Source organism: Platalea leucorodia (genome assembly GCF_965183815.1).
Source record: "Platalea leucorodia genome assembly, chromosome: 1".
NCBI lineage: Eukaryota > Metazoa > Chordata > Aves > Pelecaniformes > Threskiornithidae > Platalea > Platalea leucorodia.
Genome location: NC_138823.1, coordinates 119727537 through 119869495, shown reverse-complemented (window position 1 = coordinate 119869495; position 141959 = coordinate 119727537). Strand labels below are relative to the sequence as shown.

The window sequence follows — 141959 nt, the reverse complement described above, 5'->3', positions numbered from 1 at the left end:
CTGAAGACTGACGTGGTCATGATATTTCTTCTCCCTTCCCACAGAAACCTAGCATTTGGGGGATGCACCCTAGATGTGGGAGGGCAAAGTTGGACTGCCTCATCTCTGAGGTGAATGCTGTAGCTCCAAAATGCATTTCTTTAAAAACGCACTCAAATACTTGAAATTACACTGAGCCAGCAACTCCGTAACCTGGTGGTGACAGGCTCAGTGGGTGAAGGGCAGGTGGGTTCCAGTTTCTAATTCACTGAGCAGTAAGATGTGGATTTTCCCACACCACTGCCCAATCTACTGAAGGAACTGACACCACCAAATGTTTTCCTTTGCTTTCTTTAGCCTTACAATGCTACAGCAGAATGAAACACCAAAACCTCAAAGTCAAATGATCTGACATTTTCTAAATATTTGTTTCTGCCCGAACTATTCAATGAATCCAACATGAAACTTGAATAACCTTAGTGGCTCCTAAAATGTCTCTCACTGACAAAAAAATTATTTGCTACAAAAATTAATTTAGGTACCCACTAGCATTGAATGAGGCATGAAAAGTCTGTTACATTATCATTCTGGAACAGGAATTTCTCCAAAAAAAAAGAAATTAAAAAGAATAATTTAGCATTACATGTTCATTTTTAAAAATAAAATTCTACCTGCAGGGCTGAAAGGAAATCCAGGAGCTTTGAAATGAGGGAAACCTCAACCACAATGCCACTTCCAGCTTTTTCAGCTGAGCCCTGGATATTCCCCCAACCCCAGGGCAAGCAGTTCCCCGGGTTATCACACTGTTTTGGGCAGTCCAAGGCTCCTTCCCTGGCTGTGTCTGCCTGATGGAGCTGTGCAGAGCTGCATGCAGCAGGGATCCGGGGGTCCTGGCTCGGAGACAGGCTCCTTTACAGGCTGCAACACTGCTTGCCCAGAAGCTGGTTGTTGAGCTGATTGATAGAAAACCAGGATGAAATAATATGCACAAAACTTTTGATTTCAATTATCAAAACATTTTTCATCTGACTTTTTTCCAGTGACCTTTTAAAATGAGTTCAGCCTTCTTGGCACATTTATTATCAGTGAGAAAACATCTTTACCTTTAAGCCTACCTATGATCTTTTCCTTCCCTTTTTTGCTTTCTCTGGTTCACTCTCTCTTTCAAACCTTAGCAACAACCCTCCTATCTTTTTTCTTCTCTTGCAGTAAATCCCAAATCTGAAGAAAATGCACCTCATTCCATTGGTACGACTATGGACCCTACCATTTACATGGGCATGAACTACGGTGTCATTCAACACTGACACTCATTTCAGATGAAAAAGTGATGCAAAGGAGGAGGGGGTGGGCAGACCTTTCTGAGTTGCTATTTCAAATGATGTACATTATGTTGGATGCATTTTCTTTCTCTTTAAAAATTCAGTGTCCTTGCTTAGTCCTAAAAATTAGTCCAAACCTCCTTTCTACTTTGAGGAAATTAAAAGCTGTGACTAAGGCTCATCTCCATCAACATCTCAAATCATTCTTTAATGAAGAGAACAAGGATCTTGTCTCTTTGTTTTCACACAGGCTTCAGTTCAAAGCAGCTTGCTTGAGGATAGCATTTAATTGACCTCAGTGATGGAGCACTTCCAGGATGCCTCTTGCCTAGCAACAACCACCAGGTAGGGAAGCTTTAATAACTGCTGGGATTTAGAAACTGGAGAATGCTGTTGTGCAGCAATGGTGGCTTCTGAGCAGACCAAAAGTGAGCCATCAGTGCAGGCTGCCTCCCCTAATACAACCTTAGACCAGGGCGGCTGGCTCGTAGGTCATGAGCCCTTGCGTTTCGCTGGCTACCCAAGCACAGCTCCACTCCCAGGCCCTAGCAGCAGGACGGTCCCCGTGCAGGGGGGCATTGCTGGCTGTGTGCAAGACGGTTGCTGCAAACATCAAGAGGTTGCTCCCGGATCTAATGGCATGCCCAGCCCTGCTCTGTCCTGCAAGCTCCAAGGATGCATGCAAGGATAAGGTAGTTATCCTTCGCCAGTGAGCCACTGCCAGGGCTCCTTGGCTCTCTGAGGGATGTGGTACAGGTGTGGTGGCTTTAGGCTTTGTACAGACAGCTTGTAGGTCAGGCTGGCTGCTTTACCCAAATGGCTTGCAGAGCAGTACATGAAGCTTGAAACTTCAGGTCGTAACCAAAACTGTGCCTCTTTGGTAAATAAGCAACCATTACCTGGCCAGGGTTCATTTTATCCTATAATGTATGTTAAGTGACAGACCAACCAAAGCAAAACACAAATGGAAAAAAGGGACTGGCACTCAGATTAAATGTATCCAAACTGTTTTGACAGAGAGTTTTCTTTGCATTTTTCAGTTCCCAACAAAAGAGAGAATTTCCAAAGCCAGCTACCAGACAGGGTCTTCATCCTGCTAAGCCAATGTTGGGGTCAAGTCCTTTTTCTTTTAAATATAGACCACTTTGGGAAATTAAACTGACAAAGAGAATATAAGAGAACAGTCAATATTTCCATTTATCCCCATTCCAGGTACAGGGTTTTTTTTTTGGATTTGCAAAGAACTGTGCTACAAGAGTCTGTGTGTGCTAATAACTAAGCATTCCCTACATTTGCTTCCCTGCTTTCAGAAATGTCCTCCTGCTTATTTTCAGTGGTCCTTTATTACTCATTTTTGAGTGCTTTGGATTTTTGTGTTATATATATGTGTGTGTCTTTGTGTCTGTATGTGTATATAGCTCATACAGCATTCTGGTGGACTTTGCAGTCTAATCCCCCTTCTGCACTTTCTTTCCCCAAACCCATTGCTTTTCTTGTAAATCCTCTAACCAGCCATGATGCCTGACACTGTAACCAGAGACAAGAAGCAAATCTGATAGTTCCTGTTGTACTCCTAGTCCTCCTCTTCCCCTGAGCATCAGCATCCACAGCCGCACAAGGGGATGCCATGTGAGAGGTGAATAGAGCCAAGCCTTGCTCGCTGCTGCTGCTGCTCGAGGGGAGGTGATGCAGATCCTCATCCACAAGGACTGAATTGATCTCGTAGTTTGTCACAAAATCTGTTTAGGCCAGGAATCTGCCTGTTTCTTCCCTGCCGCAATTGAAGTCTTAGACTATAAATGTCTCAGGGCCAAGACTTGTTTCATGTTGTTAGTCAAGCACCATTTGTCCCTGCAGTATTGTACCAGCAAAATAACCGCACTGGGTATCTGCTTTAGTGTTGAAGCCACTATCTCCAAGAACAGGGAGGCCCGCTGCAAACTGGCCTTGTCTGTCAAGGACTCCCATCCCATGGCCCGCTGAACCTGACTGGTCTTGGTCAGCGGGGCCTCGTTAAGCCCCAGCACAGTTCGTTTTGTGGTGTCTCAGATCAGGATAATCCTACGGGGAAAAATGAAACCCTGAGTCTCTACTGTCTTGCTCTGTGGCTATATCCTGACCTGTGTGAAGCTAGCAGAAGGTAGCAGTCTTCTGGTATGCACTCATTTGGTCAATGCTCTCTCGGTGGAGCAGTGCTTTGGTGTTGGTAACAACCTGAAAGGGAGAAGGCAGAGACTGCTGTACATGTCTTAATCTCTGGTGTGCAGGAAAAGTTTCCCAGCTTTTTCTGCTTTTCTTTCCTGTGCTTTTGTCCAGGGATGTATCTCCGCGGACTTCTGCAGCCTCACGCGACTGAGCTCAGCCCACACTTTGAGAGTCAGCTCTCAGGTGGAAGATGGAGAGCTGCAATCTGCATGGAGCTGAGTCCAATGCAGAAGCACCGTCCTACAAGGGGCTGTAGCTAGTGCAGGTCCAACACTGCCCTAACCTAGCTGTATTATTTCTGCCTGGCTCAGAGCACTACCAAGGCAAGCTAACATTTCCCTGCAAAAAAATCATGTAATCTTATCACTGGTTTGTTAGTCCAAGCCTCTTATAGAAACATGTCTTTTCTTTCAGACATGTTTAGCTCAAAGCTGGAGTAGCTGGCCCTGAGATTTCAGGGGGAATTACATGTTCCTTGGAAGCATGTTCCTCTTGACTTTACTTTGAGGCAAAAACAGAGGAGCGGATTTTGATCTCTGCTGCCTGAGGGGGAGTTTGCAGCAACATTACGGACAGGAGTTGGGTTATTCTCCATTTATACCAGCTGAGAGTTGAATCTGGCCTGCAGTCAAGCCAGTAGGTCTTATGGGATCTTATCTACACTGTTTTTAAAACCTATTTATTAAAGGAAAACAAAGGCAGTTCCCTTAATCTGAAGTTCGTAATGGTTGCAGTAATTCAGCTACCCAAAACCAGCTCCCCCCTCAAATAAAACTCCATTAGAAAGGCAGCAAACAAGAGTCTTTTCCTGGTGCCTTGCTGCTCTATGAGAAGGACCAGCCCTGTTTTCTTCAGGAGAAGGCACGGAGGCTCTAGTGCACGTATACCTCGCCAAGAAGGGGTGGCTGAAAGGAAGGCTGGACCTGGGCTCGGGGGGGTTCAATCCCCACTCTCGTACAGGCTGCCTGCTCGAACTCGAGCATCGCTTTGCTTCTGGTCCCAATCTGCCAGATGGGATTATCGCTTCGCTCAGGCACTACAGGGATGGAGGCCAGGCAAGAGCCTGTAGCAAGCGGAAGGCTCTCTGATCTTGCAGCTCCTGACATCTGTGCCTATGCTGGTAACAAAAAGGCCACTGGGGTAGGTGGCTTTTTGATGTGGAAGCTGCGACGGGACCTGAAATGAACTGAGACCACCTGCTTCTTTGTCTTAACGAAAGCAACCGAACAAAGAGTAGAGCCAGCCTGTTTGTGTCTAACAAGTTTGATCTGTGAACATGAATCCTGGTTCTCTGGGGGGTTAGGATTATCAGTTCCCATTAATGTTCCTGCTGCTCCCCAATAATACCTTCCATTGTCTTTTGTTTGTCTCCTTTCCTCCCATTCCCCCTCAATTCCCTACTTCTCTTCCACTGCTCCTGCTTTAGTTTTCTTCCATCCCTCAGTTCACTGAGTTTTTTCACAGCAAGGCTAACCAGTAAAATCACAGCCTTTTTTCACAAACTGTGACTCCTGCTCTGTGCTCACCTCTTAACCCAAATTTATTTTCCCATCCCACCTCTAGGTGGTTGAAATAAGCAGGATGCATAAACACACTGAGGAGCACGTTTCTAATGGGGAAGGAAAGGAGATTAAGGAAAATCAATAGCCCTGAGACTCCCAGGGGTACTGGGAGCGGGCACCGCTCCTTTCCCCCAGCGCTGCAGGTACCAACCTGCTTGTTCCCTAATCCGACGACTGGGTTTACACTGATGTGACGGTGGCTATATTCCCACTGTAATCAACATCCACCTCCTGGCTATGTTTTAAATTGGATTAGGGTGTGAATTTCCTTCTCACTTTACAATTGGTATGAGCAAATGCTTTGCTTATCAAAGCAATCTGAGCGATGCATAATGGAAAGCACTGGATCTATCCGGAACAATTATAACAGTGGAATAGGTGTGTTACAATAACGGGAAATCTATTCTGCTAAAAGCTTCCTTCAGGATCATTATCTAGAGACCTGCTAACCCTGTAATTGTTCCCTCAGCACAAGCACCCTCTTCAGAAAAAAATAAAGACCATAGCGGTCTGGTTCAGAGTACGGACAGTTGCGCTTGCCGGTGCTCTGATGCATGCAGCTCCCCATGTGAATGCGACGCTTCCCTCCCCCAGATGCGAAAATGCAAACTAAGTGCTTTGCACGGGGATTCCTTACTAGTACAAATCCTTCTCGTTTAAAAACATCAGGAGGAAGATTACCTCTGTGCCCGATAGCCTCTTTGATTTCTTTTTAACTAAACAGAAGAGTTTTATCCAAATCAATCCCAAATGTACATTTCCAAAGAATGACAGACTGATGTCTATGTATAAATCAATGGTATTGATTTGTACGAAGTAGAATATTTACTGTGATATTTTCATAAAATTGTTTAAAAAAAAGTTGCTTTCTTTCTTCTCAAGGATGTTTGCTCATTTTATACAGGGATAAGAAGTATCTCTGGTATTTCGAGTGATTTTTTCCTTTTTAAATGTTTTTTTATTCATCTGACTAATCTTGATACTTAGAGAATAATTTATACCAACACACTTTATCCTCAGACTTCTTCACAAACTTGTTGCTATGGCTGTTGTCACGTGCATGGTAAAAGAGACGCGTCCAGCCTAGGAGCGGGCACGGCTCCGTAAGAGTAGGGGAGGGACTGAGCCCCGGCTTTGTCTCCAGCTGGTTGGAGACTCTGCCTTGGGCTCAGCCTACCTAGGTTACCACAGAGGTCACTCCTAGTCTGTTTCGGCTGCCAAGTGGACCGTTAAAACCATCGATACCTGAATGTTATCACAGGAACCTTCTTTATTTATCCACTTAAACAAGCATTAAGCCTTTCTCGACGGAGCTTTGGCACTCATAACAACAAATGCCAAAATAATAATGAGCCAAAATGCAAAAAAATGGACAAATAACAGCAGGACAGTCAGACTTGCAAAGCAGATGATGAAGAGCCTTGCAAGGCTGTCCTGCTTATCTCCCATGATTAATCCCAGGAGGCAGCTCAGTTAAATTGGATACCCTTGGAAAGACAGCACATAGTGAGTAACAGTTGGAGGAGGTGGAATCAGAGGGGAAATGCTTTATCAAATGGATATTTGAGTGTGTTAGAAATAGAAGGGAAAACAAAGGCTGGGCAGGTGAGTAATATCTGTGGCAAAGCAAAAATCTGCAGGGAATGAAAGAAAGGGACAAAGCCAGGAGAGAGCTCTGCACTGGTGGGGAAGGAGATGCTGAAGGCAAAGCAAGAGCTCAGCACCCCGTGGCCCGTGCTTAAAATCCTGGCTCGAACACAAAGTGCCTGCATGCCACGGAGCTGGTTGTTTTGGGCAGTAGATTGCACTAATCATGGCAATGCACGAATCGCGGCTAAAATCATCACTCTCTACACGCCTGCATGCCCGTGTAGCACCTCCTGGTGTATTGCTCCTCTGCTAGAACCTGTTCCAGCTGTCCTCAAGCCTACACCTGTAAATCAATGAAATTAAAATAATTTTGTGTCTGTCCTAGCTCTTTCAGAGTAGCGAAGCCTCCCACCACATCAGTAATACCCAGCATTCACAACAGGGTGAGATGCGGCGCTGCTCTGGGCGTGCTTTTGAGGGGATACTCCTTGAGCAAAGAGTTTTTCGGTGTGCGGAGGGAGGGCTTTCCCCATTCACAGTACCTGTAGATTTCACACCAAAATAGTTTTTTGGTGGTATAGTTTTGGGGTTATATTCTATTATATTGGTCGTATTGTTATTGTACTATTCTATTATGTTGGGGTTTATACACTTTTTGTTAGTAACATTAAGCATCTAACTGATTTAAAAGTACACTTGAAATTCTCACAAAGAACAAGGGTTAATGGTAGTAATTATACTTCAGCTTTTAGGAAACCCTAACCTTTAGGTTTCGAGGCACTGTTGCTGCTATGACATTCCCAGGAGCTTTGTGCCACGACGAGAAGGGATTTTATTGAGGACTGATACAACACTAAAGAGCTACTGTCTCTTGAAGATGGCAGAGACCTTGGGAAGGGGGGTACCCTTCTCCCTCTGATAAAGGCTGCACGCTGCTGCTAAAGAAATGCTGATTTTCCGAGCAAAGCAGTAACCATCTGCTAACAGGAGCCAGGACCAGATCAATCTGCCACTGAAGTCAAAAGAAAAGCTTGCATTAAAGCAGGTCATTGTGGTCTGGCCACACAGTACAAGGAAAGTAATTTTTATTTCTCATTACTGCTGTGGACTGGCTAAAGAAGCTCTTAAATGCCTATCAGCAGTACAAAAGGATGCTGTTTATCTGCTGGGAGCGCGTTAGAGAAAGGAAGATGCTAGAATTTGGAGGGAATAATGTCTTTTATATAGCAGTCTGATGCAGAGGCCTCCATGCATCAGCTGCACTCGAAGGACTGGAAAAAGATGTACAAATAAACAAACCACAAGCCAATATCCATTTGAATTTTAAATACATTCACTCTAGATGTGCTGTCATGCCTTTTGTGTTCATTTGCTTGCAGATATAGGGGAAGCCACGGTTTCCAAGTTGAAATAAACTCAGAAGAGAATTTTCAAAGTTCGTATGCCTGACTATTCAAAAAAATAAGCATTGCATTCATGTTTATGAATGTTTGTACTGGAAGTGACTGCAGATTTATTCAGCCAAGGAATAAAAATGACATCACTTGATTTATTTGACCAGCCACTAGAAAACAACGTGCATATTAACGAATGTGAATAATTACTTAAAATTAACATTCAATCTACAGAGCAGTAGGATCATTAAAAGGTATCAAATAAACTTAACTAAGGAATAAATTCAAAAGAAATTTGTGATCCTCTGGCAGTTATTATATAAATGGGAGAAAAGACTGCATTAATTGTATAAATTATTCATTTTAATTATTTGCTCGGCTGCGGTAAGTATTGATAATATTCTGTCTCAGGGAGGGAAGAATGATGACAAACAAATTCTGCTTATTCTCCTTACAATGGCAAAGTAAACAAAACCGGGGAACACACTGAAAAGTGTGGGAGCATTTTTAAGTGCATTGAGGAGATCATGTTATTCATTGCTTTTTCTTCTCTGTCTTCTTTCTACCCTTCTACATAGCACTAGTGAGCCTTCCTAACAGACATGTTTTTTGAAAACATGGCTGATTAAAATGTTGGTTGGAAGAAGAATTGCACAAAATAAAGCAAGCTTTGATCCATGGAAAGGTTAGATGATAAATGGCAAATATACTCTCTGCAGAAGGTGGATGTGTGCGTGGCTGCAAATAAAACTTGTGGCAGCCTGGTGAGCCGTTTTGATCCTCAGCGATGTGCAAGTAGAAACATTGTGTGCTTTGGGGATCCAAGAGTGTGCAGTAAAAATAAATGAAGATTCTTCTGTCTCTCAACGTGTGACCTGCAGCTGTCGATAGCTGCCGATACGCAGCGGTGGTCCCCGAGACGCTCAGACCTCTTTCTTGGAGCTGGTGTTGAACCTGCAGTAGGGCAGTAGGGATGGTGTTCATGTGAGTGCCAGCAGATCATCCTTCTGCGTTCTCCCCACCGGGACGGGTAAAGCTGCCTGCCTTCCTCGCCAGGTGCTGTTCTGAAGATAGAGCTGTAGATCTCCTCCTGGGACTTTCCCTGGTATTTGCTTTGGGATCTGGCTGGATGAAATTTTCAGGTAAGACAAACTTTTGTCAAAAGTGTTTGTTCTGCTGCTTTAGCCTGAGAGACTGTTAGAAACATCGTACCTTGGCTTACGACAGCGCTGCCCTGTCTCCTCCCTTGTTCCCTTTCTCACATCACCTCTGGAGCTTGTTGCCATAAGCTTGTTGGCTCAGCAAACCGTGACACCTGAAAACTGATTTTTTCTTCTGTTTTTGAAGGGTCTATTTTCAGTTGGGTTACTGAGCTGACTGTGAAACTAGATCCGCAGGCTTGATGTCCTGCTGCTGAGGACGAAGCAGCGATTTGAAGGAACCACGTCAGCCTGCCCGCAACCATAGAGCCGTGGAAAATGTGAGTGCCCAGTCTCCATGCAGTCACTGTCCTGGCAACATGAAGCAGCTGTACAAAGTAACTGGCAGCCTTCTAATGGCCTTCTGTTATCAGCAGCAAAACCAGTAAGGGCATTAATTTCTCTATGTGGCATCAGCAACAGAAGCCAAGGAGCTTTCAGACTGTTGGAAACCCTGGACAACCCTGGACAGACATACCGCCCCCACACTACTTCTAGCTCTTGCTCCAAAGCATGTGAACAGCAGAGCTTTTCAGAAAAAAAAAAGCTTACCATATTTTTTTACAGGTAGTAAAATGATGAGTTTATTGAATCAGTTAAACCAATTTGGCTAGAACGTACTCAAAGAATTCAGGTTGAAGTAGATAGTTGGCATGAAAAATTTCAGCATGAAGAGTATGATAAGCTTACAAACAATCAAAAACAATTTTAGAGAGGGAAGCATCAGACAATCTGAACCAGAGGTGCCATTCCCAATCTACAATGGGTGAATATCATATCCCATTAAATGCCACATATGATATTGTGGGTACCTCCTATGGTACAGAGCTGTTGCCTTGGATGATGATGATGATGATGATGGTGATGATGATGATTTCCTTGCTGTGCAGTTATATCTTCGGATATTCAGCAGGGACTTTTATTAAAGAAGCACTGTTCCTGTGTGCAAGAAGTATGCCCTTGGCAGATCCAGCATTAGTTTATACTACCTGTATAAGACTTTTGACTTCTGCAAAGGAGCATATGTCCCAGTGAACTGTTGGGCACTACTGATTTTTTCTACTTGCAGCTGTTGTCTAGTGAGAAATGAGAAAGTGGCTTTCCGTTTAGCATAGTCTCCCTCCAAAATGAACTAGCCATCACTTTAGCTAAGTTATCGCTCTGCTGAAATAACCCGAGGGGCACTCAGGCTCCACGCAGTGAATGTAGCATTTGGCGGAGCAATCAGTCTGAATCACCCCGACAGTCTCCGTTCCCTTTCAGGAAACCTGCTGGCCTCACTGATTTCCTGGGGACAGTGTGTATAAGGAATCACTGCATGATCAGGAGGTACTGCTGACATAAAAGGATGCTGTAAGCTGTGACATCTTGGGTAGCTCACAAAAAAAGCGCCATCTGACAGCACAAAGATATTCAAGAATATTTCAGGAGGCAATTAGCATCTGTGTACCGAATGCTCCCAAGTGGCTAAGCTTTAGGAACACTCACTAGGATTTTTAGCTGAGTTTGCATCCCAGCTCTAAACCCAGGGAGTTTTTTTTACATTCGCTGCATACTGCCAGGAAGGCAGGGACAGCAAAGGTGTCTCGCCTCCTTGTTTGTCCCCACAAACATGCACTGAAGGCCTCTTCTGAACCCCATTGCTCTCTCTGGGGACTCAAGGATGCAACACCTCCCTGTGCTGCTCTTACTACAGAATCTGGTGCATGTTAGCCCTGTGAGCTCTGCGGGACATCAGCCGTAACCTCTATTTTGGATGTGTTGCAGAATAAAATGTGCAGAAGTTGAAGTTGAGAAAGTTCAGGCACCTAAGCAGGGGACAGGTATAAATATCATGCCAGGATCTGTCCCTACTCTCTTCCATGAATGTGGAATTCCCTGATGTAAAAAGCTGACAGAGGGGATAGGTTTGTGCATGATCTCTTGGCAGCGGTGACATTTGCGTTCGGCTGACTCCACCTGTGCGGAACAGCAGGAGTATTTGACAGCACAAAGGAAAAGTCAAATGAAATCAAGCAGGGAAAAGAATATAATTTAAAGCATACACCAAGGGCTTACACTATGTCCTGTTACAGAATTAAATGGAGACATTCTGCACCTACTTTTCTCAAAGTATTTCTCTGAGATGGAAGAGGTGAATTAATGTTTTGCTAAATGTGGAGTGAGAGCCAACTGATTTTTACAATTAATTCATGGTACAGATGCAGTGTCCTAGAAAATACATTCTCTCCCTCCTGTTTTATGTACAGCTTTGTTAGGAAGAAGGTAGCAGGCTCAGTCTGTAAGGGCTCATTTGAGAGGGCTCGGTGCCCTCTGCTGAGCTTGAATGCACAGGCAGTGGTCAGGAAAGAAAAAGATGTTGAGCCTTTTCAGGCAGAAGGATCTTACATTGCCTGCTGTCACCAGCGCCTTCTCCTTGTCCAATAAATTGGATATTTGTAAAGCAATTTTTCACGTAGACTGTGTTTCTCCTAGGGATTTGATAAGCCTTTTTAGTACAAAGTAGATGTTTTCTGAAGTCCAGCTCTAAAATCCTAGGAGAGAAGTTCTCTTTACTGGAAACATTATTTGCTCTTGGAAAAGCTGGCATCTGTGCCAGGTAAATGCATTCTGTGCAGATCCCACGGTATTTGTATAATCACCATAGGCAATGTGTGGCAATTATCTTCTGAGAAACGCTGATTTTCTAGTAATGACTGCTACCTTTCACTTGAGTTTTGGTCTTTAATGTACAAGCCTGGGGATTTGTGAATGTGTCGTCTCTGTGGGAGAAGTACAGCAGCATGTATTACAACGTTAGTACCCAAAAGAGCAGTGGATGATCTGTGGACATGAAAACAGAGCTAGACCTTGCCCCAGCACTGTGCGTGCTTGGTATTAACAGGTTCTACAGAAAGTTGCTGCTGATCCATGCCCTTTCAGCATCCAGGCTATCTGTATTCTGGGCGGGGTTTCAGTTCTTCCTGAACCCAACTCCTCTCTCCAGAGGGCAAAACAGCCTCTTCTCCAGCTGCTTTTGAAAACAAGAGACCTACTGAAGTCCGTAACTTCAACTGAAAGTAAAATTTCTCGCACTTATACAATCTCCATTACCACAGCATCAGAGAATACCTCATCACCCCTACTTTTGAATGCGTTTAATCTTTCTACCACCGATGAAACAGGTGATGCTATTTTTCCTTGTTAAGCGTTAGGCAACTGAGGCACAGAAAGGCTAAAACTACATCTGTACGACACAACTTAGCTCTCAACCAGCAGGATCTAAAGAGGGTAACACAAAACCCAGTATAGCCCAGTAAGTCCTCCGCCTAGTTAACTCACCCTGCTGGGAAGCTTAGCGAAGCAGGGCTAGTGAGGTGCACAGCGAGGGAGGGTGGCTGGGAAATGATGGGCAGATGTCTCATTTCTGCCAAGCGTAAGGACTGACTGCTGTGCTCCCATTCCCGAGCAGGCTTTTTAATATCACACTTTGTTCCTACAAACCTGAGTTAGGATGCTGGACCTACACGCCACAGATTCCTGGAAAGCTGAACTCAAATCTAGATGACAGCTTCTTAGCTTAGCGCCCCGTAGCCTGCAGAAATCGTTACAGCAGCATCGGGAGCCGCTTTAACAACCAAAGTGTAAATGCAACGTCATCGGAGCATCACGTCCAACTCTCCCAGGCTTTGGTGACAACTGGATCTAACCACAAACTTTTCAGTTAAAACAAAAAAACTTTAACACTTCCCATTATCCTGTTGGGCAGCATCTCACTTTTTTGATACGTGCCGTATAACTTAAAATAGCTTCAGCATATGCTCGCTTCTTCCTCATCAGACATTTCCAGGAAAGTCTTAGCAGTTTTACATGTGGAATAAGAACTTTAGCTTCAGTTTGCTGGACAACCTGCTGCAATTGCACCTAGAACATCACCACAAAATCTCATTTAAGTCCACAATTGTCTTTAATCACTGACCTAGTCCTTTTTTTTTTTCCTTGTCCACCTGAGATGGCAAATGTTTTGCCAGAATGAGACCGGGTATGAGTGACAACAGAAAATCCTGCGATGCACCCCCTCTGCTTGGGAGCTTTGTAAATCTGTGATGGAAAGACCGTCCAGGCACAATTGGTGTCTGTGTGACTTGGATCATTTCAGTGCCTAACACAAACTCTTTAAAGGGAGAATATTATGCAGTGGGCACCCGATTCCCTTTCCTAATGAAGCCGTAGACCTTTAGGAAGGCATGGGAATGTTAGACCACATGCGCAACTCAGGGAGGAAACCTCAATGTCTCAAGCTCTTCCCAAATTTAGTGTTTTTACCAGAATAGCTAATAGTGCAGGCACATCACCAATAGCTCCCATATATAAAGGACCCATTACGTGTCAGCGTGAGAGCCATGGGGAAGCGCTGCTCTCCCCATGGAGTCCCTTATGTGACCCATGCTGTCTCTGCAAAGTATACCTATAGGCATGTGGTATTTTGTCATGGCATCCTATTCTACAAGTTGTTTACCACACATACTATTTATATCTTTTGTTATCAGAGCTTGAGCATCTGTACCAGAGATGTCTGTATAAACTGACAAAGAGATACATACAGTATGCAATAAATAACCAATCCTTAAGCGTCGAGGAATGTTCCTGCTGTTAAGCTGGTTTGTTATGATTTCAGTTAGAGACAGATAAAGATGATGGAATATTTCTCCCTGACAAAAAACTGGGTTTCTTCCCAGAGGCTCAGAAATGCCCGAGCCTCGAGACTTTCTCTGCTGTCTCCTTTGCCTGTCTGTGTGATATATGACAAGCGCTCCCTTCCTACGCAAGCAGGTTACTCCTGTCAGGCCACAACGTCTCATACGGTAAGGCAATACATTTTATGCTGAACCACGCCAACCACTATTTGGGAGCAGATGGATACAATCCAGCCGCATAGCCACTCCGGCTTGCTGGTATGTTTTCTTCACCTTCATTTTGCATAGCACAAAGCAGAAGAGGGGCAGGCAGCCCCTCATGAAGTCCTGCTTCTATTTCTTTTCCTGGGTAAACTCCCTTTAAAATATGAGAAAGAAGAAAAGAATAACTTTATACCAAAGAGAAATGAAACATACTGCAGGCAGCAGTTTCTCTCCCGTACTACTGTAACAGCACCACATTCTTCACACCCAGATTCACAGGAAAATTGCAAGCTATCTGTTTATCAAAGAACGCTCAGGGATAAATCCCGCTCGTCTGCTTTACGTGAATGAGTAACCCTTATTTGAACGAGCAGTTCGGCCAGGGGCAGAGTTTCTGACCCACCTCCTCCTTTGCTCAGGGCTCAGCTTTTTGCATCCCCTCTCCGCTTTGCCGCTCCCTCCAGCCCCGCTTGTGAAGCCTCAGGCAAAGGGCAAAAGATCGCAGGAAAAGACCTTGCACATATAACTTCCAATCTTTAAGGTAAGCCTGTTTGTCTAATAACCAGGGTAGAATTCAGAATTGCCTCACTGCTATGATGAGAAAAAAGCCCCACGCTAACACATTGACTGAAGGGTAACTCCAGTCAGCTCGGGGGCTGTTTCTTTTGTGGCATAAAATCATTGAGCAAGCTGTAACAAATGTTGCTGCTACTCGCTGCGCAATGTACCTGCCAAGTCAAATCAGAGATATCAACAAGAACAATTTAAATGTTCTGGCAAGAGAAAACTTTCTTTAAGCTATCCGGGTGCTTTGTGGGTGTATTTTCAGGTAACAAGCCTTGGCTCAAAGCCCTGCATTCAAGCATTGCTGAATCTCACTCATATTCAAAAACTAATTTGCATTCAAGTGCTGTAAGCAGTCCCTATGCTTCCCACAATTCATCTAACCACCATGAATAACTTGGAAATAATTAAGCTTTTGACCAAAATTATATGCTGCGTGACTTCAGTCTATGGAAGACTGATTTGTTGACTCCAAAATATTCCATGGATCATTACTATAGCTGGGCCTAAGTCTTTCCTCCATTTTTTATGATCCATAATGTATCTATTACGACATGCAGACCTGTATTTCTTATTTAGCGTCATGCATATCCTTATTAAACACTATAAGAGAGTAACTCCCAAATACAGTGAGCAGTTGTTTTACAGCTGTAGCACAGATACACTTCAGCCTTATTTCGGGAACAGCCTTAAGCAAGTGCCTAACTTGAAAGCAATGGAATTTAAGTACATGCAAATAACTGTCTTTTATTGTGGGAAATTCTATTCTATCCTGCAGAGATGGACTTAATCCTGTGTCCAGAGGGCTGAGTGGACAACAGCCAATGTCAGTAAGACATTGATCATGCTGATTACAAAACTATCTAAGTACATACCTACATTTATCAGAAGGGCCCTAACTTTAATGCACCTTGGCACTTATGTTCTCTCCCTTCCCTTGCTCCTCCTGAGTCACTTGCTTCCCCCGAAAAAGTGACTCACCAGACCTGGTCAGGGGCGCTGGGGCAGACTTACCCTGTGGAATCACTTTAGTAGAAGAACTGCTTTAGCAGAAGAATTGCTTTAGTAGAAGAATTACTTTAAGAAGTTATCAAAGGAATGGAAGTGTGCTCATATGGCTTGTACTTTCACAAATACGCAGAAGACCGCGTGAGGCTGTATGCCTGGCAGGCAATAAAAACGCCACATCCTTACATATTTGTGGAGGCAGTCATGAGACTCCAACTTCTTCTCCCGGCAGCTGCCACAAACAGCAGAGAGGCGTCGCATCCCGCGTACCATGATGGATGTGCCGTATTACTATAGCTGGATATTCCTGCTAGGATTGAAGGAGAGGTAACAGTGACTTTGGTTCTCTTGAACAGAGACAAGGGAACATAGAAAGTTCTTTGGTCTTTCCTTAGTATTAACCTGCTCTTAGTCTGCTAGGATGATGCAACTACTGTACAAGGGAAATAGATCACTTTCATAAAACACGGTAAGGAAAACCAGCTTAAAAAATAAATGTGCGTTTAGCTATTTCCGTGCCTACCTCAGTCAGGAGGTAGCACATTCAATATATTCCAGTAATAAGCTTCAGCTAGTGAAAAAAATAGCCCTGGAATTTGCTAGGGTTTAAAAATGTGGTATTTCCTGTGTTCTTGCAAGAGACACTGTACTTCGTACCATTCTCCTACCATACCGAGCCGAGCTTCCAGCACAAGGAAGCAGATGCTGTGCATCATTGCTGTTCTCAACTGCAGCAGAACTGGAGAGCCAGTGCATAGCGATTACCCCGGTACAACAGATCCCAGTAAAGCGGAGCTGCACTCACCCCTGTCCGGTGCATACAGACACCAACAGCCCCAGTTTCTGCTCCCTCTAACACATCCTCTTCTCCGTTACAGGCTTCTGCCACCTTTTGCTTATGTATTTGCGAGCTCTGTGGAGCAAGGCTCGCTCTCAGTGTTGGCATGGTGCCTAGGGTGAAGCTGTCCGTGTTAGGTATGGTCTTTGGGCATTGCCACAGTATATAGTCATAAAGCAGCTGCTCGATCTGATCTTTTTTTAATAACAGAGGAGATGATTAAATACTTGGAAATTCAGCTAGAATACCCGGTGAGTGCCCTCTCACCAGCGTGGGGTACTCGTCCGGTGCTCTTCGGGCAGCTGGATGAGCGTCACACAGCTGGCTGAAAGCTGCTTTGGTATTACACAGCGAAAGCAAATGCTATCTCATACAGCAGCTGTGTTTCAAGTATGATGAACTGCATCTTGATTACTCTCTTTGAGGCTGCATCGGCTCTTCTACCAGCTGCCTCTTGGGTATCTGCACTAAATACATACCCCGTCGTTTCAGGATTCACTGAGCTTGTTTTGCTGTTGAGAGTCAGAGCACAGCAGAAACGACCAGCCTAAAAATTACTCGAATGAACTTTCTCTCATTAGGACAAGAGCACATTTACGTGTTTCTCTCCTGGTGTGAGGCTATCTTCTTGAGGTTATTTTCTCAACAGATTTTTCCCCAAGCTGGCCGTGGGAGTCTGTGTCCATGTGCCTGTATGGTTATTAGTTTAATGATTTCATTTTAGGTGAAAAATAGTAGGGAGCGGAATCTTACATTGACAGCTATTGGTAGGAACAACACTGGCCCAGTCTTTGATGTGTTCATTTAGCAATGTTACGCACACTGTGGGGACCAGGAAGCTGACGTGGGAGATTTGCTCCTCAGAAATAGTATGGCTTGGAATTCGTGTGCTTCCATTTATAGCTTGTCTGTGTTTTCTTGTAATTTGCTCTGTGTAATAAATAGGACATTTCCAAGCAAAGGATATGGTTCCCATAAACAAAGGAGAGGAATAGTTTTGACTAACCAGCTCATATATGTTTTTTGGGTTTTTATCCCATTTTTATCTTTTCCCTGGCTTCCCTTGCTAAATTCACATTTCCAAGATGCTTAATCCTAGCTCTTCCTCAGAAGTGTATTGACTTTACTGTGGTCAGGCGGTCAGTAAAGCTCACCACTGAACAATGATACACGGCCTGTGTGAAACAGCTGCTCCAAAGCACTTCAAGACTTGCGGAAGAAGAATGCTATAAGGATGACAAATAATGCTAACAAGGATTAAACCCTTTGATTTTCTACACTGTTTCCAGCTGCACCAGGGCACTGTGCATTAAGCTAATGAGAGGTGAAAGCCAAATTAGCCGGTTTTGATGGAGCTTTCATTGCGTGTGGGCACACTGACTGCAGATGCAATTATTTCTCAATCCCTGGGAGCTTCAATCCATGGACTTGCATACCACATTATGCTGATCCAGGAAGGCTGGCCCCCACATCTGACCCGGCTGACTTGTTCTTTTCTGAGGAAATGACTGTAGAGCAGGAAGGAGGAATGTAAAACGACGCACGCTGCTCTTGCTCACCTCCAGCCTGAGACAGAGGCAAGAGCTGCCTGCAGGATGGTAGGTCTGCTTACAGATGTTTTCACATTTAACACACATTAGGACCAAATCAGGATCTTTTCCATCACTGTCAATATATAAGCATAACCAAAAAGAGAGGAAACCCAGAAATGTCTTAAGCCCCCCTCAAAAAGAAGATGGGATAATTAAAAAAAAAGTATTTGTTTCTAATAAAGAGACCGACTGAGGGAATTGTTCACGTCGTGGTTTAATCCCAGTCGGCAACTAAGCACCACACAGCTGCTTGCTCACCCTCACCCCTGGTGGGATGAGGGAGAGAATCGGAAGAGCAAAAGTAAGAAAACTTGTGGGTTGAGAGAAGAACAGTTTAAGAATTGAAATGAAATAAAATAAAATAATGATTTGTAATGAAAAGGAAGAAGAGAAAGAGAGAGAGAGAGAGAGAGGAACAAAACCCAGGAAAAACAAGTGATGCAACCATTCACCACCCACCGACTGACGCCCAGCCCGTCCCTGAGCAGCGATCGCCATCCCCCAGCCAACTCCCCCAGTTTATATACTGAGCACGATGTCATACGGTATGGCATAGCCCTTTGGCCAGTCTAGGTCAGCTGTCCCGGCTGTGCTCCCTCCCAGCTTCTTGTACACCTCCTTGCTGGCAGAGTATAGGAAGCTGAACAGTCCTTGACTTAGTATAAACACTGCTTAGCAACAACTAAAACACCAGGGTGTTATCACATTATTCTCATGCTAAATCCAAAACACAGCACTGTACCAGCCACTAGGAAGAAAATTAACTCTATCCCAGCCACAACCAGGACAGTTCATCAGCTGCATCAGCCAAAATAGACACATAGACAAATTTACAGTATCACAAGAGTATTCACCTTCTCAAGAAAATACAATGAAGTGAAAGTCAATAGCTATTTCAAAGGAAATTTTGGTAAAAAGATGTGTGAAAGCAGAAAGTCTCTTACTCTTCCTCCTGTTTTCCTTCTTTCTTCATTTTAAAAACAAAGTTGAAGCAATTAAAGTCATAGCAAAGTGGATTAAGCTACCTTTATGCTTAGCATATTGACTCTTGCCACTAGACTGACAATTCTTTACCTCTGGTCCTCACTCTTTGCAGACAGAGGAGAAAAGTCTGATTTTAGCAGGGTACCTATTTAACAGCAGTCACCTTCAGAGCATGCTTTTTTACCTCCTGGATGCTGGAGCGTCATCACAGAGAGAGGTACACCTCCATTTGCACTGTATGCTGAGGGTCAGGGTGTTTTGGGGTAGGCACGTGGAACGACTCTTTAACTTTAACCCTGCCAACCCCACAGGACTCCGCTATAGCATTCTGGCATGTCTAGACAAAAGGTGTTGATGGAGGTTGACTCCTTCACTGTAGCTGATACTGCAGCAACCAGGATTGCTGCCGCTGTAAGGAAGTGCATTAGCTGGGCAAGCCTTGATGAAGTCAATGGAAAATGCCTTCATTTTGTGTTGGTGGGTTTTTCCTGTAGAGTTATGTGTACAGACAGTCAATGTTTTTTTACTTGAAGTGGTCGTTTCTGCATGCTTTCCCATGCCAAGTATTTTAAGCATCTTAATCCAGCTATCTACACTCTTTACGCAACAGTAGATGTCCAAATCCACTAGGAAGTGACTCTCGTAACTAGCCAGTCCATCACTACACAGCCCTCTCAGCCCTACAGAGAAGCACTCACTCTCCTGTCACGCTGGGGAAGTCATAAGGACTGTCTGTCCCTCGGTCCCTCATCTCCAAATCAGAGGGAACTGAACTTATCTGTCTCACAGAGGTGGTGTTAGACTGGCTAGCTAATGCTTATAGAGCTTGTTTGGAAATGCTGGCGACCAGAGGGGCAACTGAGGAGAACATAAGAGCAGCCAGACCAGGGGTGATTTCTGGTTCTGTGTTCCTACATTAGACTTACAAACGACAGAATAGTGTTAAGAACTATAATGAACATAAACCCACATCTATTTTAGGAAGTCTACCACACTTTTTCCATGTTTTGATCTGGAAAAAAGAAAAAAGGAACTGTAAGGTAATATAAAGCTGACATAAGAATTACCTTCAGTGGCAAAGTACTGAATTTATGAAGATGTGAAACTTGATAAGACACAACTAACATAAATTAAAACCTGTGAGCTGGCCAAAAGCCTTCCTATTTCTCCAGTAGAAGAAGAAAAAACCCTAGACCTTCCTTATTTCCTTATGTTAATAAAGCGGCATCAGAACTGATTTGAGCCCCTAAGAAATCATTCTGTTCCTCCTCATATGGCTGTAAAGCTCCTATCTGTTCATTTCTCTGCAGTCATATAACCAGGTAATTACTTTCTTATTAACTGTCCATTTCTAAAGACTGATTTTTTTTGCCATACACATTTTCTTTTAATTGCATTTCTCCATTAAGAGGAGTAAAGAGCCATACTATGCAGAATAGATTTATTTATTAAAGAGGTGTAAAGATCTCCCAGGAGAGCTGAGTATCCTCGTTGCCAGCTGAAATCAGCAAGGGCAAAGGGTTTTCAGTCTTCTCTAAAGCTTGGTCTTAAATCTGTATAAGGTCTTGAACTTCTGACATCATTTTGCCTTTTCTCCTTCTTTGAACATGAATATTCCTGTGCACATTTCTGTAATAGCCAGGTGCTGTTGTAGGCTAGTATAAATGGTTTTTGCAATGATATTGCCAAAGAAACAAATGCTCCAAAGCAATGGCATGGAATTGCTAGAAGATGAGCTGTCTGATGTTAGTAAGGTATTTAGTCACTGGGCAAACATCTACTCCTGACTACGTCACAATGGTCTCTGCTCGGAGTTTTTCACTGCAAAGTCCCCAAACATTTAACAAGCAGGATGCAAACTGCTGTTCACTGGGAGGAACCTACTTTTGGGTGAAATGTGGCACTTCCAAACATAGAATCATAGAATGGTTTGGGTTGGAAGGGACCTTTAAAGGTCATCTAGTCCGACCCCCCTGCAATGGGCAGGGACATCTTCAACTAGATCAGGTTGCTCAGAGCCCCGTCCAGCCTGGCCTTAAATCTTTCCAGGGATGGGGCATCTACCACCTCTCTGGGCAACCTGTTCCAGGGTTTTACCACCCTCATCGTAAAAAATTTCTTCCTTATACCTAGTCTGAATCTACCCTCTTTTAGTTTAAAACTATTATTCTTCGCCCTATCGCTACAGGCCCTACTAAAAGTCTGTCCCCGCCTTTCTTATAATAAGCCCCGTTTAAGTATTGAAAGGCCGCAGTAAGCTCTCCCCACCACCGATGCACCGCTAGATGAGACAGCTCCTCTCTTCGGCGGTGCTTCGGCAGGCAAGGCGCGCTTTCCCTGGCATCGGTAACAGACCGGGCACCCGGCAAGAGCGCGAGGGGAGCCTGCGGACCGAAATCTCCAAACTCTTTTGGTAGGAGTTAATAATGTCGCGATTGGGCCGGGGAAGCGTCAGGGTGAGGCGTAACAGCAGAAATAACACTCTGCAGCAGCATCTCTCCCATTGACCACGACCCGCACCGCCCGCGCCCCCGCCAAGCCGGCTCCACCCCGCCGCGCCGGGGCGGCGGCAGCGCCCGGGGCCGCCCCGATCCCTTCGCATCCCATCCCATCCCATCCCATCCCATCCCATCCCATCCCATCCCATCCCATCCCATCCCATCCCATCGCATCCCATCCCATCGCATCCCATCCCATCCCATCCCATCGCATCCCAGCCCGTCCCCGCCGCCCGGGAGGAAGAGGAGGGGCCCCACCTGCCCGGCCCCGCCCCGCCAGGTGCGAGGTGGAGCCGGAAGCGGCGGCGGCGCCGGAGGGGACCCGCGCCCGCCTCGGCGCCGGGCCCATGCGGGGAGATGGCGGCGGGCCGGGCGCTGGCCGCGCTCCTGGCCGCCCTCCTCCTCCTCCTCCTCCTCCTCGTCGCCTCGGCGCAGCACCTCCAGCGGGAAGGTAGGGACGGGGACGGGGACGGGGCGGCTCCGCCTCACCCCCGGCGGGGCTGCCCGGGGCCGGGGGGGACCGGCCCGGTGCGCGGCCGAGGCGGGGAGCAGGGTGGAACCGCGCCGGTAGCGTTCGCGCGGCGCCGCAGGGCGGTGCCGGCCCCCGGGGGGAGCGTCTGCGGGTCGCTTTGCCCCTGTGCCGGCTTGGCGGGGTGAGCCCCGGGGTTTGCCTCGGCCGGCGATCGCTCTCCTTCCCGGAGTGAAAGTTCAGGGCGGCCCTGCCCGGCTCCTCGCCCCGGGGCGGCGGGGGGCGGCCGGCGAAGGCGGGCCGCTGCGCCGGGGGGCTGGGGCATCCCTCGGGAGTGGGGCTGAAACGGGGACACCCAGCTTCAGCCCCTCTCGCCTGCGCCTTCCCTACTCTTCCTCCATGAAGTAAAGGGTAACAAGGAAAACGATACGGTCCCTGCGTCCTCGCTTGCTGGAGCATTGACCATGCAAGCAGCTTCCCAAAGTCCCCTTCCCCGGACGCCGGAGAGGCAGCTGGGTTATCTGTAGGGAGCGGGAGCTGGCAGGATCGTGCTCTGTGTCGGACCGTCCAGTCGCCTGAGCTGCTAAGCAAAGGGAACGGTATTACTGGTATAGAGCAATGGAGGAACTGTACGTGCAGGGAGGGAGAATGGCTTGTGCGCCCCGCCGGGTCGGATGGCTTAATGGGAGGCTACGAACTCTGCGTCTTTTGAAACTCCTGGTTGCTTGATGCAATCCCGTGTATATAACCCATGAATAATTTTCTTACGTCCTGTCTGCGACCCCAAAAGAATTGCGGTTATGAACGCAGGGACAGTGTGTGGGGTTTTCCTCAATTTCCAAAGCTGCTTGATTGCAAAAAATGCCCATACTCAAGCCTAAACAGTCTGTTTTATAGCTATTAGTCTTGTTAAAGACTCCTGAAGCGCGAGTCCTTCTATACAAAAGAACCGCTGAGTTATTTGCAGTGACTCTGAATAACGTAAAGAGCCTGATGTGAAATTTGTGCCTTTTTAACGTTCCTATTACCTTTAACTGCGCTGGTTATGCCGAAGTGTGGCTCAGAGCCATTGTTATTATAAACAATACAGTCTAAACCTTGGCTGTGAAATTGGACAGCACTGAGGTTTAAGTTTCAAGCTATGTAGTCTTTTAAATAAAATATTTGCATTTAATGCATTGCCTCCGAGTCAAGTGAGTGACAGCTAAGCCTCTTCAAAGGAAAAAGAACGAATGTTGTACTGTGGTTAACTGTGTGTTGTTTTGAAAGAAAACAAACTTTTAAAACCTTAGATGGGTCAGTGCTGGAAGGAGAGAAGCCAGACTTCCTGAAGATCTTGTATTGTTGAAGTAGCAGATGAAAGAATCCTCAATTGCATCTTTTTTTCATACATAGGTCTAGACTTTCACTGGGAGATGCAGCAGCCTATTAATCGTACATTCACTCATTATTCCTCATCCTCTGGTCAAACTGTGTTATCAAAATCCTTTGTTCCTTTTATTTTCCTTCCCATAAATCTTCTTGATGCCTCACGTTAAACTTCATAGGCTCGCTTTTGAGGCACAGGACGGCTCTTTTTGAGCCAATGTCTTTGACTTCTGGTTATTGTCATCGGCTGTTTAAAACATCCAAACAAATTATGCATTTGCATTAGCATTAAAAAAAACCAAACAAACCTGCTTTATGCAAGGTTGAGCCCATACCATTAGTTTGGTTGGGTGTAGCGGTGAGGAGGATACCGGCTGTGTGGTGGCGGTGGGTGCAGGCTGTGTGGCTGGAGAGCCACGCAAGTCTGCTTTGCATGTGATTGCAATAGCTCTTGTCAGGAAGGTGGCAGACCCAAATCAGATGGGCAGGTGCAGGAAATGGAAGGAAGATGGCGAGTCCAATGGAGAATGTCTAGTCTATTGTGCAAACCTTCTCTACAAACAAGATGTCTGCGTGGTCTGGGGCTTTCTTAGCTTCATCTAGAGGAAGCAGGGAGAGAGCTCTCACCAGCCAGTGACCTTGCCCTCAGGGAAACCATGAAGTTGCTGTGTAAAGCAAAGTTAGTAACAGTGAAGTGGCACAAAACACCACTGGTAGACCCAATGGTTTGCTGCCACTGTTGGTGGTCTCTCTTCCTACCTCCTTCAGTCCCTTCCTTTCCACCTGTATCCTTCTGCCCGCTTGTCCCTCTCCTGCACAAGCACCACCGCTCATGTGTGCCAGGTCTAACTCGGTGCCTTCCTCCTCTTTGTGGACCCGCAGTCCCCCCAAAAAAGAGGTGGCTCGGTCTCGGCTGCATTAGTGGGATGGGTTGGCAGGCTGAAGGTTGCGATGGTGTGAGCAGGACCGGAGAGGGGAACGGTGCCTTCCTAGGTTTGTTGGCAGATGTCGTGTGCCTGGTGCGTCCTTCATCCCAGTGAGAATTGCTTTTGTTACTGCACAACCAAAACTGTAGTTGGAACATTTCCCTGAGCAAAGGTTTGTCCTGAAAACCCAAGATAGCTCAGGTTAAGATTTCCCCCCATGCCCCTATGTATTTTTAATAAAATAAAAACCCCAAGCTGTTAGCAGGGTCTTTCTGGTGTTCCAACAGAATATAAATAACCGGCCTGTTTGTGCTCCTCTGAAAGTCAGTGGAAGCTGGATTATTTCCATTCTGAATCACTCACTCAACTGAGACGCTCTCCTTTTAAGACCACAACTAAAGTGCATGAGTATTAGGTTGTACCTTTTGGTTTTGCCTTTTTTTTTTTTTTTTTTTTTTGGCTTGCCTCATGCCATTATCAGTCTGGAGTGCTTGGTTTTTGCTCTCTAGAAAATAATGTGTGTAGAGTGACTTACTTATTTATTGTGTGTCTCAGTTCCGGTGCTACTAACTTAAATTTTCCACCAGGAAACACACTTAAAATTTTTTCTTACTTCCAGATTTCTGGGGGATAGAAATGTTTGTTTTTGATAGGTGAGTCTTGTTTGTGTATTTTTTTTTAATTATTATTATTTATTTGTCTTTTTAAAATCTGAAAGGATGCAGAGGTAATGTGAAGGCTGAAGTGAGGTGGTGGGGGCTTGAAAATATTAATTCAGTATTAATACACTGAATTCAGCTTCTTGGCCACGGTAGCACAACCAACCACCGGTTTGAGTGCCCCCACCAGAGATCCTCAGTTAGGTCGTGGTCTCTGGAGTCATGTGTGAATGGAGTTTCTCCAACAGCCATACTCTTGGTCCTGGAGTTACTCGTATGCAAAACTGAAAACACCAACAAATAGCAGTCGTTTGGCGAAGAAGTGGCCTAGGAGAGAAGAAACATGATGTGATGGGCCAGCTCCTGAGGCTGGTTCCTTAGGTGGCTGGCGAGTTTTTTGTGCCTGGGGTTGTCATTTGATGAGCTGTGGTGGGTCATCAGCCAAAAAATAATTAAGGGGGAGCAGGCTGAAAAGGATTATTTTTTGGCATTGGCTCAAGACAGGGGCTCAAATGACTGTCTGGGGGAGAAACAGGGGGTGGAAGGGTTGGAGGCTGCTGAAGCTCACGTCCAGAGTACCACCATGGACCTGTGGCATGGAGGAAATTATTCTTTAGCTAGAAGATTGCCCTCCTCTCATTTTTATTCTGACTTGTGTGCATTGTCTTGCTACACCGTAACAGGAGTTTCTAGACAGAAATCAGGGCTTGGTTTATGAAATAAGGGAAGAACCTTTCCCCTACCTGATATCAGGTATCCTTTGAGTCAGATGTGTTCAGGCTTGTTAATTACTTAAATGAATTAATCTTTATCTATAAATAATATTGGATAAAAAAGAAAGTAGGAGGAAAGCTACTGAAAAAAATTAAGTTTTGACTTCTTGAAATATGTAGCAGCAGTATTTTCACAAATAAATATTGCTGGTGCTCAGTTTATTGGTGTTGTAGCCCTTATCACCCAGCTTGATTGATATTTATACATGTATATACATTAAATAAAAAGCTTTGGAATCCACATCCGCCAAAACCTCAGTCTTAGGTAGAGGCTGAACAACTTTGCACTTAGTTCATTCCAGGAATATTTCATATTAGAAATAGCATGAGGAGCCATCCTTTGCTGAGAACAAAGTCAAGATGCTTTTGGCCTTACTGGTGTTGGGTGCTACAGCTATGGCTGACAGGGATACGATGTGTTTGCAAATGAGTGTAGCTCATAGGCGACTATTTTTCTTCTTCACCAGTTTCTCTGTATTGATTAGATTTTCATTTGCTTTTTGTAATTGCTGATGGCTAAACATGACCTTCTTTGGGTCCTGGCCAGTGACAGACGAATGGAACCTGCGAGCAGTGAACGTACGTGCAGTCGCACCCCTTCGTGTTGTGGCCAGTGCGGGGCCGCTGGTGGTGCTGGGTTATTGCTGGGGCTGTGTGGTGGGAAGCTGGGTATTGCCCACCACTGTTACGAGCAGGCTGTTCAACTGAACTGACCAGTGATTTTCTTACTACACCTGCGGCAGGGTCCTCCCACTGTCTCCTAGGTGCTCCTTTAAGCTCTCCCTTTGGATGCTTTCTGGCTGTGTCTCCATGCAAGAGCTCCTAGAAAGGCTCAGCTGCAGCAAAGCCTGTGTTAGACTGGGGGATGTGGGAAAAACGGGTCTTGGACGCCAGTTTTGATCTAACTGGTCTCTTTTTGGATAATCCTGTATGCTCTCCCCCTGATTTTCTTAAGTTTCTGTTAATTTTTTTTTTTTTACAAATATACATCTTTAATAATTTTTATAATTTATAAACCTTCGATGGGGGGGAAAGACTAAAGACGTTACCTTAACAGAGCACTTCCAGCAGTTTCTGGGACATTAGCTGCCTCACTGAGGCTGTTCGGGTATCCCTGTCAAACCTCAGCTCTGGAGTGGACAACATACCCGCTGCAGCACGCGTTGATTCATTGGAGCCAAACCATTAACCAGTTCCTTTACAGCACCTGGCGACTTTTGGTGGTCTTGTAGTAGGATTCAGTCGATAGAGCCTGGCCACCATCCCTCAACTCGAAAACTTCTCTAATCTGATGGAGGTGTGACCATGCAGATTCCTCTTGTTCAATGTCTGCTTGTGCCACCAGGGCATGAAGGAAAGGATGTGGGTTGTGCTGCACTTGGTAAACTCTTGGCTGCTGGCTTGGTCAGAGCAAAATCTTCTGTTTCTGTATTAGCTGGTGACAGAGGTGAGGGTTCACTGCCTGTAGCTGAACCTGCCCAGTGTAGATAATATTGGTGGGACCTCCTGGAAGACCTTCAGGAAGAGCCAGCTGAAGAATCATGCCATAACATCTGGTCAGTGTGCATTTCACGTATGTTATAAGGTCTCGTCTGCTTCCGAGTGCCCAGGCTGCCAGTACTGTGGGAAAACAGATTATTTGTTTTTTACCTATCTCATATAATGGGGGAAAAGTCTTACCTGTGCCTGTTCCATTGGACACCTTTTAACAGCCATCCTCAAGGGGGCCATGGGTCAGCCTGCTTTGAGCTGTGCCTTTTGATTTCTTGGGGAACAAAGTGAGCATGGTTACTCGCTGTCAGCAAATGCTTATTTTGAGAGGTACAGTCACGCTGGCATTTCGGAGTTGGCCCTGGCTCTTCTGGGTCCATGGGTGGAGCTGAGAGATTAGTGTACGGAGGCAACAAACTGCGAGGGGTGAAGAGGGAAGATCTGAAGTTCCTCAGAAGTGAGAGAGAAAGAGCTCTCAACAGGATATTTGACATGGGAGGGACCACTGATTGTGAAACATGCTTTTCCACCTTCGTTAACCAGAGCCAAGACCAAAGCGCTGCTCAGACATGCTCCAAGATACTGTCCTCTCGCTGGCTTACATCAAGGTAGGGATAAATTGTGCAAGCAAAACACCCCTTTGATCAAGGGAGGCTCCTGCAGCGACTTGTGTGGTGTCTTAGTGTTCCTCGTGCCAGTGCGACGTTTTCTTGTCAAGTCGCACAGACCCGTGTATCGTACGTTTTGTATGCTGTACGCAACTTGGCGGCCAGCTTGCAGACAGCATTCACTGAACTCTGCGTCTCACTTCTACAGAAGCAACAAAACTTCTTATCCGTAAAATAATAATAAGATAAAAAAGGCAGCCCAGAGTTAACATTGTCCCTTCTGTAATTACAGCTAAATTTGCCAAGTCCCAAAGTGTCTGTTTTCCCCACTTCTGGTGAAAAAAGCTGCTTTTAAAAATCTTTTACATGTGAGTTATGTGAGTGTCTTAATTATCCTTCTAAAAAGGTTCCAAAGAAAGTGGTAGAAGTACTGAAATGTATAATTATTTTTTTAAGTTATTGTTAAACTGAAGGTACTTTATTCCTTTGAGGCATTAGAAATTAACTTAATGACTTAACAACTTTTCAGTGAGCAACCTTGTTGGCCTGGGGTACTGACAGACCTTTTCTGCTGAATTGTGCTGGGATGGCTTGTAACATCACCACCACAGAAGTGTCCACCCTTCCTCCCTGATGAGGAGGAGAACGGGACGTGTAACATCTCGCCTGCTTCGTATCCCTATCCTGGCTATCATTTTAAACCGTCAGTGAAGATTAGGGGCCTGTACTGTGGTGGCTGAGGAATGGATATTTTCCCTCATGTGCCCTCTCCTGAGATGTGGGTGGTTACCCTGGCGTAACAGCCATTGGCAGCACCTATCTGTAAGCGTTTACAAGCTTTGCAGCCTGTAAGCTTTAATTTTCTGGGTGATTCCCTGAAAGCAATCCTTTCACAAAATACGGACCTCTTATCCCAAGCAAGCGTGGTATTGGAAGACAGGTCCAATTCTAAGGACATCATTGAGCAATGTAGAGAGTAGTTAGTTTACGTTTTAAATGTAAACAGAAAACCTGTTTGCTTTATAAAGTCCAACAGGATTTCAGTAGCTTGCAGCGAGCAGGGTTGGCTGTAATTTGTTATTGAGCTTGTGATCTCCGTTTGCGGCTCACCGCACTGTTTAGTAGGTGAGAGGAGTATAAACGGTGTATGGGTCCCTGACTAGCTTTGCGAAGGGCTTGAAGAATGTGAAGGCGGTTACCTGGATGGGCATCGCAGATGGAACTGGAGGAGTGGATGATGCTTGGGCAATTGGGTGCTGTAGTTAAACTGGAGAGCTGGACTCAAATTGACAAAGAAAGAGTCAATAAGGCAGGTATAAAATGTTAGAGTCAGCAAAGCAGGGAGACATTTACTCTTTGAAATATTCTTTGACCTGTTGGCAAATTTGAGTCAACTGTGCAATGAATTGTGTTGGAGGTGATGGGGAAATGGATGATCAGGTGAAGTGTTGGCACATCTCTTTTAGGTGAACCATTGGGGTGTTTGCTTGCGATGTGGGAGCTGGAGCCTGCAGTCCCCATCATGCAGGAGACAGCCTTGAGGTCCCCTTGCTAGGTGAAGGGTGTTTTGGATAGATTGTTCTGAACGTGTCCTACTGATGCTGCTGTCTCCTGCACCGAGGCTGTCCATTAGTCAGCAACAGGAGTTCATACAGCTTGAAACTGAAATAATTCAGCTTGTGGCAGGGTCACTGTGTTATTGAGTCATACTCCTTGCTTCCCAGCATCTTGCCATGACCTTTGCAGTAGATTATGTGTAGTGGAACAACTTCAGCGGGTTATGAGCGTGCCTGTGGGCCAGCATCCCTGCAAGGGCTCAGAAGAGGCGGTGAGCTTTCCAGGAGAGCCTACCAAGCCGTAGAGGCAAACAGTGCTGTGGTGCTATGTATGTCCCGAGGCGGTGGCACGAAGCGCTGTGGTGGATGAGCCTATTCTCTGGAGAGGTATGTTGGTTGTGTGGGTTCAGATCCCCCTCGGGCAGAACAGGGGTTTGGATCCAGGTACTTCATATCCGGAGCGAGCGTTGCTGCTACTCGTCTTCTGCAGCAGCCCGTCTCCTCCAGCTGCCACCGCCTTGTGAATGGTGTCTGAGTCAGCCCCATCCAACTGTTTTTTTATTAAAAATGGCTGAAGTGGAACAAGCCCACGATTTAACCAGAATGAGCAAACCAACAGTTTTTGTACGCTATTTTGGGATAAATTAATATCTGGGATTTTTTTGTTGGGGACTCTTGTGGGCTTTGGTTTCTTGGTCTATGTGGGTTTTTTTTTGATTGTTTTAATCCATCTGGTGAAGTCATGAAACAGTCTATGGATCCTTATGGATTAATTGCTGCAATAAAATGCAGCCCTCTAGCCAAAACTAGTTGGACTCTGTTCTCACTCCCGCTTTGTTTAGCAAAGCACTGTGCATAGCCATAAAAATTGCTGCCCTGCCAAGTTCCTTCCTTGTACGTACGTACGCGTGCTCTCTGTCCCTCTGTCTTCTACATTGCCCCCTGCCTCTTCTACAGGAAAAATATCCTTTTGACATTTATATATACATATTAAAAAATGCTAGGGGATTAGTGTCAGGTGCAACCACAGCAGATAAATTTAGGCTAAACGCTGAGGAGTAATCTGACTTGTTTTACACTATGCAGTTTGTTTCTAACTCCAGTTGGAGAGCTCTGAGCAATAGAATTGATGAAAGGTTTGGAAAAATTATACTGTTGAGAAAAAGCTAGCCAAGGTGCATTTTCTCAGAGAGGCACATTACTGAGTGATAAAAGGATGCTTGTGCTGGGACAACTGCCATGAAGGAGCAGTCTTAAACGAGGATGAGCAGTAGCAAAATCCAGTTGTGGCAGGGAAGATGCAGGTTGAGATTGGGGCAGTTGAAGAAATAGCCAAGGGAAACTGCAAAACCGTGATCGCTTAGAGGAAAAGAATTTAGGGTGACATCAGATGTCTACGTCAGCCTGTGAACCAGCTCAGGACTGGAGGCTTCACCTCTGACGTCTTCCAGCCCAACGATTTCATTGTTGTGTAGACAGAGACTAGATCCAGCTTGGCAATGCTTCCTCTTGTTGGTTTGGATATCCTGTGTGTCATCCCTCTGCAGCATTAATGAGGCGTGGAAATTTCTTCTTTACAAGAAATGTGTACGGTTACTGGTAATCCTAATAAACAGGCATGCAGCGGGAATCATAGACAATGACAGATCAGTGTGAGTCACAGAGAGACTCACTCATATTTATAAAAGCTCTGCAATAAAGGTGATTTTAAGTAGTCTCTATTGTGCTGTGTGTGTGTGGCTATAGTTTGGGGGTTTTAGCCATTTATTCATTTTTAGTGACCTTGGGATCACTGGGTATACTTTCTGCATGATTCTTTTTTTCCATTTTTCCTACGAAAATGAGATTTGGTAGCACATCTCTAGCAGCTGGCTGCTGTTGACATTACAGCACCGTGCTCTTATTTCTTTCACCAAAATGATTATCTGTGGAGTTTCGTGAGGCTGGCTTCATGAAAACTAGAGACAACATTGCTTTATTTTGTCCGTACCTGCATGCCTTTTCCTTGCAGCTGAGAGCAAGGTCAGTCTCTCCCCTGTGCTGTGCTGCTGTGTGCATGCACCACCCCGGCAGGAGCCTTGTCTCACCTGCCGTTGCCCAATGTCATCTTTCTTGCAGGGAGATCAAGTGAATGACTGTGTGGTTGTGAAGTCTGGAAAGGGGGTGTGGGGCGAAAAACCCAGGCAGCAGAAGTCAGGTCTTTCAAGGGCTGGGGAAGACGATGCTTTGTTTTGACCCTCGTAGGAAGCATTTACTCACTTGTTTCAAAATGTCTGTTCGGTGGTTTCAGCTCAGGGTGTGTATTTGTTTTGTTTTAAAGCTAGTCATGTGCTTACGGTTATGCTTAAACTTAATCCTCATGACTAAAAATGGTCTTAGAGTCGAGCCCGAGTATTTGGTGGAGAAGTGCTGGCTGTTAGTGGCCCTGGTGTGTGTGTTTCTCCATCCTGCCAGGTTGGCTGTGTGGTTGTGCTGTCCCAGGGCTGGGAAAAAGAACAGTGATAACAGTTTGACAAGCAAGTGAGGAACAGATTTTTCAGTCATTACTTATAAACTGTAGATGAGTGTGACAGAAAGAAGTCTCTTTTGTCCATAGCTATTAATTATTGCTGTTACATTTCATATCTGGATGACATAAACATCAGAAAAATGATGACCATTAGGCTCAAAGGATATTTTGTGCACTGTGATAAATAATAATAATAAAAATAATTAAAAAAAAACAAAACCAAAAAACATAAAACCCAAAAGCGTTCAGTGGTATGGAAAACAAAACTCTGGCTAGGCTGGAAGTAGTTGTTTCACTTTCTCTTCTGAAAACTGCTTCCTCCTGAAGCACAAGGAGGAGCAGGCTCTGGTTGCTGGCTTTGCTTTAATCTTTCCTTTTCCCCACCCCGTGGACATTGCCCCTGCGATTGTCCCCTGTGTGCTTGGAAGGTCATCACACAAGGCAGCGCCTAGCCTGTATGGTCGTCTCTTCCCGCCCTCAGGAAAACCCTGATTGAAAACCTTTGCGAAAGCATTTCTAAGGCAGGAACGCAGATGTCAAGTAGTGCTGGCCATTGGAAGAGGTGAGGGAATTCAGTGTAGACGCTCACAGCAGAGGGCTGTGCTGTCACTTAAAAGCTGTAGGAAAGTTACTAGGTGACCAGGTTCTTACTAATGGTACAGAGGATTGGTAAACTCATTGTTACAAGTACGTGCAGAAATTTGCAAGCCTCATGGTGTTTGAGGTTTTCATTTAAAGCCTTTGATCCTGGCGGCAAATAGGTAAGGCAGTTTCAAGGGCTTGTTAAGTCTTTTGACTTCAAGATTGTGTAGAAAGGCTGGAAAAAGGCTGAAAACCAACAAGAGTAAAATAAAAGCGCAATGGGGTATCTCTTTGAGTACCCTTTTCTGCCCTACTCCTCTAGCAGTGAGATTTTGATGCCTGGAGTTTGCAGACCTGGAGCTGCGATGTTCCCAGTGGCAGGGAAGGACGGCAGCCTGCGTCAACTGATCGATCCCCAGGGCTTTTGCAAAACACTGCAATGAAAGTCAGGCCCTGCAAAACCATGCTGTAAAAATCAGGAGTTTTTAAAAGGGAGGTTTAAAAATAGGACGGGTGGGTTTTGTGGGAAGTTTAGTCACTAATGCTGTACACTCCTCTCTGCAGCTGTGACGGCTGAAGTTTTGAGTTGGGTGGGTATGTTGGTTGAGGGTCTCTGGTGTGCTCATCAGCCACGAGAGGGCTCTGCCGATGAAGGGTTTGCAAGGTGTGCTCGCCACTCCCCACAACCCTCGCCAGGTGAGCCCCTGGGTCTCTGGCTTTGGCCAGCCTCTGTACCACCACCACGGTGATGGCAGCTGGCGTGAGCCAGGCTGGATACTTAGGTGCTGAAGAGATGGTGAGCAGTTGGGTAGAGCCTGGGGTGCCCTGAAGATGTGCATTTCTGAGCCAGCTGTTCTCTCACACCTTCCTGGCACGCTGCCTGGCAATGGGAATGGCTGCAGGGGCTCACCCAGGGTGCTGCGCTGCTGGGTTTGCTAGAGTAAATCTCTCTTTGTTGGGGTTAATGAGCAAGAGGATTCCCAACCTGACCTAAGGGCAGAGCTTTGTCATGCAGCCCTGTGTGATGTCCCACTCAAGGCACAGACCTTTTTGAACAGAACTCGGTGTACCCTCATTTCTAGATCTTTTTTTTTTTTTTAATATACTTAAATTATTTTTTTTCCCATAAACACTAAAAGCACAAGCGCTGTAGACACTGTGATTGTATCTTCTGTAGAGTAAAATAAGGAAGGGAGAGTAGTGAAAACAAGTGGCAGAAAACTTGCCAGCTGATCTGTCCTCGGATTTTCAGCTGGGGCTGGAATACGGTTGACTTCAATGCAAACTTTACTCCCATCAGCCAGGGCTGGGCTCAATCTTTGCTAAGCATGAAACTGATGCTAATAACTTTTCTAGTCTTCTTGAATGTCCAGTTGGTGCTCCTTCATGTCTTATACTGCGTGTATGTTTCTAGAAGACAGTCAAGTTTGGTCCATTTCCTGATAAATTGCTACCAATTCAATATGAGAAGATTATTCAATGACCAGTTTATTCTGTGGCTCCAGTATTTCCTGTGAGAGCTGCTCCTGCATTCGGTGGTGCTTGAGAATGGGTTGAAATCTGTGAAGATTGCTGAGGCTTTTATGTATTCCCCAAAAGCCGTAAGTCTATGATGGTCATGTCAGGGATGGAGAGGAGGTATCCAAGCACCCACGGTCTGTCCCAGGCCACAGATGCCTTCTGTGCTGCTGAGGGGCAGTGATGGATGTCCTATACCTTCAGGGAATGAGTTGTAAAAGGTGGGGAAGGTGGGAGAAGGCCATGACCACATGTATAAGCGTCTGTCGGTATGTGCTTTTGGTATCACTGGAGTACCTAGTCTGGTCTGCAGTAATTGTTGGGGCACATCCAGAGATCCACCTGTTAACCGTCGTGTACAATTTAAGTTGAGGGTTGCTTTATTGTTTGGCTGCTGAATAAACGTAATGAATTGAGTCACAACTTCATGGGTGCCTTCAAAAATGAAGCGTGCTCTATGACGGGCATGACAGACTGAAAACCAAATTCTGGACTACAGAAATTTGAAAGAAATAGCTGAGCTACTTTTTAAATGTGAAATAAATAACACCAGTGAAGGTAAACTGGAGCAGAACTGGTCCTACACAAATTCCATGTATACCTCTCTCTGGGCACATGCAGCAAGCATGTTTCCGTATCGTCTGTGCTGGACTGGAAGAGCTGAGGCATTTTCTGTAGGTCCAACACCAGACACTTTTGAGAACATGGATGCAAATATTCCTTCTGACAGTGTGACATCTGTGGGGATGTGTGGAGAGGCTGATGATACTCATACATGCTAGTAACAAAACATGTCTATTTTTCTTTCTTAGCTTCGTTTACGATCTCTCTTCGTACAGTGGACAAAGTCACAGTTATGGTTAAACCAAGACCTGGTGTTCCACCACGCTGTCAAATTCGTGTTAAAAATGTTGGCAGGCCTGATCTCAAGATAAAGCCTGGGGAGAACGTGACTTTTACATTCACTTGTAGTACTCCAGAGAAGTATTTCATCATGGAAATTCAGAAAAATATTGGTAAGATACAGTTTCTTAATTTTTCCTGTAATGGTAATTTTCTTCCAGTAAAACCACATACTTTTTTTATTGTTACTGTATTAAGGTATCCCCTATAATCTTGGGTAAGAAGAAATCTTTGGACACTGATAAATAACCTTGAATTACTGAAACTACGCAAGTTAAAGAAGTCTGTATTGTGGCTGGCAGAATTAATGTTAACTTGGCTGTTTTGGAAACAGTTAAATGATAGTTTGTTACATGAATTCCTTGCTGCCTTCCCTTCCCCCAGAGTTTATAAATCCATCAAAGAATCTTTTTTTTTTTTTTTTCTTTCCAAAGCCTCCGAGCACTGATAATGATATATTACCCACATTATTCATTGAACAGCTTGGTTGTGTCTATAAGTGCAACAGCAAAGTTGAAGACATGCATGTGTTTACATATATTTGAACATTATTGAAGTCAAGAAACTGAAAATTTGGAAATGTTGGAACAAACCTTCATTTGCTTTGAATGTTATCCCTGGTGTATGTATGTTAATGTACTCTTTAATGGCATGAACATGTGCTACTTCTCAACAGGATCCCAAACTTCATGGTAACAGCTTTACTATTTTTGGAGTGATGCTCAAGGACAGTTTTCTTCACGTTTTGGAGTTTTGTTCATGCAAATAGTAATGTCACAATATTTCATGATATGTTTGTAAGATGCGCTTGTGATATTTCTTCTTTTAATTTGGAGCATAGACATAGATTAAAGTATGCATAGATTAAAGTCCAGCTTGAAATACCAATAATCTGGATTTTTCACAGAAAAAATTTCTAGGTTCTCCCCAGAATCCTGCAGTGGAAGTTGTTGTCACTCATCACTTCTGCAAAATCTGGGCCCCAGGCTGTTCATCGGGGCACCAAGGAAAAGATGATACAATTCATGGCAAGCAGTGGAGAATTTAAAGATTAATGTTTTACCAGGAATTCTGAGTGAGATGCGATAAAATTGGTTCTCTTAGATCTGTGATTTCCAGCTCTCCTGATGTTGAATTTTACCCTTCTGCTCACTCAGCTCTCTACTCTGTTCAGTAAATACCTTCTAAATTCTTCAGCAAACAAGGCAGGAATACTACAATGAATCCCTTCTATTAGTCAGCCTGACTAAAGCAGGTTTATCCTGCCTACTCTATAGGCTAGGAGTCCTGTTTAGAGATAGCATGTGACCATGTTATAAGAATGTCTTTTAATGCATATAGAAGTGCAACCTAAAAATTGTTAAAACAGCAATGAAGCAGAAAGTGTCAAATTCCTCGTTTACTTGAATGCTTTCCCTAGTGTATCATGGCTGTTCTCTCTCTGTATTTAGACTGTGTGTCAGGTCCGTGTCCCTTTGGAGACGTTCATCTTTACCCACCGGGGCTACCTCGCCTTAACAGGACTTTCATCTGGGATGTGAAGGCGAGTACAAAGGCTGGACTTGAACTGAAATTTTCTGCCCCGTGGCTAAGACAGATTGAACCAGGAGAGACGTGCCCAGATTTTGTTAGCTACAACATTAACAGCCGTATCGATACGGCCACAGTCAACATTGGCACCTTCTGCAGGAACGGCTCGGTGTCTCGCGTCAAGCTGCTGGGAGGAGTCGTCATGTCTCTGCACCTCCTGTGGGACTCTCCTGTCACCACCTCGGGCTTCAGCATAGCTAACAGGGCTTCCATAAAACGTAAGTACGGGTGTTTCCTCACCTGTAGTTGCCACGTGTAGATTGCAGCAGAATTCTTTAAACCTTGCTTCTCAGATAACCTTCTAATTTTGGTGCTGCTACCCCGAATTCCCTTCCACTTCATCTTTTCTAAAAGCTGCTGTTGTGTGGTTTTTAGTTTGGTAGCTGTTGGTCTTCTAGCATCAAAATATCTTAGTTTGATTGGTTAACCTAATAATTACGAAAACTGTTGTGAAGCTGCTTTTGGTGCACAGTACTCATTTTCAATTCCTTTACATTTCCTAAAACTTAAACATACGTGCTCTGTTGTGTTTATTTTTTCAGCTAGGTGAGACTAGATGGCTCATCCTAATTATGCTGAGAGTTATTTACTGGTTACCGTGTGTAGTTGGGTTTGTTTATTTTTAAATAAAGCTTCCTTAACCTGCTGGAGTCTCAAGCCAATGCCTCTCTTCAGGAGAGGAAGGGTGGGAAAAGGGTAAGCATTGCCTGGAAGGCACACGAGGCTGCTTAAATACAACCATCTGTTTCAACCTGCACAGTAACATAAAACGTTGTGCAATTAATCTTCTTAAAATACCTGGAATACTGTATAGCAATCAGTGGGTTACTTCGTGATCTCGTGACAAACCCTCTTTGGGAGAGGTTCTTGCTCTTTACTTGAATTCTGCAGTTGTTGCCATTGGTTATAGAAGGGACCTGGTCCAGGTTCGAGCTTCTAGAACATTTTTATAGCTCCTGGCACTCCTCGCAGTTGCACATCGTCGCTGCAGTCCTAGAGCGGGACTGTAATCTCTGTGTACCCAACTTCATGCTGCCAAGAGTCATCCGAGCATGAAGTGTCTTACATGGTCTCTATGGTTCGCATTCATGTTTTGTCATGCATATTTGAGGCTCTCTGCTGCTGTGCTCTTGTTAGATCTGGAGGTTTTTGGATGGAGAGCTCCGTGCTGGTATAAAAGCTCACATCCTTTGTTTCCCGAGACTCAATGAAACAGAAGCAATTGTCAGGTTGCGTGTTTGCTCTTGCAAAGCCAGGACCAGAAGTAGGAACTAGGATATTTCCTTTCCAAAAAATAAAGGCCCCTCTATCCATGTGTGTGAAAGGTAAACCCACTAAACTGAAAATACAGCATTAATATATCCCTTACCTTTTCTGTAACTGAAGGCAAAAGCATCAACTCAAATACATGTTTTAGTCTGAGTGTTTTGTAATAACCTAACCTGTAGCTGAAGTGGATGATCTTGCTGTCAAAATAAAAATACTCTGCTGCTGGGGTGCTACATATGCCAGTGTGTCATCTTTAATTGCAAATTGTTTCGCGTGTGTCTTTTCCCCCATGTTTTAGGGTTATGCATTATTGAATCCATTTTGAACGGGGAGTCTTCAATCACCCTGATGTCCCCAAACTACCCACTGGGCTTTCCAGAAGATGAGCTCATGACATGGCAGTTTGTGATTCCTTCCAACATGAGAGCAAGCGTGTTTTTCCACAACTACAGCCTCTCCAACTGCGAAAGGAAAGAGGAGAGGGTGGAGTACTACCTCCCCGGCTCCTTCAGCAACCCGGAGGTGTTCAAGCTGAGCGACAGCCAGCCTGCCAATATCGCTGGCAGTTTCAACCTGTCCCTGCAGGGCTGCGATCAGGATACCCAGAACCCAGGCATCCTCCGCTTGCTCTTCCAAGTCGTCGTTCAGCACCCGCAGGTTGATGAGAGTAAGTATCTGCCTGCCTCTTACATTGCTTTTGCTTGCAGGTGCCTGGGCTTAGCACCACAAGGAAGAGAAATACTGGGTGTGTTTGTCATTTTTCTTGAGCGGTGGACCTTCCTTGAGTTCAAGGAGGTGGGTTGCCAAGCAACGCTGAGGCCTGTTTTACTGCCCTGGGTACCACCGGCCGTTGTTGCAGCAGGGCGGATGGTGATGCTAAAACTTGCAATTTGTGATGGAGTATAAAGCTCCATCGTAGATTTTACACTGTAGCTTGTAAATGGAGATTCCTATCCTTTTCCAGCACCCGCATCATGTAATTGAAAAATGCCTTTAACACTTGCGGTATCAGGTCTTGCATGTTGTATAAACAAAGCTAGCTTTTCCATCCGACTGCGTTCCCTCTGGGGGCCTGATCCAGAACAGAACTGCCTGTTTTCCAGAACGGAAATCAAGTTCAAGCTTATTCAGACAGTTTTATTTTCAGCTGTAAGATTCAACATTTTAATGATAATTCTCAAAATGTGAGCCCAGGTTTCTGCTCTGTATGTAAGCAGTCGTGCCTAACCAGGTGAAACCTGCTGTCACGGCTGGTCAGGATCTGGTGAAGTGAACTGGTGAAAATGGAGATGTAAAATTGTCTTCATACTACTAAAGGCAGCGATATGCATTTCTTTCCTTCCTTTCTTCATTCCTCTGAGTTTTATTTTGCTTCCTAGGGAAGCCTGAACATCTTCTAGTGTGAAGAAGTCACATTAGACGCGGAAGGTGTCAATAAGATACTCCAGTGATATCCCCTACACATTTGGATGTTCTTCAGCTTTCTTGCTGCTTGTTGCTACATTAAGAAAATTTTTTTTTTTCTGTTTTCTTGCCCCAAATTCAGACAGGCTTAACACAGTGACGTTTAATAACACAGCATCTATCTAAAAACAGAAATAAAAGGCCTGGCTAGGTAATGAGCTATGAAATAAGTGATTTATCCTCTGGCTTCTTAGCTCTGACCTCAGTTCATGGTGGAGGTTAATACTCAAGGTGCCCTCACTGCAGAGGAGCAGGTGGAGGGAAGTCCATGCTCTGGACTACTGCTGCAGCAGGATCTACGTAGAGGCTTTCTAAGTCATTTTAGAGGGAATAAAGGTCGAATAGCCTGTACCTTGAAGTCACATATCCAGAAAGGGTCTGTAGCATCTCACCACTCTAATCCTCAGTTCTTTGTCTGGTCTGGCTCCATTCATGAACAGCAAATCCTCCTGAAATTGTTGTTAACCAAATCATGTTTGCTTACATTTATTGCGTGTTGCACCTTGGAAGCCAGACAGAGTGAAAACATTGTATAGAGTTAATCTGCTTTATCTCCCTTCTACTCTGGAAAGCAAAGAGGAATTTTAATGTTTATGGCCAGTAGACAAGACGATAATAACCTAAAAAATAAAAAACAGGTTGTCATTTATTGAATGAGATGCAAGTAATAAACCACTTGGATTTAAGAGACAACAGTGGTTTCTCTAGGGATTTTATAGGATTTCATGAGTGATTTTGTAGTTATATAAGTTCCATCAAAGATTCAAATTCAGCCTTCAAGACAGTATGGAAACTCTTATTTAAAAAAAAAGAAAACCAAAAAAAATGCCATTTACAGTATACAAGTTAAACATGGTTCTTACTAAAAATGCATTGGTATCTGCATATTCTCAAAGCTTCCCAAACATTTGGGTATGCCACAGCTGTCTGTGGTGCTTGTCATTAAATGAGGAAAGTATAGCTCTTTCCAATCAAAATAATTTCTTGATCTAACCATCTCTGTGTTTAGCTGCTGCAAAAAACCCAAACCTCTGAAGAATGAGTAACCTTGCAGTAGAAATCGTAGATTCTGTGCTTGGTTGTGGGAATGACTTGGAGATTTCTGCCTGAGCTCTTGCTTTTTTGTGTGTCTGATTTCCCACGCAGGAGAAAGCTATTTTATTCACCTTTTGTTTATGCCTTTGAGATCCATAGCTAAAGACAGAAAATTAATAATAATAATAGTGTGTGTATATATATGTATTTTTTTTTTTTTTTAAATCTGTCCTTTATAGAATAATCATAGAATCACAGAATGGTTTGGGTTGGAAGGGACCTTAAATATTATTTGGTTCCAACCCCGCTGCCGTGGGCAGAGATACCTTCTGCTAGATCAGGTTGCTTTCTTTGACGTCAGAGACACGTACCTTGTTAACAGCATATCTGCACATCGGATATCTGTCTTTGCACGTGATGGTTAATCTTTGTGAACTAGGCTACAGTCATAATCTTCATTTTGTTTTTTCCTCTGTCCTTTCCTCTCCCCCTTCCAGATGTTCCGAGTATTTGCAACGGCCATTAGCTTACATGGGAGAAGGTGTTTGTCATCCCTGCTTACCCCTCTTGTTCCAACTTGCTGTAACGAGTCATCTAGGATATCACAGACTTGCAGAATGGCTGAGGTTGGCAGGGACCTCTGGAGATCATCTAGTTCCAAACCTCTGCTCACGCAGGGTGAGAGAACAGGTTGCCTAGGACCATGTCCAGTTGGGTTTTGAGTATCTCCAAAGATTTCACAACTTCTCTGGGTAACCTGTTCTAGTGTTTGACCACCCTTGCGTTTGTTTTTTTTTTTATGTTTAAGCAGAATTTCCTGTATTTCAATTTGTGCCTCTTGCCCTGTCACTGGGCCCCATTGAGAAGAGTCTGGCAGCGTATCATTTACACATGCATGGACACGTCCCCCTCAGCCACCTTCTTCAGCTAAACAGCCCCAGCTCTTTCAGTCTTTTCCTGTGAGAGATGCTCCAGTCCTTTAAGCATCTTTGTGGCTCTTTCTTACTCCAGTACATCCACGTCCCTCTTGTACTGGGGAGCCCAGGGCTTGACCCACCACTGCAAATGTCTTACCAGCGCTTTAGCAGAGGGGGAGACTCACCTTGCTCAACCTGCTGTTGATGCTTTCTAGCATAGCCTAGGAGGCTGTTGGCCACCTTTGCCTCAGTGGCACATTGCTGGCTCATGTTCCACTTGGTGTCCACCAGGACCCCCAGGTCTTTCTGCAAAGCTCCTTTCCAGTCCCACTCTTGCAAACTTGCTGAGGGTGCACTCTGTCCCATTAGTGAAAATGTTAAGTAGCTTTGGCCTCAGTACATGCCTCCTTAAGCAGATCTTTGAGCTGAATCTCGCTGTTTGAGAGAGGCTGCCAGGGATGATGGTCACTGCGTGTGCCTGGGCACCTCAGGTCCAGTGAGCTTAGAGGGTGTTACAAGGCTTCCTGCAGCAGTTGGTGTGCAGCGGGGTATGGGGAAAGGGGTGGACCGCAAGAGAAGCGGTGGCTAGTGTTGAGGAAGAGGAAAGTGCTCTTTACTTTTCAGGGTTAACTCTGCCAGCTCTCAGGTTTGCTTTTTACAGCTAGTCAGAAAATATTTCTGGAAGAATGATTTTGAGCAATTAAATGGAAAGGCAGTGTGGTAGTTCAGTTAGGCTGTTGAAGGAAACCAAGCAGTCTAGCGAGGCTTGGTCCTCAGCCTTCCCACCGGCATGGTAACAGACTTTGATAATTTGTGGCATCTCCGTATGTTTTTAACTGCCAAACAGAAGAGTCTTTTAGGATGCGTCTTTGAAGGCTCCAGTGACCTTCATGATGACTGCCAGCACTTCTGCCGAAGTATAGTACTTGGCAGTTTTTTCCCTTTTGAACCATATTGGTACTTGCATTTAAATTAGCTTAATCTTTAACTGACTCCAGACAACCAGATGTGCTTAATTACTGACTTTGGACAATTTTCTTCAGCTTGGCTCTGAAAAACCTAAACTAACAAAAAGTTAGCTGAGATGGCAATCTTGCAATAAGTACAAAATTTGAGAACGGAGAACCTTTTTCCGATCAACTGTTGTGTGATCGGTAGAACTGACTTAAAAGAAATACAAGAAACCTCTTAGGGAAAACAAATCTAACATAGTTGGCTAAGATCCTTACATTATAGCCTAACTTATCAAAAGAGGCTAGTATACATGTTACCCTGTTACAGCTGGAAAGTGGTGGGTAGATGGGTTTTGTGTGTGGAAAGGCTCAAACTTCTAAATTAAAAGAGTGATATGATCCTGCCTGAGTTTCTATTATGCTGATGGAACAAGTAAATAATGTTTTCTTAGCTAATATAGAAATAGCTGTAACAGCTGCTCATCTGATGGGGTGAGAAGAGACAGAAGAAGTTCTGCTTCACACCACGCTTCTTGCCAGTAATTGCTCTGGGGTGTTTTCTGCTGCAGATGTCACCTATTTGGTCGACCTGAGCAAGGAATGGAATACGACTGTAACGATACACTTCGAAGGGTGGCCCAGCCACATCCCGTCCATGTCTGAACCGATATGCCTGATCTGTAAGGATCCTCGCACCTGCGACCGCGTCTTGACTTTAGAGTCTGGCACCGTCTACAAGATCTCCTTTCTGTGCAAGGACTTGTCCCGTCTGAGGATCACAGCTGAAAAAGGCATAAGTATGATGTGCTTTTTCCCAGCGGTCAGACAAACCTCTCTCTTGCTTGGGCTTTAAATAGAGTGAGGTTGGAAACCAGGCGTTGGCCAGTTGGGAGATGGGTACAATGAATCTGGAGATGATCTTGTTGTTCGCTACATCATTCTACCTTTAAAAATAGAAACTGCGTAGCTCTTCCTAGAAGGGAAGGGACAGAAGGCACCTGAGAATCTTCTTGCTGAAAACTGTAAATTAAGGAAACAGAACAGGAGAGCCGTAAATCTGCCCATGAAAATGCAAGACCAAGGTGGCCAGCAGGAATGCATCTTGTGCTGCTTGCTTGTCCACTTGGTGTAGGATTTTCCCAAATGCTCTCAACTACCAGTAGAGAAGGAGTTTTAAAGTATATATCTGGACCTTGGCTGGTCTGCAACTGTGGCCCAGTCAGCCAGTGATATAGCAAAAGTAATATCTTGAGTGAGGAATTTTGAATATGTTTGTATCTGTTGGTTTCTTTGGTGTCCTGCGCCCTTTTAAGGAAAGCTCTTTAACTACAAATGGTACCTGTTTGGGTAAAGGTTGCTAAGAGAGGATATTTTCTCAGGTAAATGCTTATCTGGGTCTGTAACACAAAACTGACAGTACTCTGGGTATGTGTACTCTGGTAAACAGGAGAACTTCCTTTCCCTAGATATTTCCTCTGCAAGAAAAATACAACCCTTGGGACTTGTTTTTGTGATTGCAGGCTGTGTTGATCTTCGGTGGTGTCAGAGGAAGATCTATTCCCTTTCGGTGCCCATGGCTATTACCAAATTGCCAATTCGACTGCATAAGTTTATTTGGAAAATCTTGGCTCCTGATCTGATCAACATAGAAATTACATCTCCATCCTTGAAACTTCAGCAACATGTCCCAGAGCAGAGATGCAACACAAGCTACAGTTACAGCATTGTTAGTGCCACCCCAGAGACAGAGTTGAATGTTGGTATATTCTGTCCTGGTGGATCCATTGAAAAGATTCAGATGAGGAATAATATCACCATATCCTTAAAAACATTTGGTAAAGGATTCCTCAATGAGTCTAACCATCAGGATCTGAAAATGTCTTTTGTGCCACATATTAAAGGTAAGGTAGTGGTTTGTACTACTTTGTTGTACAGTGTTGGATCTCTCAATACGCTTGTTAGAGCACATATGAATAATGTGAATGAATATGAATAGAAATAAGAGTTCACTTGTTTAAAGTCTAGCCCTGGAGCCATTGCTTGGATCAGTCTTTGTCTGAATCAGCGAGGTGGTTTATTCCTGGAAGAAGGAAGGAACTTTGTACTCCAGGTGGTGGATAGTTGGTTGTGGGAAATTATCATAATTACTAATGTGGAAGGGATGATAGGTGAGTTGTATTGCTGGTACTGAGATGCAGGTGACTGTATAAAAATTTGCATGTCACAGGTATGAGTGACACTTTTTTGCTATGGAGAAGAAAGACCAGATAATTTTACATGCTGAAAGAGAAGGCTTAAAAAAAAGAAAGTATCAAACCTAAGTTTTCATTCCTTTATTCCTTTCCTTTCCTACAGATGAGTGCACTTTCACTGTGAGTCCAGATCCAAAAGCTAAAGTTTACTTGCAGACTCCCAGCTGGCTGTATGGTCTACCTCCTTATGTCTCCATATCCTGGTACGTCGTCGTGCCCAGCAAGCAAGTTGCCCGCCTAGGGTTCTCCAAGGACCGCATGGGCATCGCTTGTGAGACGGGCCGTGCCTATGTCAACATAAAGGAAGAGACATCGGGGGCAGAGGAAACAGTGCGCCGTGAGGACGAGCTTCTGCCTGAACCCCGAAATATGTATCATGACTTCTGGGTAAACATTTCCAACTGTAAACCTGTGGATAAGATGCAGCTGGCCTTGCAGTTCTGGGTGACTTTTGCTGACAGGCAGATAGGTGAGTCCTGTAAGGTTGTGGTGGATTGCTTTCCGCTTGTTTCCTTGCTTTCCCGTGGGGGAACAGTAATGGATGCTGGTCCACCTTGGGTGTGGGTTTTATGAGAACCCTGCCTTCAGAAATACCTGTCCCTCAAAAACCTCTTGAGAGTTACAGCTGGGTGCTTTCAGAGACTGGGGAGGAAGAAGAGGTTTTAGTGTAGTTTTGTTTGTTTTTTATATGAGACAGGGGATTGCAGGGCTCCAGGGGGAGTAAGACTGGATTTTATTTTCTTTATTTAATTTAGCTTTTTAAATTGGAGATCACAGCCAGAAGGTATAAGATCAAGTGACGTTTTTCCCCTCCTAAGGTCACAGATCTGGTGAACAACTTGGGATTTCATTATGCAAATGTATTCATCTGAGTAGTCTTTACTTCATATTAGCAGTTCAATTAGTCTCAGTGTTCACCTGAGCAAGAAATTATCCCTGGGGCGGGTCTGACCATTTAGTGGAGGGTGCACTGACTACTAACAGCAAAATCTGCATTCTTGGTGTCTTTCATCTCCCTGAAACATAAATCATTAAAAAAAAAAAAAGGCATTTTTAGGCTAGGCTTTGCTTGTGTAAATGTGCTTCACATTTGCACTTCCTCTGTGGGAGACTGCTGTCTGTAGAAGTATTGGCTACACAGGCTAGAGCTGAAACAGTATCAAATTAATTTCTCATTTTTTCCTCTTTTTTCTTTTTTAAAATGTATATTTCTTTTAAAACACTCAGCATTGTTCTTTGCTCACATGTGGACTTTCCTGATCAATTTTCTGACTCTTAGAAAACCTCAGGTCAACACAATTTGTGCATTTCAGAGCAAAGGATTGTATTGAGGGGAAGCTGGTGAAATGTCACTGTTTCCTTTGTTGAATCCCTCTCTGTCTCTCTCTGCACTTTCTTCTCTTCCCTGCCTATTCAGCCAGCGGCACATGAGATGTTGCAGGTAAGTTTAGCAGCCCATGAGCTGTATTGAATTCTTGGAGATGGGGTGGTGGGTTGGTTGGGTTTTTGACTGTGCTCCACTGCTAGCATCAGGAGTTTGTTGTTGCTTGGCCTCCAGCCTCTTGGAAATGGCTTGTGTTACCCCGCGATGAGCACAGCTTGGAAACTCCTGCTCTTCAGGCAGCTGGTACACTTAGAAATTCTTGAGGAGGTTCAAACCCAGCTGGCTTTTAGGAGAAAGCTGAATGTTTTCTCTCTCTCATTCAGTGTCCTTGTACCTTGTCTGTTTGCAGACCTAGGAGTGATACTTGGTGTGGTGGCTGGGGCTGGAGTTCTCGTGGCTATTGGACTCACTGTGGGCTGTGTTAAGAAGTAAGTTCATAATTTGGCATGTGTAACTTAGCAGTTCAGGAAGGCATTTCAGGAGAGCTGCTGGGGCCTCTGTTTCACGTGTTGATATAGATCCCTTGAACAAGGGTCTGAAGCATGAGGTAGGCAACGCACTGGAGGTTCAAGTAGTGTGCCTCCAAGAATGCTGCTTTACTCTAAACTGATTGACTTTAAGAGTAGAGCACCATTCCTTGAGTCCCATTACTTCCACCCCCAGTCCATTGCCTACCTTGGCCTTACTTAGCACAGGCTTCTGGCTGTACTGGAAGTAAGGTACTGGTTGGACTTCATCAGAAATTCATGTGAAACAAAATCACAACGAATGTGGCCGCTGTGCCTGTGGCTCTAGACAAGGCTTTGTTCAGACAAGCTGTAAACTCACTCAGGTATACTAAGAGCTATCTTTCATCTGCACAACCTCCAGCAGCTTCTTCTGGAGTTTGCACATCAAGTGGGAGCATTTTTCTATACGAGATGAGCCCTTGGGGAAAGAACTAGGTTGTGCAGAGCAAACATGCATAGCCTTACTCACGCAAGCAGAGTCTGAAGTCATTGATAGCTTGGGGTTTCTGATACATATATGTTCAGAGCTGGCAGGGTGATGGGGTCCTGAAACTGTAGAGCTGGAGTGAATTTGTGCAATATGATGACTAGAGCAGTTACAAGCACACTTCTCTGCTACACAGGAAAGACTTTACAAATATAGGCTTAAAAATCTTCAGTTCAGACTTTGGTCTTCCTACCTTGGGGGCAGTCACTCCAGAAAGCGCAATCAAGAAAAGTTCATTCAGCTTTCATAGAGGACCCACTATCTTACTGGTCTTCAGCAACGCTCAGCCGTGTTTTGTGAGGATCTGGCAGCCTCTAGGTCCTATCAGTGTCTGTGGGTGTTGGGAGACTCGGTACACTGCACAGCTGGGACCCCCGTACTTGGGAGGCCGTTGGAGTTAATCTTGCAAACTGCAGGGTCAGCACAACAGCGGTAGGTAACCAAATAGTGTGAAGTTATTTTCTGCTCTGCCAAAAAAGCATGTCTAGACTCAAGAGTTATTTTTCCTAAGATTGCGAGTAAAGCCTTCAATTCGGGTAGGCTGCCTGACCCTGGGTAGCTGGGGTGGGTAAACAGAAGCTGCCGTTACTGAGTTGAAACACACCAGCCGTGTGTTGTTTCTGACCTGTTAACAATTTCAACTCTGTAACAGGAAGAAGAAAAGCCAGAATCCCATGGTGGGAGTGTACAATGCTAATGTGAATACCCAGGTGCCTAGAAAACAAGGCTTATTCACAAAAGGGAGGAAAACCAATGAGTCTCATGTCTATGCCGTTATTGATGATGCTGTGGTCTATGGGCACTTGCTGAAGGAATCCAACGGCTCAGTCGCTCCAGAAGTTGATGTGTACAGGCCTTTCGATGGACCCATTGGTAGCTTGCCGCCTTCTCCACCTCCACTCTCCTTCAGAAAAGACGTTAAACACTCTAACACATCTGACACCGAGGAACCTTCACCTCTGACGGATGCAGACCATGACACTTACACATTTGCTCATCAGAAGTCAGGGCAATCAGAGGACAATGGAGATACAAATGAAAAGAATAATGGAGGTACGAGCATGTCCTTGCTAGAAAATAAGGAAGAGGACAGTTCAGTGGAGTAACTTTATGCCAGGTATAGCAGTTTCCTGTGGAAGTACAGGTGACCTGTAAGGACAAGGGTCTGGGGGAAAAAAACTGAAGAGGAGTGTTATTTTTAAATGTGTTTTGATGCTGTTTTGTGTGTGTGTTTTTGGTTTGTTTTTTTAAACTTCAGCTGTTGATAGCTTTCAGTTTTAGAGTGAACATCTAGCAAACTCAGAAACAGTCAAGACGCTCTAGGACTGCATGCACTTCTGGTTGTGAAACAGGTGGCACAGGTACGCTTCTGCTCTTTATTATAAAGACACCAGGAAAACAAATTCCTAACTGCGAGCTTAAATAGAGTGAGGAGACTGTGTTGTCCAGAACGTCCTCCTCTTTCACAAGTTGTTTGTTCCTGAGTGTTGGTTGGTGACTCCTTGAAGGCGTAGGCGACATCACCATCTCAAGGCAGCTCCACGTTGCACAGATGTCTAAGCAATCTGCTAATGTCTGAGCAAAGGAGGGGACATTGTCATTTCCACCACTTGCTGCTTGAAATTTTGTTGTATTTACCATACTGGTGGCTATATAAGTGTAGTGAAAGATCATGTATGCCACCTGGAAGAGCTCCATGTGTGTAAATCCGTGTGAACACTTGAGCTTGGGCTCTTCCAGTTTGGAAGTAAAGTTATGGGTCTTCTCTTAATTTCCAACTGATGCTATCATACTTGGATAGCACTGTGTGAGCCTACACCAAAGACTGTATTTTCTTTGCTTTTTTACAAAAACAGTTTCAAAAGTCTAAAACAATTTGCACTTCTGTTCATATGCCTGTAGCGTTCATGCTTTACTAATACCTTGCGCTTTTGGCTCAAGTAAGAGTAAGGATTCAGTGAAGAAATAATGATATGGTCATCAGCTGTTTAATAATGCCTTTCACTTCACATGTTAGAGATGCTTGGTTATTTAATAAGGATCAAAAACAGGAGTAAAGAAAACCTATGTCCAGCAGGTGGTTTCTTTGAAATGCGAAGTATGAGAGTGAATCCATAAGGAAGGCCTAGACATCTTTTTTATCAATCTGAATTTAACAACCACATTGAAATGATGGTGGGGACAGCTCTTGATTTCTAGTGGGACTTATACTTCAATCATCTAGCTGCCTTTGAAAGCCACCTCTTGAAATCAGGTAAATAACAGGTCTCATTTTTAAGTGCTGTAGTTAGCATGCCCTCAGTTTCCATGCCTTTTAAAACTTGCGGGTCAGATCTTCATGTGGAGGACTACGGGTATATTAATAAAGTTGCCTTTTATATACAAACATCTGGCTTATCCAGGTGTGCAGTTACTGAGGATGTTTGCAATTTTGCATGCAGCACTAGACCCAACGACTTGAGAATTTCTCTCCAAATGTCTTATTGTGACTGTTTCTTGCCTAAGAATACGCAGAGGTGCCATAAAACTTTTAGACAGTGTTGCATGCAATAATGTTAAACATATAAATGTCTAAAATGAAAATGTCTTTACTAGAAACCTTGCTGTTTACATCAAAAAAGAATGTGGATTTCTTCCTGTGTTAACTATGCTGGCATTGCAAATTGACTATTTATACAGTCAAGTGTGTGTATTTAATAGTGTATACCATTATACTGCTTGGACCACTATAAGATTCGGTATAATGTCGTATCTGACTCAGTTTTCTATAGCATATGGCAAAACATGTGCCGTCTAAAAGTGCCTTTTAATGGTTTCAGGTATTTTCCTGCTTATGTTTATCATGTTTAATATAGAAATGTGTATTCCTAGATCTCTGGCTAGTTATTGGGATCACATATTTCAAAGTGTACTGGGTCATTTTAATGTCATTTGATAACTTAAAAAGATTTCTGCAATATTGATATATGTTTTTCTCAGGTAACTGAATTGCCACGATACATTTTTATAAGAGTAGTCCAGTTGTGCATTGATCTGGTCAATGTTTCTCACTTCTCTTTTATTGAAAAGGAATGAGAAGTCTGTAAGAGAAATTCAAGACTGTCTCATCCCTCTAGCTTGGTTTCTGCAGTTGCTTAGATGAGATTTTTTTAGTTCATGTTCTTTCTAACCAACTGAAGAAAATATAACGCAGGTTGGGCTTTTGTTCACAACCTCTTGATCTTTGAAGGAAGAATATGATGCTTGTTGACAGTTATTTTTATTTGTTCTATTTTAACTCAGCTTTTGGTATGGCAACATAAACCTTAGTTTACAGTTGTTTCCAGTCTAAGGTTGACTTTCACTGAGCTTACTTTGGTATGTTTAGAGTAAGAGTTCAGGCACAAATTCCAGTTTGCTTCTCATTAAGAGAAAGTTGTGACTTAATTTTTTTAAAAAATAAATAAAATATAACAATACTACCAACTGGAGTAACTAGTGTTTGTCTTTCTCATGTGTGTGTAAACTCAACCTCGAGTGTTTTGATGTCTGACTGTTGGTAGTTATGTCATTGCCCTAAATGATAGAAATTGGTTTTTAGAGAACCTAGTTTGCTGGGGTAATATACTGCTGACTGTGCGTATCCTTTTCTTGCATGGCCAGTGATATGCTATTAATTGCTGGTTTTAAAGGCATGTGTTTTAGATCATTGGGGAGAAGGGTTGTAAAATATTTGAGGCTTTCAATATGAAAATAAATCGTTCAGCGGCTTCTCAGGAGGATTGTGGTGTTTGTAATTTATTCACACCCAACTGACACATACAATTGAATTCCAAATTAATTTCTTTTCAGGGATAATAGCATAAAAGTACATTTTATGACTAGCCCTTCAGCCCAGAAGAGGCCCTTATGAAAATGTGGGAAGCCCTTTTTTGTTCTAAATTAAAGTGTGTGGAATCAGTACCTACTGACTGCTTTCTTGGTTTATTTTTTTATTTATTTTGAGGCAAGTTTAATGCACATAGAAAATGATGTTTGAAATCCTCACTACTGAGGATCCCAGTAATTGCTGGGAATGGATCCTAGGCTGAATTAGTCACATTTACTCTTGGAAGGCATAGGAAACAGCAAGGATCGGCCAGTCCCTAGGCACTCTCCAAAACCGCCACTTAATATGAATGTAAATGAAAGTACTTATTTGGATCTTCATTGAGATTGTGCCATCCTGGAGTAGTTCCTGTGCAGTGGTCTTTATCTAAAAATGAAAATTCCTGAGTCTGGTTAACCATTAATTGCAAGGTGGGGGTCCACAGGAGGGCAGCAGTTCAGAAACTCCTGACCAGAAAGTTATTTGCTTTTGAAGAGCAAAGAGAAGTGGAGGGTTCTGTTGCCCAAAGCAGCAAAGCTGAAAAGATACTACTTCTTGCTGCTTGGACTTGAATCTGGGAGGTTTGGACAATCTCGATCTATCAAAACACTCAGTAATTGCTTTATTTTTCAGCATGTATGTGAATAGTCTAATGCAATTTCCAGATAAATCAAGAGCCAAGTTACTAGTCTTTGGATTAGAGCAAAATTTGTAGAGCACCAGTAAGAAATGAAAACACTTTTGTTGTTGACACCAGACTAATACTGAGACTTCAACTCCTTGACCCCAGGGAGAAAAAAAAATAAATCATGTTACTCTGAAGAAACTATGCTGGGATACCTGTGAGTGTGACAGAGAATAAATTTAAGTATGTGAATGTTGTTGGGGGGCAGGGAGGAAGCAAAATGCTGAATAACCCTCATCCATGTGCACATTTTCACCAGCCAGTGTTTAACTGTGGGCTGCAGTGTATACAAAAATGGGAGCAAATCTGTCTCCCCCAAAACTTTGAAGCTAGAAACTAAAAAAAAAATAAAAATAAAAAAAAAAATTAGAGGATTAATTCCTTTAGTATAAATGGCTTTCTACATCTAACTTAGTGGTTGGTTTATTTTTGATAAAGTATAGCTTCCCAGCAATTATGTAAGCATGGGTTACCTAATTTTCTTTGAAACTGAGGAATTCTGGTGTGGAAAACTGATCGAACCTGGAGGAAGGGAGTTTACAGGGACTTAGAAATGTCTGGTGTGTTGTTTCAGCAACATAAATGAAGCATGGCAAATTGTTTCAACTAGCAACACTCCTAACATATAAAGTGGTTCGGGCTGCATCCATCTCTTGTATTAAAGAATTGCTATGCTGCTGCACGTAAGTCAGGCTTTACGCTTCTGGGCAAGATGTACCTTCAAAAACTGAAGGAACAGCTTTGTTTCTTTCTTCATTTGTGTGTGTGTGTGTGTATTTTATATATAGACATGTGTTTTTATCCTGGTACAACTGCTACAGTCACTCATGGCTGTAGAAAGAGTGCCATGATGCATCCTGTCAAAGATGCACTAACAGAGCAATGCTCCATCAGCACGCAGCACCTTTTTTAGACGTGAGGCTAGAAAAATGGCCTTGCTTTCCAAAAGGTGTTTTCTCAGAAGAAAATGAGGGGAAAAGTTCTGGTGATGTTCTGTCATCTTTGCAGCAAAACTTCCCCCCCCCCCCCCCCCGAAATGATTTGATTTCAGAAAGTAGTATTTAGAAGAAACGAAATGTTCCATGTAAAGTATGTACTCCCCCTCTCTTTTTTCTTTTTTCTTTTTTTTTATTTCATTGTCAGCATAAAGCTGAACTTTGATATTGCTCACCAAGGAGAACGTCTGTCCTACACACGCAGGTGCAAATCCATGCTGAAGGGAAGGGTGGTCTGCTGGAGGGGTGGAGGAGAGTGCCCCATGCCTCTCCTCCCATCAGGGGAGAGAAATGGTGAAAGGGAGCGCGAGAGGGACAGAGTTTGCTCTGTGCGACTGATTTCAAGGGAGCTGAGCCCTAGTGAGCAAAAGGCATTTACAGGCCTCTTGGATAGATTTCACTTCTTCTGGAGGCTTTTTGTTCTGAGGCTTTTGTTTTGTTTTCAAATGTAGGAAATGAGGGCAAGTTCGTGAAAGGTGCAAAAAGAGCTTCAGGGTACATCAGGGTCCCTGCAACAGCTTCAATCTACCTGCTGTTTTTCCCAGCAAGGGTTAAATATTAGCTTTTACCACAGCACTTGCACAAAAAAAAGAAAGCTGTGCTCGGCTGAATTACACCTAGTTGCTTTGTTTATCAAAGACCTTTGGAGCATGGGTGCTCATTTCTGAATATGACCTGAGGCCATCCCTAGTGCCTCCTGAGGTCAGAAGGGCTGCGTCCTCCGGTGGGGTGGTTTGGGTAAATACTGGGAGAGGTGAGGGGATGTTCCCATTTCAGGGGGTACCTCCACAAATGAAACAGGGACAGCTTTGGGTGTTCCTCTTTCTCAGGAGCCCTGGGCGTGGTTTTGCCTGAAGGTGTTATTAGGCTATCCTGAACCTTTGCCACTTGCCACTGTGGTAAAAGTATCCCTGCCTTTGATCTTTATTTTAAGGGCTGAAAAATGACAGACGGAGCCCAATACAGACAGCTTCCTCCCTACATGAGCTTAGTCATGGCAAGGCATTAAGTACATGTGTATAAGTCTAGTTTTCTGCACAGAAGAACCTGGCCTTAAGTGAGATTCACCACTTGGTCTCGGGAGCATGAACTGCAGGTTCCTAAGCCAAATTGTTCTGGCATCTGCTTTAAAGTCAGCATCACAAATGCTTTTTACTTAAAAGGGTTTTTTTAAAAATTAGTAGAGAAGCAAATTAATGGTGTGTTTCTCCTCTCAAAATGCTACTTTTATTTAATTGCTGGATTCTGGAAAAAGTAACTTGAAAACAAATATGCATAAATGTTGTTTTATAACATACAGTGAACTATGAAGCCAAATAATCATCTGTAACGAGGTAAAAATGACTGCTCTACAGTTTAAGCTGCTATGCAGAGTTTTGTTCATATTAAACGTCATCTTTGCAATTTGGGGCATGAGCACATGAGGCTTTCAACTTTGAAGACCTGCACATCCACCAGTGCCTTCTCCTGCTGTAGAAACTTTCAGAGTTATGCTACTTAGAAAAGCAATGCAACTTCTGATCTCTTCAAAAGTGAGGACTTTAAAGATAAATGCTGGGATGTTTTTGTATAAGAATAATCTTCATAGTAAGATGCAAACCTAAAAGCTTGAATCTGTACATTTCCCATTCCCACAGTAAATTAAAACTGTTCTACTTTTCTGCCAAAAAGCCTGTTTAGATACTTGGTAATTACTTCCACAGCTTAAAGCTTTACCCATTCAAAAGCTTGAAAAGGTTCATATACTTTCCCTTCATTTGTTTCCTTAAGTTAATGAGAGTATGTTTGGCTTTTTATTTAACAAGTGGTAAATGTAAAAAGTAAGCAAAGGCATAATGAAATCTTCTAGTGTGACTGCTTTGTGAACGTTTTATAGCTTAGTCTTTCAGAGCAATTAAAAAAAAGGCAGCAAACCCTTACATCTTCCTCTCTAATTTCTTTTCTTTGGGTTAACAGAAAACAAGTCTCTAAACATCTTAAACCAGCCTAGCAAAGCATAGGGGTTCATACATATGTCCAATATCCTAGAAGACAATTTACTCTTTTTCCTTGCTAGTCAAACATCCGAGGGAACCGGGCAGTTTACTGTATGCTTGTGTATTCCGACATTTGATTTTTGGCTGATCAGTTCCTCAGGTCAAACTCCTACGCGTTTTCCTTAGGTTTTTGTGGCCACCCGTCTGGGTCAAAGGATGAGATACAGCTTCAGCTGAAAGGAGATGCTGGATTTCTGTGACAAGGCATCCTGATACTGCTTGTGGGACGTGAGTCTTAAGGAATCTGTGCCGGGTTATAGCTGGAAAGGTAGCACTGCTGGAAGTAAGGCAACTCAACCTGGAGAGGTTGAACCACGTGTCAGTTAAGTTGCTCCAAGCACTGACTGAGAGGTGAATTTTTGTTATCACCCCCTTTTCTTTTCCTACTGCTGTACTTTCATGTCTTTTCTTCCTCTCTTCCCACACTTGCAGTCAGCCACATTCAAGGCGGAAGTCCCTAGAAACCACTTTTTTGGCGAATGTCCTCTGAGATTTACACCAAGCAACCAATGCTGGGGTGAAGTACTTTTAACCTCTGTCTACAACATATTTCTTACTCTAGCCACATCTGAACCTGCTTGGTTTATCTAAATTAAAAATGTCTCTGCTGATTTGCCTTCCCATCCCTCTGGTTGGAGAGGTTACAGCAAAGCTGCTGGGTGAGGTTTGCTACAGCAAGGTCCCCAGGTTTTGCTGTCACAAAGCTGCTTCAGAGTTGAATGAAGCGGCAGTACTTGAAGTAATTGTTTACATCTCAAATAGCTGGAGATGTACTTGGGTAAACATTAACACAGGTAGGAAAAACTCAAATTATTCTGGAAACTATTGCTCCTCTTGATGTGAATGACCTCTCATATGAGTAATACCCAATTAGACACCAAAGCATGCAGAATGATAAGCCTGGTCCACGAATGGTGGAACAACTCATGTCTCTACCAGTAACCAAGATATACTTTACAAAATCTGTAATTGCTTCACTAACATTTACCGTAGTAAAAATATCTCCACCAATTCACACTTTGCTTTAGGCGATGCAATGGTGATGACTCCGTGGCTTTCTGTCACCAAGGAACAACATGGAGGAGCCATCCCCCTTCCTGCTACCTCAAAGTAGAAACAGTTGATGGGAATAATGCACCCCTTTGCTTTAGAAATAGTATGATTTGAGGCTTAGATACCAATTTTAACTTTAATCATTAAGGTGAAACTTATCCCTTATTCTGAGGGTGGATATTTTCCTGTATCCTACTGAGATTTAAGGCTTTTCTTGAGGGTCAGTGTGAGGCTAGGCTTTACGCTTGTCCTTACCCTGGTCCCACCAAAGCCAGGGGAAAGAAGACCACCACCCATAAAGGGAGCCTGTCAGCTTCCTTCCCTAGATACAGAGGCAGTTTTTAGTAGTTCACTTCCTTGATTTATTTATAATAAATAGAAATAAAATCAGGTGTGAATGCCCATCAGGTGGATGCCACCTGACTAATGTGGGAAGAGGGAATGGATTTCAAATTTGAAATTCTCCATGGGATGGGGCAGGGGGAAATAAAAAAAATTGCTTCCCTGAAAGCCAGGCTTATGGAGGGGCTGAATGACTGAACAGTTTGCACTGTGCCATCAACAGTTTCTGATCAGGATGGTCGGATCTCTGGGTTTCAAAGCAGTGCTGCAAAAACAAAGGGCACGTGGAGTCGAGATATTGAATGCGGCCAGCGGTAGCTGCTAGTGAGTTTGGGGGAAGCGTTTGTTCTCCTGACACTTGGTAATAACTGCTTAGGTCCAATGCAGACTTTTGGGATATTTCTTATTGTTGATAATTAAAAACATGTGCCAAACTTTGTGTTGTCTCATGTGAGGGCATGTTGTGAGGACACGGATGCAAAAGGAGGATCCTGTTTTCTGTGGCAGGACCTGTGCATGAAGCTTTCTCTGTTCATGGAAAATCACAACCACCTCTCTCTCCTGCCGACGTCCCAGAGATGCAGCAAGCAGGCAGGCTGTGATGGGCTTTTGGGGAAGATGAGGACCGAGTGTGCCGCCCCTGGGCGTTCCCAAGCCAGCAGTCGCTTTTGATGGTGTTAGTTGGAGTTAGTACCCCTCTGACTAAGTCTCTGCTCCTAGCCATGATATTTAGTTAAATCACTTTCTGCACTAACCTTTGCCGGCAGAATATCTTTAGATAACTTTATGCAACGGTAGGAACATGAGATATTTCCTTTGTCAACATTGATAGTGGACCCTAACTAGGGACCCTAACCCACCCTTTGGGTTTTGGCTAAGAAACTGGTCACATCTAGGTTGCAGCTGGGGAGAGCAAGGGAGGGAGGAGGAGCTCCCCTGCATGGCTGGAGGGCGCGTTTCTGCTTGGGTGCTTAAATTCCATCCTTTTCCACAAAGCTACTGCTGTAACAGCATTTGCTGCGGTTACTGCTGCTGTTATGCTTGCAGTAAGTGTACTAACCCTGCTATGAAATTACTGGTACAGCTAATGCGTGATGATATAATGGAAGAAGGGTCTTGAATCAAGGTTTCCAGGCAACCTTAATTTTCACATTTTCCTGATTTTTTTAAGGACTGGGGCTTTACAGCTTTATTACCTCTTACTCTATGTGTATGTGCGCATTGTCTTTTGTTGTGCAGGATTCAAAGCTGAAGTCCCACCACTGCAATGTCCGTAATACTGAGGTGCCCTCTGCATCAAAATGACAGCCCTAATGCAGGCATCTCTGGGTGCACGTGGCACCTGGGTACCGGCTGCCCAGGAGCCCTGCCCCGTCCCAGCCTGTGCCTCTAAACCAGCTCCCCACAGCGATGCTCACACAGCCTGGGCTCCTTTCCTGATGAATAAAAAAGCGTTAGCATCTCTGGGACGTGACCATGGTAAAGGGCTGGAACGTAGATGCTATGACCTGGTAGTCTTTTAAATTTTCCCTCTCCTTTGACAAAGCTGGATTTTCCCTGCAGCGCTGCTAAGAGCAGCTGAGGAGCGAGTCGATGGGAACTTGTATGTGAGATGGGCAGGAGGTGAGAGGGGCTGGCTGCTGTGGTCCCTGCCTGTTTTATCTGCCTGGGAAAGCCTGAATTTAACTGAGATTTGGGTTCCTGGACCAACTATGGCTTAAGACTGCAGACGTGTAATTCCTTGTTACTCTTGTTAGCTGAAATCCCAGTGCTGCACTTGTGCACCTCAACACTACGCTAAACATCCCAGCTTGCTTTGTGCTGTGGGGATGCAGCTGAGGAAGTAGCGGGATTGCTGCAAAATGCGACGCATGCAGATAAGCTCTGGCATGCTGCAGTTCCCATGGATGGATAACTGGGATGCAGACTGGGAAACTGTCGGATTATGTGTGGGGCTTTTTTTTAATAGCTTTTATGCAACTTCAAGTCCCTGTGCCTGGAACAACCAACTTTAATTCCCAAGGAGTGTAGAATCAGGGCATTGGAAAAGGGGAAGGAGAGCAGGAAAGGAGTGGTGTCCTTGGACCCCAGGACCCTCCACAGGGGGAGGTGAGAGGATGGGTGATCACAGGGCAATATATTGGCACCTTGAGCTCTGCCTCAGACCTTTGTATGAGCTAAAGCAAGATAGCTGCTGCCTCTGTCTCCTTCTACCCCGAGTCTGAGGAAAGAAGATGGGTTGGCTTCTCAGTTTCCTGTGCCTTGGGGCCACCCATCTGCTCCAGGGGTTCCGGCAATGGCCAGCTTGCTCCATCACGCAAGAACTGGTAAAGGAAGAAACCAAGCGGTGGATGTCCCAGGAGGGCCTGGCAGCTTATGAACGCCTCTCTCATTCATCCCAAAATGAGAGGGGAGCAAGAAAACTGTCTTGCCCCTGATACAGCCAGTTCCTGAGACTCAAGACCGTGATTTTCTAGGGACCTTCAGTGTCATCTGGGCCCCCTGATTAGTGTGTGAATCAAGGGCTGAATCTTTGCTTTCGGGTGCTTGCACTGCTCACTGCAGTTTGGCCTCCAGAGCTGTCTGCTCTCTTAATCACTTGATAAAAGCCGTGAGGTGGTTTTATATCTGGCTATGGACACTACCTACATCTGCGGTTCCAGCAGGCTTAAAAATAAGCTACTTGCATAGGCTGGCGTAACAATTCCTGTGAATGTTTAAAGGAAGGAAAAGTTTATTTCTGATTGTTTTCAAGCTTTTCACATTTTATATGTGAGGTGTTTTTTTTTTCCCCAGTACCATGCTTTCAGGTTTGCTTATCTTTCTCCAGCAATATGCTACAATTACGTGTTGTGTTTGCATCCCTTTTTGGTGCATACATCTTAATTCAGGAATAAAAAGCACTGATTGTTGTTCTGCTTCATTTTTCAAAGCAAGTTCAGTTTCTAGGCTGTGTAGAAAACTGTCAGTCACTCGCTGTAGGTACATAGCACCCCACCCACCCAGCACCCTCCAAGTCCTCACTCTTCAATGGAGCCAATTGTTGAACTGTGTTTAGAACCAGTGCTGTTTCTGGAGTGTTTCCTAAAATTTGACTGGTTCAAGGTCTACCTGCTTGAGGGTTGGCTTTCTGCTCTGACATATTATAGAACAAAATGCAAGAGCCAACCTCCATGGACGTGTGCTGCAGCACCTCTGTGCTGGTGCACAGGCAGGTGGGACCTGTGGCATCTCCCATCTCCCGGGGTTTGGATCCACCAAGTCAGCATGGCTTGGCACGCGGGGGCTTTGGGTTTGCATCCAAGCCCTCCCACCAATGGAGCAGTGTCCAGGTTGTATGTGAGTCCAGATGAAATTCAGGCTGCCCGTGGCCCATCCTGCTCTAATAGTAAAGCAAATCTATCACTGTGGCTGAGCTGAGTTACAACTGCATCTACCCACTCATGAATTTTTTGTTGGGATGGATCATTTAATATAAAATATATCTTATTTGCTTTTGGGTTCTTTGGTGGAGTTTTTTGATTCCTTTTGGTTGAATTTCTGTATGAAGTTTCAGCTCTTGTCTTCTGATCACACTTGGCAGAGCAGCAAGACCTAGTATCTGGTGCTTTGGCAACATTACAGTGTAGAAATCACATCCCACTAGAGAATATTTTATCAGCTTTCCTGATAACCTTTCTCTGTAGGAAGGCTTTTACATGACAGCTCATCCATCAGGTGTCTGAGGTCATCAGTCTCCCCCTGAAATGCCTTTTTTTCTCCTGTGACTGTAGAAGAGGACCCAGCTGCATAGGTAGCTTCCCTTGCTCAGTGTCCATGTCCACACAGACTAGCTGAGGTCGGCAGGGACCTCTGGAGATCGCCTGGTCCCACCTCCTGCTCAGAGCAAGGTCTCCTGGAGCAGGTTGTCCAGGGCCATGTCCGGTCGGGTTTTGAGTATCTCCAAGGATGGAGGCTCCACAGCCTCCGTGGGCAACCTGTGCCAGGGTCTGACCGCCCTCACAGAGAAAAAGGTTTCTCTTCTGTTTAAGCAGGATTTCCTGTATTTCAGTTTGTGCCCGTGGCTCTGTCTTCTCCACCCATCCCCATCAGGCATTTAAACATGTGGATAAGATGCCCTGAGCCTTCTCTTCTCCAGGCTGAGCAGTCCCCGCTCTCACACAACAGCTGCCCCAGTCCCTTCATCGTCTTTGTGGCCCTTCACTGCGCTTGCTCCAGTAAGTCTATGAGCCCCACCCTGTACTGGGGAGCCCAAAACTGGACCTGGCACTCCAGATGTGGCCTCACCGGTCCTGAGAAACACAGAAACGGGGTACAATATTGAAGGCTAGAGACCTTGCTTTTGGGATCCCTGTTCACGGGTGTGATTGATAGAAATAAATATGCCTGTTACTGCAGTGGGAAACTAAGCTGGCCCCGGGGTATTTCTGCAAAGCAGTAGGTGGTGTAGGTTTTATTTCCCCTCGTGCATTTCCCAAGCAGTGTTTTCTAAACATAGCATCTTGAGACGTGTTCTTCACTGCTCGCCTGCAAGGTTGGCAAGCGGCTTGTGTGTTTTGTTCTCTTCAACGGGCTCAGGGTTAGCTTTCTAACAGGGCTGAAGCGAAAGCAAATTATTTTCTGCTATTAACAGTTGGCCTTACCTCTTGCCAGTACGCTCATCTCTGGGTTTTTGACTCCTTCCTGGGGTGACTCACCCTCCTAGGGTGAGGCTGGACATTGAGGGTACAGCGCTGGTTAGCCAGCACCCGGGCTACAGGTGCTGGGTGCCTTGTGGTCACCACCGGCACCGACCGCCCATGCATCTAGCACGAGCGTGCGTGCGGGAGGTTGCAGGGAGGTGAGGCAGCCACCGACCTGGTTGCACAGAGCAGGATGGAGCGGTGAGGCTGCTGGGTGCGAGTCATGGATTCCCTCCGGGTACTTCTAAACTGGAGATATTTTGGATGTCATTAGGGAATAAAGCACTATTTTTTCTCTCTGTACACCATAGTCTGATATTCTCTCATCCCCTGCTTTATCTTCTACCACCAAGGAGATTATTTTATGCTCTCCATCAGTGTAGTGACCCCCAACTGTTTTCTATTTATGCTCCCAGCAGTTGTTTGGCTTACCCTTGTTTGCTGATCCTCACAGATCTGTGTTTCTTCTCTGCCTATGGCAGCTTCTGAGCTGGAGAAATATAACTTTAATTTAGTTTTTTATTTTATTTACAAAAGGAGAGACTGAGAGGTCAGGTACTGAAGTGGGGTTCAGTGCTTACGTAGGAGCAGGACCAAACAGTAAAGCCTATAGGAATAACAAGGCTCAGTGGTGCAGGGGTGGAGAAGCTCCTTCCCTTTTGAGGTGCATCCTGCTGATGATCTCAACCCACAGCCAGAGGTGGGAAGTGCCTTCCCCTTGGGGTAGGCAGGAGCAAAAGTGTTTGGGAGCTGTTCCTTGCAAAAGATGATGGGGAGAGACTACATTTGACAGGGTGAGAGACTTGGGTCTGAGTAAATCCCAGGCTGAGCGGACAGGTGCAAGGAGCAGAGGTGCGGGGTTGGGTTGCTTGTTCCGAGTGTGAATTTTCTCCCTCTCTCTGCTTGGGGTCCTTCTCCCATGTCACCAAACTCTTTTGATCTGCATTTACCCTGGACTGCTAAGGATCGAGTCTCACAAAAGTGTTCAAGGCTTAAAACAAGCTTTTGGCTTATGACTCCCAAAGTCTTACCCACCTTTGCCTACCTGCCCCTTTTACTGACCAAAGCTAAAAGCAAGCTGGCTGCTGGCCGGGGCACTGTCATATGTTAATAGTGTGATGTTCTATCAATCAGAGGGATACTTCAGAAAGGCATTAACCATTTTATGGTTAACCATTTTACTGTTAGCCATTTGGTCCTCTGCCTGTACATCAGGACCTTGGTGAACTGGGGTCAGGGCAATCAGTTGGGTAGATTAGCGTAGCTCTACTGAAGTCAGCTGTGGATGGCATAGGGCTGGAGTAACGCTTTCTGTGGGCTCACCCAGTAACATTTCTTCTTTTGTTTATATAAACAAATGCGCATTTCATGTTTCATCTTTCCTCTGCTGTGTTACAGAGCCGCAGGCAGCTGAGCGGCCCGATCAGTGGCACAAGATCTTACACAAGTCCTATTTTAATAACACGAAGTTCATTTGAGATTGAGGCGTCGCAATACATTGGTTCAGACATGATCACTTCCACATTTCTTTTTCTTGGGGAAGAGCTGGGGTTTATTTCCATTAGTCTGCATGCCTTTGGTTGAGACCACACTTTGTGGACAGCAGATGTTCTTCTCTGGCTTGAGTGCCAAAAAGATTTAATGAAAGATCAAAAAAGTGATGCTTGTCCTAGCCCCCAGCAGATGGACCCCATCTGCTCCGGGCAGTTCCCATCGGGCCATGCTGGAGTGGAGGCAGCCAGTGTCCCCCGTTCAACCCCTCCACCCCGGCGTTCACTGTGAGCACAAAACGCGGGGCTGGCCACAAACAAATAAATAAAGAGTGCTGTGGTAAGCAAGGATGAGGACTCTTCCGGAATTTCTTTTTCTCTGGCTTTTAAAAGAGAATTTGTTGTTCATAATGTACAGTAAGAAGAAAAATGTAGAAAAATATTAAACTCATAAATGCAACCCTGAAGCTGCAAGGTCAGTTTTGGCATCCTGGGTGTAACAAATAGGGCAGGAGCAAAGCCACCTCTTCCCCGCACTCCTCCCAGCTTCAGAAGAGCAAAACATCTATGAAGAATGGTGTTGGCAGGAGTATAGCCGTGTGAAAATAGAAAGGAAGAGAGATATGAGCAAGAAATCTGCTGAGAGCAACTCGCTATTCTCTAGATTTTGACAGATTGACTGCTTAATGTCCTCTCTGGGAATACCCTTTGGCGTCGATCTCCATGGCTGTTTTTCAGATTTGTACTCCCTGCAGAAAGATGGTCCAGCTATGACACCTGCATCTTCCCCAAAGCTCAGCGTTGCCAGGGTCTGTGGCTTTCGCAATGCCCCTCTTTAGTTCCTGGGCTCCCATAAAAGCCCTCTGCTTATTTCTCTGACCACACATTTGTGTTTTAAGACCTTGTGGTTTATGACCAGTCAGGATCAAAGCCAGCAACCCTGACGGCTTTGCTGCTTTGCATTCATGTGTATCTCAAAACATGGAGGGATCGTCTGCCAAGGGAAGTAGAGGGTTTATATTGAGACAAGCTGGCTTGTAGGGTGTAACAGTGACCTACAGCAAAGAGCCTTGGAAACATTCAGGATCAGGGCCCAGAGTCTGCTAAGGGCTGTCCTCTTGTGCAAAAGAGACCTAATTTCACATGCAGTTCTGCAGCAGCTGAAACCTCCCAAACTGGTGTGGAGCACCGTCTTCTTCAAGTATGGTCTTCTCTCCTTTGCGGGCTGCTGAGGAGGAGGATGAGGAGGGAGAAGTTGTCACCATCTCAGTGAGGGAAGGAGAGGGATGCTCAGTGCCGCTGCAGCTCTGCTCGTTGCAGAGGAGGTGGGAGGCAGCCTGGGAAGTGCTGGCTCCACACTGGGACCTGAGGTGCCACCTCCCCCGGCACCGCTACCGCTGCCAAACAGGGGTGAAGGAAGGACCTTTCTTCTGGGTTGGCTTGTGTTTTGGAGTGACATTTCCCAGCAGCAAGAGGAAAGGAGGAAGGAAATCTTATTTGCCTATAAAAGGATTCCCTGCCTGTATCCCACGTGTGGCATGTGAATGGGATGATAAGAAGAGGGGGTGGAAATCCTATAAACCATATCCCAGGGCAGGAGGCTCTCACTTTATGCTTTTCCCCTCTGCCTTTGATATCTCCGACCCTCTGACAGGTCCCTGGAGCTGCTCTGAAGAGAAATGCAAGAAGAAGAAAGCACTCCAATCACATTGACGCCAACTCCATTCCTTCAGCAAGCTATATATATTTTTATTTTATAGTCATTTGAACAGCGGAGAGTTTGGCAATAGTGACAGCCTCGGAAGTGTGCACTTTGCATTTGTGTGTGTGTGTTTCAATCCCTCCAGCTTGGCTCTCCCACTTGACGTCTTGAAATACCCACCACCGTGCCATTTTTAAACAAAGCAGCAAATTGAAATACCTCTCCTGTAGGCTCCCCAAGAGCATCATGTCTTCACACCCCCAACCCGGCAGCGCAGGGGACGTGACCCAAACTGGAGGGGTTTTATTGCCAAGCATGGAGCTGCAAAGAACTGCTGATACCTTTCAGCCAACAGCCAGCAAATCAGCATCGGCAAAGCTTCATTAAGCTGTTGGGGTGACCTGCGCTTCTTTCCCATCATTGCTGTTTATTTAAATTTATTTTTTTTCTTTAACACTTTTCTCAGCAAAAAATTACTGAGGCCAGACCTTCAGCTGGGCATGACTTTATTGGCACGAACAGATTTGTGTCTGCTGAGGACTGTGCCTGGACCAGCAAAGACTGGAGTATTATTTCAGCTGGGTTTCCATCACTAAAATAGGTCAGGTGATTCCTAAAGCTGCTAAAGTGAGATGTCCTGGGGTTCATTTTCAATAGACAGTTGGTTTTTATATGGCAGCGTATTACCTAATAGCATTACATTTCTGTTATTTTCCTAATACTTTCGTTTTCTCTTTCCAAGAATATATTTGACTGACTATGCTGTAAGTCATCACTGCTTCCTCTGATGCTGGAGAATAAATAAAGTTTCTGACAGGATTTTTTAAAAGATCTGGCAGTGGGTCTAGCTCTCCCACTGAAATCAGTGAAACATTAGCTTCCGACTGATGGGAGAAGGACCAACAAAATGGGGCATGCTTCTGGAAAGGATGCCCTCCTCAGTAAGTCAACCCATGCCTGTTACTTGCGAATTCACTCACGCACATAGCTGGATGAGTCGGACAACCCGTTGAGCAGCTGGTACTCAGCCAATAAGCCCAACTGTATCTCTCAATGCAAAGCAGAGGTAACTCCCTCTGCTCGTTGAGACAGGACCTCGGTCCCAGCAGCCTGAATTGGGGCGCTGTGAGGGACAAGGAGCTCAATCCCCTGTGCCTCGCTGCCAGGGCTTAAGGGGAAGCAAAACAGGAGAAGAAAGCAGGAGCTAGCTTTGCTGGTGTCCCAACGAAGCTCAGCAAGATGGGAAAGGACACTGCAGAGCGACAGCCCCGGGCAGCCGAGGCAGCTGTTTGCAAGGCTGGACTGCTGCACTGGTTCTTTGCTGAAACAACCGAGCTGTCCTAATAAATTCCCTGTGTAAAAAAATATATCTATAAATCATGGCTTAGTAAGAACAATGCAGCTGCTAACAGGGCTGGATGTGGCCAAATGAAATGCTCTAATGCTCTCTAATCCGATACCGAGCCGTGACGACTTTCTTTGCAAGGAGTGACTCTACTTGAACATGTGCGTGCATACGTACATGTACACGTACACATACCTATAGCTTTATAATCCTGCTGCCAAAGGGGGAAGACCCGGGTTGCGGGTGGGCAGGGGGGAGCCCCCTCCGCTACACGATCATGAACTGGCAGACGTAGGGCAGCTGCTCTCTGCACCTCTTGTCAAACCACTTGCCGACGGCAGCCCCTGACAAGGCCGCGCAGTTTTCCAGCTTGCCGCCGTCGGGCTGGGTGGTGATTTCAGTCTCCCAGTTCTTGTAGCGGATGGGGCCGCCCGTCATGTCGACCCACTTGCCCTCCGCCGCCATGTCGTTGAGGCCCAGCCAGATCTCCGCCTCGGAGCCGATGCTCTTGCGCATGTAGTCGTAGAGGGCATCGTTCTCCTCCCCGCTCTGGGGGGTGCTGAGCGTGCCGCCCTGCGAGATGCAGTTTTCGCTGGCCTCGTGGTACGTCTTGGTCTCCGAAAATGCAAGAAAGCATTTTAGGTGAATTTTGGTGCCTTTCAGGCAAACTGAGAGGTTACCACATGAACAGAACAAAAAGACAGAAAGGGAATTGGTTTTAAAAACAGCGCCCAGGAAGAGGCAGCGGCAGCAAATGCAGCGGCCAAACTACAAACTTCATTTCTTAGGCTGTGTAGCGACTCTCGGCAGTCCCAGGGGCCCTCTCCCTCCTATGCAGGGCATGGCTGTGGGGACGTGCCCTCCCTGTCTGCAAACCATTGGGAAAAATGGACCTCGGGGTGCCCCTGTCACCCTCCTGGGCACTGCTGCTGCCGGAGCAGAGGCACAGCGTCGTCCTCCTACCCCTTCCCCCGGCCTCGCTCTTCCCCACCTGCTGCTACGCTTTCTCTGATGTGTTTGTGGGAGGTAAGGTTTGTGATGGGCGCTGCCGGGTGTGTTTTAGAAAAAAGTTTGCAATTTCAATTCAATCAATCACCTTAATTATGCAAGCCTGAGAAAAATGTCTTTTTTAATAGGCTTTGATCAGAAGTGTTGTGCTTGCATAGCTTGAGGTCTTCAGAGGAAATTTCTACTTGCCTCTGATTTTATTGTTAAGAATAGCAATTTATTTTATTTTTTTTTTTAAGCTCTAAACCCTGAGAGTGCAGGGTACCGTAGCCAAACAATAACTAATCAGAGCCACACATTAATATCCAAACTAATGAATGTGAGCTTGGAACTAAAGCCTTGATTTTGCTTGTGTTCCTTTTCTTTTAAGGAGAAAATTCTCCTTAACTTGCATTTTCATCTCATTTCTGTTTCGTATTCTGCAAATCCTTCTCCTGTTGATGTCAGTGGAGTTTGCACAGAATAAGCGTGGAGCATGGCTGGAAGATGGACATTTTAGGACTGTCCTCTATATGTGTTCAATGAAGCACGGTGGGACGGACCTCCATGAGGTTCCCTGGGCAATACCACGATATGTATGAGACCAGGTCACCATTTCACTGGGGTTCAGACAAAAGAGTAAGCTACATTTGACTGAAGTACAGCATAATCCATTACCAATCCCTCTGATTCATAAAAGGAAAATGAACATCTGGCTGAGTGTCATAGAAATATCCACAGCTTTACAAATGGGAAGATCTAGCACATAAAGAGGGGGGCCATATGCTGCACAACTCATGTCATTAACTGCTTGAGGAGCTTCATCTGCCTGAAGGAATTGCAGCGAGCCCACACTTTGCTTTGATCCCCCAGCCTCTCTCCCTGTGATGGACTCCTTGTCTCAGGGCGCTTGGGCATCTCTTGTTAAAGCGTGTGGAGCAATTGTAGCTGCTTTATAAGCACCTCCTCTCTCAAAGCCAGTTCCTCTCTCAAAGCAAAAGCCATGCCTTCTTTAGCAAGTCCTTTACCTGTCTGGAGTGCTTGCTTTTCCTTCAGTAGAGCGACCTCCTGAGAGATGTTGTCAATCATGTCCTTCAGGTCTTCAATCATTTTGAGGGTCACACCATCTGTTGGAGAAACCGAGGAAGGAGCATAAACATTGGCCACATCCCCCGGGGAGGCAGCTGAAGCTGTTCTTATCATCAAAACTCCCCAGTTCTCTGCCCTCAGAGAAAGACAAACAAAAGGGATCTGCAAAGTCAACGCCTGTTCCCCTTGCACATCCATCACAGTGAGCGTTCGCTCGCTAGCCTGGTTCCACCAGCAACCCAGTTTTCCCAGTTGGGGTTTCAGGGCTTTGCACCCCGTGGGGCAGTGGGGTCTCCCCTTAGGCTGCTGCTGCAGTGCTGGGGTGGGGTTCGCACGCATGAGCATCACGAGGTGCAGGCTCGTCTCTGGAGCCCCTATGTAGGGGCAGCACCTGGGGTGGTGCTGCACTGGGGTCCAGCTCCCAAAATGCAGGAGGGCACCATATGATGCCACCTTTCCTGAGCAGGAGTCCTGCTGCACAAGTGTTTTGTGGGGAACTTAAAGCTGCTGCTGAATAGGATTGTTTTTTTTTTTTTAAATTCCTCAAAAACATGCCCTCTCGCTCTGTATTCACAGCACACCCTCCTGGCTTTCCTTAAACACCCTAATGCATGATTTTCTCTGCTTGCAGTCCCTGCTGTGCCCCCACATTAGTCTGCTCTCGCGGGTGCATTGACAGGAGCGAGCTTTGCTCGCCAGGCTGACGCTCAGCAGGAAGGGGCTGGAAGGGCTGCGGTACCTCCACTAGATCTGCCCCTGCACCATCGGCCACCCAGCCTTCGGCCCACCAACAACGCCACCCCTCAGGCCATCACAGCTGCCTCTGCCCTGCCTCTGCCTTCAGCATCCCCGGTGCAGGTACCCAAAAACTGGCCAGAGCTGCTCTCCTGCCATGAGAAGACGCCTCCTTGGCCAGGGTGTTGGTTGCAGCCACTAAAGCCTACATCTTGCTAGGTGTGTCACCTCTGCAGCAGCTCTAACCATTAATTGGTACTTGGCTTTGTCCTGTCTAGGAGCAAAAGGACCATTGTGCCTTGGAGGTGGTAGGAGATCGGACATCGAGGTGTTTGTATTCATTGAGATATCTCTGCTGCTCCTGTTGCTTTACTTCGCCTGGTGTAAGCATCTGGTAGTCCTCATGGGGTGAAAGGAAAGGGGACAATTTGCCCACGAACGCAATAGGATGGGCTTTCTCCAGGGTCAAGGAGATGGGGAGCCGAGGCACCAAACCAGGTAAGTGGGGAAGCAGCTTGGATGCAGACCAAAACCACCAGCCCAAAGATTACACAGTGTCATGAATATGAAAAGCCAGCCACATCAGGAAGAGGGCATTAAGCTGCTTTACTCATTGCTCAATTAACTTTAATGGGTACACTTAACACCGAGGCACTAGTTATTATTTTGGTGCCTTTGATGAAAACACTTTGTGGGAAACAGCTAATTAATGCCTTTTTTTTTTTTTTCCCATGCAAGCCTCTCAGAGCAGAACAAATGTCCCTTAGGTTTAAGTAACATCCAAGGGCCATGGCAGGACACTGTTAATGAGTCTTGCTGGGGCAGCTCCTTACATTGTTGCAGCCGGGTTTGCTGGTGGGTTCCCATCTAGAGGGTGCCCATCACCCAAGGTGGACACATCTTGATAACTACCCAAAAGCGCCCCGTCCCTTTTCACCACCTAGTTTCCAAGCCTTGGGCCACAAGATGTTCCTGCAGCAGCGCGTTCCCTGGGACATCGCAGGGAGAACGAGGAGTGGTTAATTTGCACTTCAGCTACAAAGCAAGTACCATGGCTATGTCAACAAACATTGAGTTTTCTACTCTGTTGCCAGAGGTTTTTGTCTCTGCGCTGTTATTATTTCCTCAAGGCTCACCTCCTGAAGCCCACGACCAAGGCTATTACAGCTTGGGTTTGCTGTGACTGAAGCCAGCGTGGGGGCTTCCAGTGCTGCCCATGGGAGCTGGAGCAGGTCCTTGTGCGGCTGACTGCGAGCAGCAGGATTAAGCGCGGGCAGAGATGAAAAGGAGACTCACAGAAGGATGTGGGTCGCAGCAGCCTGTTGGTTTGAAAACCTGGCCAATAATGTATTTGATGCTGCAAATGGGAGCTCTTGCCCATTTTTCTTTATTCTAATTATATGCTGAATAACAACCAAATCCCTCTGTACTTCATTTTGATTATTTAACTATCCCTATATGAAATTTGGATCTATATCTAGGCTGCTTAGCTTTGTCTGGGCAGGCATCATTTCGTTTGTTCCTATCCAAACAGGTTTCTGTCCCCCGGCAGAGCGAGCATCACTCTGGTTTGCCATGTCTGTCATCAAACCTCCCTGGCCATCGGTATTTCTTCTGACACCAGGCATTTCCCTGAACGTCCCAGCTGGAAAAGGCGCTCCCATATTGCAGTCTGTCCCTGGATCAGAGGAGGGGACCGAACGCACCCGCACTGGGTTTGTATCAGTGTAAATGTTGACAGGCATCTTCTGGGAAGAGCACCCAGACTCCAAGATTACATGGGAATTTTGGGCAGCCTCCTCAGCGGTGCCCACATCAGCCCCTACCCGCTCATTTAAGCATCTGGACTCCAATGGCCGGCTCCAATTACCTTAAAAATACATGAGAGCAATGCAAAGATGCTCCCTCCCATGGCCCTGTCACCCCGTCGCGACTGTGGCCAAGGGGAGCCCCACCCAGGGCTGGCGGGTCCCCAGCCTGGACCCCTGAGCAGCGGTGCCATCGTCCTCTGGGCAGGGGTGCCATCGTCTGCCGTGGCTCCCGCCTCCCCTGGGCACCCTTTGGGGTGAGACCCCCGCGGCTGCCGGAGGAGGGCAAATCCCATCTGCCCCCCAAGACATCGGGCTTTGGAGAGAGTTTGCTGAACCGCTGCATCTGGAAAAAACACTGGGGAGCAATTTGAGGGGGGAAAAAAACCCAACAGCAGGCAAAGTGAATGTGCTATCTCAGCATTTTCTAAATGTTATGGTTTAGCTTTTTCATGTTGAAACAGCACCATTTTTGTTCTGAAGCAGATCCAAATGTAAGCAATAATTACACAAAAGAAGAAGAAAAACCAAACCAAACAATAAAAAAACAAATAAAAGGGGAGAAAAAGAGAAAAAGCTTGGCTCGAATCATCATTTTCTTTTCTAACATTCGTGGTTTGTCTGTGCAGATTGAAAAAAAAATAAATCCCGCCAAACACCCCAACCCTCCAGCGGCTTCATCCTGCCCGACCCTCCCCGGCAAAGGGCAGGGGGTGAGCCAGGACGGCGGGGTGCGGGGGGCCTGGGATGGGATGGGGATGGGATGGGGCCATCCTGCCCTCACTCAGGGCAGGAGGGGCTGAGCCCCAGCCCCTGCGGCGAGTGGGCAGGCAGGCTTGGACGCAGTGAGGGGCTGCAGGCAAAGAAGAGCCTCATAGGGGATTTTTAGTGCTTTCCTCCCTCTTTCCCCATCCCCTGGTGTTGGTAAAAATCAGAAAAAAGATAACCAAGAAATGCTGGAAGTTTCCAGTAAAGGCAGGGCAGCTGACCCACCGTGGGGCTGGATGCAGCCGGCCAAAAAATGCCAAGTTTGGTTTGTTTGTTTTTTTTTTTTTTTCTTTTCCCCAGAGAAAACTTGACCTCTGCTTTGAAAAGAAACCCCGAAGCTCTCAGGAAAAATTACCACCAGCTGTTTCAGATAGCTTGATTTTCAGAAAAAAAAATATTGCCTCCTCCCCTCTGAAAAATGTGTTTAAATTGGAGCCCAACTTTCCTGTCAAAAAGGTGATTTTTCTCCCACCACCTGACTTTTCTTCCACCACCTGATTTTTCTCTCACCTGCTTGTCACCGATGGGTTACAAACAGCAGTTCCAGCGACACAGAGAGAAAAACAAAATTTCTCTAAGAAAATCATTTCTCCCTCCTGATACATCCAGTAAGTGCAATGCGCGTACGTACCCTATACCAGCCCAAGGAGGTATTTTTGCTCTAGAAAACAGCCACAGACGCGGCACACGCAGCTATGCAGTGATTTCATAGAAAGATCGAATGGGAGAAAAAGGAAAAATTTCTCAAGGATGGGATCAGATGGAAACAGCCACTGGGCGAGCATAGAGAGCAGCCCGGCCAAACGAATTCCTGGGATGCTTCTTCCTCGCTCCCCACTTTGTTCCAAGCAGTCGAGCGCCCGCCAGAAGCGGTTCCAAGCCCAGGCGACTGCAGCCGGACACGGCAGGCAGGCAGGCGGGCTCACACGCCGCTGGGCTGCAACGCCAGCCCCTTCCTTACCTGCCTTCTCCTACAATTAACGTGCATGGAGTCCGAGGGAGAAAGGATGGGGCGGTAGCAAAAAAAGAGACGAAAAGGAAAAAAAATACATTAAGGAAAAGAAAACTTAGGCATCTTTTTGTGTGCATTGCCCTCTGGTAAGCCTGAGTAGTCGGAGCTCGTGTACGGCTTGACAGACACCTAGGGCAAGTGTTTTAAAATAAAGATCCATGTTGATATTTAATGGATTATATATTATCTGCCTACTCTTGTCTCCAAATCTACAACAGCAGTCTGTCATCTGCCACTTACGTGCTTCTGAAAAATGAATGAGGAGGGGTAGGGGTCATAGAAAGGGACATTTTAGTAGAGGGAAAGTTTGGGGTGAACCTTAGAGATAACATGGAAAATATGCTGCCCTCTGAAGTCCAGACCAAGCTGTCCCATCAAATGTATTCATGGTGGGAACCCACCAAAAACTTTTCAGTTTCATTGCTATTTTACAGAAGGGCTATGCAATTATTTCTACAGGGAGGAAAAAAACAGACTTTTATTAGGTTTTTAGATTCTTTTAAAAAAGTTTCATTAAAACACTGTTAAATGCTCAAATCACCGGGGTGACTGCATCCCCCCCAAGCCCCGCCAAGTTTCCTTGCTGGGAAGATGCCGCCGCTCCTTACCTTTCTTGGAAGCCACTGGCTTTTGCCGGATTTTGGTGGTTTGCTGGCCGGAGACCTGGGCGAGGGAGAGGAGGCAGAGGAGCAGGCAGGCTCCCCAGAGCGCCATGCCGTCCGGTGCCGAGCGGAGGTGGAGCGGCTCCGGTTTGTCCTCAGACAGCCGGCTTAACACCGGCTTGGATCAGAAATGGCTGTCCCAGAAAGCCGCCCGCTGAGCCCCGGCCAGAGGCAGCCTCCCGGCCCCGGGGGGGCTCGGGCTGCTCCGGCCAAGGCTGAAAACATCCCAGCGGGTTTGCATTTCTTAGCACGCTGCTTGTTTTTGTTTTAAAAAAAAAAAAAAAAGAGAAGGGAATGAATCTACTGAAAGTCTGCTAAGCTAAACATAAGGAAAGGCTGTGGAATGGTTTCCTATGGATTTTAGCAAAATGCCACGGGTTTGATCTCCTGTGTCAGCGATGGCAACAACGATGTGAGGTGTGAACCGGAGCCTGGGCGGCAGAGGGAATAGAGGGGGGCCAGCCTGCCCGGGCGGCCCCTCTGCGGGGCTGCCTGCGAGGGATGCTGCGAGCACCGGCAGCGGTGGAGGGAGCATGTGGGGGGCCTGAGCACCCCGGCCCCCACCACGGCACGATGCAAGGCCCTGCATGGAGATTTCTAGTTCATCCCCACTGCAAGGGGCTGCTGCAATCCCCCAGCCCAAGTGCAGCCTCAGCGGGGGCAGAGGGCTTTCTTTTCTACATTAGTCCTTGCTCAAAGTGGAGGACAGCTGCTACACCTCAAAAACCCAGCTCCACCGTGGCCTCGGCAGGGTCGTCCTGCCATCATTGCCTCTCCATGACAGATGAGACTAGCACTTCATGCCACCTCTTCCCAGCTCTGTGTGGGGTCCCCTCTGGGGGGTGACCCCCTGTGTGGGGATGGGAGGCAGGTGCCAGGCAGCCCTGCCTGCTGCGGGCAGAGCCATCCCATGAGAGCCAGTCGCTTTCTCCCCTCTGCCCTGGCGGTAATTTCTTGTTTGCCCTTAGGCAGCCACAATTCGTGGGCAGCTTCCAATGCAATAGGTTTGGACTTCTATCTTTGTGATACCCCCCCCCAAAAGGGGGGTGCTGTGTACAGCAGCCCTGTGGTGTGTGCAGCTGTGTCTTTGCTCTCACCCAGCTCCCAAATTTACATTGCAGGATAAGGCTTCAGCCCGTGCCCATGCGGGGTGGCTTGGTGGCACCCCCTTCAGCCGTGGAACCTGCCTGGGGGGCAGCAGGGGACGACCTGATGTTTGCCCCCCTTTTCCTTGCACCGATGGCTGGGGATGGAGCGTGGCTCCCAGCCCTGGCCTCGAATTGCCGGTTCTGGGGCAGTTCCAGCATAAATCACTCTCATCACAGCCAGTCCCACGCTCAGCGGTGAGGACAGCTATGTTGGCCATGCTGTCCCCTACCCCTATGGCAATTTTTCAAGGACAGGGGTGGCCAGTGCCATGGGGCTGCCTGGCAGCAGCATCGCACTGAGATCTCGGAGGTGCCTGGGTGGCACCATCCAGGGGAGCAACGTGTCCCCACCACCAGACCACACAGTGGCTTCATGTGTGTTTTGTTTTCCAAAGCTGCTTTTGGTTCTGTAGGATAGGAAACCAAACAACAGCTCCAGAAGTTTTAACCAAATCGGAGGGCTGCTCATTGTGTTGCTCTTTAACCCTTTCCATTGCCCTGGCTGGGAGCTGGAGGTGTTTCGGCTCTGCCTCACCCCACCGGGCAGCGGGAAGGGGAGATCTCAGCCTCTACACCTTTGTCCAGAAAGTGATCTGAAAAGGGACTGTGTTTCAGCAGGCCTGGGCAAAAGCATGGATGAAGCAAGGTGGGAAGATGTTCGACCTGCTACTGCAGACATCCCACCAAGAGGAAGGCTGCTCCATCACCATACCAAGTGCATTGCACCTGCCTGGCACTGGACTGCTTCCCTTCCTCCTCTGGCAGTACTCACGCCTTTGAGAGTCAAAATCGACAGGTGCTCTTTGCACTTAAGAAACGTTACACGTGCCAGGGTTGATAATCCAAAGTATCTCATGGCCAGGCCTGTCAAAGCACTGAGAGGCTTCACGAGGCACGGAGGCTCTGAAAAGCTGGTTGGTGCTTCTCACCCACCACCCTGGAGTCAGGCTGAGTACTTTGGGGGTCTTCCCTGGGGCCACCCGCATAGTTAGGCAGCCAAAAATGCTTAGAAATTTGGGTCTTCACTCAGTTTTGGGAACATTCAGGCTTCAAAATACCCCAGAGCTGTAACATGATGAGCTGGACTTGGAATGGGGAAAACAGGTCCCACAAAAAGCCATTTTCCCCAAGTCCCCCTCACAGGGTCCCGGCCTGACTTCAGCACAGCCCAGCTGCTCCAAGAGCTGCTCCCGCAGCCTGAACCAAGACCACTGCCTCATTTTTTGGGTGCTGGGGTTGTTTGGCGGCTGCAGCACAAGCAGGTGAGTCTTTCCTGCAGGAGGCGCAGGAACCTTTGAGCAAGTGGAGGAAATTCATGTAGAGAGAGGAGAGGATGGACAGGCATTTTGAAGAACAAAGCACGCTGGGCATCAGCCATTAACCTTAAATCTTTTCTGAAAAATTAAGGCAAGATGCCACCCAGCACAATGTGAACCACTGGAGTCGTAGGAGCATAAAAGGTCTGAGATAAACAGGGGTGTGGCTGGAAAAAGAGCTGCCGCTGATTTACTTTGGCCATAGCTGTGTTACCCTGCCTCGCACTTTGGCTGAGTAAGGAAAACCCTGTCCTTATATGCTACCTGAATAGAGCTCCCTTGCAGTCCAAACTTGTGAAGTCAAGGAAGAACGGGTTTGATTTCCCCCCCCCCGCCTTTACCACACACACAGCCCCACTCTGATTTAAGCCAGAGAACATATATTTTTGGGATTTACCATTCTCCTGCCTGGACTATCCCAAAATGGGATGGAGCCCAAGAGATGTAACACCTACATACACGTGTATGTTCCCTTCTCTTGGCACTTGAGTAGCACTGACCTGTCCAAAGCACTTCTGGTAATTCAGCACCTCCCAGTTTTCCTTGGCTCCTGATTTGGTCGCCTGCCTTTGCTTTGATTCATGTCCTGCCACGCTGGGGAAAAAAACGAAATGCTCCCTTTGCTGCTGCGCGTGAAACAGATGGCTCTGATGTGGAGTCTGATGGTGATCCCTAACCACGGGTTTCTGGGTGGCTGGGACCTGCTGGAGCATTGCATTTCTCCAACTCCCCAGCTGAAACAAGAAGGGCAGGGCAGCTTATGGTTAGCCCCTCTCTGAGCGTGAAGGTCCCCGTGCTGAAGGTCTGCAACCAAGGGGGCCTCTCCCTGCACCGGCCAGCAGGTCCTGTGCTGGATGCCACCATAATTTTTCTTGAAAAAGAGAGAAATGAAAAGTAGACTTAAAAAGCCTGTCTCTGGCTGTAACTCCTATTCGCAAGGGGCTTTGCTGCAATTCTGCCTCACATAGGGTGAAAAAATAAATCCCTGATGCTGTAACAGCTCATGAACCCACCGGACCGGAGCAAGCTGAAGTGAACAGGTCCAGAACAGGGACGCTACGGGGAAGGGCCACCTAAGAGCTGGAGGAACCCCCTGCCTTGGCTCCTGCTGAAGCCGGAGGCTGCGGCTCCAGTTAAATCACAGGACTACGAATGGTCACTTGTAAGTTGGCTCTTTGGGCAGATATGCTTTTGAGATCCTGATGATTCACACTTCTTATGTAAGGGAGGCGTGGGAGGTGAGTAGAGGTAATCCTTTTTATTAGATGAACTAATTGAACTGGAAGACGGTGGCGAGGTTTGGGCCAACGCGAACCCTTCCCCTTCGGGGCTGAAAGGGAAGCAGCAAAGGTCAGAGCTGAGGAGCAACAGCTGGGAGGCTCGTCAGGCACCCACAGCCCATCCAGGAGCAAGCACCGGGGGAAAGAGAGCAACAGCTGATTCATGGAAGGGTTTATGAGAAGAAGAAAGGCTGTAATTATGCCAAGAAACCAGGTTTTTGTCCAAGATTTTTTAAATCTGTACAATTATGGATTTTACTTCCCATTAAATCATTTTACTCCCTGGTTTCAGGCTCGGTCTCCTGGTCAGACAGACAGTAGCTCGTGTTAGCTGTAAGGAAACTGGTGCGAGATGAAAAAAAGAGGGCAGAAAAACGTATGCTTACAGAAACTGTCCCAGGGCCGCAGGGAAGCAGTCAGAAAAGTTTACGTGGCTTTGGGAAACCCAGTAAGTTGGCTGCGATGCTGAATCTGGAAGGCCTTCAGTTAGCAAAACAGTGGCTGGAATAAGCCCATGAAAGGAAGCTGGATGCTCCTGGCAACGATGCAGACCTGTGATTTCGTGCCCAGCTAGGCAAGGAAATGGGCAGCGAGATCAGAGGCTATTTTGACTCGGCTCCTAGGAAATGAGCAGGTACGGCCAAGCCAAGAAATGAGGCAGCGCCACCGCACAATGGCTGGAAAGTGGAAGGGCGGACTAGATAACAGCATTCACACGGTTATTATCAAGATAGGCAATTACCAGTCCTGGCTTTTCAAGGCTAAGTTGCCAGTTCAAAGGCAGGCCACCACAACGCCAAACGATTCTTGCTCTTTGCCTTCAGCCCCCCTCTTCTGGGAAGGCTCTGACCTCCCCCGCCGGCGCTGACAGCAGGAACGCAAAGGGGAGACCCAAAAGCATCTTTACGCGTGGGGCCGTGCAGCTCGGTGGCTTGACCCACGGCTCGGGCAGCAGGCAGGGTTTTGTGCCTCTGCTGCCTTCACCGAATCCACTCTGCAGGGGGAGGATCCGCATCTCAGCGGCACCGCAGTAACCTCAAAGAGGAACAGGAGAGAAACAGCGCTGGACAGTAAAAGACATGCTGCAAGGAAGTGGGGCTAACAGAAGAAAATCTCTGATATTAATTAGCCGCTGCCCGAACTCACGCTGGCATCGTTCCCAATTTCCACCAGCATAAACAACTTCAGAACAGGTTGAAATGGAAAGACTCAAATCTATGGATCATTGTTTTTCAGACCAATTGAGAAGAAACGCGATAATAGTTCAGGAAAGGGCGGTATTCATAAGGACAATGATGGGGAAAACCAAGGAGTCAGCACTTTGCCAAAACGTTATCCCCAGCACCAACTTTAGGAAATTGGCTCTGAGCCTAAGGAGGGAGCCTTCCCATCCCATCCCATGGCAAGCACAGCTCACATCCCTACCCCATGTTCACCAAGGGTCATGGGACAGAAGGATCCATGCTAAAGGAGATCCTCGGGCCTTAAACCAGACCCAAACATGGAGAACTTGCATTCAAGCACTATCAGCTGCTCAAAATCCTCCTGTTTCCAAAAGGAGCTGCACCAAAGGACTCACCCTCCCTTCTCCTTGGCGCATGCAGCTCCCGTGGGCTAGGGGTAAATCTGGCTGCCTTCACTGCTTCGCTTTTCTGCCCATCATCCATGTCCCGAAGTCCAACCAGCCAAAGGAAAACTGTAGTCAAGCGTCTAAATCTAACACCAGAACTCTGGAGAAATTCCTAATTGTGTAGGATTGCTGAGCAGGCTGCACGAAACCAACTGTCTCGGCATCAGCTCAAGTGAAGTCACTGTTGAAATTAAAGTCAGTATTTTAGGACTGGCAGGCAGACGGCAGTTCTGCCAGCTTATGATCTTGTTGCATGTCGTTCTCACCTTTGAGTGATTGCTTTACTTTCATATGGCTGTGGATGCTGAATTAGGGATCGTAAGAGAATTTCAGCATCAGCCTTATGAATTTCTTGGTTTTTTCAATTTAGAGAAAAGGTTGCATGATCAGACAGCAGGAAGAAAGCAATCCACGCCCTTGAAAAGGCTCATCAGATCAAAGTTGGTCTCTCTCTGGGGGGAAAGGAAAGAAGTAGGACTTAAATCATGACTTCTCAACCCATAGGTTTCCAAGCCTGGGAACACCAAAACTTACCGTTTGCTAAAACGCAGCGAGAACGCGTGGCGAGAGAGCTCCTCTGGAAGGGAGGGCCTGCAGGCTGGTGGCTCCGACTGCCTCCAGTGCCCAAGCACAACCGGCTCGGCTGCGGTCCCCGCCGTGCCAGCTGGGTGCAGGAGGGCCTCTCTATGTCAGAAAGCAGCTGAGATTTCATTTCCTTTTTCCCCTACCAAGGTATTAGCTAAGGGGCTGCAGTAACTATGATTTCAGTTTAAATCAGGGAGATCCAATCTGATCTACAAATGCTGTGACATGAAAACTCAGGTAGGGTGCTGATCCCACCCTAATTTCGAGAACAGGATAGCAACAGAGATGTTCATAGAGCTCGTGAGATAACCACAGCCCTATTAAAAAGTGTTCCAGTCGATGAAACTGAGGTTGAAACCATCACCAGGGAGTCATTAACAGCAGCACATTTGAGATCCTAACGTTGTCTTGCAGGAACAGCAAAAAGGTCTTTGTTACTGGATAGCTAGAAATGCAGCTGATCCAAGGAAAAACCGAGGCATCGCAGTCTCTCCGTGGGGAGCAGGCAGGTGACACCCGCCTCTGCCAGGCACAGCTAACAGGAGCACCCACACTTTGCCTTAGAGCAAAATGCCTGCCCTCACATCGGCAGGGAGTGCAAACGGGCAGGAGCGCACTAGGAGACGAGGGGTTGGGGAGCAGGGAGGAAAAACAGCACCGAGAAGAGCTTCAGTCCCAGCTGCAGGTCTGCTCTTGTGCTTTGCACAAGTGCGTTAAAGGAAAGGAGGGAACAAGGCTCTGGGGTAAGGACTGGCGCGCTCTCCTTGCAGGTCTTACCAAAGTGTGCTGACTTCTTCCCCCTGCTCTGGGGCTCCGTGGCTGCTTACTACACGCAAAGTAAACCAGTGCCACAGCAGGGCTGGAGAACATCCCTCTGCTGAAGAGGGCAGTGGCATCTGCTGAAGTTTAAAAGAAAAGTTGGAGGCAGTCCTAGCAGGAGGTGGTAAATCCCAGTTAATTCCTATTTACAGAGAAAATGCAGAAACTCCATGAGATATTATCTATGTCAAATCCAGGCGCCGAGTCCCTCAAAAAGAGACTTGCACACTCCAGTCTCACGGGAGCCATGAGTGAGCTCTGGCTCCCACTAACTTGTCTTTACAACAGGCTGTGCTGAGGCAAGTTTCCATAAAGCCCAACTGCGGGTGGCATAGCCCCTCTCCTCCCCGTTGCCTCAACCCCCGCCCCCAGGGCAGAGCAAGCTCCCCTCTCCTCCCCAAACTACACAATTGCAATGTTGAACCATTACTGTAGTTGCAAAATGTTGGCTGATGGGATTCCTGGGCTTGGTAAATCTGCTGTGCATCACCCTGAGCGTAAACACAGATCTGGAGGAACACGAGAAGCAAACAAGCCAGGTCCACTGACCTACAGCCTTGCCCTCTCCTGCTTCAAGGGGGCTGTCCCTGTCAAACAGACCTTTAGGCTGGGATACATGGGGGAAGAAAACAAAAAAAAAAAGAAAAAAAAGGTAACTTGCAGCTGGGTGCATTTTAGGCAACACAAGTAGAAGCCTAGCAGGAGTTGCTAGACTCCTCATGTCTAGTACACAGCTTTCAGCCTCTCGACACTCCCAGCAGAAGCAATTAATTTCTGGGACAAACAGAGAGCTATCCCGCTCCGCAGATGTTTCCTCTTAGTTCTACTGGACTCGAGTCAATGAAAACGTGGCAATATCTGCACAGCAACACATGGAACTTTCCACCAGCCCAGATGGGAACAGGAGCAGTCTCAGTTGAAGCCTCTATTAAAAATCTAACTGCTATTTTTGTTTGGGATGGAAGGGAGGGGTTAAAGAGAGCTAAGAAAACAGAAATGGGCAGCATAGCCCTTAGCATGCCTGAGAACCACAGTCTCAAAGATTCCTTGGCAGATGTTGTAACAACCAGAAGAGCTGTAGGCCCTTTTACCCCTGTCAGAGCTTTGTTTATCCACTTGGGATATGAACTGGTAGCAGCAAACCTCCAGGGGCAGCTGAGACCAACTAGCAGCTGTGTAATACTTTCGGCCAGGCTCATTATTTATATCTCAGGGGTAGAAGCAGCCCCAGTCTGAACTGGGGCCACACTCCACCCCACTGCTTTTCAATGCCAACAGATGGGAGGGAGCGAGGGTGGAAGGAATAGGACCCCTTGAAGACCCCCAATTCATTCTGTGCCTGCTTAGACAGCTACAGAAGACCTGGGGGGAGGACGTGCGTGGTTAGAGGAGGCACTGCAGAAACTTGCACCACGTTAATTTACACTTACGCTCTCAGGAAGTACTTGGTACCAAGTATTTTGTGTCTGTGGTAGCCATTTTTTTCATACACAGCTGCTCCACAGGTTTCCCTGTGCTAGCAGCAGACACAGATGCTCAGGTAGCAAGAATTTGCTTTTTAGGTATCTTGAGCACATAGCCTGGATCTCAGATGGGCTAAATATTTGCCATCCTTAGTAAGAAGGGGAGAGGGAATGCAAATATATTCATTCATATTAATCAATTTAAAATTAAAAGCATCTGGAGAGGAGACAAGACGTATCTTAAATGATGTAACTTGCAAAACGCTTGGAGATCCTTCAGCTGGAAGGCTATGTAGAAATACACTATTATTACCATGTTACAAAATTCACCCTGGAAGTAACTCTGGGCAGCCTTTTGGTAAGCAACTAGAAATCTGCAATAAAACAGGCAACAGCTATTCAGAGAATGACTGTGGTTTAGGACTTGCAATCCTCATTTAGGTTAACCATTTTCTGAAACATTAAACAATACATGACCAAACAAAAACTGCCTGTGGTAAGCCTAAGGTACTGTAAATGTTTTTTATCCCTTCAGTTTTCTTTCTTTCTACATTGTTACAAGTAGCTTTGCGTGGCAAGGAACGGATCACAGCTACTGTAAAGCTGATGTCGGGTTAGTCTTTGCTTCACATAGAATAACCCTACTGGAGCGATTAAAGATGATATATATAATCATTGTCACTTCTTGCCTGTATTACTACATAGCACTATCAGAACATACCTAACTCATTACTCAAGGTACTGGAAAAAACCCACCTCTTCAAAATAGACATCCTGGGCAAATTTTGTTGGACAATTTATTTATTTATTTATTTTTAACCTGCCTGCTTGTTATAGTAGTGGCAACACATGTCTGAAATACACAGTAGTATTGCAGTCACCTTGAATAATTATGTGAGTGAGCTCTAGGAAAAGGGCTGAAGAAATTTGGGGACCTTAAGTACACCATATATTTCAATTAGATCATGATAAACCTTCCCCTTCTCCCCATCAAACACATTCCAGACAAGGGAATGTTCTTAATCTGGAAATTCAGAAAACACTGCTTGAGTAAGAGCTAAATGATTCCTGGATTATTGTAGTAGCTTTTGCCATAATGTTTGTTCAAAACGACCCTTCTAACACTTGCAGCAGAAATATTACCTTCTTGAAAATCAACTTTTTCCTTCAACTTCTTCCATCTGTTGTCTCTTCCTATCCTGCCAAATAAATAGCTTACTCTTTGCTGGGCCAGCCAATTGATGTAGGGAGGGAATCCACTGCTTTGAAGACCTGGTGATACAACCTGATTGCATACCTTATCTGCCATCTTCTGTCTTTCCCTGTAAAGGATCATTACTGACAGCCACTATGCTTTGCCAGCTGAATTATCAAACTCCTAAAAAATTAACTTATTTTCCCTTAACCTATTTTACCTTAGCCATGCCCCTTCTCCTTAGCCACGAGAGGTTTTGGCTAGGTTACTATTGTACCTGTTGGCAAAACGGATAGGCAGAGCTCTAGTAAGCAAAGAAATCTTGGTTTAAAATATGAATTAGAAACTTCGGACCATGTTGTATTTATAGTAAAATCTAACCACATTTTATTCAAAGAGAAGTAAGATAATTTAAAGGAAGACTTCCACAAAGCGCTGTTCTCATCTGGCTGGGGAATAAAAAAAAAATTTCAAGAGGCCCAAAACCTGGCTTGTGCTGTACCGAGGACATCCTCATATACGTTCTAGAACACAGCAGCTGGTCTGCAGAAGTGGAACACGCAAACAGAATTAAGTGGAATATACACCAGTCACTCTTGAAAGCAGACTCAAGCACTTCCCAGGCAATTGCATCAATCGCTGCTGGTGCGCTTCCTAGGTGCGGACAGTTACCCATATGGAAAGCATCTCAAATTTGCTCATTCGCATTTAACTGTAGCTAGCTTTATGCTTAGTAACATTTTAAAAGCCTCTTAGTCAGAAGGATAAAGGTACTGGAACAAAAAATATCCTTTTTCTATATACAAACTGACAAGATTGCACAATCAATTAAAAACAGTTTTGAACATTTAATAAAAACTCATCCTAGAAATCCAACTTTCTGCCGTGAGGTCCCCAAGCTCTCTTCTTCATCCAAAATCTTCTGAAGGGCTATGTGCAATGACTTGCCTACTCTTTTTCCCGTCTGCAATGCAAAGAAAGCAAAACAAATCTGAGACATATGCTTATTAACAGGAAGACAAACCTCATGGAACACTTCCTTTTGACGAATATATTCCCTTTCATGATTAATATACACCAGCTGGTATAATAAAAACATGCTTTTCATTCAGAAAAAATAACGGTGGTGGAAGTTTCATTTTAATTTAAGTTTTGGAAAAATGTACACATAAAGGCAGTGCTCCCATTCATCAGAAAAACATTCCATGATCATTAACACCATATCTGTGCACTGCTGGATCACCCAGGAATACCAATTAAATTCACATCAGGCACAAGCACACGTTCAAATTAGCCAGCACACGCAATATGAAGCAATATGCTAGCTGCCAGAAGACAAGAGATACCTGACCAGCAAAGCAGCCTGCTAATACAGAGTTCAGTAAACTCTTCTGAATGTGCTCAGAATCAGCAGACTGAATTTAGACCAGCTCAACACTCTCTCATGTGGCCAGAGAAGCCCAAAATGCACGCTGGCTGCATCACCAAATCAGTCTGTGGGCAGATCCTTCGTTATGATGTGCAATTCTTTACTGTCCAAGGACCTTAAAGGAGTTAACAGATGGTTTTCCATAGAGTAACTCCAGCAGTGGAAAACCACCAGGATTAGCTCTGATACCAGCCTCTACTCTTCCCACATGCACAGTTGTACTGTGGAAGCTGCAGGACAGGGAAACATTGGGGAATGCTGAAATAAAGGTCTTGAGGCAGTGGTGCCTGTTAGAGCTTTCCCAGGGTTTCTCTAAATGACCTGAAACACTGACTCCATACAGAAATGAAAAGAGCCCACCTGTCCCTAAAGAGCCAAAGACAGATTATATTAAACCGAGTTTATCAGCTCCTGATCTATGTGACAAAGCCTATGCCTCCCATACAGCTGACCACAAAGCTCTCTTGCACCTGTTGATGACAACTGCTGACACTGTGGGCGCACAAACCTTAAAATAAGTTTTTTTCTAATTTTTTTCTAATTTCTAATCAAAGAGCCAGGTGACAGAATATGGCCCATACTACCAAAGGAAATCTGGAAGGAGCTTTGATGCAGCAGGGTAGCTGTCAATCCTAGACGCTATGAGTCATGCTAAATAAAGGTGGGCACACATGAGAATTGTTACAGCTCTGCACTGAGACAAAGATCACAGCGGCAGCCTGGAGTCCTCAGGGGTGATATACTTTATGCAGTCTTCTGCTCAAACGTAGCACATCACCACTCACACCAGGTCAAAGTGAATGGGAACTGTGCAGAGCTTCAGTATCGACACAACACACAACGCTGTTGCCATCTTATTCCTGCTTGCCTGTCTTATGGATCGGATCATAAATTCAGTAAAAAAAGCCTAACGCTGGCAGCTTCCCAAAACTTTCCCATGAAGCTGCCTTCCTAAGAGATATATCCTAGGAACATCTGTTCTCTACCAGGCAGGGAAAGCTGAACACTCTCCGACGTGCAGCCAAATCATTAGGGAATGGAGGTGTCAAGCAAGGGTTATGCAGCTCCTCCACTGGACATTCCCAGGCTTTTTTATTTTTCTTGGTATCCTAATCAGGCTGCTGAGTTTAAGGCAGGGCCAAACAGATAATCTCTGACCTCCCAGAAAACATCTTGGTTTCTTCTCATCAGCTTTATCCCTCACTCCTTCAAACTGCTCACCACCCAGCAGCGAAGACTTCTTCCAAAGCAAGCAAGACAGCACAACTCACTGGGTGATCAGCTTAAGCTTTTAACTCCTTGCACCAACAAGTAGGGACAAGTTCACTAAAGCTCTTAAGCAGAGTAGGACAGTTTGAAGATTTCCTATGGTTACCTTCCATATGCATCTCTGATTAGTGTTTAGATGAGCACTGTATAATCCCAAGCACAGCCTTTGGGAGCAGGCTATACAATGGAAGTGCAGAAGTTAATTTCCTATTTAGGGCTCAGCGTAGAGCAAAATCTGTGAGCAAACTAGAGGCTCCAATCAAAGCTTTCTGCAGATAATTTGCATGTGGGCCAGCTTCTACCACAAATCTGTATCTAACTTAAGCACCCATCTCTCTGTAACAGCCCTAGACCCAAAATCTCAAGTCTTCTATGACATTTAGTTAGAATTGGACACAAAATCCATCAAGGAAGACACATCAGATGTCCATAGGAAGTGTGGTTTCTTTAGGATGTCAAGTTAGAGATAATCCCCCTCTGCACATCTACGCAGATGATAAGGGGGAAAAGTGACCTCTCCGGATGCAAACAAAAAGCCCACCAGTACCACCAAGATTAGCACTCTGTATCGACATCATGAAACAGTGAAGTGCCATATATACTCAGCATGTCATTTCCACTTGAGACCAACTGTTTTCCAGCTTGGCTCCAAGTTCTGCATTCCTCACTACAGCCATGCTGAAATTAGTTCTGGATCTCTAGGAAACAGAGCCAGTCTGAAGTATTTCATTTTCATTCTGACTCCAAGTTCAAAACCCAGTTTTGTCTCATGCTCAAGGCCAAATGCAGGCATGAGAATTTATACTGGAAGACAGTTTTAAGAAGAGCCTGATAGAAGGTTTAAAATGGAATTCTTATGTGGATGTGAACAACATCCAGATACTAGTATTTTCATGGAGCAGGGGCAGATCAGAAACCCAGGAAAGGAGCAAAGAAAAACAACAGTAAAATGAGAACAGTAAGCTTATCACAAAACAAATGAGTTGTGCTAGAAGAGAACACCATGCGCTAGCAATTCTAAGTACAATCTCTACTTGTATAGGGACTTTACCATGTTAGAAGTTTTGTTCTTCAGTCTTTAAGGGAAACAATGAGAGGGGGAACATGTTCTCTAAAAATACTCTCAAAGTTTATCAACTTAAGCTTTGCAGTCTTACAGCTGTGAGGTACTTGACTGAAACAACTGTCAGTACCATACATTTCAGGCATCTAAAAGTTTTAGATAACTTCCATTCATATTAGATTCTGTTTCAAAGGAACTATCTGTGACCTTCAGCAAGTCCCTTGTGCCCCTAATAAAAGCACCAGGATCTCTGCTCTTAAAGTCCTTACTGCAGCTTTTCATATACTCAAGTTCCAGTCCATCCAGTTTCATTCAGTATCATCAGTAACTGCTCAAAACTCCTTACCTCCATCATTTCAAAAATACTCTCAGGATCAAGGCTACCTTTCCCCACTTTCTTCATAGAAGTGAGGGCGCCTTTACTGGTCACAGAAATAAGCAGGCTGGCCAAAGAACAGGCTTCTTCCTGAAGGGTAGCATCCACCACATGCCTATATCCAATCTGTAAGTTAGTGACAAAACAATGTATTAGTTTGCAGTTGTCTAAGCTCTTTATTAAGAAGTTAAACTGTGAGTAGTAGCTCTGTTGGCTATCTACAGCCTCCCATCCTAATATCATGTGACTGACTTGACAAATTATGTGTATGTATATAACAGAGGTGAGAAAAGCATGTCACTATTTCACGCTGTTTCCCTCTCTGACCATCCTTTCATCTATATGAAACTCCAGATTCCCCTTTCCCTTCAACGCCAAGCATGGACTTTGCTCCCCGCTAGGTGAAAACTACACATCCTGAGACTCAGGTGAGCCCCCACCTCAGTGGTGGCCTTTCTGCTATTTAGGGAACTTGCTCAAAAGATACATCAGACAAACTTCCAGGTAACTAAGCAAATCATTAACTCTTGCATTGGAAAATGCAGCATCCAGCAAATCAACTGTGTTAGTTGTGGGCTATATATGGAAAAGGAAAATAAAAACCTGTTTCAAAGGAAAGGACAGTATTGCACCCATGAAAACAGAGTTCTGTCCCCAGCAACAAATACTCATTGTGTAACTCCAGGCAGATCACACGGCCTCTGTGCTTCACAACAATACCCATTTGTTTTAACATAGTGAAGTATCTGCTGCTCTGGATGTTGAGCAAGGAGCAGACGAAAAATAATAAACAACTCTTCTGCATGCAAGAAGATGCATTTTAACAATGCATCATGTAGAAATCTGCAAGTCAGAGGTGAAAAAAAAAAACCTTATTCAGTAAAAGTTCTTCTTAATTAGGAGGCCAGTGATGAACAAATATATACATAGTGGACACTGACCATTTCTGAACACAAGTTTTATCTCTAGGGAAAAAATAAACGGCAGATGAAGTTAATAGAAACTGAAGTCTCTAGGGTAGAAGGTCAGAAATTTGTCAGGCTTACTTTGCTTAGTGTGACAATGCAGGGCACATCATCCACATTAAGTCGAATACAATCGTAAGGGTCATCAGACAGCTCGATCTCTTTAGAGCCTTCTTCATCCTCCAGAACACGCACTTTGGGTATTCTGTGGAAACACAATGTGCAAAATCATTGCCAGAACAGATAACGAATACAGGTGTCATACAGTCTCAAGTCCAAGAAGTGCCCTTTCCTCTAAATGAGGCTAAATGTTTAGAAAAAAAATCCAGAAAGTTATCAAAGTATTAACAACTCACTCACTGAGACTAGGAAGAAAACATCGTAAGCGGGAAGATATTTAGGATAAGAGCATCGTACCTACATCATTCAAACCGTTAGAATCTGAACTGGTTTTTACACTAGTATATGGGGAGAGATTCTTTTGGAACTTGCACAGATGCAATTCTGGACAATTCTTTGTACATCTGCCTGGACATACAGGAGAGAAATTACCAAGACTGAATCCTTTTGTACTGTGGTTCCCAACCTTGCAGACAACAGTAAAGTTGTCAGAATTACAGCAACTGCATTGCCTGGCAAAGCTGTGACATGGGTAGCAAATACAAGTTGTAAAGCTGTTCAGGAAAGAATGACACTAAGGAGACTTGGGGTAAAGGAAAAAGATTATATTAGAAGAATCCTTTCTCTTTAAAAAGATGGGAAGATTGGCAAGATATTCTCATTCTTTAAGAAGCCAGAAGACTCTACTGTTCTAAGGACAGACACAAAAAAGCAACCACCAGGGATAAAAACCCAGACACAAATCCAAGAAATGCTTGCTTCTCAATTGTGAGTGACAAGCTCTCTCACAAATGAGCTAGGCAGGCTCCTTATCAGCGATATGTATATTGTATTTGTTATAGCCATTTAATGGGAGTTTTACAGGACGATTTAAGGCAGCTTTCTTAGCACAATTAATAAAGTAATTTAAAACAATTTAGCAGAAGATGGTATCTCAAGAAGCCAAGAACCTCAGTGTCTTATATACCCTCATTTATCCAGCTGCCACTGGGATGGAGTATTGACTGAGAGACTTTGCTTTACTGGCCAGTAAAACCCACACACAGCTCAACCATACTGCTCTCACTTTCACACATTTGCACTTGAAACATGAACTATTTCAAGACATCCCTAGAAAGCTGACTCCAGTAACCACGTGGAATGTAACCACAATCTGTTTTTTTATTAGTACTTTTACAGTAATGTTGTGTTTTACAACTAGACTCTGGAGGTTACATTCTTTTACATGTCCTGTACCAAATCTCTTTTAAAAGAAAAGGAGATAGGGACTGATTTAGTGAACTTTTCCCCCACCAACGCAAAGTGATTTTTGTTGTTCCCTGGAAATGTATTTTAGTTATTTGTGGCTAAGAAGAGTCCTAGAGGCAAGTACTTCACAACAGCTAACCCTGTTTCAGTGAGAATAAATTTCCTACAAGAACATTGGCCTGAGCCAAGCTATAACTAAAACTTTCAGTAAGCAGAACAACTACGATGTGTACTTTTCCCTGAAATGAAACTCAAAACGCTTTGCAGAGTTACATAACAACTCATTGGAAATGTATCAAAGCCTGTTTTCAAGTTAAAAATACTCCATTAAAAAGTGACGGAATAAAGTCACAAGGTGACCAACCCCCTAGCTACACAGGACAATGGAGAACATTGGACAACAGCCTAGACAAGAAGTGTATGTGCCAGAGCAGTGCTTAAAAAAGAACGAAGATTTCAAGAAAATCTGAGAGATGAAGCAATTTTTAACTCCATCCTAAAATAGCTATGAAACCAGAGCAATGTTTGGTCTGCAAGAAAAAGTTGCCAGAATTAATACCTGAAAAATCCCTGCGAAGAGCTGTTTTGGCCAAGAACAGATGAGAGAGGAACAAATGAACTATTGCAGAAGCAAACAGATAGTTGATCAGACACAAGCATCCTAGTTGCGTAAAAAGGGGGTATATACACAGAAAAACTAGGCAAAGATAGTGTAGCGCAAAGAGCGTTTCCAGAAAACTTGAGATTTCCTCTCCCAGCTTATGAAGATTTATCTTAAGAACTAGCTGTACATGTTTACTTTGCAACTTTTATTTTTCTGTTTTGATTCCTGCAAATAATCAGGGCAGAAATCTGTACAGCAGGACTTAAGTCACATAACGAACAATGCTGTTTTCTGCGTGCTGCAGACCCCAATTTCACAACTACAAAACCAGTTCTACCCTTGCAAGCAGCCATCAGTTCTGCCTCTACCGTGCTGCCCAGCAAAAAAAACACGACATCTGCAAGGCTATTGTGTTATAAACTCTGTAGCTTTTGTAACTTGCCTAGTTTCTGTTGCCTCGGTCGCAAGTAGGCACATTCCACAGGATCAAGTTTAATGCTAAGTCCTGACACAGTAGCTACTTGCGCATTTTGCAATATCTACTTCGATCATGGATAAACCCAGCCTTAAGCACCGTGGAGACAGTTAAGAAGAAAGTTTGATAGCCGGTATCGTTTGCACATGATCTTGATATAGTTTTTAGAACACAATGAACAATACAAAACTCCCAAGGAGTAAATGTTCCCCCTAAAACAGTCATATTGCCATTGCTCCATGCCTGAAGGGGATATGATGAGTCAGGTCAGACATACAAAGGATTTAAATCCCATAATTCTTGCGCAAAATTCCTTAAGTTACGATTTTGCATTTACTTAGTCCTAAAGTCCTAAATAGCTGTGTGTCCATAGCTATTGCAAAAATGGTTAGAGCAAGATTTTAAGGATGAAGCTGAGGTTTTCAAATGCCTATCTGAACATCTAAAAATTTGTAGCTTCAGAAAAAAACCAGCAGCCTGAGCTCCCTGCTCTTGGTTCCAAAGCTGCAGTCAAGGCTGACAAAGATCTGAAAACACTTATAACAAAAACCTGTTTGTAAACAGATTATGAAAGGCAAGTAAGACTCAAAGAGGGACACACATGTCAAGCGAAGTTCAGAACACTTAATCTGAAGTGATCTTCAAACTGATATCTTGTCTTGCTGGGACAATATTTTATGGAGAGAGGGCAGCTATTCTAAACAACCTTGTGTCAATCCAAAGAAAACTTAGGTACCAAAGGAAAGGGAGAGGAATAGTGAATGAGGACAACAGGTTTTCACTTTGAATGTCACCTCTTGACTTTCTGAGCTCATATGAGATAGATGTACTAGCAATCCCTCCTCAAATCAATAGACAGGGTTTTCACAGGTCAAAAATCAACAGGCTCTGTATTCTGTCATACTGTACCACATGTTGATTTGATAGCCGACTTCCACAAAACTGTGGATGCTTGCCCACAGATTAAAGATTATATGAAAGAGGCAGTTTTCAGAAGAAGAAAAATAAAGCAAAATCATTAAAACAATTGCACTCTTCATGTTGCCCATGTTCCCAAAGCAACAGATTTTCTTTTATTTATTTCTTTATTTGAATTACTTTTTATATGATCTTCTCTCTTTATTCAGAGCTAGGATTCTGGATTAAATAAGAAAAAAGACCTAGTTATCTTGCAAATAAAGTACGTGCCTTGGATCTGCAAAACAACTCACAAGGGAGCAACTGTTTTAACTATACAACTTCTGCATCCTGGCAGCTCACACACAGAGACATAGGCATTTCTTCCCTGTAGTGTACTGTCAACTCTTTTGTGAGCCATTACATTTGTGACAGTATTTCTTGATGCTGCAAAAACAATCTACTGTTAAAAGTTACTGTTGAGAACTTGATTAACATGGGAAATTTCTCAGCAATATATAGAAGTTGTAGTCTTAGATGGATTCTCCCCTTATTGCCTTTTGAAGTGTTTATATCCTGCTATACTGCCTGTCTTCAAAAGCGTATTTTCCTTCCTCCTGCATGTACTTTTCCAGCTTTAGTGCTGTGTGCTAATTCCCTGATCAATAAGCCAGAACTATGTGAGTGACTTTAGCAGGTCTCTAATTTACAGCTGAAGAACAATCTGACATCCACTTTCAAAACATTTATGCCTGTAAGAGTCTAACTTTTGCACCTCTTCCAGCTACTTTTGCTACCTAAGTTTTTTAGCAAAGCCATTCACTAGTTTCTTTCTCAAGGGTGCTACGAAACTTTGTATTCCCTTCCATCTACAGATCAAGAAGATAAAAACATTAGAAAAAATATTCTTGAATGTTATCATTAAAACACACACAGAGCACTTGCATCAATCATTCTACTAGATTTTGTTCTTCCACTCTTTGAATTAAAATGCATGGGGCAAAGTTCTTTTAAAGACACGTCATTTCCCCCTCCCCACAATCTCTCACCACCATTTTTTCCTCCTAGTTTTAAAAAGAGCTTTAGACTAACAGTTAACGAGAAAGAACATCAGAAGTGGGAAAACAGGGCTAGTTACAAATCAGTAGTCACATTGACAGAGGGCTTCTTATTCAGGAGCATCACGTATCAGTAAATACTTCTTATTTTAAACCCACAAGGCATCAAGACAAAGGCCTCCAACTACTTGCAACAAAACCATATGGTCAAGACAATTTTTTCTGGATCTGGCTACAGAACAGAAGTTATATTGTGAACCTGACTGTGCATATAATGCAATATGACACTTGATTATTAGAAACTGAATTAAAGTAATTAGTTCATGTTACTTGCATGCAAACGGACTGCCTTGTATCTGAATGCAAGTTGCCTTGGGTATTTCTCATTTAAATAATTAAGCATTAAAAATGCTTAGCTCACAGAGAGTACTTCTCTTTCACTTCCCATGTCACTTCCACTCACATGAAATGAGATTTGTACTCTACCTTGTGTTAAAGAGAGCTGCCTTCACTGCTATTGAGATTGCATCAAAGAGGTTCCCACCACATTCCAATAGCTGGGAAGGAAAAAAAAGAATCTCTTTAAAAGAAAATCAGGCTAGTGCCTTTAAACCATGTCTTTATTTTACTTAAACCTACTTGAAACGGCACAAAATGAAGAACCAGAACAGATTTTTAAAAAACAAAGTTGTCTTTAAAGCCTATCTATGAAAATAAACAACAGATAGGAAATCAAGATTTCAGCTAACTGCATTATACATGCAAAATAGAAGAGTTAATGCACTTCATAATAAAATTAATTATAAAATTTAATAATAGCAGCTGAAATGAAACCACCACTGTTCTTACTCTTCTTGTGCTAAGGCTCTGAACTAGACTATGACCAGAATACTTTTTATAAACTCACCACATTGATTCTTTAATGTAAAATCGAGCCGATCTATTTTCAATACTTTATTTCAAAGAGGAGTCTTTTTTAAATATCAGCTGGACAAACCCAATTAGTAGAATCGTTTTCAAAGAAGCAATGCAAATTGTCACCCAGAACATGGTATGAAAAGCTAGTTATACAAGGTATAGTTACGAAGGCACATCATGATTTGTTCTCTATTCTTTATGGAAAAGGAGTCACCAGCCGGTTTGTCTCGTAGCTGAGAAGGATCTAAGGAAATCTTGATGTTAAAGTCTACTTGTTGATAACACTATCATTTGAATTAAAGTGTGTGGAGGGAGTCTAGCTCAGTTTCTTCCCGTGAAGATCAGAAGAACAGCACTGCATACTATATAAAAAGGCAGGGCTCCCACAACCACTGATACCTTCCTATAGGCTGACAGACAACTCAAAGATGTATTTGGCCATAGTCTAGTGCTAGTTCTCTGACAAGCTCCACTCTGAGCCGCCAGTACTATTCTATGAACACACACATCCCCAGCAAGCATTTGAAACTACTTCAGCAAGAACATATGGATGCTTCTCCGTTACATCAGTCTACGCTGTATGAGAGCAAAACAAGTTTTGCAACACTGACTGCACTGCTTGTTCTTCAAAATCTATTCAAGAATGAGATAAACTCCCACACTGGGAGCAAATCATAAATCAGATATTCTGGAAAGACAGTTTATTTTTATGAAGACAGACTGAATTGTGTAAAAAGAATGACAAGAAGTTGGGATAGAAAGCTAAATACGAAGGTGATCAAATTATTTCTTTGCTAACAGCTGCTGGATACAAAGCGGTTAACTTGCCACTTTCAGTCATTATTGGATTTTACCGGATAACACAATAAGCCCCACAGTATCTTTGTTATTAAAACACAATAATGGGATGTGCCTGTACTGTTGCTAGGCTTATGTTCAGGCTGCTGTTCTAAAGCCTTATCTGTATTACAGTGGCACCTATAGGCTAGGAACCCAGCCTGTATCAAGCATGGTACAACATTTCCTCCAAAAAGAACTGAACACTGTCTTCTCAGCTGAAGCACCTTGTACTGAGATCCCCCCGTTATTTTTTTCTATTTTTTTTTTTTAAGACTAAGAAATTCTGCACAACTGTGAGTTGTGGGAAGCAAAGGAGTCTTTAGAAAGGACTGCTTTTAATTTACTGATATACAAATGAAAAAGTTATCAGGGGTGGAAAAAAAAAGAGAAAACATTGTAGACCTTGCTTATTCAAAGAAGTTTTTCCTCCAAAAGGAGAGATTTCTAAGTTGGTTTTTTTTTTCCAAACTGGGGGGGAATAGAAAAGATGAGGAAATCCTCTGAGGGATGCTCAGTAGCGAATTGCTAAGATTTCAACAGAATCTCATGCACCCCCCCAACACACAATGTACTGTGATTGGGTAGGGAATGAAAAGAGATTGCACACTTTGATTCTCCATGCTCAGTACTGCAGGCTGCTGGGGCAAATTTTGTGGAAAAGGCTATACATGTATCAAAAACACCCTCAAAAATGCCTAAAAGCTTATTTCTGACATCCGTGACTTAGAAGGGGAAAGAAATTGAGGGAAAGACAGAAAGGGTGAGAACAGGCTTATAGTTTTGTAGCACTGTGTACCTCCACATTCATGAGCTACTCTTTGGAAGTGGAACACCTTCCATTATAAAAAAGAATGCATGTACTTTGAAAGTTCAAGGTATATATTCTAGACCTTTGAAACATATCTGTAAGTGTCCATATGTCTGCATCTTTGTAGTGTGTATAGTTGAAGTTATTTTCTTTCCAGTCTGACTGTACACAATTGTAACACCTCCCAAGTACATTGGCCACTAGAAAATACTTCAGAGATGTTTTTAATCAATAAGCTGCATGACTATGCAAAACATACTAACTTCTCTCTTCAGGTTGCATACCTCAAGTTTTGTTTACACATAGGAGCTGAATATAGATGCTTTGATCAAAGTATGCATGGCTAAATTACATAGCAATGGAGTATCTCGAGGTTCATAACATTCTTTCTGGGTTTTTGTCTTTCGGAATAAGAGAGTTGAGACAAGTACCTTCCCACCTGACCGCAAGGTACCAGTAGTTTCAGGCTTACAACAGATTTAAGGCTTATTTTCCCTCCAGTTTAACTATGAACACAAACAACAATGTGAATAATTTCCAGGAATTCTGAAGGAAAACATCATCCAAAGGACTCTCAATAAGCATTGTTGTTATATTTAGAATCTGGCTGCCTCAAATGATGAATAATATGACTTGTAGTACCTTATATTAGCACAAGTGTCGTACTTCCACCATGTACTATTAAAATAGAATTCTATAGGAATGATTCAGCACAAGCAGCTTCAGGAAAATCTGTAGGTATCAAGCACCCACATCAAGTACATCACATGTGATATACACGCCTTCTATTTAGAAAAGGAAATAGTACAAATACCTCAAAAATGTGAAAATACAGAGGCCTGGGATGGCAAAAAAAAAAAAAAAAAAAAGAGACGGGAGAACAGAATAAGAAACAAATGTTAAGATTATCTTGTTCTAACTATATCAGCAGCTCTTCAATGGCTCACACACAAAATCCCTGCAGAATATGACATTAAAAAGACACATCAAGTTTAGAGTCCTAATTATGAACCAACAACAGATTCTTTATTGGCACCGTAAACAAAGCTAAATGTAAAATTCATCACATAACATAGGTCTTGACGTTCATAATCCTGATACAACTAGTAGCATAAAAATACCAAGGCTGTTTTTCTCTGTAGCTGTGGACAATCAACAAATTTGTCCAGGAAGAATCAAATCACGACCAGTTATACTTCATACAAAAGCTATACAGAACTACTTCTGCAGCAGTCAGCTTTATGAAAGTCTTTGTTTATGCAGTGTTTATGCAATGTTAAGCAGTTCATTGCTTAAATAAGCACAACATTTAATATTCTGTACCTCTGCTTGTAATTACCTAGTAACTAAAGGCCCCAGTGTGATTTCTCAGAACTAACACTTAATTCTCTATTAAACTATGCCAAGCTCCAATAGGCTGGTGACTAGAACTGTTAAAGCACTCAGCAGTGGTACATATCTGATCATTCTGTATGCAGGCTAAGTCACAGTATGTACCATATCCACTATAATTAGGCTCATAGTACTGCTTTTTAAACACCTAATGGACTAATTTTCACATTTATTTACGTCTTAGTCTGAATGTTCCTGTTTTGTTTAACAAAACCCTGTATTTGGGTTTGGTTTTTTTTTTTTCGCAATACAGCTTAACATTTTGTAAATCATTTCATAGACATTAATGGATTCCTGTAAGTAAGATCCCTCAACATATTTTCAGTTACAAATTTTAGAAATAGAAACTCAACTTTGGACCAATGAGAATTGGAAATAATGCTCAGGAGAGTCTGACTTGAAGACTTCTATTAAATTCCCATGACAGCATGCTTTAAATACAGTATAGTTTGGAAATTGAGCTGCTGCATGCACAAGATTTATATGCATAAAATTCAGCTTCCATTTTTTAATGGGAACAAATATTCAGTTTCTCTTCTACATTACATACATGTATACAACTTTCATCAAAAAGTGCCTAGGCCAAACGTAACTTTTGCCAGGAAAGTTTCTATTTTACTTTACTGAATTAGTACTGACAATAGCGCAAAGAGGTAGACAGGATGGACAGTTACGTTAGGGCTAACATAACACCCATGCTAACTTACATTCATTAGAATGATACATTTATTGTTGTATCTAGCTTGGAAAAAAGTTTAGTCGCCTTTAGTGGCAATTTCCTTGTCAGTATAAGGTCACTGGTTTTTATCTGAGAGAGATCTGGAGTATTCAGTGTTTTATTAGCTCTGCAGCAGAGCAGCATCATCAAGAAGAGTAGAAAATGAGCAAGCTGGAAGTAGTGATTAACTATTATAGGTAGATTCAGAAGAAAATGGCCATCCATGCTGTGAAGCATTATATCACAATATGAGAAACCTTTTTCATATGAAAATACACATGGTTATGCTAAGTCAGTCAGTGCCTTGAAAAACTTCCTTGAATGTTAGTTTTCATTTCCGTACTTACCAATACATCAACATAGAGAACCCAGCAGTGCTCTCTGGGATTAATACAAAGTGATTTCAAGTCTACACTGTTCTCGCTGCTAAATACTCTGTAGAGTGTGTTTGCTATCTCTGTGCCAAGTTCTTCTCCTCCCCGGCCTTCAAATTCAGGAGTAGCATTTGCAGAACTAGATAAAGAAAGAAAAAATACTTTCACTTCTGAAGTAGCCAATACCCAAAGAACATTTCTTAAATATAAAGCATCAGAAATACCTAAGGATTTATTTGTACAAGAATAAGCATCCTATCTGTAAAGAAATTATTTCCATTTTGCATAAGAAAATGTCTTGATACAGATAATATACCTACATTTTGCTACAAACTCTGATACTAATTAAATTCCACTACTATCTTCAGTTCCCAAGTTACAATACTAAAGTTGGTGAATTCTGTCAGGGATTATTTCTTAAGCACTCTCATCTTCTATCATTTCAACCCTTTCAAAAATAAAAAAGTGAGAGAAATCTGTATGAAGTTCAGAATAGCTAACAAGACAGCCTGTTAGAGTTGAATGTTAAATTAATAAGATAAGAGGGTGGCTAAGAAGAGAAAGATGTGATGCTATGACAAATAGAATACTTTTTTTTTTTTTAAAGTGACATGACTGCTTGACCTTAATTGGTAATTTCTTTACCGAGTGTACTCTCTGCTATCAAGCCATTTACAGACAGCACCTCATTCTTTTCAGCAACTGCAGCTTATGGAGATCAGCAACTAAAGAACATTTTTTTTCCAGAAGGGATCTGACAAAACCATGTGATTTTCACTCCCTGATTCCAAAATAGCAAATTTTGTTTATGAGCAGTCATGCAAGTAAGTCCTTGGGTGCTGAGGCCTTGTACTCAGCTAAGAACAAAATTCTAACAATGAAAGAAAACAGGCCTACAAAAAAAAAATCACCCACAAAAAAACGACCGAACAAAAAACCCCACCTCCAAGTCACAATGAAATAGAGCAGAAATGTCCAGAGATGCATATACAGCAAAATAACAAATATTCTGAACCCAGCCTCTGGTTTATAGAGAGGGCAAGAGCATTCTCAAGCAGTGGACCTATGGCACACATTGCAGATCTTGTTTTTAAATAAACTACTCAGACCTCCCCCCAGATTAATACCTCATTACAGAACATAAAAAAGGAGCTGGTTCCACATAAGTAGCTTGATATATTCAAAATCTATAACAGCAAAGCCTTGTATTCTCCTGGCCAATTTCTCATGTATGTTCTGTGTTTATATGATGATACAAACTCTTAGCTCTTCCAACAGGAACACCACAGGAATGTAAACATACAGAAGACGACAAAGTCTTGTAATACAAAAACCCAACAACTAAAGATCCACATTATCTAGGTATGACTTAAACCATCAAGTGAGCTGTATCATCAAGACTGCAGCGCCTATAAGGGAAATCCTTACCTCACAGTAATTCTCCCAACTTGTTCTTTTGCAGAACTGATGAAAACTCAGAATGCCAGGAAGAGCTACTGAACTTTACAGAAGCTATTTGCTGCTTCTAAAACCAGACGACACTATACATGGTCAAAAAAATAATTACTGCCAGTCAAGCACTGACCTATGCTTCCAAACTACACTTGCCACATGAGTAAGCGCTGCAAGTGTGACATAATATTATTCACAGTTGCATTAATATTGGACAACAATTTTATAAGATAGGACCATATCTAAGTATAACTTAATTCTAGAAATATGCTGAGTCAGGCCTCTAAGTTGTATTAAACAAGCACTTATTATTTTAACATCCATTATTATTTTAACACTTCAATTCCTTGCAATCAAAGTGAAATAAAAAAGTAATGTTAGCATGGTACTATTATAATAACTATATGGTAAATACTGCCACCCAATATACGCAGGCTATTGCAGTAATTTACACTGGGTAAAATTTGAAAAAGGGTTGTCTAGCACACTAATAAAAGACAATGCCAAAAAGCTTGTTTTATGGAGCACTGAAGGAACTTAGTAGTGGCCAAATGAAGCACAGAATTTCCACTCCTGACCAGAATGTAATTTTAAAGACTTTCAAAACCATTTCAGTGTCATATTGCATAACAATCAAGACTCCTAAAGCACAATGAGGCTTCTACCACCGATCTCTACTTTCAAAACTCTTGCTGTTACCAGTCAAAACCTTTCTCTCACAGTAGTTAAGTACTTCCCATCCGTTTCTCAGGTCATTAATATACTATAATCAACAATGTAAGTAATTATAACAGAGAGAAAACAGTTAATTAAACAAAAGCTTACAGCTATTTTGCTGGTATACAAGGGCTTCATTACACAGAGAATATTCTTCACTTAAAGCCGTATTTACTTTGAGCAACCAATACCAGATTTCTATTCTTGCACCAAAAGCAGCATACAATCATTTAAAACGAGAAGGTAGATTCACTGTTTTAGAATCGGCCGTAAGTTAACCACCTCACTAATATTCTACCTGTCCAGAAAGCAGCCAGAAGACATCACATTTATGACACATCTGGACTGCCAAAGCAGTCCCAGAAATAGATAGACCTGAATTCAGGTCCAGATGCTGTCTAACAGTGTTAATATGATTATGATGATATTCAGGCTCATGACCCTACAAAAAATTGGGCTGACAAGGGTTTGGATTTAGTCTAGTCAAACTGGTAACTCTACCAACACGTATTTACTGATTCAGGTCTTTGCCTGGTCAGGCACTGCCACCACACTTCCCATTCAAAAAGAACATCTGCTTATAGTTTGAAACAGTTTTTACCCAAGCATTAGATGGTGTTTCTCTCTGAAAACCAAGCTAAATCCACTACAGACCATCTTTAATGGAGGAAGTACGGTAAAAAATGGTATAGACATTTCATTCTTTCAGAACTCATTAGTTTGCCTCTTGCCACTGCAAAGAGTAATTGCCATGATAACGGGTTTATGGTAGGGGAGAGGGGGAGGAAAGGTTCCTTTTCTGCAGCCACCATTCAAGTGGTATCTTTAGTGACTGCACTGAAATTTGTTTTAAGTTAACATTTTCCCCACAAAACCCAACAGAACAGTATCTGAGGATCACCTAAGAGCATGCTGATGTGGTTGTTCTGCAATACTGTCATCTCTTATGATTTTGAGAACTATTTTCCATCTATAATATTTAAGATCGTATCTGATCCAGTCTTCCATGCGGGCACCAATGAAACAGGCCCGCCCTCCCAGCTGGAACAAAAGCACGTCTGGACTTCAAAGTGGAGGAACAGATGGCTAGACTTGGACAAATATATTCCTTGCTTCCCTAATTCCACAAACTAATGCACTCAAGGAATTCAGATTTGTCTGCCTTTTTTTTTTTTTATTATTTCTTACACTTTGAAAATTATAAATCTTTGCTTCAGTCAAAAACCAAAAACCAAAACCAAAAAAACCCTAACAAGTCAGTATTAGAACAGCCCCAAAACTCAAACCTGAGAAAAGCAGACACAGCAGTCTTTCAACATCAATGACCAGGATTACTGTCCTCCAGTGCTGATGGGCAGTAAGGACATCACATACAACATGGACTTATGCTATGATAATTTCTAGTATCACAAATCAGTGCCCCAAAAATCATCTCTTCCAGAGACTAGCATTAAAGTCTGTCTCAAAATGGGACTAAATGTGCTTCTCAGATTTCGGGATAAGGACTCAGAGCAGAATGAAGAGAAATGGAATTTTGGGGCCGAGAATTATATACATGATCCAGCAAGTGATTATTTTCAGCAGTACAAGAAACCATGAAAGCTTTGGGAAACAAGCATTTTAAGATAGCCAACACTGCAGCCTGAGTTTTTATTATTAGTTTCAACAATATAAAAGCCAAGTAGAACATACAGGAACTTCACCACAAGATGCAGTGTATCAAACTATGCTCAGTTACTACCACCCAGTGGCAGCCTGGAAAAGCATCAGAGAACTGACAGCATCTCATTTCCCTTTAGAGAGAACAAGCTGCTCCCACTTCACATTTTGTCTTTTGGATCTTTCTGGAAGCTAGCGGTCACCTTTCCCTGGCGGCACAAGCATGTGAGAAGTGACTACCCTTCTCTAAAATTTAGGCTTTTGGTCTGTGTTGTCACAGAAGGCAAGGATTACCCATTTCTAGAACTGACAAGATCCACCTTGCACAATATTGCTGCACATCTCCCTATCATCTTCTTAGGAGGTAAACAGTCAGAAAATACAACCTAACATTCATCTAATGAGTCAAAGTTTTTCTAACATTTATTTACAATGAAAGAAGTGTCACAGAATTGCAATATCCCCACAGACCCCTTGTTTTAGTAAGGAAATGTCCCTGCTGTAATTGGACTTTCTTCATATAGAAACCACTGGAACAAGGCAGGTATTGTGTAGGATATTTCACACACAAGTTTTATAAAGTAGTCAAGCTCAGATCCCCTCTAACAGCAGGACCACATTTGAGAAGACCATCTTCCTTTCTGATATTTTTTGAACAGTAATCATAGACAAATCATTAATTCATAGGTGAGTCCTTCCCTCTACAAACCGTAAGTTTCCACAGTGAACTCGTACATTGTGATGTAGAGTGGCAGTCTTAGAAAAGGCTGCATAATGTAGAGAGATACAAATGTTAAGGCAGATACAGCCAGTTCGGTCAGAAAGATTATCAGATATACACGTCGTAGCTCTCATACCTTAGCTTTACTAACAGTATATTGGTTTAATGTCAGAGTAGCAACATTTTTTTGTTTTAATAAAAATAGGTCACATGCAAAACAGCTACCTTGACAGTGCCAAGGCTTTTATGAGAGTTTTCCAAAGCACCTTATTTCATAGAGAACAGTTTTAGGAAGTCTGCAAGATACCGGAGTTTCAGACAGCAGACAGTCTGGAATACGACTGAGATGTCACTACGCTATCTCAGAGCAACTTGAAAACAAGAGGTCTCGGTTTTCTTCTAGCTTCCTTCATAATTCAAGCACTATGAAGACTGTAAGGATAAGCAATAGTCCATTTGTAGCACAAAGCCAGGAATATGATTAAAAACAAATACCATTTTAGTTAATGAAATACTGATTCACTGATAAATATGGTAACTAAATTTTCTAATTAACTTTTGCATCTGAAGTTTACAGTAAGGATTTTTTTTTTTTAAAAACAAACGGTTTTGTACAAGACACGCTTCAAACTTTTTCCACTGCTTTCAAAGACAATGTAAGCAAAATCCTTTAAGTACAGTGAAAGTACAATCTGTATCAGTCAGTTCTCTTCTTCTGGAATACTTCATTTTTGAAAGAGATTTTTTCCATTCTATCACTGTAAAAAAGACAGTTGACACTGTAGTCACGAAGTCATGTTAAACACACGTACAATTGAACCATTACTCTTTTCCAGCTGCAGTGATGCTATGCAACTTGGGATTTTTTTTTAACCTGATTTCATTCCTTAACTCCTATTCTTTTGCTTATTTTTAATCTGCAGAACCAGCAGAAAGTTTCTGACCATTAACCACTACTGAAAAAGTAGAAGAACTTGTTTCTATTACGCAGGCCCTTATGGGAGGTTAGTAGAATGAAGGTATAAACTTCAGAAGAATGGTAAGATCTGATTAGTCATTTATTCCAAATATTAGATCTATTTCCTTCTCTTCTAGTATACTAACCAGTCAACAAAGAATTCCAGGTAACCTTCATCTGGTTTCTCCAACTTCGGGGTCCCCATTTCAGCTTTTACACCTACCAAGATATCAGTGTGTCCCTGTTAAAACAAAAACGTATCACACAACTAGAACTATATTCACAACTCTATTTGTTTAATTTAAATATCTTTGGTAAGCTGACATTTCTACCTTTCAGTTATCTGCAATTATCATTCTATCAGAGTGAACTTAAAATCACATTAGTCTTTTTTAAAAAAGGAAAGGCTTTAGAAGAACAATGTTAAGCCTAAGAAGTTTCTTCAAATAATCACCATAAATATTAGCTTTCTCTAGGTTAAAAAGACACTCTTCATATCCATGGCTTTTTCTATCACTTTTGTTCTGGAAACAGCTGTATCTGCAGAACCTTTGTAATATTGCACAGTATATTTATCTTCTTCACAGCCAAAGCATGCCAGAAGTAGTTTTGTTTCACTCTAAAGGAACAGGATTATTTTTTCCAGTGATTAGGCAGAACAGCAATTTCACTTTTTCAAGATTAAATAGTAGATTAGTTCAGATTGAAGGCTTTTCAGGTACTTCACAGTAAATCTAGCTCAAGTAGGTTAAGCAAGCCTGAATGAATTATATATCCTGTCATTATTTCCTTAACCCTTAGTTTCAGTTAATGCTATATATACACACATTTTATTATACACACACACACATCCATCTCCAAATAGCCTCAGCTTATCTTAGAACTAGTCACATAAACCAGAAGTCTCATCAGCAAGGTATGTAATCCCTAAGAAATTTACCAACCAGCTTTACTCTTGCAGATCCACTTGTGTTTGATACAACATCTGTTTCTACTTCTGCACATCTGTAGTCTTCACAGCCACGACCATCTACACGAAGGTCCTCCTAAGAACAACAATCAATATATTGTACTTAAGGGAATCAGTAATGAAAAGTAAAAAAAGAATCTGTGATTTTAAAGTTTCCTTTTCCTATGCCAAACACAGCAGTAAAATTAATGTAAAACCAACAGCTCCCAGTTTCATCACTAACTTTCACATAAGAGTACAACAGAATGAACCGTACTTTTCCATTCACCTCTCATTCATCTAGAGCTCGCAACAAGCTCTCTGCAGACAGACCTGAACTCCTGCACTACTACCATCCTGTTTCAACAGAAAGCTTCAGACTACAAAAGTGTAAAGGTCTTGGCTTTAAAAGGTACTTTACCCAACACAACACAGGTCTTTCTTGGGATACTCAAGTTTGTACTTTTATATATGTAATTAGGACCCAGCAGATAAAAATAACCCACCAGCCTTCCAGATGCTTTCATCTGTTTGTATTTCAAACACAGATACTACGCACCCTCAAATACTATACAGCTCATCCCCATAAAAGTCGTTTTCTTTGCAGTAAAATACAGTCTCTGTACTTTGCAGAAAGTACAGTCCTTTTATCTTTGGCACTTCTCCCTACACATCCTTCACTCTTCCTCCTTGGTCCACTCACCGTTTCCTTGCAATTTCAAGGAATTCACTTAGCGACCGGCTAAAATTCTATGCCAGGGCAAAAACTCGTGAAAGAGCAAGGGAAGAGGTGGAAAGAGGAGAACAAGAAATGAAATAACAAATTCACGTCCTATTCTCAGCCTGCTTTCTGTTCTGATTCTCTGTTCTCAGTGTGCTTGGATGATTATTAGCCCAGAGATTCCCCCCCTAGGGACCAGGTAGTGGGAAGCTCCCTGCCACCTCCCCAGCCGACACTGCAACTCGTTCCCACCCCACACCTGCTCCCAGAGGACCAAGCCCGGAGATGTGGGGAAGGGCCCTCCATCTACACCTCACGGGGCAACGCTACCACCGGCCACAGGCGCGGCCGGCCCGGGCCGGACCGAGCTGACCCGAATGACTTCCCGCTCCCCGGGGCGGAGGCTGCCGCCTCCACGCTGCCCCGGGCTAGCGGGACCTCCCGCAAAGCGCCCGCCGCCGCTACCTGGACGCCATGCACGATGTAGAGCTTCTCCGCCTCGCTCAGCACCACGGACGCCATGTCTGCTGCCGCCGCCGCCGCCGCCGGACGACACCGCTCTTCCGCTTCCGGCGCCCGCGCGCGCCGCCGCCGCCGCTCCTGGCAACGGCCGCCGCTCCCCCAGGGCGGGAGGGCGGGGCGACGCTGCGCCTGCGCACTGCCGCGTGCCCGCGGCGGGAAAGCCGCCGGGTCGCCATAGCCGCCGCTCCGCCCGCCCGCCCGGCACCTGGCGTCGCGGTCTTCCCCCTTCCTACGGGCAAAGCGGAGCGTGCAGCCGTTAAACCCCCCACAGGCGGCCTTCGCAGGGGGTAGGCGCAGCGCTCTGGGCCTGGCGCCCACCGAGCACCCCGCCTCCCGAAAAACGCCCCCTCCGAGGAGCTGACGCTCGCGGTAAACCAGGGGTCAGTGCCCGCTCTCCGCCCGCCCTGTGCCCAGGTGAAAGCTCCTGAAGGAGGCTGTGAAAATACCCCGGTGCTCGCGTAGTGATAAACCCGGCAAGACAAATGAGGGAAGGCAGAGGTTTTTACCCCGGAGGAAGGTCCGAGCGGGGTGCAGCGCATCGGGCAGGCTGGTGCAGGAGCAGGGAAAAAACCAAATGCTCTCGTTAGGAGAGTGCTGTTGGTCCTGTGCCAGATATCCCTGGGAAAGCAGCATGGGAAATGTAATTAAAAACTCATACTATATATTAAAACAATAATTAAGGGTGGTTGGTTTTTGGGTTTTTTTTTTGACAGCCTTAATTGAAAGTTTCATAACAATGAGCGGTTAATGTTGTAAGTTTCACACTTTTTTTGCACAGCTCTTGCGTGTGATTTTCAAATTATTTTAACAGTTGCTATCTGACTTCACGCTGATGCTTGCTTAGTGAGAATGACCCATGGCTTACCAGGATTACACAGCACACTGCCAGAGTTTATCCAGGCACTTCTAGCTCTCCTCTCCAAGACGCCTCGCTCAATCAAAGGTACAGAGCGTTTCTGGCTGTGCCTACTTGAGCAGGCAGCGCAATGTGACGGGAGCAAACCTGAAGAGTGAGAGATGTTTTGGAGGATTTACTTTGGGGTAACGCTGGTCTGGTCCCATGAGTGGGCTGCACATCCATTAGCAGAGTGGGTGTGCTTCTGGGATGCATCCCACGGCTTCCCTGCATCCAAAAAGAGTCAAGAGTCAAGCCAGGATTGTTGCGTGGGGATCCCTTACTGCTTCTTAGCAGGGAAAGCCAGCGGTGGAGCCTGACCGAGCCGGGAGCTGAGGCTTGGGTAGCTCGCCCTCCCCGCTGACCCTGAGGAGGCGAGCAGGGCCAGGCCTCCTTCCCAGGCCAGGGGAGCGCCCAGCAAAGCCAGTGCCCATGCAGAAAACGGGCTGGGCTCATACGCTCTCCCTAAACAGCACCTGCCAATGCTGCCATCCAGCACAGACCGACCCCGCGTCTGGCCCCGCAGGGCCATTCTTGTGTCTTCACGTTCTGCAGTGTGAGCCAAACGACAGTAAGGAGAAACTAGAAACTGCTTTGTAAAAGTGAATTCCTCATCTGAAATAAAGTGTTAAGGCAGGTGCACCCTGAGTCCCATCGAGAGCATGGGGAGGGGATAGGATGCTCTGGCTCCCAGTCCTGCCTGCCTCACGGCTTAGCCCACAGCAGCTAACAGTTCCAATTGCAAGGAAAGAGTGGTTTGGGTTTTTTTTCCTTTTTTTTCCCCCCCTCTGCCATCCCAGCCTGGAATCTACTTAATGTCAGTCAAATTCTTGCACATAGTCCAGAGGCTCAGCTACCAAACCTTGTTTACACGCAAAAAGCAGTTTTCCAAAGGCCGGAGAAGCCCAGGTCTGGGCTTGTTTTTCCTCCGGGATGACAGAAAGCTTCCCCTTGCTCTAAAGAGCACCTCTTAGTGCCTTCAAATTTCCACCTCCAACACACGGCAACGGTGAAGGTTCTCAGAGAAAAAGGCGGCCAGCTGTGTTCGCTGTTTTGGCTTTTTTAACGCGGGCAGCGCCGCGGGGCCGCTCCGCCTGCCCAGGAGCGGCTGCCGGGACGCGGCCCCACCTGCAGCGGTGCGCGGGGATGCCGCGGCGTTTTGGATACCTGCAAACCCCAAATGCCCCAACTCGCCTGGGGTTCGGAAGTGCGCGGTGAAGCCCACCATAAAAAGGAAAAAAAAATTCAAGAAAAGATTATTTTTCCCCTCACAAAACCCGCGTTTCTTTCCCCCCGCCCCGCACGCCCGAGACGTAAATGCGCGCCGGTGACAGGCGCGCCCTGGCCGCGCACGGGGCCCTGCGGCACCCTGGCGGCTGGGCCCAGCCCCGCCGGGCGCGGCGCCGATGCCCGCCCGTGGGCCGGGGAGCCCGCCGTGCCGTGCCGTGCCGTGCCGTGCCGTGCCGCGCCGCGCCCGGCGGCGGGGCGGGGAAGGGCCGGGCCGGGCCGGGCCGGGCCGGGCGCGCGCTGCCTCCCGCCGCCGCCGCCGCTCACTTCCTGGTTCCTGCCGGCGGCCGCCCCACCTCCTCGCCGAGCCAGCGTAAGGGGCGGCGGCGGGGGAGGGAGCCCGGAGCCGCGGGGGGTGGGGGTGACCGTGCCGCTGCCGCCCGCGGGCTCCCCGGTGCGGCGGGGCGGATGGGGCGCGGCGCTGCGTGGGCGCTGCGTGGCGGCGTGCGCTCGCGCGCGCGGCGCGGGGGCGGCGGGGCGGGCGCCGGACCCGCGGCGGCGGCGGCGGCGGACTGTGGGGTAGGTGGTGCGACTGACAGCGCGGGGGGCGGGAGCGGGGCCGCCGCCGCTCGCCTGAGGGGAGCGGCGGGGCCACCCCGCCGGCGGGACCACCCCACCAGCGGGGCTGAGGCGGGGGCCGTGCCCGCCGCCTGCGCCGCGCCACCAACCGCCCCCCCCCCCCCCCCCCCCCCCGGCCCTGCCGGTGCGGCCGGCGCCCGCTCCCCGCCCGGCCCCTTTGCGGTGCGGCCGGCTCGAGGGCCGCTCGGTGCCCCGCTTCCCTCCGCCGGCGCCGCGGGCAGGGGCTGGGCGTGCAGGGCGGCGGGTCGCGTCCCGCAGCGGCGCCTGGCGGAGCCGTTGGCGCCGGTGGGAAGCGGGAGGTGGGGTCCCGCTCGCCCCTCGCCTCCCTCTGCTCCGCCGGCCTCCAGCGCCGGTCCTTGCACACTGCGAGGCTAAACACGTCAAGTAATACCGGGCTGGATGCGTGATTTAGGTCTGCTCCGGGGGCCGCGCAGAGCAGCGTAACGTCCCCTCGGCAGGAAATTTAAAATCGGAGCCTCCAGCCATTTCGTCGGGGTCCTGGGATGCGTTACCGGATTGCAGTGCTGAAACGGGGTCCTGTCATCCGTTAACGAGTTGCAGCGATGAAAGGTGTCCGTCGGCGAGCGGCTGGACAGCGGAGCGGACCCTCCGGCTGCAGAGGCGGCCGGCGTTGGGCTGCGGCTCTCCCACCGGACCGTAGGGCAGTTGCGACTTCGGCATCGGGAGCGATCTGTGCTGAAACCATGGCGCTGTACTGTGCCGGGTTTAGTTGAAAGGGATGGTGAGTTACCCGTTAATACAAGTAATCTGGACTGGTTTTGAGCACCAGCCTCCAAGTATTACTGGAGCACTTCTGAAAAGTAATTTTTAGGAAGAAGCGAGCACTCACGATGGCTCATTAGAAAACAGTCTTCAACAGAATATAGGCACAGGGGAGGAGGCAGCAGACTGGTCTCCGATGCGCGCTCCCGCTGCCTGCATGCCAGTGAGGGATGCTGGGCGGACAGCAGAGTTCATTTAGTTTTCTCTCCTTTGATCCTGATTCAGAAAAGATAAACTGTGTTTTTCAGCCTGTGAGAGAGAGATTGTGTGCCAGGCTCCCAACACAGTGAAGGTGCGCGACGTCAGATCTGTAGGAAAGGAGCCCAAATTCGGATGGTTGTTCTGATACAACAGAATCGCAGAGAAGGGGGTGGCGGGGTGCAGTGAGTGACTGCCTCCCATGCCTGGTGGTGTAGTGAGCAGGGCTTTAGTGAGTACCATGTTTTTCTTCGTTTAGTGAAAGCAACGGATAAGTCTTTTGTGTAGTGTTGCAGGCATTTCAGTGATAAGAGTCGTTATAAGGGGAGCCACATGTTAATTCATGTGTCTTTGAAAATGCAGCCCCATGTGCAAAAAAGATCTGGTCCTTCAAACACTACAACTCTGTCAGCGTAGCTCTTAGTGCTGTCTCACTGACGCAATAGCATTTGTCATACCAACGGGAGCTGCTTGTGGTAGTACGTTGGGTTTGACTGAATGCTCGCTGAGATTTAGAAGGTGTGACCAGAAGCTCCGTGCGGTTATAGGTTAATAAAAGGACAAATGTAAGGTCTGCCTAAAAGCTAAATTATTTGTTGCATCATTTAACACCTCCTGGGTATTTTTGCATATGTTTCTGCTTCCTTCTTAGTTTTAATTTTAAGTCTTGTACTTATAGACAGGGTGTGTATTTCTATTTGAAATTGCTTGTTTAGTAGTAGACAAAAATGTCAAAATGTAATTTAATGCAGCTATTGGGAGCAGGTTGCAAGAAGATCAATGCTTAATTCCTCAGCAGATGCTGGTCTGCTGTGCCCAAGTAGTTATGTGTCTTTTCTGGGCAGTTTCTTTGTGTCAGCAAAGGGGAACAACTGATGGGTCTGACAGTATGCACGTAACGTGGGCAATGTTAGCTCAGCTTTGGGGAATCTCTTTTTCTTACCTAATAGGAATTTACTTTTCTTGATAGATGAGTTGCTGTGCGTCTCAAACGGAATAGGAGCTAGCAGTGTTGCGTAGTCAATGCAGCTTAAACCCATGTGTTGCATTATTTCAGAGAAACTTGCTCATCCAGCCATGAAGCTTGCTTGTGCAGACGTTTCCCGTACACCTATAATGGGACATCTCTCCTGTAGAGGAGACTACGGGGTAGGTAGTGGGCACCGACACTGGTGTCAGTCTGAAAATAGCTTGGCTGTAGCTCAGCCAGTCTCTGCAGATGTTAATTGCCTGAGCTTATGGTTTTCTCTGGTCCCTCTGCAATGTAGACATGACCTTTTTCTTAGGGCGGTGTTCTGGGATATAGGTTTTCTGCCTTCCTGAGAGAAGACAGCAGGTAATGTAAAATATGACAAGATAGAAAAGCTTGTTGTCAGTTTTTATTTTCCCTGTCCTGTGCTTAGCTCGTTGAAGCAAACGAGATATGAATGATAGTACCCAGAACATCATATTTGACTTGTGCATGTAACTAATCTGAAACGTAAGGTTGCGTTAGCGAAAACGAGAAGTTAAAGGTTTCTTAATCAGAGCTGCATATTTCCTGGGTTGTGCAGACAATAAGAAAAAAAAGATAGCCTGTAACTTGACTGGAACTGCAGTGCAGCAAGTCTGCCAGTAACACTTTACACATCGTCCTTTTGAGAGGGAGTCCAGAAGAGCGAGCCAGCTTGCCTCTGCAGGCTGTGGGTGCCAAAGGCCTCCTCATACAGCAGTAGCTCCCAGCTGGTGAGGTGCAAGGTGCAGCTAGGTACTGGCTCTCGCTCCCCAGGAGCACCGGCAGGCTAACTCCTTTCACCGGCTTCTGGCTATGCCCCCAGGGTGAGGGGTGCTTGGGAGTGCTTCTGGAGACTGGAGAGAGATTTATTGAGGTTTATAGCCCCACATCTCTTCACCCCACCAGATTACAAGGTGACCATACAGAACTGGTGCTGTTACAGGAGAAGGAGTAGAAGTGCAAGGAGGAAGGAAGAAAAAAAAAAAAAAAAGGCAGAGGATAGGGATAGGAAAGTAAGGAAGTAAGAAGGAAGGCAACAGCAGCAGGGTTCAGCTAGAAAGATGTTGGGAATTGCTGTTCCAGGAGCTGTAATAGCAAGTAAAACAAGGACACAGAAAACTCAGTGTTAACACCCTTGGACAAGAGAGGAATGTTGAATGGGAGGAAATGCAAGGCCCTTGTTGATGTTTTTGCTGCTGGCCTGGTGGTGGATGGTGTATTTGTGAAGTTCAGCTGTGAGTTTTGCAATAATGCAGAACTGACAGGGGTGACCAATCTTAAATGTGGTGCAGCATGCAAAAGTTAAAACAAATGGGCTCAAGTTGAAACAATAAGAGTGAATAAAGGTAGTGTGAAGTACTATGCTATTTAAAAAAAAAACAAAACCAAAAAACATTTACAGTCCTAGTGGGAAGGCAGTAGTACTATACTACAGATAGAGAGATCAGAGGGCTATAGCAGGCGATAAAGCAAGATAGTAATGTGATATATACATCTTTGTTCTTTGCAATGACTACTTGAATCACTGATGTCCAATATAGTATAGAATAGATAAGCAATATACTATGTATTGCAGTCAGTCTGGTCTCCAACTCTCACTGTTTCAAAGGATAACAGAATTAATGCTTACACACAAATTGTATTTTTGATGCAGGCAGGGATCACTTGTGCTTGCTAATGCAACAGTGAGCAAAACAGGAAATACTTAGTTTGCCAGCTCAGAAGTTCTTTACTACATTTCAAAAGCTTTAACACACAGCAACTTTGAACCTGCAGGTTTTTCCAGTTCTCTGAAGTAGCAGCATAAATTTCTTCTAGGCTAGCTCTTAGCATCACAGAGGTGGATCGTGACAATCATCCTTTTCACTTCACGCCTTTTCAGAGTAGAGGTGATAATTTTTTTGTCCCTGTTTTATTAATGTGCTAGTTTAATTTATGCCCTGTGTCTTTCTATATTTGGTTTAGATACCTGCTTAGGTGTAGTATTTAGATTTCAAATCTAAATGCCTTACAGCCTTCCTACCTGTATCTTCCCTACCCCTATATGGTAGCGAAGAAGTGTGGACTACAAGTGAGGGAATAAAATAGAGACTGAGTGACTTGTTAATGCTTGTGAAGGGAGGGCTGTAGCGGAGGCAGGTGAGAACCAAATCTTGGGTTAGACCACCTGAGTGAAAAGGTGTGTCTGATAGTTAAGGTGCCCTTTCTGCCTTGAAAGATAATATTCAGGATATTTTTTTAGACTAGGATGGTTCTACCAGCTTCTTATTATGATTAAAACTTTAAAGCTGCAACTCTTTTCTGCTTCTCTGGAAAATAGGTTCCTTATGCCATGAAAGCAGTGTAGTTTTTAATATAGATGCTAAAAATAATACTAGTTGTATGGACAAACCTTCCCCCTTTAATTTAGGTCTTTCCCTTTTTTTTTTTTTTTTTTTAAAGTTGATACAGAGCAATTTGAGAATTCAGATTCCCTTAATCGAGTGGCTTGCTGTTTTAAGTCCTGAGTCAGCATCAAAATTGCAAAGCTGTCTGGAAGGCCAGGACAGCTTCTCCTGTTTTGTCTCTGCCGTGGGAAAGCATGACACCCCCATTTGTTGTTTTCGGTTTCCCAGTGCAGTCCCTCCTGCAACGTTGCTCTTTCCTTCCGATACTTACTCCAGATAGGTGGCAATGCCACAAAGCTGGTTTGTATTTTTATGTTCAGGATTCATATTTCTCTTTTTACATAGGTTAAGTAGCTCGTGTGTATTTAGTCTATTGGGAAACTGTAAGACTGAAGTGACAGAATTTCTCTGTTGCCCTTGCAGCTCTGATAGGTAAAAGTTTTCCTAAGTTATTTTGTAATAGTTCATAATTAATGACAGTTTTATGAAGTACCTTCCATCTCTGATCAAAAGCTTATTAAGATCACTGACTTTCTGATCAGACCAAGTCAGGTCCAAGTTTGACCTTAGTCTCTACAGCCCTTGTGACTTGTGTCCTGTTCCGAGGTGTTGCCCCAGTTTTGCCGCTCATCCATAGTGGTCCAGTGTTCACGGACCTTGGGCAGTCACTACATTGTCTGTGTCTCCTCTCCTTTGCTCAGGCTAGCAGCTGACAGGCCTTCTAGGTGGGGGTGCCATCACTTCCCAGATAACTCAAACTCTTAGGTCAGTCTTTATTGCATTATAATTTATTTATACAATACATATCCATTAGTTAAACAGAAATGATGTAGACATTAACCAGGAAGCTGTTACCATCTGTCCTGAGAGATTGCATACCATAAACATTAGGATAGGAAAAAACTATGTTTTTAATTGAGAAAACATGGCCATATTTTCCTTACAGTTCTACTAATGGAATTCCTCTGGCACTGTTGAAGTTGCTTCTTGTTTGCACTGATGTAAATGAGCAGAGAACTGCGGGGTTTGTGCCTTATGTGGCTGTGTCTCTTTTGAGCCTGTCAGTCTCAGCCCAATCCAGGCCCTCAGGATGGAGTTTTTAGATCTGACGGGTGTCTTTGCGGTAATTTCCACCTCTCCCCGCTCTCCTAAGGGAGAAGTTCCCGCTACGTATTCATACTCCTGTTCAAATCTATTCTTCAGAAATTCACGACTTCAATTAAATCTTCCCCTCTAATAAGATGCTTCTAATAAAAATAATAAAAGTGTGATTTTAGTGTGATCTATTTTTACTAAGGTCTTGTTCATGCATGGCCTCATCAAAACAATAAATCAATTAAAAATAAATAAATTATGATTCATCAAAATCGTTAATGATGTAAACCGTTTTCTGAAGTGTGACTATAAAGCAGCATTGTAATATAGCCACTTACTCCCTTCATGTATAGAAAAATGTTATAACTGGGTTACTGTCTGGTTTTGTGTGCTCTGTTTCCCCCTTTCCAAGGCAGATAATCCAAGCCTGTGCATTTAGCCTCAGAAAACACAAGTTTGTTTTAAGCTTCGTAACTTTTTAACATTATTTTTAATGGATTTAATATAATTCACATTCTGATTTCCCTATGCCATTTTTCTTCAGTAGGGGAACTGAAACTGTTGAAATCACATTACTTCAGTAGCCAAGGGGTTCAGGGGAATCTGAGATGTTTGTCAGCCTCTTGCTAACAGCAAATGCGTAGCTGGTAATGTAGTACTTAGGCTGAAACTGTACTCCTTAATGTGGCCTGAATTTCCAGAAGAAAAATGAAAAATTATCTGCAGTAGGCATAACGCTGTTACCCAGCTCTTGGGGTGGCTGGAGGAGCGCTAGCAGTACCGACTTTGCCCTATGGCATTTTGATCTGAGTCATCGGGTGTCCCGTCAGTGCAGTGTTAAGCCCCGGGCCTGATCCTTCCCTGTTGCTTTTGCCATTTTAACCCGAGAGGAGTAGTTTTTGACCTGATTGGGGTTGGGTTTGCTTGTTTGTTTTTTTTAACCATGTGTGGAGTCCCAAAAATATTCCAATGGAAGTACAGGTCTCTATAGCAAATTTAAGCCTGCTAATAATAGGCTTGCTTTTTTTAGCTGCCTTTCACAGACCTGTTAGAAATGTCCCATTGGCCCTCCAAGGTTTTGTAAGCCAGGGGTTGGAAACTGCCATGCTGATGGGTATCTGGATGAATCTGCAGGAGACTGCCAAGAATTCTCAGCATAGCTGGGCTGTTTTGTTCCACTCCTGCTGATCAGATAAAGCTTTTTAGGCCTTGCAGAAGCCATTAGGAAAAAAAATATGTGAATACTGATATTTCCTTATGGTCCCTGCTAGAGCTTGCTTTGGCAAGTTTTGACAGGCTTGTTGTTAGATTTGGGCTGTATGGAAGTGTGGCAGGAGTAGCATAGGTAAATGTCCTGTTAGTTAGGAAACACACTTTCTCTCATTTCTGTTGCAATGGAAGATTAAATATGCAGTGTTTTAATCAATGCAGTTTTATGTGCAGAAAAAATGAAATAAACTTCCAAATGAACTCTCCTGCAGTTTCAATCTATCTGTCTGGGGTTGGTTTGTTTTATTTAAAGGGACGTCCTGTCCTGTGGCTTTAGATTGCCTAGTTTAGCTGTCGTGAATATAACATGACTGGTTATATATGTGTGCTTCCTTTTGATGATGATAAAAAGTTAACTTTAGTGTTGTTTGTCAGCTCTCAAAATACCGTCAAGGGACTCTGGTTCTGTGTGTCATAAAAGCTGTTCTGAAGTATCTCTTTAAAGTATTTGAAAACCCAAACTGAAAACCTCAAAAAATGCACATGATCTGCCCTGGTCTCATTCTTTTTTTTGTTGGTGTTTCCCCCCCCCCCCCCCCCCCGCCCCCCTTCAGAATTGTTTTCATGTAATTGGCAGAACTTGAAATTCATTTGGTTCATATGACAAAATGTAACCTCTTCCCAAAGTTTGATGTTAATGGGCTTCAAATAGAGGAAATGGTTGCAATGTACATAGTAATACTGTGGTTTTGCAAGTCATACCCATATGCTTGACTTCACTAGCATGAGTAATTACATGAAAATCAGCTGGGTGACGATGATGGTGGCATTAAGCTTGGTGTAAGTTTTATAACATCAGAACCTCAGGTGGCTTTCAGGTACACGTTGGGTGAAGGACCACATCATTTGTTAGTTCATTCTTAACGCATTCTTTGGTGGTCACAGGCCATTAAAAAAGTAGATTTTTGACATGGTTTATGGCAGGTCAAAAGACAGTTACTTCATTTATATAGGGTGTGATAGCGTATTTTAAGTGTTCAGTGTAGCAGGAAGTGGATTTTGTTTTATTTACACTTCTAATGTGTACATTACATGGGGTTTTTGATTATTCCTGTCAAGCCAAATGCCTTCCAGATAAAAAAGAAGAAAAGGTCTTTGCTCTGACATGTTGTTAAGCTAAATTGATGTATGTGTTGTCATTGTGTCTCACACTTACCTAGTGGCCTCTTTTGTAGCCTGACACCGTGATTAAGTCCTTAAGACCTTTGCCTTCATTTTTTACATATTGTTTTCTCCAGAGCAGGAGGGACTGACATATTCCATCTGTGCATTATAAATTAAGTTCATATGCAGCATGATTCAAGGGCAGGCCAGTTAGGGCGAGTTACTGCTTCCTCCCCCCTACAATCTTTTTTTTTGGGATATTGTTTATATGAAAATACCAGGTTGGACAATATAAACAAAAACAGATGTTTGTGTATGTAAGAACAAGGAATTAAAAAAAGAAAAAACAAACTTCATGTAGAAGAGAAGCTGAGACTCAAAGCTCCTGTAACTTTACTCTAAGTTAATGTACACTAAAACACATATGTATTTCTCAAATAATGAGTGGTATTTATGTACTGATCACTGATTTTTCTTTTTCTTGCCTGATGATGCCTCTAAAGCAAGCATTAAATAACAAAGTTTATTAAATAACAAATTTGTCTTCCAGCCACAAGTCAGAGTTGGAGGCCTGAGCCTCTTAACCGCTTCCTTACTGCACTGCAGAAAAGACTCCCCAGACTTTCAGACTGAGGTCCCTCAAGGCTTCTTTCAGTTTCTCCTCAGACAGCTCCACAGCAATAGCTTTTTTATTTTTTTTCTTTTTTCCAATTTAGCTCAGTGATATTTCTGAGAGAGAGCTGTGGAACTCTTACTGGAGTGAAACCACTTCCTGCGTTTGCAAGAGAGATGAATTTTTATTTGACTGCTGAAGTGTGCTGTGCAGGGCTAAACCCGTAGTTTTAATCACTATGTATTTGTCTAGCTTTCAGTCAGTCTCTACTAATACTGACCTTAATGTGACTTGTCAAACTAATTCCTCTGTTAAACAGGAACTTGCTTTTCCTGTGACCGTTTCATTCCTTTGCTTTGGGAAACAAAACCTCAGGGAGGAGAAAAGAAGGCTCAGAGTCTAGGCAAAAAATCCTGAAAGTCTGTGTTCAGGACCATCCCAGCTTGTTACTGCACCTGATGTGTCAAGTCTAAGACTTTCGTTTGAAAATAGAACACCTAAATTACTGATTTCTTTCTTTTTTTAATGCAATATGATGTTACTGTCAACTTAACATTGTTGCAGGCATGAGTCTTTAATTATGTCAGCTTTATTTTGAGCTGGCAAACCGGCATAACAATGTTAATAAGATTATTAAATAATGCAGTGAAGGTTAACCTGTTTCCTTGGGGGAGGGATTGAGTCTTTAAAATACTTGTCAAGTCTGTGTGAATGTATGAATACATAAGCATCCTTATAGAAATTGTGAAAAACTGGGGAAAAGGTATGGATTTACTAGTAGGTATAGATTTATCTGAACTTAGACCACCAGATTGTTTGGGTAATCACTGTTTCTGAAAATTACATAGCTTGTCTCTGTAAGTATCAGGAGTCATGAGGCTAAATTATAGCTGTGGTTAAAATACAAAGTAATTACAGTGTGGTATGTGCATTTTGTGAATGAGGAGGAGAGTTGTTTTTTTTTTTTTTTCTCACCAAAGCAAATGAGATCCGCAAGTGCTCATTTTTATCTTGATTTTTCTGTTCTGCATGATGTATATATGATTGATATGCTTTACAATTAATCCATGTGACTTTCTTCAGATTCATAAAACATCTTTAACTCTCTCACTTAGCAGCATGCTAAATGCTCAAAGCAGATATATAAGAAAACACCTAATTCTCCTAGTTTATTTAGGAGAATTGCGCTCCTGTCTTTTGCCTCTCACTATGGCAGTAGCAGTTCCACTCACCTCTCTTCCATGTCACTTGTACTAACATGCACAAGCTCATGAATTCTGTGCTTGGATGTAATTAATCATCCTGCTCATTAATAACCTTAATCTTTGGCTGTGAAAGACTAATTCTCCTTTATGAATTTGGTCCTCTTGAAATAACAATGAGAAAGCAAGCTACCATCTCCTTTCCTGTCTAGGTAGGGGCAATAGTGTCTCCATTTAGGTCGGTGTTATGCAAAATAGAGCTTTCCCCTTGTACTTGACAGAACTTCGCCGTAACAGTTTTCAGAGAAGTTTAAGGTCCTAGGAACTTTTGCAATCGCTCACTATCTTTTCTGTAAAATTTATCCATTTTGTCTAGGCAACAGTGTCACTTTTTTAACAATTAAACGCAAAAATAGCTTCAGTATGAACTTTTTTGGCAGAAAACATAATGATTAACATTGTCTCCCTTTCTCTGAATTAAAATGGAAAAATGCACTCTATTTTTTGCTAAGCAGTGAGAATAATCCTTACATGTTGAAATACGAGGAGGTTGAACCCTTCTGTTCAGGTATATGCAGTTCAGTGTATTTGGTAGTAAAATTATTGTATCCATTTTTGTAGAAGGTGGGTCTTTATGTAGAAGGTTTTTTGAACGTTTATAGCATTGTGCAAATACTCTGTTAAGAAGTATCTTTGGAATAAGTTGCTGGGTGTATAAAGAGCCGCTTTCAAAGCATAGCGTTCCGGATGTGCTCTAACGTTGAGTAGTGTCCGTTCACAGTCCAGATTGATTGATCCCCTGCCAAAGTCTTATGAGCACCTTTTTTGTTTTCTCAAATGCCTACGTTTGGTGAGAGTTCGGTGAGAGTTACATTGGGACTACAATAAGCGCCGTGCATACCTAGATTAGTACAGTTCCTGGCTCCAAGGTGGACCTTACAGCTGTGGTTGGGGATGGGCAAGGTGCCTGCAGAGACAGAGAGGACAGGGCAATGGCAGCAAATGTCATGCTAGTGCCCTTATTGCGGTGGAGTGGACTTCGCTAGGAATGCTGAAGGGGAGGTAAAATGAATGCCATTGAGGGATGGAGCAAAGGTGGTGGGAGAAGCATGGCAAAGTAGAAGACTTAAGAGGTATGTAAAGCCAAAGGAGGAGGAGGTGAGAGTGGGAGACAGCTGTTGTTTGGGAAGAGCATCCTCCAGGCAATACTAGAAATGCCTATCAAGGTCTTTGCTTGGGCTGCTTCTTCAGCAGTTCCTGCCACTATAACTTCACAGTGGTTTGTTTTTGCAGTTTTACCCCAAAGCTGTGAGTCAATGGATAAGGAGAAAGGAAACCTCTTCCACTTGCTCAGCTTCCCAGTATGTATAGGAGAGACTTTTCCCTTCCCCAGGTCTGATGCAGCAAAAAGGGATCCTGACAGCTGTGGCAGGTCTTTACTTTTTTCCTGACATAACAGTGTCCAGTTCTTGCTTTGGTTCCTGCTGTGGCAGCTCCTCTTGGTACCGACCTGATCACTGTTCTCTTCATTAAAACACTTGTTGCCTTTCCTCTGTGGGGAGTGGAGGTGGCACACCGGTGGATTTAATGTGTAATTAAGTAAGTCTTAAAAGCATTTAGAGAGTCTTCTGAGCAAGGAGTGTTCTGATAAGCGCAAGAGTCTGATTTCCAAATCCATTATTTCGAGTTTGATTCATTGACCTTTTTTGCTTTTTCAACTCACTTTCTGCAATTTGGAATTTCCCACGTCATCCCCATGCCATTATGTGAACGGAGGTCTACCTGTCTCGCAAAGCAGTGAACGCTGTTTCTGACTCTCTTTCAGATGCAAGTATGGACATAATAGCCTATGATGATTACTCCCGTCCACCGCTTCAGAGATATTGAAAGGAAACCTGAATACCTCCAGCCAGAAAAGTGTGTTCCACCTCCTAGCCGCGCTTCCCTGGGAACAATGTGGTTTATTCGAGATGGCTGTGGTATTGCATGTGCTGTCGTTACCTGGATGCTGGTGTTCTATGCCGACTTTGTAGTCCTTCTTGTCATGCTAGTTCCATCAAGAGATTATGTTTATAGTGTCATCAATGGCACAGTGTTCAACACCTTGGCTTTCCTCGCTTTGGCTTCACATTTTCGTGCTATGCTGACAGATCCAGTAAGTATATCTCTCTCTGTATGTCTCGGAAAGATACAGGCGGTGTTTTTCTTGTCTGCTAGATGTTGGGTAACTCAGTTGCGGAATGAGTGGCAGATTTAAATAACTTTTGTGTGTCAGGCTGCTGAGTGAGGCTGCTGATGTGGTATGCTAATTTCTCATCCCACTCAAGTCAGATGCAAAGTCAAGGACCCAGCTTTCGATTCCCACTGTGTGAGCAGCTCCTCTTTTTGCACTGGGAAGCGGAGTGTTTCTCTCTGATGCTGTTTTCGCCCCAGTGGCAGGTCTCGTGTTTGTAGCTTGTTGTGTCTTGACAAACAGGAAAGCTGGAAAAGCTGGTTTTGGTAGTCTGCCTTGGCAAGTATTGCTTCAGCAGAATGGAGCAGAACGTGTGTTGTTTTGAAAAGCCATGTTACCATGTCTCATATGAGTGATTTAGCTGAGTTTATAGAACCATGCTGAAATAAATACCATGGGAGCATGCTAAGAGCTGACAGTTCTTAGGCAGGCGGGAAGCATCAGAGTTGTAAGACCCCCTTGTATGTCTCCGTAGGACATAGCAGCAGACCAGATCTCTCATAAAGCATTCTTGTGTTTCAGCTAGTGAGAAGATACAGTTTAGTACCGTGATGCTTATTCTGAGTGGCCTGTGATGGTTTATTTTGCTTAATAACCTCGACAGTTTCAGTTCCAAACCCCATCTCCACTAGTCAGTGGAAGGAAAAACGAGCTTACACTCCTCTCGGCCCCTTCCTACTGAGTGTTCTTGTTGCTGTTGGGAATGGCGGTGTGCCTCTGATACTCTAAGTATTCCTTCCAAATGTCGTTTCCTACTTGAAACCTTGTTAGGTGCCATTAAAACTTCAGTGTAATCTTTGTTTCTTAGTTTCCAGCTCTCCCAGAAGCCACAGCACTGCAGAAATGGCTTGTTTTGGGGTAATTTCACAGTTTATGGTAAAGACTGATGGATTGCATGCTACTGCTGCCGGGCAGAACTGTAAGCAGTAGTTGAGGCTCTGAAACTTCTGGTCATTGGACTTGGGAATAGAAGACTGCAGGAATTTGTTATATAGTTTATATCCTAGGGGTTCTTGTTGTTAATTATTGTATGTTGTGTGGCTTTAATGCCTAGGGACCTTCAGGTCGCTGGAATCATTTTGCAGAGTTAGCAGGAACTCTTCTGAAACAAAAGCTGTATTCTGAAGCAGGCTGGGCAAGCAGTGTTGGAGAAGCAGATACAATCTCTATGCAGAGTAATTGGGAAAAGATATGTTAATTCCTAGTGTGTGGTGGGATTCTTGTGTGTGGATGGTGAGAGCCAGTGGGATTTTGTTTTACTTTGTTATGAGGAAATCAGCTAAACAAAATGGAGGAGGGAAGATAAAGTGAGGGGATGCAGCAACATCTGGCAAACAGTGTGAGTGAGGGATGAAGGAAGCTGCTGGGGCATGGAGAACCAGGGGCACATCTAGGATCAGAATGAAACAGAAAGCACCGCTGAGGCAAACAAATAGAATTATTATTATTATTATTATTATTATTATTATTATTATTATTATTATTATTATTATTATTATTATTATTATAAATAAATGAACACCTGAATTCTTCAGAACTGGTAGCATGTGTCAGGCTTTTCAGGAACTACTTCCTGTGGGTTCTTGCTAAAAACATTACTAAGGTTTTGAGCTCTGCTGCGTACTAAAGAGAGAGAACATGAGTTGTAGAATTTTGTGGAAATTGGTCTTCGTAATTTTTAAATTGGTCAGGCTGTTGGGAGGTTTCTGTGGAAAAACTGCTCAAGAAAGCCATATAGTACTGGTTTAACGTGCAGTTCTCTCATGGATGTGTGTTGTTCCTGTTTATTACTGTTGCAAGGTTGTATAGATGTGTTAAAAAGAGACTGTTCCATCAGAAATCTGTTAAAATATTACATCCCTGTTTTTATTTCAGTATAAAAGCCTTACATCCACAGAGGTGCATTTGTGCCAGTGTACCAGCACCAATTTCATACAGCACATCTCATAATTTTTTTTTTTTTTTTGGAGCCCTAGAAAGGCTGGAAATGCTTGAACTGAGGCTCCTGCAACAGCAATACGTTACCTGTTTAAAGACAGATATTTTAAAGTGGAAATTGCACAGCTAAGAGTGTTTTGCCTAGTCTTGTTCAGGTGGGAGGATTCTTAGTGTTCACTGTTTGAATGTTAAACCCTAATTTAAATAACAAATACACAATGGAAGCATAACTATAAATACATGAGGTGTTTACCAGCAACTCGTAATGTACACAATGATACTTCAGAAGTAGCTGCTTCTACTAGAATAAAACATCTGCGGTTTCTAGTTTATGATATGAAACACTGGCATGATAAATTTGTTGATAGATGTGAAGAGAGGGATGAGGATTCTTAAATATTTTAAGGTTGCTATAGGATTACAAAAGACTAATTGCTTAAGTGAGGATTTACTGATGTTTAAAAAAAACAAAAACCACCCAAATGATGTTTAAATATGTGGTTCCATATATTAGGACCTCATTTTAATTTTTTTCTGAATCTTCTTGTTTTTCCTGAAACTCTGTTAATCTTAGGGAAGTTTTTATTTCTTTTTCTTCCCTGGCCTCCCATATTTTTAAGTCATCCTATTGTTCTTAGCACTTGTAATGTGCACAGGTTAATGTTCTGGTTTGTTCTGTTGTTTTGTTTTGTTTTTCCCTACAGGGTGCTGTACCCAAAGGTAATGCCACAAAGGAGTTCATTGAGAGTTTACAGCTAAAGCCAGGACAAGTAGTTTACAAGTGCCCAAAGTGTTGTAGCATCAAACCTGACAGAGCACATCACTGCAGGTAAAGTTTTTTCTGAGGATTGCTCTTTTATCAAGACCTCAAGAATTATCCAGTGTGCCTTGATTCAAATTGTTACTGGAATCTGAGACTTGAGTGGTTAAATTGAGAGATTAGCATCCAAATTCTGTTGCCAGTAGCGCAAGATGCGTTCAGGCTTCTCTTAAAAAATCCCAGGACTTTTCTGACAAGTTTTCATCTATAGCAGGCTGGGGCCACTTCTTGCAAAGTGAGAAACACTTCAAATGAATGCTGCCTTGGCACCAGACCTGTAATTGACATTTCGTAAATTTTCATGTAAATGTGACTTAAAAAGAGACATTATATACCAGAATGCATAGAAATCCATGAAATGTAATGTCTCTCAAAAGGTCAGTGTCCTTTCTATTTTTGTTTCTATTCACAAACCCATTTGTCTATAGATTCTATTTAGAAGTGATATTTAAGTTAAAAATAAAGCTCAGGTAAACTGTATATATTTTTTAAGAGTTCCGACCTCCACATTTTCTTTGAGTACTATGACTTTGTTTTGTGCTTTGTTGATAGATCAGTATGCCTACTGATCTGTGATGTCCTTTCTTTTTCTGGTGGGATAAACTTCCCTGAAGAAAATAACTGGTAGTGAGCTTTTTAGTACTGAAGGCAGTGAGCAAAAAAATAACTACTTCCTAAAATTTTCTTCTGCTTTTAAAACAAGTGAACCTGCTTTCCAGTAAGTAGTTAATGAGTTTGCGCTGGTGTCCCTTCCTTACCTACTCAAAACTCAATACATACCAAGAGAACTCATATCAGGGTTACTGCTGATTCATGCAGGGTCTTGTGGGGAGGGGAATACGTTGTACTGAGCTGAACAAACTTGTTCAGCTGTTGGCATTTTTCATATTTCTTTTCAGACCTTTAGTTTGCAAATCTTTCTTTTTTTGTTGGTCTTTCATTTTAATCAAAATCAGGAGTTGGTTATTCAGCAGGAGCAATGTGATCGTGCCTATCACTTATTAATGCTGCTGTAAAATCCCCTTTGACACTTCTTCAATTATGAATGAAACTTTGCATCTATAATGCTGTCTGTCTTGCTGATGACTCACAGTGTAGGTAAATGAAAAAGACACTTTAGCTAAACACAAGACCTCATCTCCATGATCCTTATTTCAATGCTTTAAGATAATTTTATAGACATTAAGATTTGAGAAACTGATCCACTCAGAACTGATGTTGAGAATCTTCAGCCAAACATTTTTTTGTGGGGTAGGGGGATTTATTTGGCTTCTACACATCAAGGTTGTGCATATGCATCAGCAGGAGGTACTGCCAGCTGTATGCCTTGAGGAACCAGAGTGCTTTTTGATTCATATGCTATTTTGTGAGTCCCCCACGCCCAGCAAGCTACTCCTTCCAGCATTTGGAAACTTGGATGGTTGAGCAGGTAGAGCATGTCTGAGTATGGGCAATCCCTGCTGCTTATAGTTTTCAGTCTTAGTTTCTGAGTTTCCTTTTCCACCAGCTAGTTTCATGTTCTGCCTCTCATCTAACTGCTTTTGGTATGTATGCATGGAATAAAAACCTCTCTTCTCAGCCTTTGCTGCCTCCTTCACGGAGGTTGTCTTTGGCTTGGCTGCTTCACGTTGTCCCTCTGGGGAACTAGGACCTAGGAGCAATCGAAGAGGTTGCTTGGGTGCTTACCTGTTTCAGAGCCCAAGGGAAGTGTGTGCGCGTCTGCACAAAGTAAATTAGGCCACAGGGAGACATCCACCTGCCCTGCCTTCCCCCCGCCCCCCTTTTTTTTTCTAAACTGGTAATTGATACTTGTCTTATAAAGTATGATGTTATCTGGCAGATAAATTGTTTTTACTGTGCCAGCTGCTTTTAGTTCCCACATAGCTCAAAAATCATTTCAAGCTGCTTATTCTAGCAAAACGAGGCTTTTCCCGTTGTCCACTGCACCTGGGGCTGGCAGGTAATAGGGTACCCATGCCTGCCTGAGGAGAAGCAGCTCTTCGTCTGACCCCGTGCTGAGAGGCTGGGGCCTGCCTGGCCAACCTTTCTTTTAGGGTCAGGGCTATAGCAACTCATTTGTTTTTCAGGCATGGCATGTATCCTTGGGGATTACCCCCTCCCGCCATGTAAAGTGAGCGCAAGGCTGTTCTGACGGAGAGGTTTTCTATTCTTTATTGATACATGCTCATAAGAACATATCTATGTTTTTGTTTGAGTTTCCCTTAAGCATTTGGGTGCTGAAGTTTATTGTTTATATTAAGGTCAAAATATTTTTTTTGTTACAAGAAGAAAAATAAAATTAGCAGAGCTCTCGATCCTTTCTGTTTCAGTGCTGCCAGAATTGTTCTGGAATGGCTGTTTCCTTTCTGGGTCTATTGTTTGTTTGTTTTGGGGTTTTGTGTTTTTTCATATTTGATTTCTGTGCTTGTTTGTGCAATGTGGTATCAGGAGACTGCCTTTCGTCTCCTATCATATGAGAAAGCGGCAGAGAAAAAGACTTCCTTTATTATGTGAGCTGAAGCAGTTACTGACTAAGCAAGAGAATGATGTTCAGACAAAGTAATAATCTTTTAATTATTTGACTTCTAGCCACAATGTGCATGCTGGCAAGAATTTGAATTTTTATTTTATTAGGCTGGGTTTGTGAAGTGCTTTACATTCAAGGTAAAATTAGATGTTATATTGTGGTACTGTCTTCCCGACTGGCTGCCACAGCTGTTTTATGCTAGTATGTGGCTTACCTCGATGTCAAGAATCTTTTCTAATGCTTTATTTAATTTTCTTTTTTGCAAATTCCTGCTGCCAGCTAATGTTAGTAAATAAACTTCAGTCTGTTATTAGCAACTCTGAAAAATATCTTTATTCATTACTGCTTTTCATCTCTTTCTGGGTTTGGTTTGTTTTTTATCTGTGGACATTTTCACAGACCAAATAGGTTAAAACTAAATGAAATCACAGCATTTTTCCAACTGCCTGAATGTATTGGTCAAACCATATTTTAGCAGAACCACTGATGTGAATATTATGCTAATGTGTCTTTCTTGGCATTAATTTTTTACAATGGTGATTTGGTATTGTATGGTTCATTTTGAACAGACATAGTCAAGTGAGCAAACCACAAATATAAATGTGGTGACCAGTAAATTTATTTATGTTCAAATTTCACCTCTGATTCTTTCCTTTAATTTTTGTGTTCCCCAAGCCCCTGTGAAATCTTGTATTCATGGAATGAAATGTGCTATAAATAAAGACCTGTATTCTTTCAGTGTTTGCAAGAGGTGTATTCGGAAAATGGACCATCACTGCCCGTGGGTCAATAACTGTGTAGGAGAGAATAACCAGAAGTACTTTGTACTGTTTACAGTAAGTATTTTGCAAGTGATGTTTGAGGTTGTCCAGTGGGCAGCACTGAAATGCTGTGTGTGAAGCAGCTCCGATTCAGAAGAACTTTAGAGGGAACTGTTGCAGACCTTGTTTTACTAATTAGGGAGCACACACAAGACAGCAACAGGGGGAAAAGGCATCACGGGAACTGTTTGCCAGGGTTTTGTGAGGTTTGTGTTGACAGTTGTTCAGCACACTATTTCATAATGTGAGTAGTTTATTGTGGCATTGAGCTCTTTGAGGTGTGGGCCATCCTTTTACACCGTATCGTGGCTGGTAGGGTCCCAGGCCACATGTAGGGTTCCTAAATGTTGTAGTTGTATGAGTACCTGTGTGGGGTCATACAAGTTGCCACATCTTAAGTGAGGAGTGGGAAGTCTGCATCCCCTTTGGCAAGAATTATCCCCGTTTTGCCTGCAAGTGGTTTATTTTCGTGCTTGAAAACCAAGGAGGTGTTTGACTTTTTGTACTATATCTGTGGCATCAGGAGTAGGAAAACAGGAGTGCAGACTTGAATACTACATATTTATGGAAGGGTTGAAATCTGTTTCATCAAAGCGAACTGCAAATAACCCGTGGGAGTAGTGTGAACATTACAAGGCTGAGTTTCAGTGATGCTCTGTTTTATTAATAAATCTTTTGAGACATCTGTAGGTTTGGGGAAGAATGTTCTCATATTACCAAGTAAAAAGGGGGAGATTTTCAGTTAAATGGAAAGGCTTACTGTTCTATGGTGTGGTGCGTTAGGGTGTGGATTACAGAACAAACCGAATCCTGTTTCTTTCCCTCGAGCAAGGGTTTTTCCACCATGAGGAGTGAGCTAGGTGTTTTAATCCTATCAAAAGGATTTCTGTTTCTGTTAAAACTGGCATCTACTTTCAATCAGGCTGTATTAAACACTTAATGTAGTTGAGAGAAACAAAATAAGGGTTGCTGGTTTTGTTCTCGGTTATTCTTTTTGAGACCTGAGGAGGTGAAAGAGCGGCAGCATGCTCAACTTGCAAGGAAAACCAAAATACTCTCCTGTCACCTTTTACTGCTTCCACAGGGGTTTTCTGTAACAAAAATCTCTCTCACTTCTAATATCTGCCGACCTTTGTCAAGAGTCTGTAGCTTCAGGAGAGTAATCTTTTTAGCTCTGTCTTGGTAAATTGTAGTATATGTGTAGCACTGCATATAGTTTAAAGCTTTTTGTTACAAAGCTAAGACCTAATTTAAAGAAAAAGGATTAAGTACAAAGTATTAAAGCTTGAGAGAAACTTTCCATGCCAGTGTTTGCCTCAGGGAAAAATACTTACTAAAAAAAAGAAAAAAAATCATTTTTCTGAAACTCATGCTGGAAAATAGATAAAGTGCTTTTTGTGGTTAAAACAAATTAGCTGTTGTTTCTCTGGTAAACTAGAGTGCTCTCAAGAGCAAGGATGTAAGCTTTGACAACATGATACCTCAATGTCGGAGAGTTGCTGTTCTCTGAAAGTTGCACTGTACTCAGCAGAGATAAGGACAGTAAGCTGTGTGGAAGGCTGCTCTGGGGCGCAGGAGGCTGGGTTTTATGTTCAGCTGGCTTTGAATTAAACAGTCTCCCTCCTGTGCACTCAGAGCTGTTAGTAAGGCCAGAATGAGTCTGTGTAGTCTTGGCATTTGCCAGCTGCAGGGTGCTTGTTTCGGGGGGATGGGAGGGCTTGGTGGGTTTTGGGGTGGTTTGGTGGGGGTTTTTTTTGAAGTCTTAATACTTTGCTTTATTTAAAGTGTTCAGAAGAGTTAGCATTTTTGTCTTTAAACTTACCTGATACCTATATTACATCCTTTATTTTTCAGATGTATATAGCACTGATTTCCCTGCATGCTCTAATCATGGTGGGATTTCACTTCTTGTATTGCTTTGAAGAAGACTGGACAAGTGAGTACTTTCTCCTGAAAATACAAGATTAACCTATGAATAAGACCTTATAATGTAGTTTGTTGTAAGGCAACCCCTTTTATGCTGGTTTCAGAAGAATGCTATCAGGGCTCTGCCGTGCTGTCACTCTTTTTTTTTAATGACCAATCCTGAAACTTCATAATTCTTTCTGACCTGCTGGGATCCCTGTCCTGAAAAGTCCTGTTTCAACTTAAGTCTGATACTGCCTAAGGAGAAACTGAGATGCAAAGACACCTAGATGGTATATGTGCAATAACCTACTGTTGACATGAACGCAGCACTAATTTCCTGAATGCCAACACAAGATAAGAAGAATGTTTGTGTTTTTTTTGAAAGGGTAGTATGAATCATGCTTGCAAGACTGCCAGGAAAATATGCTAACTCAGATCCAAAAATCCACCCTCACAAGAACAAACAATTCCTTTCCACAAAAAAAACCCCACCAAAATAACCAACCAAACAAGAAAACCCAGCCCTCACTCTGGAGCAGCCAGTGAGTAAATTTTCACAAAGCCAGTTGAGATGTGTTTTTAAAACCACAAATAGATATAGGAAATCCTTTAGGTAATGCTGAGTCAAACAGCAAGCTGTCAAAGAATGTGTGTGCAGATGTATGTGCTGCTTGTGGATATTTTTGGAAGAGCATTAGCTTTGTTTTTCTTGGAATTTCAGTTGTGTCATTCAATATAATGACTGGTTTTAGTTTATGATACTGTAGAGGATGGGTACATCTACACTGAATTTGACAAGGTTGTTCTGCAGTTCAAAACTTTGTAAAACAGCTGCCAGCTGTCACTGGGAACGTCTGGATTTGACTACAGTGGCCAGGGCCATAGGGGAAGGATACATTAAAAGATAGTTTCCTTTGCCTGCTTTCTCAGAGCCTGTATCTGTGGGGGAAGCGCTTTCCCTCCTGTCCCAGGTTTAGGTGGCAGAACAGAGCAGTTACGAGAGATGGATCTGTTGTTCCAGCTGCCTTGGGTTTGTGCTGATTGTGTTAGCCCCTGATGATGGTGTATCTGTTAAAGCTTAACATCTCATGAGAAAAATAGGGGTTTTTGGTGATACTCATTCTTGGATTTCAGAAAAATCTGGAGATGATCTGACATTTACAACACAACACTATGATTTTTGCCCTATAAAATTTTCCTTCCTCTTCCTTTCTTCTGCTCCTCTTTTATAGTTACCTTCTCAGATTTTTTCAGCTCTTGCCTGAGTTCGCACTATAGAGTATGAGGAGAAATAAGGATTTGGCTTAATCTGCCCTTCTTTAGGTTGTGACTTAGAGCAGTTATGAAAGGAAGCATACTCTGGTTTTATGTTGGTGCTACAGAAATAATTATCCTTGTGTCCTGACCACCAGCGTGAGATTTCTAATGGGACTTTATCACTGTGGAAAATCCGTTAAGATTAAGGTTTAAGAGAGAAGCTACAGGTGAAACGGAGTAGAGCAGAGTCCTAGCCAGTGTGCTGGGGAAACACCTAAGTGGAAAAGAAAGTTGCATTCTTGAAGTGTTGCAGAGTGGTTTTTTTTTTTTTGTTTTGCCTTTTTTTAAACTTGCAGGAGTGATCATTTCATTGTTGAATATCCTCAAAAATGTCAGAGCTTCCCTGCGCACCTTTTTGAGAATGGTGATCATATCATTTATTTTGACAATTTGAGTATGGAAAACTCGTGGCTTAGCAGGTGTTCTGCAGCTGCTGCAATACCTGATCTCGTCCCTTCCAACTCCGTTGTTTTGTCTTCACAGAATGCAGTTCCTTCTCTCCGCCAACTACAGTGATTCTTCTCATCCTCTTGTGTTTCGAGGCTCTCCTATTTCTCATCTTCACCTCAGTTATGTTTGGGACCCAAGTACACTCCATCTGCACTGATGAAACGGTGGGTGTCTCACACGCTCTCTCCTTTACCCTGTCTCTCTCATCGTTTGTGTAGACAGTGAAGGGCTAAAGGGTTTTATCTCATTGCACGGGGAGTTCCACCCTTTGAGGAAAGACTCACTGTAATAAACTGAGCTAGCCCAGTGCTGGGTTGTGCTCTCTGAAGGTTGCTGTGAGAGGTAGTGTACACCTATGTATCGGCTGGGATGCTGTGTTGACTGTACCGCTGATAAGGTAGGCATTGGTAACTGGGATTACTCTGCAGAGAGTATTTGTCCCTGTGGATTCGAGAACCTTTTTCCTGTAATGAAGTGCTTTTACATTAGTATTGTCTGAAATTCAGCTGTGTGTCCCCTGGTGTCTCTATTTACAGCTTTATGAGCTGGAAAGCCAAGATGAGTGGGTGGGGGAGGGAGATATAATATCTCTCTCTCTCTCTCTGTATACACACACACTTCTTTTAGTCTAGAAGATTTCCAGTTTTAGCTGCTTGTTAAACAGTTCAAAAGCTCTTGCCAGAGGGAGAAAGAAAAGGGAGTGGAGTAGGCTCATGGAAACCTGCTGGGTACAGTCTGCTGCAAAGCCACCATGTCATCCCCAATTCAAAGATGGCATAGTAGAAGTTACATAGTAGTGTTGCAGTCCATCGTATATCCCTGCATTTGTCTGCTTCTGTAAAGATGGAGCTGGTGACTCCTGGGGATGTTCCTACAGTTGTGAATACTGCTGGCCTTCACCAAGCATGCTCAGATATTTGAATTAACTGGAGTGCTCGAAGAGAAGTGATAGTCTTAAAAGAGTGACAACTCTTACTTCCTCCCCTCCCTCCTTTGGTTTTCTTTCCCCTTCACTTGTTTGCCCATGGCTAGTTGAAGCTAGGATAGGTATTTTTGCTGCCGTTGGAGAGCTATGACTGGCATGATAGACTGTAAGAGCCTATTGCTCCTGAGTCTTTCTTGCAGTACTTTTTTTTAATGCTTGGCTTCTGCAAGAGGCTGATGTGACACTGTGACTCTTACATGCTCAGAGGAAGACTTCAGGTGCTCTTTCTGCTGGGGAGAGCTCCGGAAAGTACAATGTCGTACAGAACAAGATCCTGCCGAGCTTGAGTTTATCAGTAAGTGTGTAAATTAGCAATGCTGCCCGTGAAATCATCATCTGAATTTCTCAGTCTTTGAAACCTGTCAAGAATTTTTAGAAGCTGCTTCCTACAGCTGGGCACTCAAATAAGTCCCCTGATTTTCCCTTCCTCTCAAATTCTGGGAACTCATAAATGTTAAAGGAACAATGCCACAATCTAAAATAAAAAATGAAATATGGTCTCCCCCTGTTGGGTTGTGGGTTTTCATTTTTGTTTTCTTTTTTAATATGTACCAGTAAGGATTTTGCTCTGTGGAATGTCTCATTGTTGATTTGCTAGCAATGAGCCAGCTGTGTCTGGCAAGCAGTCTGTTTGGAGCAGAGGTGAAATTCCAGGTGAAATTCTTCCTGGTGTGGTCTCTTGCAGTGTTTTACTTCATGTTTTAGAGACAGGGCTGTGTCTTGCCCTTTCTCACCTTCCTCTTCCAGTCACTGGGAGACCTCATTGCCCATCTTGTGTACGCTGTCCCACCCGGATGGTTCTTTTCTGCCTGAAGGGACCCAGAAGCCTAGTATTTTGCTGTTGTCTCTAGAGGTGACATTTACCATGGATCAGCACAACTCTTGCAGTTGACCCATGTTGTGTTCTGCAGAGCTCCCAGAATTGGAAATTTGAGACACACAGATGTATTACAGTGCATTAATCTGTAGCACGAGAGAGACATGTAGGTCAGGAGAAGTTTACCTTGCAAAAGATCCAAGGTTAAAGAGCAGAATGATCTGCCTGCTGCTGCTACCCATGGAAGAGGAATGCTCTCCAGTGACTGCACTCATTCATTTTGCTTCTGTGGCAGCCAGGTGTAGCTTTCCTGCAAGACCAAATTCACTTTGGGGGTTTTAGACACGATACAGATTTTTTTTTTTTTTTTTTTTAAAAGGATTAATTAGTGAATGTTTCAGCTGATTGCTTGATGGCTTATTTTTGTTCTCCCTCTAACCTTTACTAAACAATGCCAATGATTTCTCTCAAATCGGTATCTTATTTAACCCTTTCTCCCTGCTGTCAGCCCATGCATGTTTTAGCAGTGATTCTAATGAAACATGAAGAGGCACCAGGTAGACCCAGCTACACTGAGCCATGGGCACTTCCTGAACTTGCTTGGTGAATCTGGGAGCGTTATAGAGATTATCTTTGGGTTTGTGGGGTTTTTTGTTTGTTTTTTTTTGTCTGCAAGCTTATAATGGTTTCTTCTAAAACTTTTCCATCTGGTTAGCACATAATGCTTTCAGCCATTAAAGCACATACTTTTTATTTGGTTTTAGGTGGTGGGGTTTTTTAAATTGACATCAGAGGCAATTGGAGGGCAGGTCTTAAAAGGTTTATGAAATATCTAGGCCTGAACAAAATGAAAGTAATTTTATTTCCAAGGAATACTTTCTATCCTTAATATTTTTTTAGTATAAAACACTGACAAGAAAAGGAAAGGCAGTATAGATGCATTTTTATTTTTTTACTCCATCCTTTGGATAAGGGGTAACAGAGTAGACCTTTCCCCAAATCCAGAACTACAAAATCTGAGCGTTTGACTGAAAATGTGATATTTCTGTTTTCAGGGAATAGAACAGTTGAAAAAGGAAGAGAGAAGATGGGCTAAAAAAACAAAATGGATGAACATGAAAGCAGTATTTGGCCATCCGTTCTCTATAGCATGGCTTAGCCCATTCGCAACACCAGACCAAGGAAAAGCAGACCCGTACCAGTATGTGGTCTGAGGAATTCTTGACCAGCATTTCCACTAAAATAGAAACATATTACAGCACTACTGTTACAAATTTTCCATGAATGTTTAAAAGAAAAAGCAAAACAAACTTTTTTATGTCTATTAAGTGGCTGACAATTGCAGAGAAAAAAAAGCCCTGTATTCCACAATTTCAGATAATTCTATATCTCTGGCTGAAACTGCTGCTGCTTTTCTTTCTTTTTATTTTTTCTTTCTTTCTTTTTTTTTTTTTTTAAATCTTGTTAACTTTACTGGCCTTTGTTTCTCTCTGCTTTCTGTATGGCATAACTAATGTGAAGGGGATCCTCTTTCTCTGTTGTGACCCACCTCTTCTGAGTAGATTCTCATGCTGTCTCCTGACTGTGATGAGCTCTGTGGAAGACATATGAGTGCCAACAGCCCTACACAGACACCTTTGGACTTCCTGAAGGAGCACATTGCTCTTTCATAAGTGAACTTGAACGGGGAAGCAGACACTTCAGTTACCGAAAGGTGCAAGACAAGAATGCGACACAGCAAGAGAGCCAGTTGACCTGGTGATTGCATACAGTTAAAGTACTTAAAACAAATGTTGCCAATACCAATTCCCACCCCACCCTCCTTTTTTCTTCCAGCCACAGAACTGATTCCATCTTTCTGGCATTATTTTGTCTGTTCCCTCCCTTGTGCGCAGGAAATTGTTGCCCTCTTAGGGTAACTGTGGCAGATTTAGAAGACTCTTTGGATTATTAAATGCCTTACACTTGCAGGAAAGAAAGAAATCCAATTTTCAGGTGTTTAGAATAGCAGAATCATCTTGTCTCTGTGTGTTTGTCTTGGTAAATGAGTTGTTAGAGCAATGCCTGCTAAACAGTGTTAACGTGAAAAACTGACATGAATGCCCAGACTACTATAAAGACTAATATTGATGGGATGTGTAGGTGTACCAGGGTGATTGATTCTATATTCTTAGCATTACCCTGTTTTAGAGCTTTGTAAATCTTTTTTCTCATATTTATGCATACATGTATATGTGTGTAAACAGACACACGTGTATGTGTAGGTGGTTTAAAGTGGGAAATACTGATGGTAAGGAGCATGCGTACTGTTATGAGCTGTGTGGTGATGAAAGTGGGAGGGACAGAAGGCATTCCAAAAACGGGTAGAGCTAAACCATTCATAACTACAACTGACATCTTGTGTTCAGGCAGGAATTTTATTATATTTTTGGATCATGACTCCCATGGGCTCATCAAATGAATTGCAAACAAAGGAAAAATACAAATCAGCTGTGTCCATGACTTCCAAGGAATCTTTTCTTTCCTTGGTTTAAAGTAAAATGGTATTTTTTTGGAAAATGACCTGTTTAGACTGCTTCAAAGCCATGGGGGAAGGGAGGGAAATCAGGGAAGAAGAAATTTAATGGATGTCTCATTTTGGAAGTAATGTGAATGCTGCATCTTTTCAATCTGTCAATGCTTCCATATGGAAAACAAATGCAATAAAACTTTTCCAAAAACTTGTTTGCTGGTCTTACATTCTTTCTTCACTTCAAACGCTGGGAAAAATCTGTAATGGTTTTCTGAACTTTCACTTCTGTACGCAAGCAGGCAAAAGGATATAAAGGTTAATTAACTGTTCAACCTTTAAGTTTAAAAACGAGTTAATCAGTAATATACTGATCTGTTAGTCAGTGGTTTTATTTCACCTCTTGGAAGTGGCTGTCAGTGACTGCTCTGCTGTGTAAACAGGCTGTTCCTGCAATCCTGCTTGCTCGGGGTTAGACCGTCGGGAGCGAGTTGTGGTCTCTGCCGCAGGGGTGCACGGAGGGAGCCGCAGGCTGCGCTCATGCCTCGGCGGGCAGATTCCGTGAAGGAAACGTGGCCTTTGCGTACGCATTTCCTTCACGAAGGAAAGTTCAGGAACTGTTTAGGTTTTGGTTTTATAGTGCTGATACTGCTGATAGTGGAAAGCTATTGTAAATAAACATGTAGCTCTGATTATAGTATGCAATGGTGTTTTTCAGAGAATGCTCCCAGCTCAGCAGTGAAGGGCTGGATCTTTGGCCAGGATCAATTCAGCCGGTGCGGCACGTGCAGGTGGTAACTTATAAACAAGAGAATCTGGCCCTAAAACTGCCTTGGTGCAAAATCAAATGTATTGGGGGGGGAGGCTTTGGTCACCTAGGCAATTAACCTAGGAATGCATCTCTCTGTACAGTCCATTGCTTTAAAAATGGTTTTGATTATAAATTCCACTGGTGCACATTCCAGTTTTGGTTTATTTTAATTACCCTTATTCGCTATGCGTTTTGGAGGAAGATGGGTTACGTTGTTCTGGCATTTTGACCATTGTGGAAAAACTGTGTAATTACTCAGTTTTTCTTGTTTCAAACAAATGCAGATTGTTCAACAGTGTTATATAGTGTTGATATTTGCAGTCAGACTGTTTTCGTTTTAAATGAGGCGTCATCACAGCGTGCAGAAATGTCTGTTGGTAGCTGTCGTGTGTCTGTCTCGGTAACCGGGGGTCCCCCGTTTTACTTGCGCTGTACGACTCAGTGGTGCGATTTGATGTGGTCTGAATGATACTAAATGTGGGTCAATATTAATATGAGAAAGGCAGACTTACCAATTTGCTCATGGAAATTATTTTCTCAGACAGGACTGCCTGATTTCAGGTGCTAGTTCTGTTTTAGCGTGGCCGAGAGAAATTGCAGGACAAACTCGAGCAAAGGCAGGGTGCTTTTTTGAAAAGCTAAGCAGTGCTCCAAGCAGAAACGAGCACAAGGAACCGCTGCAGGGAAAGTCTGCCTTAATCATGATTTCTGCTAGCAACGCTCCCTGTGCCTTCCCCTTGATGGACAAATCGTTCCAATGCTTGCCTGTTCTCTTCACTCTCCTTTTGGGTTCTAAAAGTGTATTAAAAGAAGTTAATGCATTTCTTCTAACACGCAAGAGCTGTCCTGCAGATTGCTTCTGGGTCAGGCCACGCAGCCCAGCGTCCTCCTCTGGCACCGCGCGGGAGCAGATGCTGAGGGCAATAGTGGGAGAAACGGGGTAAATCCTACAGCGTCGCAGTGGTAACGGGTCAACCTCGCCTTGCTGTCCCTGCGTTTGCAACCTTGTACCTCTTACTGAAATGGGAGTGTCCAGTGTTTTGTATTTCTCTATGTATGTCTTCTCTTTTTGGTATTTGTTCAAAATTAGGTAATTTAGAATAGTGAAAGATGATGCTTTCTGAGCCCTATTTTTTTTTTAAGTGAAATAGCTGGAAAGAGAAACAGGTGTCGGTTTAATTTGAAATACAAAATTCTCACTTTCTAAAATGATGATGAGAGATTTGGGGTAAATATATTTAAAAGAACCCAACTTTCATTAAACAGTAATGAAATGTCTTGAACAGTTGTGCGTTCCTTCCGTTCCCCCTTAAATTTTTTTTTTTTTTAAGGCAAAACCTCACGCCCTACTGACTGTGGGGCGGGCAGGCAGCCAAAATTAGACCAGGATACAATTTTTAAAACTTCTGCTCATTTTCAGTATGTGCCCCGAAGGGATTAGTGAGGTCAGGCTGGGAGAAAGTATGCCCCTGCCTGCTCCGATTAACCGCTCCCTAATCTGGCATTAGGACGACCTCAGCCTGACCGTGCTTATCGCCTTGGTTAGCGGGCACTGTTCAGAGCAGGTGAACGATGGCTTTTTGGGGAGGGAAGAGGGGTTGCTGCCCAGAAGTGTTCGAGATCCTTATTCCCGATTTAGGTGGCAGCGTGGATCGAACCGGATTACGCATGTGCCTGAAGGCAGGGTTAAAGCTTGTGCTGCCAGGGGAGGGTTTCAGTGCTCGGTGTCTGCTTCTCCTCCTGCCCCATGCCGCTTGTTTTCCTTCTCTCCAGATACTCGCGCAATAAATGCTGCAGCCGCGGCGATGGTTTGTTACTAACGCACTGGAGACCTCTGCAGTTTGCTAAGGAGCAGCTGACAACCAAAGGTCTTCCTCTGCTTTAAGCTGTAAAAGCATCTGCCGCCCGGCGGCACAGCCCCGGGGCGCTGGAACGGGAGCATCCCGGAGGAAAAGTGCGTGGTAGTGCTAAAATGCTTTGCCAAGGCTCTGCTCTGCCGTGCCCAAGCGCTGCCCCTCTCCGGCTTGCCTGGCAGGGAGGCGAGGACTGGCACCGGCCGCCGCAGCGCCCACTGCCTCGTCCCGGTGGGCCGGGGGCTGCAAGGGGTTTTTCCCTGGAACAGGTGAAGCCGCGCGTTTGCAAGCTTGGGAGCAGCGCAAAGGGACGCGTGCCTGCGCTCAGCCTTGCGAGATGCACGCTTGTGCTGCAGGGCTTGAATTTTTCCCGAAATTGCTACCCTGAAGACTTCAGCTGCGGTATTGTGTCATTTCTTTCTGCACGTTTGCTGCTGGGTTTCTCCTAAGTCAGCACAAGAAATGGGGCATGAATGAAGCTCACAAAAGCTTTGCGTGTAATTCTTCAGTTTATGGTGTGTTTTCTCCTGGGCCTGCTCGTGCTGACTCAATGTTACTGCAAAACCAAGCTGCTGCTGTATTAAAATGTCGTGTTATTTATAAGGCTTACTGCGAGCGCAGCTGTGGTGCTGCTGAGCTGTTGCGTGTGTTTGTTTCCCCCCCGGCAAAGCTTTGAAATATTTTGTGGGTCGTTAGGGAAAACCTGCAAATTTAGAATGTGACAAGCGTATTTTTCATCCAGCTCTTCTAAAACTGCTCTTTTAAATGGTTTTAACTGAATTTGCTCATTTTTCCTTTCCTTGAGTGTCTCAAAACTTGGATCCAGTATCGTTGCTTCTCTTAAGAATGTGGTCACTTATATAGCATCGTGAGCACATCGTACGCAGCTGTAGATCTGACTCCTCTCTTACATGATGCAGAGGATGGGCATAAAAAAATTATGCCCTATTTCACATAGCAGTAGTCTTAAAAAAAAAAAAAATCTTAGTTCCTTTTTTCTACATGGAGAAGACTACCAGGAAAAAATGTCGCTGCCCAAATTGATAGACTTGTTATTTAAATGCAGTCAAAAGGTTTGCTTTACTAAAAGCGATGTTCTTGGAGGGAGAATGAATCAGAATATTGACTGACCAAGGTACCAGTCCTGCTTTGGGACCACGTCTTGCACCCGTACAGGTTTCCTCACCTCCCAGCGGGTATCAGGCTTGCGTTGTGATTTGTCTTTGACAATTTGTTAAATAGAACTTGTGTTCTTAAATATTGGCTCTTAATTGGCATAGAGTAAGCCTGTTCTTACGTCAGCTTCTAGTGACAAGCCTAGGTGTGGCTGTGGGAAATTCCTGATCACTGGAAAAAGCTGCAATATTTTGCCTGTATCTGAACTATTGTAGAAGTGCCCAAATAAGGTGAAATTTTAAGCTGCAATTGTATTTTGTTACTCCTTAAAGGGATTCAAAAAGCATTGGGATGAGAGACCCACGTTTCCAAAAGGGATGGCTTTTTAGAAGCTATCTCTTTGGCATAAAAATCGATAGCAACTCATACCGAAGTCAGTCACTGAGATTCAGATTGTCCCTGAATTCGGTCTTGGCTGAGGGTTTTGTTGTTAAATTCAGGGATGAAACTCTCAGTAACGCAGGACGTCTGTCTTCATTGTTAACGAAAACTTGAATAGCATCCTGGTTGTAGGTAGGCAGTTTTGCACGTGGTTGGTGCACAAATACCTGCTATAAATGTGAGACGACCCAAAACTCTTCTCTTCTTGCAGGGTATTGAACGTCTTAAAAAACAGAAGCCAACCTGGGAGAGGATCAGCGGCTGGGAAGGAATGAAGCTGGCGTTCGGTGGTGCTTTCTCCTTGGGTTGGTTCAATCCCTTTTCAGACCTGAACTGCGAGAGCCCAGCGCCGGCCGAAGCGGCGGCGGCAGCTCCTGCGTCCGCAATAATGACCCAAGAAGAAATCGAGCAGTTTCTCGCTCGAGATGTTGCCATCCAAGTGTTACATGAATAAGCAAAGCATCCTACAAGATGACAAGAGCAGCTTTCAGGTTTTTTTTTAATAACTACTTGTGCTGGACATTTAAGGGGTTGTTTTTTAACATACTTTCAGTGCATTAAAAAATTCAGGAGTATTTATCTGGAAGCCAGGTACAGCACTAGCAGAAGCAATGCAAATCTCCAGAGAAAGCTTTATAAGCGATGAGATTGATAAGCTCCTTTTTGGACCTGAAACAACTACTTTACTGAGCTTTTCTTACTTCGCCTTTAATAAAGTTTAGAATTGTCAGATAGATCGGTCCTAGCTGCCAGAAATGTGCAGTCCTAAGGAGTCTGGTTAATCTTTTGTTCTTACAGCCTTTTGGAGGGCTAAATGATAAGCCCTGCGCAATAGCCAGATTAGCCCAGCTCTAAAGGTTTTCTTGAAAAACGCATCCTTCTTAGCTCATCCCATGGATGCTCCCTCTGGATTGTGAAAGCTGCTGGTGCTCAGGTCTTAGCAGAGGTGGGATACCAGGCTACGGACGCAGCAGATGGGCGAGCTCCAAAACATCTCCAGGGGTAAATTCTAACCCTCCGTGCTCGTGGGGCTGCCCAAGGCTGGTGGTGCTTGGCTGAGCAGTGGTGGAGCTGGTGGCCTGGTGGTGCCAGCGGGAGCATTCACCTGCGGCCGGCACAGCCGAGAGCGGGCAAATACTGGCCGGGTTGTCGAGCTGCTGGTGGGGGGAAGCTTTCGCCCAGAGGCTGCGGTTCGCTAGCACGTAGGACGCGTGGAGCGGGAGCTGCCTGGCCGAACTCCGCAGCCCAGAAAGCAGGCAGCTGGTCTAGGCCAGGCACTGGGGCTGTTTCTGTGGTCTAAGAAGACAGGGAGGCGTGAGCACCCTGCTGATGAAGGTACTGGTTCTGTCCATTTGGCTTGTCTAATTTAATGTCTCTCTTTTTTTATTTTTTCTCCCCCCTCGATAGCCAGGGTTAGTTGAGAATTAATATTGCCTCTTAATCTTACTAGTGTTTAACGTTGTCCTGTTAGTACTTGCCGTTATGCAGGGTTTCATTACACTAACTTTGCAGCCAGCTCCTGGTGAGCATTGGTGAACACGTAGAAGGAACGTGCATCGCTCAGGAAGGCGTCACTGCAGGTGCAAATAGTTGCAGCCAAGTCACGCAGAGGTGACGCTAGCTGCTGCATTCAAACACGCTGCAAACACTTGGCACGCTCCAGGCGTCAGTTAGTGTAGTTTTAATTTAGACTGTTTTTCAATTGTTTTTTTTCTTCTTGTCATCTCCCTTAGCTTAATTGTCAGTAAATTTTGCAGGATATTAGAGGTGTGCTCCTGGTTTTCCCCACCAGGACATGCTTGACTTTGTCTCCCCCTCCCCTGTAATGTGGACCAAAGAGAATTGTTTCCTCTCGAAAGTGAGAGAAAGGAATGTTGGGGATGAAAGCACGGTATTGTGAAAGACCTAGATGAAATTTTTATTATTTATAGAAGCAATACCAAATGGAATTTGTGCAAGATTTTTTTCTTTCTTTTCCCCCCCAAAAAGCATCTTAATATGTATTAATGGTGTGCCATTCAGGGCTACTGTGGAGGGATGAGATTCTCTCCTAGACTTGTCCTCTGCTACAGCAGTCCCTTTTTCTGGCAAAGGGTCTGGGAACAAATAGAGTGCCGTAACTGTTAGCAGCACAGCTTGGCTAAAACCCAGGGGGGTCAGTCATCGTTTGACCCCCTGGGTCAAACCCAGGGGGGAACAGTCATCCCATCCCCTCTCCCCTCTGGATGTCTCCTCTTTTTCAATGGAAAATAGATTTAGAAAAAAATCGTTAGGGCCTGTGTATTTATAAATACCTTTTTGGTAAAGGGAAACACCTTGCATTTGGGGGGAATTGAGGTGTCCTCTCATGTCATTTAGAAGTGAGGTCTTGAACGTCATTGCTCTGTGCAGCAGTGTGATAGCGAGGGAAGAAGCTCTCCTGCTCCCGCACCAGCCTATGTTCCTCTCTGTCAGTGTCCCACAGGAAAGGAACATCAGGGACATCCACAGATCTATAAGGGATTTCCTATAGGGAGCAATAGGGATGTTGAAGGAGGAAAAGTAAGAGTGCCCTTTTTAGCTCATGTTTTCTAATTTTGGCTTGCTGCTCAGCCTCTGCATCCAGTTAATGTCCCTACCTCCAGTGCTGTGTCTGCAGGGTGGAAATGGTGCTACGGGGCCCTGGGGGGGAGAAACTAGTTGATGGCTGAAAATTGCCTTGAGGCAAGTGCACGGGGACGTCAGCTTGGGCGAGACCCCCTTGCCCTGCATTTTAGTGATGCTTCTCGGGACACGGACCCCACTTATGTGCCTTTGGGTAGGTGCAGACAGAGGCAGCATATTTCCTCCTCCACTCTCAAACCCGGTTCACCTCATCATGAGAACAGGCGTCCCTCGCTTCTGTTTCCCACCTCTCGTGTTGCTCCTCAGGTGCTGGCATTCTAGGCTTTTTTTTTTTTTTTAATAGCTGAAATGGAAAAGCAGTGTGAAGAGGGGGGTGAGAGCCACAACAGCCATCTCCCCTCCTCCCACAAGGCAGTTTTAGTCTGAGAGAGAGACTGAAACACGTCCCTGTGCCCTACGCAGAGCTGTGGGTGGCCAGCCCAGCCCCGGCTCTGGTGCCCCCCAGGACCTGGTGGGGTGACTTCCTACCTCCAGCGAATTGCTTGTTCTGGTGTCTCTTGGCTGTTGGTCTCCCTCGTCCCCCTCTTTTTCCTCCCCCTGAAGTTCCAGTACCCCTTGGTGTATCTCCTCTCTGTCTCGGTATAGTGTAGCAACTGTCAGAAATTGCAAAAGTCTTCACAAGTTGGAAGAATCTGTTTTATCCACAGCTCTGGCATAAACCTCCTTCTTTAATGACTACCTGGTAGCTTGAGACCAAATGTGACTTTCATTAAACTGAAACCAAACCCACCGTTTTCCTCCCCTTCCCTCCGTGCACTCCTTGCCCCTTGTTAAATTGTGCCTTCATCTTCAGGCCGTGCTGCTATGGTCCTGGCCGGCTCGCCGGGCCCTGGGGAAGGTGCTCCTCAAGAGCACTCGGTGTGCTGCAATCCGCTGGAGATCCCATCACTGCTGCGGCGTGAAGCGTTGATACGTGATGGACAAGGTCGTGGCAGACGTGGAAAGGGTTCTTGTACTTCTTATCCGGTGTCTTCTACAGCAGGTTTTCTATGCAAGTAAAGAATTTATACCTCTTGAAAATATATATATTTTGCTGTTTGTAACTCCTCTTTATGCCTCCGGTCACTATTGTACTTATTAAAGAACTAATACTTCATCCACCAAGGACCGCCTGCTTCTCCCTTCCCTGCAGTCACCGTGCACAGACCCTGTGCCTGCTCTGCCCAGGGAGAGGGGCTCCTGCTCCCGGGCCTGCCACCACCGGAGGTGGCCCTGTGGGGACCCAGCACTGCCTCAGGGCACTGGGACACCGTGGGCAGAGGGGTGGCAGGGGCCAGGGGAGCCTGATTGCCTTTTGTGGCCCAGCCACCTCCTGGGTGCTCCTCCAGGTGTTCCCTAAATGTTTGAAATGCAAGGGGAGTGGTCAAAACCTTTTTTTTTCCCTTTTTTGTTCCTTCCCTTCCTTTTTTCTTCCTTCCTTTTTATGGGCTGGCACATAACCAGCTGTAGTCACCGTTTCTTATAGAATCATAGAACTGTTTAGGTTGGAGAAGACCTTTAAGATCATCAAATCCAACTGTTAACCTAACACTGCCAAGCCCACCACTAAACCACGTCCCTAAGCACCACATCTACACGGCTTTTAAATACCTCCAGGGATGGGGACTCAACCACTTCCTTGGGCAGCCTGTTCCAGTGCTTGACCACCGTTTCAGTGAAGTTTTTCCTAATATCCAACCTAAACTTCCCCAGATGCAACTTGAGGCCATTTCCTCTCGTCCTATCGCTTGTTACTTGGGAGCAGAGACCGACCCCCACCTCGCTACAACCTCGTTTCAGGTAACTGTAGAGAGCAATAAGGTCTACCCTCAGCCTCCTTTTCTCCAGGCTAAACAACCCCAGCTCCCTCAGCTGCCCCTCATAAGACTTGTGCTCTAGACCCTTCCCCAGCTTCCTTGCCCTTCTTTGGACACGCTCCAGCACCTCGACATCCTTCTTGTAGTAAGGGACCCAAAACTGAACACAGTATTCAAGGTGCGGCCTCACCAGGGCCGAGTACAGGGGGACGATCACTTCCCTGGTCCTGCTGGCCACACTGTTTCTCATACCAGCCAGGATGCTATTGGCCTTCTTGGCCACCTGGGCACACTGCTGGCTCATATTCAGCTGGCTGTCGACCAACACCCCCAGGTCCTTTTCCTCTGGGCAGCTCTCCAGCCACTCCTCCCCAAGCCTGTAGCGTTTCATGGGGTTGTTGTGACCCAAGTGCAGGACTCAGCACTGAGCCTTGTTGAACCTCATGCAGTTGGCCTCTGCCCATCGATCCAGCCTGTCCAGATCCCTCTTGGTGTCTTTATTTTTTCCACTCTACAGCTCTAATGCTTGAGCATTTGCCTTTTAAACAAACAAACCCCTACACTACTCTGTGGCTCAATTTTCTCTTTCCTCATGGAAATGCTGGAAACCCCAGCGCCTGACTGCTGCTGGCCACGTCACGGTGATGCTGTGGAGCAGAGCTGTCCCTTGCCACTGGTGGGCTTGGGAGGTGCTGGGGTGTGCAGCTCAGTGGCAGGGCTGGGTGGGCTCCAGCTGTGCACAGCTGTTGTCTCCTTCAACGTGATTATGGCTGGAAGAGCTCC

General features: G+C 44.4%; 4 protein-coding genes and 1 long non-coding RNA gene across 12 annotated transcripts; 2 read left to right on the top strand and 3 right to left on the bottom strand.

Moving 5' to 3' along the window:
• Positions 1–21972: 21972 nt before the first annotated feature.
• On the top strand, positions 21973–47943 carry CDCP1 (CUB domain containing protein 1; the record flags this gene model as incomplete). Its single annotated transcript, XM_082306857.1, has 9 exons — positions 21973–22066; positions 34887–35090; positions 36429–36785; positions 38135–38503; positions 42775–43002; positions 43726–44106; positions 44561–44926; positions 46191–46269; positions 47490–47943. 9 exons carry the CDS (start codon positions 21973–21975, stop codon positions 47941–47943), a joined length of 2532 nt encoding a protein of 843 aa, XP_082162983.1.
• Positions 47944–63691: 15748 nt separating this feature from the next.
• Positions 63692–79189, bottom strand: CLEC3B (C-type lectin domain family 3 member B). 3 transcript variants are annotated; one of them, XM_082324526.1, is made up of 8 exons: positions 77984–79189; positions 77716–77901; positions 77399–77630; positions 76562–76854; positions 75040–75133; positions 72022–72327; positions 67030–67128; positions 63692–65682 (listed from the first exon to the last, which is right to left on the bottom strand). In XM_082324526.1, exons 6-8 carry the CDS (start codon positions 72125–72127, stop codon positions 65282–65284), a joined length of 606 nt encoding a protein of 201 aa, XP_082180652.1. In that variant the 5' UTR covers positions 72128–72327; positions 75040–75133; positions 76562–76854; positions 77399–77630; positions 77716–77901; positions 77984–79189; the 3' UTR covers positions 63692–65281. The 3 variants fall into 3 exon arrangements, with proteins under 3 accessions (XP_082180652.1, XP_082180650.1, XP_082180651.1); XM_082324524.1 differs by lacking the exons at positions 77399–77630; positions 77716–77901; positions 77984–79189 and having other exon boundaries at positions 76562–77014; XM_082324525.1 differs by lacking the exons at positions 75040–75133; positions 77399–77630; positions 77716–77901; positions 77984–79189 and having other exon boundaries at positions 72022–72330; positions 76562–77014.
• Positions 79190–79293: 104 nt separating this feature from the next.
• On the bottom strand, positions 79294–103835 carry EXOSC7 (exosome component 7). The gene is made up of 8 exons (XM_082303984.1): positions 103708–103835; positions 102517–102618; positions 101719–101813; positions 96039–96204; positions 91502–91572; positions 86695–86818; positions 85619–85774; positions 79294–82475 (listed from the first exon to the last, which is right to left on the bottom strand). Exons 1-8 carry the CDS (start codon positions 103762–103764, stop codon positions 82371–82373), a joined length of 876 nt encoding a protein of 291 aa, XP_082160110.1. The 5' UTR covers positions 103765–103835; the 3' UTR covers positions 79294–82370.
• Positions 103836–103903: 68 nt separating this feature from the next.
• On the bottom strand, positions 103904–105885 carry LOC309588571. Its single transcript, XR_014227817.1, has 3 exons — positions 104630–105885; positions 104271–104382; positions 103904–103993 (listed from the first exon to the last, which is right to left on the bottom strand). It is a non-coding gene; the product is annotated as an uncharacterized lncRNA (long non-coding RNA).
• Positions 105886–106194: 309 nt separating this feature from the next.
• ZDHHC3 (zDHHC palmitoyltransferase 3) lies at positions 106195–139514 on the top strand. Of its 6 annotated transcripts, XM_082314683.1 has the most exons (8): positions 106195–106259; positions 106938–107267; positions 117996–118325; positions 121046–121170; positions 124428–124524; positions 126364–126445; positions 128218–128348; positions 136928–139514. In XM_082314683.1, the coding sequence occupies exons 3-8, from the start codon at positions 118020–118022 to the stop codon at positions 137168–137170; spliced, it is 984 nt and encodes a 327-aa protein (XP_082170809.1). In that variant the 5' UTR covers positions 106195–106259; positions 106938–107267; positions 117996–118019; the 3' UTR covers positions 137171–139514. The 6 variants fall into 6 exon arrangements, with proteins under 6 accessions (XP_082170809.1, XP_082170811.1, XP_082170810.1 ...); XM_082314685.1 differs by lacking the exon at positions 106938–107267 and having other exon boundaries at positions 106240–106259; XM_082314684.1 differs by lacking the exons at positions 106195–106259; positions 106938–107267 and adding an exon at positions 106430–106465.
• Positions 139515–141959: the final 2445 nt, after the last annotated feature.

Excerpts from the sequence above, each read along its gene's own strand:
- EXOSC7 (XM_082303984.1), bottom strand. The coding sequence starts at position 103,764 with ATGGCGTCCGTGGTGCTGAGCGAGGCGGAGAAGCTCTACATCGTGCAT. Across the intron at positions 101,814-102,516 it reads GATCTGCAAGAGTAAAGCTG|GGACACACTGATATCTTGGT; the intron begins GTTGGTAAATTT and ends TTGTTTTAACAG. Across the intron at positions 86,819-91,501 it reads GCAGCTCTCTTTAACACAAG|AATACCCAAAGTGCGTGTTC; the intron begins GTAGAGTACAAA and ends GTGTTTCCACAG.
- CLEC3B (XM_082324526.1), bottom strand. The coding sequence starts at position 72,127 with ATGGCGCTCTGGGGAGCCTGCCTGCTCCTCTGCCTCCTCTCCCTCGCC. Across the intron at positions 67,129-72,021 it reads GCCAGTGGCTTCCAAGAAAG|ATGGTGTGACCCTCAAAATG; the intron begins GTAAGGAGCGGC and ends TTTCTCCAACAG. Across the intron at positions 65,683-67,029 it reads AAAGCAAGCACTCCAGACAG|TTTGCCTGAAAGGCACCAAA; the intron begins GTAAAGGACTTG and ends GTAACCTCTCAG.
- ZDHHC3 (XM_082314683.1), top strand. The coding sequence starts at position 118,020 with ATGATGATTACTCCCGTCCACCGCTTCAGAGATATTGAAAGGAAACCT. Across the intron at positions 121,171-124,427 it reads GACAGAGCACATCACTGCAG|TGTTTGCAAGAGGTGTATTC; the intron begins GTAAAGTTTTTT and ends GTATTCTTTCAG. Across the intron at positions 128,349-136,927 it reads CCATCTGCACTGATGAAACG|GGTATTGAACGTCTTAAAAA; the intron begins GTGGGTGTCTCA and ends CTCTTCTTGCAG.